At 45.6% G+C, this 144,179-nt stretch overlaps 2 protein-coding genes across 5 annotated transcripts in view; one reads left to right on the forward strand and one right to left on the reverse strand.

Moving 5' to 3' along the window:
* The window catches only part of LSM11 (LSM11, U7 small nuclear RNA associated), a 7,423-nt gene extending 3,735 nt beyond the window's left edge, over positions 1-3,688 (forward strand). Inside the window, exons 2-4 of the mRNA XM_056107968.1 lie at positions 818-957; positions 2,232-2,315; positions 3,278-3,688. Coding sequence (XP_055963943.1) covers positions 818-957; positions 2,232-2,315; positions 3,278-3,688 — 635 coding nt within the window. The remainder of the gene's footprint in view (positions 1-817; positions 958-2,231; positions 2,316-3,277) is intronic.
* Positions 3,689-43,357: 39,669 nt separating this feature from the next.
* On the reverse strand, positions 43,358-100,514 carry CLINT1 (clathrin interactor 1). 4 transcript variants are annotated; one of them, XM_056107974.1, is made up of 12 exons: positions 100,324-100,514; positions 71,809-71,913; positions 71,004-71,100; positions 68,962-69,070; positions 67,898-68,062; positions 65,335-65,512; positions 61,193-61,439; positions 58,853-58,922; positions 53,305-53,379; positions 47,940-48,235; positions 46,028-46,121; positions 43,358-45,112 (listed from the first exon to the last, which is right to left on the reverse strand). In XM_056107974.1, exons 1-12 carry the CDS (start codon positions 100,362-100,364, stop codon positions 44,766-44,768), a joined length of 1,824 nt encoding a protein of 607 aa, XP_055963949.1. In that variant the 5' UTR covers positions 100,365-100,514; the 3' UTR covers positions 43,358-44,765. The 4 variants fall into 4 exon arrangements, with proteins under 4 accessions (XP_055963949.1, XP_055963948.1, XP_055963947.1 ...); XM_056107973.1 differs by having other exon boundaries at positions 46,028-46,175; XM_056107972.1 differs by having other exon boundaries at positions 45,974-46,121; positions 100,324-100,511.
* Positions 100,515-144,179: the final 43,665 nt, after the last annotated feature.

Below are 144,179 nucleotides of genomic sequence, written 5' to 3' on the forward strand. Positions count from 1 at the left end.
CAGGGCCATGCTGACTTTCCCAGAGATCTGAGTACGTGCGTGTGTGTGTGTGTGTGTGTGTGAAGGCAGGTGTGAACTAGGATCCATTTTCTTTAGACATGGAACGGTTCCTTGGAAGGCTCAGACTAGACATATGGTTCGTGAGAATTGTCATGAAAAAAACGTAAGGCACAGAACTCAGAATCCCGCTGCTAACGTGGACATTTCTTGAAATTTTCATTTTTGGGTGGTGGGGAGGGGGTGGCTCCAGATTTTTTAAATGAGGCAGGTTGAAAGTCAGAGCCAGGGCTGAGAGATAGTCCAGCGGAGGGGACACTTGCCTGGCACATGGCTGAGCCCGGGTTCACTCCCCAGCATCCTGTGTGATCTCCTGAGCCCTGCCAGGAGTGATCCCTGAGCACAGAGTCAGGAGTCAGCCCTGAGCATAGTCGGGTGTGGCCCCAAAACATACCCCCCCCAAAAAAAAAAGCATTTAGAGGCTGGAGCAATAGTTCAGCAGGGAGGGCATTTGTCTTGCATGCGACCACCCTGGGTTCGATCCTCGTCATCCGCTAGGGTCCCCTGAGCACTGCTAGGGAGTTAATTCCTAAGCACAGAACCAGGAGTCACTCCTGAGCATCTCTGGGTGTGGCCCAGAAACCAAAAAAGAGAAAGAAAGTCGGCACCATCCCAGAACATCGGCTGCTGTGAAGACAGTGTGTGTCCGGCGTGTGCACAGCCTGGTGGGCTCCGGCCTGGGTCCCGCCTGCCTTCCCTGCACTTTCCTGTTCTCTCAAGCAGACGTTCACGCTGTGCCCTTCCCACTTTTCTCTTCCAGTGCACGAGGGCAGCCCCCTGGGGGAGCTCCACCGCTGTATCCGGGAGGGCGTCAAGGTGAACGTCCACATCCGCACCTTCAAAGGGCTGCGTGGCGTCTGCACCGGCTTCCTCGTCGCATTCGACAAGTTCTGGAACATGGTAATCGATAAAGCCTGTATGAGGGTCATGGAGGGGAGGGGGATGCACAGAGACCCTGGGGGGGGGGGGCGTGAATCTCTGTGTGTAAAGAAAAAAAAAAACCCAAAGGCCTGACCCGAGTTCGGTTCCTCCACCCCTCTCAGAGAGTCTGGAGAGCTGCCGAGAGTATCTCGCCCACACAGTAAAGCCTGGCAAGCTCCCCGTGGCGTATTTGATATGCCAAACACAGTAACAATTGTCACAGTGGAGACGTTACTGGTGCCCACTTGAGCAAATCGATGAACAGCAGGAAGACAGGACAGTGTACCTTATTCAACAGAGTCTTCAGGGAAACTTCCCCGCAGTCTTTTTGTTCTTTCGGCCATAGGAGAAAAAAAAAATTCTCTTTATTGCTTTCTTTTCCTTCAGGCTAGTGGCTTTCAGCCAGAGTGATTCTGGCCCCTCCCAGGGGCAGCTGGTAATTTCTGCTGGTTTTTTTTTTTTCCTCCCCTGATTGTCACGCCTTGGGGATAAGCACTACTGGCACTCAGCGAGCGGAGGACAGAAATGCTTCTGCTTGTCCCTCCACACCCAAGACAGTTTCCGCGGCAAGGAATTATCCCGGCAAAAGTCACATCAGTGGGGTCTTAGAACAGCCTTGCACGTGGCTGACCGGGTTCGATCCCTGGCACTTTATATGATCCCCAAGCTCCACCAGGAGTGACTCCTGAGTCCAGAGCCAGGAGTCAGCCCTGAGCATCACTGCGTGTGGACAAAAAACAACAACAAAACACATCTGTTCCAAAGTTGAGAAAACCAGCCTTCAAAAATAATTAGTTCATCTGTTTAAAAAAGATTAATTTTATCCATATGAGGTGATGAACGATAGCTGAACTTAGCAGGGTCATCATTTCAAGTCTGTCAGTCAAACCTTCAGTCCGTATAGTATTTTTTTTTTATTCCTTTTTGGGTCACACCCGGCAATGCACAGGGGTTCCTCCTGGCTCATTCACTCAGGAATTACTCCTGGTGGTGTTCGGGGGACCATATGGGATGCAGGGGGAGTTAGCCTTGGAGTCACACTTCCATACCTTCCCTGGCAGCCACCGGCGCGGGGAAGCCGCCCTGCTGTTTTCTAGCCGAGAGCTGGGTCTGCAGGTGGGTGTTGGCTTCGCTCGACTCCAGTGATATGTCCCTTCAAATTCTCTCTTTGAAACTGTAAGGAAAAAACCAATTTTACATTCTCCCCTATTTCCTCCTCCACCTCCCCCTCCCCCCCACCCCGCTGTCTCTAGGCACTTACCGATGTCGACGAGACCTATCGAAAGCCAGTTCTGGGCAAAGCATATGAACGGGATTCTTCCTTGACGCTCACTCGGGTAGGTGGGTCCCCACCCCGCCCCAGGCTCCTCTGCCCAGCCTCATTCTAGCCTGGACATCACCGAGTCCTGTGACCTGCGTCTCCTGTCGGGGAGGGGGCGCCCTGCCTGTTCCCGTCCCTCGGGGCCCAGACTGAGGTCTTCCCTAGCTCAGGCATCCAGACAGTCTCACGCAGGCTCGTGCTTCTGGCCTGTGCAACCAGGGACCTCGTGCAGGGGTTCCTGTGTCACACCGTAGGCGTGAGCAGGTGCTGTGAGCTCAAACTAGTAGCACAACAGTGGAGGCCGTTTGCCTTGTATGTGGCAAGGTTGGATCTGGGTTTGATCCCTGACTTCTCATAGGGTCCCCCGAGCACCCCTTGAGTAAGCCCTGAGTGTTTGCCAGTTGTGACCCCGAAATCAGAAAATAGAAACGCAGGTTCTTCTTGTCCTACCATACTTTTTGATTTATCTGAGTAATGACTAAAACTGGAAAATCTATTACTTTTCACGTAAAAATTGCAGAGAAGGTAATGAAGAAATCTGTTTTTTTTAAAAAATTTTTTAAACATTTTTGTGGTTTCTCATTTTTGGGTCATACCTGGCGATGCTCAGGGATTACTCCTGGCTCTGCACTCAGGAATTACTCCTGGTGGTGCTCCGGGGACCATATGGGCAAGTGCCCTACCTGCTGTACTATCACTCCGGCCCTGTGATTTTTTTAAAAACTTTTGGTTTGTGGGCCCCACCCAGCAGTGCTCAGGGCCTGACTCCTGACTCTGCACTCAGGGATCATTCCGGGTAGTACTCGGGGGACCCTCTGGGATGCCGGGTATCAAACCTGGGTCACCCACACACCAGGCCAGCACCTTCCACGCTGTCCTGTCGCTCCGATCCCCAGGAGTCGGGCGCTTTCTTTCTGGCACTTTCTGGCCGTGGAAGGCTGTGGTGAAGGCTGACGGCTGCTGCTCTCTTGCTCACAGCTGTTTGACCGTCTGCGACTCCAGGACTCCGCCAAGAAGGAGGCCGACTCCAAGTCGGCCGTGGAAGACTCCACGCTGTCCAGATACTCGCAGACGTCCACGTGGAAAGTGGCGTCCGTGTGGGGCCACGGGGACACCGGCCGGAGCTCCCGCCGGCGCTCCCGCTCCGTGCCCTCGTCCCTGCAGGCGTCGGCCAGGGAGGAGTCCAGGTCAGAGCTGTCGGGGAGAACTGCCCAGACCGAGGGCTCGAGTGCCGGGGGCACCCTGTCCAGGGCCACCACGCTCTCGCGGGGCCAGCCCCGCAAGAAAAAGCGCAAGGCCAAAGTGGACTACCAGCAGGTGTTCACGCGCCACATCAACCAGATTTTCATCCGGGGTGAGAACGTCCTGCTCGTCCACCTGGCACAGTGACCAATTCTGGGCTTGGCCCGCCGCGCTGTGGAGTGTAGAAATAAGAGTGCATGCCTCCTCCTCGCCCCGCGACCCCCCTGGCAGCCGAGTTGCGGGGGTGGGGCTCATTCTCCTCCCTCCTCCCCCATCCCCCATGCTTTCCTGCACGTCCCGAGGAAGAGCCAGGCCCAGATGTCCCCTGGAGATGGACGCCCCCCAAGGGTGGGCGGCGGGGGGTGAGGTGGGGGCCAACCCAGTGCAAAACCGGCTTCCGTTTGCGTTACTTCGGGTTACGGTTCTTCTGAATCTGATCCGCCCTGTTTGCACGGTGCAGAGTGAGGGGCGTAAGGAAGGCCGCACCTTGGAGCACACTGGACGGGCAGGGGTGGGGGGGCCTCCGGGCTCAGAGCCGGCCTCTGAGCTGCGCCCTCTGCGGCGTCTTTTCCCCCTTCCGCACCCAGGAAATGGGGGTCGATTGTTTGCCAGCCGCCAGAGCTCTCCTGGGAGAGCTCCCTGCCGTGTAGCCGGGGGTCTACCCGGACTGCGCTTATGCCCCATGGTGGCCCCTCCGCCCGCCTCCGGGCCCTGTCCCCACCCAGCGAAATCGTGCCCGTGACGGGAATGGCAAAACCCGGCGGGACTCTCGATACTCCCGGAGGTGGGCGTGGGGGTGTGTGGTGGCTTCTCGTCCTTCTCTGTTGCTTGCTCTGTGGCATGACTCGCTGTCTCTGTGGCATGGCACGAATGCATGTTAAGTGACTCCCCCCGCCCCCAAGCCCGTGTCCTGCTGCTGCTCCCTTCCCAGTCTAGAGTGTGGGCTGTCCTGTGAGCCCTAGCTCCTGCTAGGGAGACAGACCCCCCGCCCCCCGCCCCCATTGTCCCTCATGTCTGGCCGCCGTGGCTTTCTGCACGAATTTGATGCTGTGCCTCCGTCCCCCCCAGTTGGGAGTCCCGCCCCCACCCCCCCTCACTTTCCCCCTGCCCGGCAACTGACCTCATAGCCCATCTCTCGAGATGGGGAGGGGATATGCCAAGGGACACTGATCTCGTCCTCTGTGTCAGGCTGGCACCTGGGGCTTCCCCCGATGTGTTGTGGGGGGGAGCTCCCCATCCCTGGCACCCTTTTTCTTACCCTTGGCACTCGGCCGCGCTACTCCCCACCCCCTCCTCCCTGCCACTGCAGGTTCGGCTGCAAACCTCGACACAGACTGTTAGGGGAAAATTGAGGCGGCTTCGGTTTTGTCAGTTTATATTTGGAGTTTTATTTTCGATAGCTGTGTTCAAAGCGCAGACACGTTAAGAAATGGCCGGCTAGATGCATAAAGAGAACGATTCCCCCCCCCCCCCCGCCCCCTTACCTTCCCCATCGCCAGAGTTGTTGGGTGAATTAGACAAGCTGGCTGGGGGGGGGCAGATCGAGTGCAGGGCGCCCGGGCCCCTCTGCCTTCCTCCTGTAACCAAGCAGAGCAGCCTTCACCCTCCGTGCCTCAGTTTCCCCATCGGACACCTACCTCACAGAGGCACCGAGACCAACAGTTTTCAGAAGGCCTTCCCATGTCATAAGTGCCACAGGCAATGCTTCGGATTGATTCGGACCTGGTCAGACCCTCTGTCTTATGAGCAAGGCAGGTGCTAAGTAGAGGGATTGAGAGATCTCTGGAGAGGCTGCAGAGACGATCTCTTGGGACCCACAGGCTGCAGTGGTTCCCAGCACTGTTTCTGTAGCCGGTTCCTTCTCTGAGGGATGGTGGAAGTATCTTTTTAGAAAAGAAACGTAATATTGTTTTTTTTTTTTCTTTTTTTGCTGCTCTCCCTAATACCCCACCCCCAGCCTTTTCTGATTATTATCAGGGGAAAAAAAAAACCCCTGATGTTTCCAAGGGGTGTGTATATGATGCTACCAAAAGGAAAACTGTACATTAGAAAAATGATACATTTCCCCCAAGGGGAGTAATTTTTCTATTTTATTTAGTTTTTTTTTTTTTAATGTTTTCTGTAGAGTCAGATCCACATGCACTAAACTCTGTTGAGAGAAATTCCAGGTCACGCACCTGGATTTAGAAATCTTTGGGGTGAAGAACAGGATTTAAAATCTAATTTAGAAGAAGATTTTTAAGTTTTCTTCTAAATATTGTGTGTGAGCTCCGGTTTCCCAGGGCGTAAGCTCTGGTTGTCTCTGTATTCCTTTGGTGGCTCCTGGCCTCGGCCTCCTCACCCGTCTCTCCTGCTTGGCTGTCCCTTTCTGTCCCTGTGTCCTGCAGGCAGTAGCTGTAAAGGGGGGTACTAGATTTCTCCGATACAGCAGACATTTGGAATCCGAAGGAATAGGATACATCTCCATTCATTTCTAGCGTTGATTAAAAATGTAACCTGATTGACTTTAAGCACGTGTTGACTTTCATGTTTGCATCTAATTTTCTTATTTCCGTATGACGGTGGCTTTGCTCCTTTCCTGCCCTGCTGAACTATCTCCTGGCTCTGAAAATCATTCTAAAACCGTGTGTCATCTCGCTTATGTATCCCCCACACACCCTATTTATTTGTTTGGAAAGTGGTTCTGAAATGAGCACATAGAGGCTAGTAAATGTAGTGTTTTGCGTTAAGCGTTTTCGTTATGTTTTAGAGAAGTCAATTTGTTTTTAATTGGTGGCAGGGAGGATGGGGGGATTTGTGTGTGTGTGTGTGTGTGTGTGTGTGTGTGTGTGTTTACTGCTTTTTCTTAGATAAAAATTTCTAAAGGAAGTAAAAAAGCAATCCACGTAATTTATATGCTGCTCAAAAAATATCACGGAGGACATTGGAGAAAGTTCCCACAGTAAACACTGCAGACCTTCCTCCAGAGCAGGAAAGAATGAAAAATGGAAAAGGCGCCAACGGCAGGTTCCTGCCAGCCGCTGCTGCATTCCCCCGAGAGGGAGCCCGGGCAGCAGAGATGTACTGAGACTGGCGCCCAGCACCCTCCCGCGGGGCTAGGAACGCAGTAGGAACCTTCTCTTTCTGAACATCCGACTTTGCCTGGTGACGGGTTCTGGGAGGTGGACAGTGAGGCTTTCTGGGGAGAGGGATTTCCTTGTCCGTCCTTTGTAGCCGTGAGGCTGCTGCTGGACCCTGAGTGGAACTCCCTCTGGAAGGCCAGTTTCCCCACCAGTGTGGGGGCAACGGCTGTGCTTCCCAGGGACATGGGTGGCCCATTTGTGAGACGCGGCCCAGGTGAGCCCCCTTCCAAACCAATCCGTGCCTTGCTCTTGGCGTGACACGTGCCCAGTCAGGAAGGCTCGAAACCATCAGCCACTCTTGGGCTCCTTCCTGGGAACTGCCAGTGCTCAGTCACCCCCCACCCTGTCTTTGTGCACTAGGCCAGGAGCACCCAGCCACGAGCTGTGAGCTGCCCTTAGGCCTCAGCCTTCCAGAAGTCCGGGCAAACCCTTCTGCCCCCCGAGAGAAAGAGAAACACCCAACTGGGTAGCTAGGTTTCTATATTTCTTTTCTTTCCTTTTTTTTGGGGGGGGGGCTTTTTGGGTCACAACTGGAGATGCTCAGGAGTTACTCCTGGCTCATGCACTTAGGAATTACTCCTGGCGGTGCTTGGGGAACCCTATGGGATGCTGGGGATCAAACCCGGGTCGGCCATGTGCAAGGCAAACGCCCTACCCACTACACTATCGCTCCAGCCCCAGTTTCTATATTTCTTTGGGTGCTATTGTCCTGGCAACAGACACGGTGAAAATCTCTGATGAGGGGAAAATTCTGTAAATCCTGTAGGTTTTCCCAAAGACTTCATTACAAGGACCAAAAAAAAAAAAAAATGGTGCTGCCCTCCAGCTTTCCAGCCTTTATTGTATTTTTTTTTTTAAGGCTGAGGTGGTGGCTCTGGGCAGGTCAGGGTGCATGCAAGAGGACCCTGGCCCCCCAATAATAACTTTGCAGCTCTCGTGTGACTTTTCCAGTGTCAGATCGAGACTGCGGCCAGCCCTGTGTTCAGGTTGCTGGTGTTCATCAGTCGTTTTTCCCCACCTGCTAACTCCCGGGAGGCGTTTCCTAGCGATTGTCAAGCAGGAAAGTCTTCCCTGGGGGTGGGCTTGTCATTACTTTCTGGAGTCCACGACGACGATAACGGGTGTCAGAGACGCTGTGGGGGGCTCTGTCGCGGTTTTCCTGAGCTCCGAGCAAGGGCCCCTTTTGCTTCTTGTGTTTGGGGGTGTTTTTTTGAATGCCTGTTGCGTTCTCCGTACTCCTGTAATAAGAATGAGAGCTCCCCGCCAAGAGGGGGTTTGGGATGGTTCAGAGATGCAGGGGGCGGCGAAGGAGGACGCCTGAGACTTGCCAGGCAGCCTTTTATTTATTTAGAACAAAAAGACGTTTGATAAGCGACCAGAGTTAGTGCTGCTTTCAAAACATCCTCTCTTTGAGAAGACAGGAGCCGTCCCTCAGGAAAGCAGCGAAAGCGATTCCCCACGCCACACCATTGCTTTAGATCTCTTGCTCCTTTAAACCCCCCCCCCCAAAAAAAATGTCTGATGTTGTGTCTGAAGTGATGTTTCTAGAGCCGTGGGGGAAAAAAGTCGAAAAAAATTTAAGGGGTGTTGTTCAGCCATTGCCTGCGCTGTGTGTGTGTGTGTGTGTGTGTGTGTGTGCGCGTGTGTGCCAGGCGGTTCTCTGCCCGTCACCCCGACATTCAGGCGGGTCGTAGCAGTAAAGCGGAGTCTTGAAAAGCAGTGGGCTTGTTGTGTGTTGTGTCCGTGGCCAGGAACCTTCTGGAGTCTCCTGAATTTGTAGACAAGACTTCTGAACCTATAGACAATTTCCAGTTTCACTGCGGGTGTGTATGTGTGTGTATGCTGGGAGGGAGGGGAAGGTTTTGTGTGTGTGTGTGTGTGTGTGTGTGTGTGGTTGGGGGGGGGTGCGTTCTTACCAGCTGCTAAGAGAAAGTTTCCTTATCAGCCGCCACGGAGAAAAACTCTGATTTGTAATCGTGTCTTGAACCGGCTCCTAATTGTTAAGCTCATCTAATCCCTTCCTGTTTAGGAAGTGTTGCTGCTAGTAACTTCCAACCCATCTACAACGTTCTGCTTTTGATCTGTGTCATGGGGGGGAGTCTGGAAACTATAATAAATACGACTGCATTCATGCCCGGCTGTTTCTGTCTCTGCTGATTTGGGGGGTGGGGGACAGCAGGGTGAGTGGTGATGGGCAGTACAGCCACCCGGAACGTGGAACGTGAAAATCTCCTACCGCCGACATCTGCCGAAGTCACGCAGTCACAACCTCTTTATGCGAGCACACGTCCCTCTTGCTGCGCCCCCGGGGAGTAGTGAGTTCTTCCAATGTACCTGAAGTTCAGGCTTAGAAAAGGAATCTCTCAGCCCCAGCCATGCCGGCCTGGCTTGCTGCATCCCTGCCCACCAGCCACTCTCCTCGTTCTTCGCTGCAGTTCCCCTTGGGTCTTGCTCCCTTCCTTCCCTGGGTTTTGCCTTAATCGACCATCACATATATCTCCTGACTCTCCACGTCTGCCCTGCGCAATGTTTCATACTGCCCTGAGATTTCCCTGCTGATTCCCGGCTCCCCTGAACGCTTTCAGAACCAAGTCACCTGGGCAAGGGGGACAGACAAAGCCTGGGTTCTTAGACTTCAAGTCCCCACCCCCCCCAGTTCGCCACTTCCCAGGACTGGGCTGTGCTTTCCGTAGTCTGCACAGACACACAGACCCTGTGGTGGGGGCCAGTGTCCAAGGTCCACCCTGTTCTCTGGCCTCTTTGCTCTCTCAAAGGTGAGGCTGTTCCATTGGTCGAGATCCAAGCACAGTCTCCTGGCCTCAGCTGGCAGGGACCTAGAGGCCAGCGGTGGAGTATGATCTGCCTCTTGCCCTTGCCATGCTTTGTTTAGAGCGCAAGAAAAGAATGTCTGGGGCTAGAGCGATAGCACAGTGGGTAGGACGTTTGCTTTGCACGTGGCCTCACCTGGGTTCGATTCTCAGCACCCCATATGGTCCTCTGAGCACGGCCAGGAGTAATTCCTGAGTGCAGAGCCAGGAGTAACCCCTGTGCATCGCTGGGTGTGACACAAAAAGCAAAAAAAAAAAAAAAAAGAAGAAAAGAAAAGAACGTCCCCCCCCCCAACCACCTACTGGGCCCTCTCCTCAGGCACAGGCCAAGCGTTGCCAGCCTTTCAGTGGCCGCTAGGTGGCAGTGGGTTCAAGAGAACAGCTGAGCCTGGGGCCTGTCAGTTCAGAGATCATCAAGGAAGAAACGTTTCCTATGGAGAGAGTTTGGGCACTGGGAAGAGATTCTTGGAAGTGGGGGAATCTCGTCTGGTCTCACCCGACGAACGGAGTCGTTTCTCCCCTCCTGGCCGCTGGTTGAGCATCATCCCAGGACCCTGTCTGAGGCCGGGATTTCCCAGCAGCTGGCCCATGGGAGGAGCCAACCGCCTCCTCCTCTGCAGGTTGGGGGCCTGAGACCCTGGCATGGAGCACACTTGGGCTTCTCAGGAGTCTCCCCTAAATGTTAGTCTCCACCCGAGACTACACAGTTGAGTCTTTGAATCAAGAGTCTCTTGTTTGAAATGGAGCAGGAGGGCTTGGCAGGCGGGGTCCTGCCAGAAAGAGCTGTCAAAGGCCCGTGGACACCTTTGCGTCAAGAAGTGAGCCTCAGTGGCTGCAGTGATGATAAAGGTGCTGTGTGTACTCACTTCTGGGTGCTGGTCTTGAGTGGCTCGGTGAGAATGAGAGCTTTGTCTCACGCTGGTTTTTTTTTGTTTGTTTTTATTTATTTGTTTTTTTGTTGTTGTTTGTTTGGTTCTTGTTCGGGGACCACAACCAGCGATGCTCAGGGCTGAGTCCTGGCCCTGAAGTCAGGAATCCCTTCTGGTAGTGCTCAGGGGACCCTATGGGATGCCGGGGATCGAACCCATGTTGGCTATGTGAAAGACACACACCCTTCCCGCCGCTGTACTGTCACTCCTACCCCAGTTTCACGCTGTTCGGGACCTTAGCCGGTGGCACCCTATTTCATCCCTTCACACTGCAGGGCCAGAGAAATGCTCAGTTCAGTTCCTGGAGTATCGAGCTGGATGCTGAGACTAGTCCATGCATTGCCTGGTTCCAAGGCAACCGCCCTAGGGCTGCCCCCGTGACACCAAGGGAGTTGATAGGGACCCTCTGCCTGTGTGGATGTGTCAGGGAACAGAAGCAGAGAGGTTAAGTGACTTGCCAGTTCTCTCTGCAAGAAAGTGCCTACCTTGGGGTTCTTTCTAGAATTTTCCGACTCCTTGGCATTTTGGTTTAGGGAAACTTGTCCTCAGGCCTCAGTCTGAAACGCCAGGGACAGGTTGAGTCATTGCCTTGGTTGTCTCGGAAGCCAGCGGCTGAGTTCAGAGGCAGAGACAGGTTTTCTCCAGGATAAAATGAGTTGGAGCTTTGCAGCGTTAGTATTCTTTTTTTTTTTTTTTTGAGGGTGGTTGCATCCAGTGATGCTCAGGGGTTCCTCCTGGCTCTGCATTCAGGAATCATTCCTGGCAATGCTCAGGGGACTGTATGGGATGCCAGGGATTGAACCCACATTGGCTGCATGCAAGGCAAATGCCCTACCTGTTGTACTATCACTCCAACCCAGCACTAGTATTCTAAGTAGTTTGGTGACCCACACTGTGAGTGAAAATCTGATTCCATCCTTTTCTTTCTTCCTTCCTTTTTTTCCCCTTTTTGGGTCACACCTGGCGATGTTCAGGGGTTACCCCTGGCTCTGCAATCAGGAATTACTCCTGGTGATGCTCGGGGGAACCATATGGGATGCTGGGATTCGAACCCAGGTCGGCTGAATGCAAGGCAAACATCCTACCCGCTGTGCTGTCGCTCCAGCCCCTATCCCGTCCTTTCTTGTTATTAAAATAGACTATTTGCTTTCATTCACTTCCACTGGAAATGCCATTCAAATCAATGAGGAAGTGAAATGAGCCAAAAGGTTCCTGGCCAGACCCAGACAGCTCCAACTTCTCTGCACACTCCAGTGTGTGTTGAATGTTGCACAGCACTTGTCCTGGGAGTGTCTAAGTTGGGTCTTTTTTTGTTTGTTTGCCTGAATCTAGTATCTGTGGTCCCTTGGGCACACAGGACTTCACAGCTTCCAGGATCTGGGCACTGCAGTCATCCAGTATGCTCTGGAAAGAGTGGGTGCCCCGGGCTGCCCTGACACATTTATTTCACTGACCAGTTAGTGTGGCATTGGGAAGGGTTATTAAATCAGTATCTCATAAAAGGATTCTGAAATCTTACTATTCTTTTCTCCCCTATATTCCCCAGTGCTTCGATGGGGCATGCGTGAATACTTTCTCTTTTTATTTTTAAAAGAAATTTATTTGGCTTTTTGGGTCACTTCCAGCGATGCTCAGGGGTTAGTCCTGACTCTGCACTCAGGAATCACTCCTGGCGGTGCTCGGGGGACCATATAGGATGCCGAGGATTGAACCCGGGTCGGCTGCATGCAAGGCAAGCGCCCTACCCGCTGTACTATTGCTACAGCCCCTTATTTGTTTATTTTTATTGAATCACCATGAGATGCATAGTTTCAAAGCCGTTCATGGTTGGGGTTCAGACATACAATGTCCCAACACCCATCCCTCCACCAGTATACATCTTCCACCACCAATGCCCCCAGTTTCCCTCCCGCCACCCCCCACTTCCTCAGCCTGCCTCTGTGACACAGTTTTCTCTTGCTCTCCCTCTTCTTGGGCATGATGGTTTGCAGTACAGGTACTGAGAGGTTATCATATTTGTTCCTTTACCTACTTCCAGCATACATTTCTTATCCAGAGGGATCGTTCTGCTGGGGGAGAAGCAGTTGGGATAGAAAAGGGACCACTCTGACAGTGAGAGTCGGAAGTGAATGCTTCCTCTTAACCTTGACAAATGTGTCTTATTCACGAGTCTTTCCCACGCCAGACTGTGGAGTTAGCTAACACTGTGGAAAACAGAATTTCTTTCCTTCCTTCCTTCCTTCCTTCCTTCCTTCCTTCCTTCCTTTCTCTTTTCTTTATTTTCTTTCCTTCTTTCTCCTTCCTTCCTTCCTTCCTTCCTTCCTTCCTTCCTTCCTTCCTTCCTTCCTTCCTTCTTTCTTTCTTTCTTTCTTTCTTTCTTTCTTTCTTTCTTTCTTTCTTTCTTTGCCACACGCGGGGATGCACAGAGGTTACTCCTGGCTCTGCACTCAGGAATTACTCCTGGCAGTGCTTGGGGGATCATATGGGATGCTGGGATGCTGGGAATCGAACCTGGGTTGGCCGCGTGCAAGGCAAACACCCTACCCGTTGTGCTATCGCTCAAGCTCCAGGATTTCTTTCATTTTGGATTTTGAGCCATCCCTACTGTGTAGGGGTTATTCCTGGCTCTGCACTCAGGAATTATTCCTGGCAGTGCTCAGGGGATCCTATGGGATTCCAGGGATTAAATCTGGGTTAGCTGTGTGCAAGGCAAGTGCCCTCCCCACTGTACTATCACGGAGGACTCCAAGGAAACAGGGTTTGTTAACGGCCTGCTGTCTTTCTGCTGAGGCCTGAAAGGGGCTGGAAATAGAGGGGTTCAGCATGGAATCCGTGTGTCTGAATAGAATTTCCCTCTAGTTTGCTATGATTGCTCCTAGAACATGGCAATGCTGGGACCCCTACTGTGAATCTCAGTGTCTGACCTCCAAGGAGGAACCCCTTCTCGCTGGCTTGCTCTCTCGTGCTCCCTCTCTTCATCCCTCTCTCCCCCTTGCTCTTCCTCTTTCTTTCCCTCTCTTCCTCCCTTTCCCTTTCTCTCCCTCTCTCCATCTTTCTCCCTCCCTCTCTTCCTCTCTTCCTCCTTCTCTCTCTCCCTTCCTCTCTCCCTCTCTCTCTTGCTCGCTTGCTCTCTCTCCCTCCCTTCCTCTCTCTACCTCCCCCCTTTTCTCTCCCTCCCCCTCTCTCTTACCCTCTCTTGCGCGCTCTCTCTCTCTCTCTCTCTCTCTCTCTCTCTCTCTCTCTCTTCTCTCTCTCTCTCTCTCTAGGTCCTCCCCCTGGTGGGCTGGTGGAGGCCTGCATTTTTCCATCAGTCAGGGCGTTCTCAACATGGGCTTGCTTGTCCCTGCACTGGGCCTGGCAAACACAGCCGAGCGCTGCTCTCTGCCGCTCGCAACACAAAGCTTAGAAGGGAGCACAGTAGGGAAGGTGCATGCCTTGCACATGGCTGACCCGGGTTCAGTCCCTGGTATCCCATAGGGTCCCCCGAGCACCGTCGGGAATGATTCCTGAGTGCAGAGCCAGGAGTAACCCTGGGCATGGCCCTAAAACAAAACAAAGGAATGGTGACCCCCAAGCTTCCAAAGCCCCTCCCATATCCCCTCTTGGCTCTTCCTGGGTTAAAACGCCCCACAATCCGCGGGGAGAGTCATGCGTTTCCCCTAGGAGCGACCCGGGGCTCCATGGGACATTCATTAGTGGGGGTTATGCAAGGCCCACAGGGCACTGGAATGGGTAATTTCCTACATGGGACCCTAGTGACCCCGCACGAGCCAGCTCAGCTGGTCTGAGCCAGTGGCTAATGAGGGAAGGGCCAGGGTCTCACTCCTGTGCAGGCCAATTAGCGTCGTGTGGAAAAATTATGCTCTGGGGGCAGCCGCAGTGCACGTGTGTGTGGCCCGGTCCCCAGGCCGGCCTGGTGTGGCCATGTCACTCTCAGAAACCCGACCCACAGCCATCCACTTCTGCTGGTGTACTGGGCAGCGTCCCACAACCAGAGTCATCAGTGGATCCTTTCCAGGTCTTTGCCTTGTGCAAGCATCATACTGCTTTGTGTGTGTGTGTGTGTGTGTGTGTGTGTGTGTGTGTGTGTTTTGCTTTTTGGGTCACACCCGGCGATGCACAGGGGTTGCTCCTGGCTCCTGCACTCAGGAATTACTCCTAGCGGTGCTTGGGGGACCCTATGGGATGCTGGGAATCAAACCTGGGTCGGCCACGTGCAAGTCAAACATCCTCCCCACTGTTCTATCACTCCGGCCCCACTGCTTTTTTTTTTTTTAATGCAGCATTTTTCCCATAAACTGACTTTTTATTGGGGGGTGGGTGGGGATGGAGATGTTTCTACTTCAAAGGAAGCTGCACTCGGGCTGGAGCGGGGAGGGAGTTTGCTTTTCATGCAGCTGACTTGGGTTCAATCCCCAGCATCCCACGTGGTTTCCTCAAGCACCGCCAGGAGTAATTCCTGAGTGCAGAGCCAGGAGTAACCCCTAAGCATTGCTGGGTGTGACCAAAAAGCCCACTCCCCCTCACCCCCCACCCCTGCCAAAATAAAAAAAAGAGGAAGCTACAACTATCAGTGGCACATCAGGAAATTTGCCATGATTGGAAATACACATTCAGGCATTTCCTTCACGATGGGAACATCTCTGTGTTCAGACTCCCCGCCGACCCTTTCTGAAACACAAGCTGTCCATGCGTATCATGGTCGCGATCGTCAAAAGCAGGTAAAGAGACAGTGGTGTGGAATTTACTGCTCTGTCATAACACGGGCACATCAGCAAAACAGAAAGGAAAAAGAAAAAAAAAACCCAAACGAACTTAGAAGCAGTTGCTCTGGGGTGAGGATTGGAATCTCTGAATGTGAACTTTGTGCTGGGAAGAGATGAAATTCTTCCCGCGGGCATTTCATTTCCGAAGGTCTTTTCTTTAATTTTCTGTTTGCTTTTTGGGTCACACCTGGCCATGCTCGGAGGACCATATGGGATGCTGGGTCAACCGCATGCAGGGCAAGCTCCCTACCTGCTGTGCTATCGTTCCAGCCCCTCCAAAAGCCTTTTCTAATGGTTCTGACTGTTCACCGTGATGACACCCCAACCAGACAAGAGCTGAGGTTTCATTTTCATCGAGCGTCTGCCCAGAGCTTGTGTGTTGTCGTGGTTTGTGCTGGTGCCCTGGGCTCGGCCGGCTGCCCACTCACTGCTCCTCCCCTGCTCTTCTCAGCCTCCCCTGGTGGGGTGATGAACAGAGAGAGAGCAGGCAGAAGAGGAGGGTGGGGGAGCACTGGTCCAGAGGGTGTGAGACCCTGAGTTTGACCCCTGGGACCACGTGACCCCTGGGAGCAACTCGTATGTTCCTGATGGCCCCTGAGTGTCACCATCGGGAGCACCAAAACATCAGGACCTCTAGAAGGAACATCCCTGGGAGGGGGTCTGGGCCCCCAAGTACCGTGAAGGGGGGGTGGCTCTTTAATCTTTAAAAACAAAAAAACACTGTTCTCTCGTTCATCGATTTGCTCAAGCGGGCCCAGTGACGGCTCCATTTTGAGACTTGTTGTTACTGTGTTTGGCATATTGGATACGTCACATGCCAAGCTTTGTCGTGCGGGCAAGATACTCTCGGTACCTTGCTGATACTCTCAGTAGCTTGCTGGGCTCTCCGAGAGGGGTGGAGGAATCGAGCCTGGCTTGGCTGGGCTGGCTGCATGCAAGGCAAATGCCCTACTGCTGTGCTATCACTCCAGCTTTAATATTTAAAAAACTTTTTTTTTCAAATTTCATTTTTTATTTTTGCTTTTTTCTTGTGGGGGGATGTCACATTCAGCAATGCTTAGGGTTACTCCTGGCTCTGCACTCAGGAATTATTCTTGGTGGTGCTCAGGGGGACATATGGGATCCTGGGAATCGAACCCGGGTTTGCCACCTGCAAAGCAAATGCCCTACCCACTGTGCTGTCACTCCAGCCCCATCTTTTTAAAAAAATTTAATTAAAAGTTTTTGTTTTGTTTTACTGAATCAGGATGAGATAAACAAAGTCGTTCATGATTGGATTTCAGTCATACAATGTTCTAACACACCTGTCCCTTCACCAGTGTACATTTCCCACCACCATGTCCCCAGTTTCCCTCCTGGGGACCCGCCCCCAAACCCCAGCCCAGCCTACCTCTATGGCAGATGCTTTTCTTCTTTCTCTCTAGGAGGGGGCTCTAAATAACCATCGTTGTCCCCTCTAGTCCTGTGCCAGGGCTTGCTCATCTTCTCTCTTGGCTACTTTCACGATAGAGCTAATGAGGTTGGTTAGAAAAGTGAATTCCGGGGGCTGGAGCGATAGCGCAGCAGGTAGGGCGTTTGTCTTGCACGTAGCCAACCCAGGTTTGATTCCCAGCATCCCATAGGGTCCCCTGAGCACCGTCCTGAGTGTATGAGCCAGGAGTAATCTCTGTGCGTCGCCGGGTATGACCCAAAAAGCAAAAAAAAAAACCAAAAAAACCAAAACTGAATTTCCTCATTGAACGTGTTGCATGCTGTTAGTAAAGTGTGTGCTGCAGGTCTAATACACAGGAATCCATAGATAGACACACACATAGATACACAGAGACACATGCACACATACACACACAGACGCACACATGAACATACACGCACATACACATATACACACACATACACACACGCACATATACATACACACAGACACATGCACATACACCCACGCACATACACATACACATATGCACACACACACACCCCCATGCATGCGGTAAAGAGCAGGGAAGGCTTCTGACCACAACCATCTACAGAGTTCTCGTCACTTGCTGGAACAGAAGATTGTGTAACTGGGAAGTATCATGCACGTATTCTATAAGATAGTCTAAACGCCAGTACGTTCTTAGGACTCTTCTTTTTGGACTCTGAGGTCTTGGTCTGTGATCATTGAATCCATGTGATCACACACAGAAGGCAGAATGCTCTGAGTTAAGGGGGATAACCCCCACTCTCTGACTCAGGCTGGGTCGTCATCCCTTGCGGAGTCCTCATCCTTCTCCCCATCCCAGTTCCTCTGAGCACACCTGTCTTTTCATGAACACCCCTCAGAGCCGAAGGTGCCCACTCGGACCTCAAATGGTTTCGGCTCCTTCTAAGCAGCGCTTTTATGTATCGTCACCCGAAAGCACATCCTACATCCTTCTGCATTACTCCATGTGTGTTATCTGAGTAGAGAAACCACTGTGAGGTCCTCAAGAGTGATGGGGAGAAACGTCTATTTTTAAAAAGTACGTTGCTATTTATTAGTTTGCTTTGGGCGCCACAGCCAGTGGTGCTCAGGGAGCACTCCTGACTCTGTGCTCAGGGCTCACTCTTGGCATGCTAGGGGGCCGAGGGTGGAGACCCTGTATGGTGCTGGGGATTCGAGCTGCATTTGGCCATGTACAGACCCAGCACCTTACCTACTATATCTCCAGCCCTATTTTTTTTATTGCTTATTTTTATCGAATCACCATGAGATACACAGTTACAAAGCTGTTCATGATGGGGTTTCAGTGATACAATGTTTCAACACCCATCCCTCCACCAGTGGCTCTTCCCCACCATCAATGTTTCCACTTTCCCTACCGCCCCCAGCCTGCCTCTATAGCAGACACTTTTCTTTCTCTCCTTTGGGCATTATGGTTTGCAATGTAGGTACTGAGAGATAAAATGTGTCCTGTTTGTTCCTTTACCTACTTTCAGCATGAAGTTCTTATCCAGAGTGATCATTTTTCAACTCTTCGTGGTCCCTTCTCTACCCCAGCCACCTTCCGCCCCAGCACTTGAGATTAGCTTCCAACCATGGACCAATCCTCCCGGCCCTTGTTTCTACTCTCCCTGGGTATTAGTCTCGCACTATGTTTTATTGTATCCCGCAAAAGAGTGAAGTCATTCTATATCTGTCCCTCTCCTTCTTCCTTCTCACTTCTTTCACTCAGCATGGTGCTCTTCGTGTTCATCCATTTATAAGCAAATTTCACGACTTCATTTTTTTCCTGGTGGTCCTGCCCCCCCCCCCTTTTTTTTGCTTTTTGGGTCACACCTGGCGATTCACAGAGGTTACTTCTGGCTCTGCACTCAGAAGTTACTCCTGGCAGTGCTCAGGGGACCATATGGGATGCTGGGAATCGAACCTGGGTTGGCTGTGTGCAAGGCAAACACCCCACCTGCTGTGCTATCGCTCCAGCCCCCTGCCCCATTTTTTATTTAAATAATTTTTAATCTTATGCTTTGCTTAAATTCATGGCTTTATTTTTCCTGGTGGTCCTGCCCTATTTATTTATTTATTTATTTGATTTTTGGGTCACACCTGGCAATGCACTGGGGTTACTCCTGGCTCTTGCACTCAGGAATCACTCCTGGCTGTGCTTGGGGGACCCTATGGAATGCTGGGAATCGAACCCGGGTCAGCTATGTGCAAGGCAAACGCCCTGCCTACTGTGCTATCGCTCCAGCCCCCCGTCCTATTTTTTATTTAAATAAATTTTCTTTTTAATTTTAATTTTTAATGCTTAAGAGACCTCTACTTTTTTTTTTTTTTTGCTTTTTGGGTCGCACCCAGAGATGCTCAGGAGTTACTCCTGGCTTTGTACTCAGGAATCACTCCTGGCGGTGCTTGGGGGACCATATGGGATGCTGGGAATCGAACCCAGGTCAGCCGCATGCAAGGCAAACGCCCTACCCGCTGTGCTATTGCTCCAGCCCCTTAAAAAATTTTAATATCATGCTTTGCTTAACATATACACCCGAGATATCATTTTAATATATGATCACTATCAAACATACTAAGATAGGTTATGATTAAATTTTAATTTCTTCAAAAGCTCACGGTTATCTTAGCTTTAGTGAATGTGTCCATTAGAGCTGGTCACCACTACTCATGGGTACCACACTGAGAAGTACTGGCATTGACATGAAAAATTGTCCATAAATTTGCCTAAGGAGCCCCAAAGAAAAAGGATGTCATCTTGGCACTATCACTTTTTTTTTTAACTTGAATCACCATGAGATTAAAAGTTACAAAGTTGACCATGATTGGGTTTCAGTCATGCAATATTCCAATACCCATCCCTTCACCAGTGTACATTTCCCACCACCAATGTCCTCAGTTTCCCTCCCCTCCCCCTCCCCTCAGCTTGCCTCTCTGACAGACACTTTTCTTCTTTCTCTCTCTCTCCTCTTGGGCATTGTGGTTTGCAAGACAGGTCACCGTCACTGTCCTCTTGTTCATTGATTTGCTCGAGCGGGCCCAGCAACATCTCCATTGTGACACTTGTTACTGTTTTTGGCATATCGAATACATCACGGGTAGCTTGCCAGGCTTTGCTGTGCAGGTGAGATACTCTCGGGAGCTTGCTGGGCTCTTTGAGAGAGGTGGAGGAATCGTACCTGGATGGGCCGCGTACAAGGCAAATGCCCTACCTGCTGTACGATCGCTCCAGTCCTTGCAATACAGGTATGTTTGTCCCTTTGCCTCCTTTCAGCACTCAGTTCTTGTCCAGAGCGATCATTTTCAACTCTCATTGTCATAGTGGTCCCTTCTCTATCCTAGCTGCCCTCCCCCCCCACCCCCCCACCACAACTTATGGCAAGCTTACAATCGTGGACTAGTCCTCCTGGCCCTTGTTTCTACTGTCCTTGGGTATTAGTCTCATAGTATGTTTTTCCCATATCCCACAAATGAGTGCGATCATTCTTTGTCCCTCTCCCTCTGACTCTTCCACTCAGCATGAGTCAGAGAGAGAGGGGGCCAGACATAATTCATCCATGTATAAGTGAATTTCATGACTTTGTTTTTCTTGGTGGCTGCATAGTATTCCATTGTATTTCTGGTTTTAAATCTCAGGTCACGTGGCTTTATAAGACTGTGTCCCAAGAGTACAGATTGACTGTCCTTCAAAGGTATATCTGTCTCCAAAGGACCAAGATCGTCTTCCCCACAGCCCCCGGGGGTCCCCTCCTCATTTGCTCAGGTAAACTCAGCGTTCAGGACCAGTTTCGTCTGTTGCCTGGCTTTATTTCTTTGTACCTCCTATACGAGTGAGATCAGCTAGTATCTGTCTTCTGGCTTACTTCACTGGGCATGACTCACTCCAGTTCCATCATTGTGGGGGTGAATGGCAAAGTTTCATCTCTGCGCATAGCTGAGTAGTACTCCATTGTATGTATGGGCCATATGTCCATTATCCACTCATCTGTGCCAGGGTTGTTTCCATATTTGGCTACTGTCAGCAGTGCTTCAGAGAGCAGAGGGCTACAAGCATTTTTAAGTTTTTATTTTTGTCTTGGGAGCCTCACCCGGCGATGCTCAGGGGTAACTCCTGACTCTGTGCTCCGAAATTACTTCTGGCAGTGCTTGGGGGACCAGATGGGATTCTGGGGATCGAGTCTGGGTTGGCTGCATGCAGGCAGGCACTCTATCCACTGTACTATCACTCTGACCCTACATGCATTTTTTTTTTTAAAAAATAGCTTTGGGAGCTGGAGCAATAGCACAGCAGGTAGGGCGTTTGCCTTGCACGTGGCCAACCCAGGTTTGATTCCCAGCATCCCATAGGGTCCCCTGAGTACCTCCTGAGTGCAAAGCCAGGAGTAACCCCTGAGCATCACCAGGTGTGACCCAAAAAGCAAAAAAAAAAAAAAAGATAGTTTTTTTTTTTTGCTTTTTTTTTGGGGGGGTCACACCTGGCGATGCACAGGGGTTACTCCTGGCTCTGCACTCAGGAGGTACTCCTGGCAGTGCTCAGGGGACCATATGGGATGCTGGGAACCGAACCCGGGTCGGCCGTGTGCAAGGCAAACGCCCTACCCACTGTGCTATCTCTCCAGTCCAAGGATAGTTTTTTATGCTTTTTCTTCTTTTGGGGAATCATACCCAGTGGTGCTCAGGGGATTCTCCATGCACAGTGCTCAAATGCTATTTCTTGTGGTATCCTGGGGGCCATGCAGTGCTCGGGATGGATCCCAGGGCTCCTGCATGCAAAGTGCACACTCCTTTGCACCCTCTCTCTGGTCCAGTGTTTGTTCCATTCTTCAGACAGAGACACACTTGGGTGGAATTGCCTGACCCGGATGGGAGATTGGTCGTCAGTCTTTTGAGAAACCTAACTGGAAGAAGCTTGTAAATGCGAAAGAATTCCAAACATTTCCTTCCTGTTCTGCCTTGTCGCCTTGGGCCATCTGTGATTCCCTTTTTTGTTCCTTCTTTTCCCGCTCCCTAGGGAGATCACTCTGTGTCTGTCCCTCCCCTTCGGACTTAGCAGGACCCACCCGTTTATCGTGGCCAGTGGCAGGGTCTCATCTTTTCTTCTGGCCCCCTCGTGGTCCATTGTATATCTGGGCCACAGCTTCTTTCTCGGCTGTTCCCGGGATTCCGACTACGGCAATTTGATCATTTTCTTCTGTACGCGCTGAGAAGGGGGAAAGTCGGGAGCATCCCCTGGTGAACACGGCCCTCGGGAGCTGGGGGTCAGCAGCTCCTGAGGCTTGACGTGGACAGCAAGTTCAGGCTGAATGGACCTAGCCCGGGCCGCCATGAGCATTGCTGCACGGGGCCGTAGGAATGATTATTTCAACAGTGGTGTGCTCTGTGTGTGTGTGTGTGTGGGGGGGGGGGGAGGTTGGTGCCTTGAGGTGTGTGGGCTGAAGGACATTGCACGCCGCCAACCCAGGTTTGATTCCCAGCATCCTTGAGGAGGTACTGATAGTGTTTTAATTGATTAATTAATTTTTGGTCTTTGGGTCACACCCAGCAGTGCTCAGCGTTGACTCCTGGCTTTGCACTCAAGAGTCACTTCTGGTGGTGCTGGGGGGAACCCTATGGGATGTTGGGGATCGATCTTGGGTCTCCTCGCAAGGCAAGCACCCTCCCCGTCCTATTGCTCTGTCCAGGAGCTGTCAGTGTTCTCTGGCCTCCAGGAGGTCGGGGGGGGGGGGGGGTCTGTCCCCTGTGTCTCAGCTTCCTTCTTGCCTGATTTTCCATGTCCCCATTTACCCCACCATTTTTGGCTTTGGGTCACACCCGGTGATACTCAAGGGTTCCTTCTGGCGGCTCTGCACTCAGGGATTACTCCTGGCGGTGCTTGGGGGACCATGTGGGGTGCTTGGGGGAATTGAACCCAGGTTGGCCGTGTGCAAGGCAAATGTCCTCCCAGCTGTACTAGTTCTCCAGCCCCAATCTGAGGTTTCTTGCTTAAACAAGAATTCACAGTCTGGGCGATAAAGCCCCAGTCCTTCCCTATGGAACTGTTTGATCCCGAATCCAGCAGAGAGAGTTCAGATCGTTTCTCCCAAACCATCTTGGGGGGCACCCTAAAGGTTTTTCGCTGTTGCTCCTCACCCCCCTTTTCTAATTCTAACAAGGGTTTCGGGAAATGTATGATCCCTGTCTCTGTGCAGTGTGTCCCAGAATGTCACTGTCACTGTCCTCCTGTTGTGCATCGATTTGCTTGAGCGGGCCCAGTAACATCTCCACTGTGACACTTGTTACTGTCTTTGGCATATTGAATATGTCACGGGGAGCTTGCCAGGCTTTTCCATGTGGGCGAGATACTCTAAGTAGCTTGCTGGGCTCTCTGAGAGGGGTGGAGGAATCGAACCCAGGTTGGCCACGTTGGTCGCGTGCAAAGCAAATGCCTTATCCTCTGTGCTATTGCTAAACTCCATTAGTACCAGTCCCAGCGTGCCCTGTTCTGCTCAACTCCTTACCCCGTCTCTACCTGTTCGTGAATGCAAACAGCAGTTTTGACCGTCAGGGATTCAGTCTGAGAAATACATGTTTTCTCTGCTGCTGATCAGACGAGGCTGAAAGAATTTGGTAACGGCACCATCACCAACATTTTGCAAAAGAACTAATTGCCAAGCCCCTGTGCACACGTGGGACCATTAGTAATTCTGTAGCTATGCAAATTAAAACAGTGATGTATGATTTATAGCTTTAATAACATTCTGAAAGCTCTTAAATTTTAATCACTTGCAACATCCTTTTTAATATTCAATTACTTTATTAACTAATTAGGTCACTTGCTGAAAAAGCACATAAGGCTGGTGCTATTTTAATATCAGCTGAGCCTCACAAAATACCTTTGAAATGGTGCAAATGGTTTATTTATTTTAAACAGATCATTAAGATGCTATAATTAATAAACCAATTATGGAAAAAAAAGGGGGTCCAATCGTGATAGATGAACAAGTACAATAGCCCTGTCCGATGGATTAGTCATTTTTATACACATACATCAAGGAGCAAAACTTAAATGAAAACCCACCGTAAGAGGGCTTTCCTAAATAATTAATTTGTGAATGACGGATCACCTGATCCCAGCCAGCCTAACTTGAGGCTTGTTCATCACACAGACCTGCGGTGTGTACTTTCTGTTTTGTCTAATGACACGCGGGACGGGAAATCCATGGCACGCTCGATTTGGCGGTCCCTGATTAGCGTCAGGGCCTTCCTGGCCGGGCAGAGCCGGGCATGGGCTGACGATGTCGTGTCTGCGTGTGGGAGGGTACCGGGACCTCCCGGGGAGTGTCAGGAGGAAATACCCACATGCCTTTCTGCTTATCGACTTCTCTGTGTCCTCCTTGCTCGGTCTTCAAAGGGAACAGCGCCGACCAAGGAAGCCGAGGCACTTCTGTGGGTCCGAGCACTCAACCTGAACTGCCAACGGCCGTGCCGAGACTCCAGACAGCGGCCGAGGCAGAGCAGGATGAGACTTGGAGGCCCAGCGTGGATGTCTGCTGGCAGAGTCAGGCTAATCGGATCCGCCGCTGGCACCTTTGTGGGCGGCGTTTGTGCCAGGGAACAATGAGCTGTCCAGGGATTTGTCTCTCAAGGCAGAAGTAACGTCTGAATTATTGAGGCGTTTTGTCCTCTGGGGGTGCTGAGGCAGGGAGTGTTCTTTTTTTTCCAATTTATTTATTTTATTTGGGCTGGAGCGATAGCACAGCGGGTAGGGCGTTTGCCTTGTACATGGCCAACCCGGGTTCGATTCCTCCACCCCTCTCTGAGAGCCCGGCATGTTCCCCATAATGTATTTGATAGGCCACAGACAGTAACAACAAGTCTCACAATTTGTTGTGAGATGTTACTGGTACCCCCCTCGGGCAAATTGATGAACAAGGGGAGGACAGTGCTACAGTGCAGTGCTTGCTTGCTTCCTTCCCTCCCTCCCTCCCTCCTCCCCTCCCTCCCTCTCTCTCTCTCTTTCTTTCTTTCTTTCTTTCTTTCTTTCTTTCTTTCTTTTTTACAAACTTGCAAACTTTCGTCATTACGTTTCAGTAATACAATGGTCGAGCAGCCATCCCTCCACCCGTGCCCATTCTCCACCACCAATGTTCCCAGGATCCCTCCCGCCACCCCCACCCCACCCTCTCCCCCTTCCTCCTCTCACCCCCCCCCACCTCCGTGGCAGGCACATTTTCTCTCTCTCTCTCTCTCTCTCTCTCTCTCTCTCTCTTTCTCTCTCTCTCTCTTTCACTCTCTCTTTCTCTCTCTCCCCTTCTGGATGTTATGGTTTGCAATACAGGTAGTAAGTGACCATCATGTTTAAATAGAATGACTCCACTCCTTTGTGGCATATAAAGTCACAGAATGGGAGATCAACACCCAAGGATAGTGGAGATAAGGGCCAGGAGGATTGCTCCTCGGCTTGGAAGCTGGCCTCACATGCTGGGGGAAAAGGCAGCTGGGATAGAGAAGGGATCACTAAGGGAATGTTCTTAATGTGGAATGTTTTAGACAGGGGCTGGAGCAATAGCACAGCGGGAAGGGCATTTGCCTTGCACATGCCCGACCCAGGTTCGATTCCCAGCATCCCGTATGGTCCCCTGAGCACCGCCAGGAGTAACCCCTGTGCATCGCCAGGTGTGACCCAGAAAGGAAAAACAGAAAAGACAAAACGAGTCAGGCAAAGGAGTCGAGCCATTTTGCCAGTTCGGAAAGGAACATGCCCAGATCCTTGGGGCCAGGTGAATTCCCGGCAGCTGACCCTGACACAGAGGTAAAGACAGAACAAGCTCCGAGAATGGGCACACTGCAGCCCCAAGGTGGACGTCGTTCTCTCAGGTTGAGATGAATAGTTCTTTCCCCCAAAGAATTCCAGTAACAGGGGGCTGGAGCGATAGTACAGCGGGTAGGGCATTTGCCTTGCACAAGGCCAACCTTGGTTCGATCCCCGACATCCCATAGGGTCCCCTGAGCACCACCAGGAGTAACTCCTGAGTGCAGAGCCAGGAGGAACCCCTGAGCATCGCAGGGTATGATCCAAAAAGCAAAAAAAAAAAAAATAAAGAATTCCAGTGACAGATGAAAATAAATGGGAGGCATGCATTCATAATTCCCCATGTGAGTTTTGACATGAACTTGGCCTTGAGCAAGTACATGCTAGCTCTGGATGTCCCCAAAGGGGACTTGGTGACATTTTCCAAGCCTTCTTTCAGAAAAATCTCTTTTTCATTCTTTACTACTTCATGGTTTAAAACTTTATTCAAGTTCTATTGTGCTTTATCACTAGCATTGCAGTAGCATTGTAATCTGGAGTGTCACTACAGACTACCACATTCTCATTTGTTATGGTCTATGGGGCTGACCCAACCCTTTTGATAGAAAATTAATTTTGCATGAGGAACTGGAGTGATAGTACAGAGAGTAAGGTGCTTGCCTTGTATGCACCTGACCTGCGTTTGGTCCCCGGCATCCCAGATGGCTCCCTGAGCACCATCAGGACTGATTCCTGAGTGCAGAGCCAAGAGTAAGCCCTGAGCATCACTTGGTGTGTCCCAAACACAGAAAACAGTAACAGCAAATAGATCCTATTTCACATCACTTGGTGTGTCCCAAACACAGAAAACAGTAACAGCAAATAGATCCTATTTCACAGTTAGTATTGGAGAATTTATTTGTATATTCTCTGTAAATACTTAATCCCAAATTTTTCTCCCATCTTCTTTAATAAAGATATTTAGGGTCTCAGTTTTTCCTTCTGGAAAATGGTTTTGACATACTTATTTCTTAGAATAGCTGAAACATGGTGAACAGAAGAGATTCCTTCCTTCCTTCCTTCCTTCCTTCCTTCCTTCCTTCCTTCCTTCCTTCCTTCCTTCCTTCATGGGTTGATACTTTTCAGGAGTGTTTGCAGGGAAGACCCTTCCTTCCTTCCTTTTCCCTTCCTTCCTTCCTTCCTTCCTTCCTTCCTTCCTTCCTTCCTTCCTTCCTTCCTTCCTTCCTTCCTTCATGGGCTGATACTTTTCAGGAGTGTTTGCAGGGAAGACCCTTCCTTCCTTCCTTCCTTCCTTCCTTCCTTCCTTCCTTCCTTCCTTCCTTCCTTCCTTCCTTCCTTCCTTCATGGGTTGATACTTTTCAGGAGTGTTTGCAGGGAAGACCCTTCCTTCCCTCCCTCCCTCCCTCCCTCCCTCCCTCCCTCCCTCCCTCCCTCCCTCCCTCCTTCCCTCCCTCCCTTCCTTCCTTCCTTCCTTCCCTTCCTTCCCTTCCTTCCCCTTCTTTGCTCCCTCCCTCCTTTCCTCCCTCCCCCCTCCTCCCTCCCCCTCCCTCCCTTGCTCCCTCCCTCCCTCCCTCCCTCCCTTCCTTCCTTCCTTCCTTCCTTCCTTCCTTCCTTCCTTCTTTCCTCTTCCTTCTCATTCCCTCCCTCCCTCCCTCCCTGTCTCCCTCCCTCCCTGTCTCCCTGTCTTCCTGTCTCCCTCCCTCCTTCTGCCCTCCCCCCAGCTTAGCCTGCAGTCTGCGCCCGCTGACACATGCAGGGTGGTGTGCCCTGTGTGGGCTGCACGAGTCTGCTTGCAGGCAGGGCCCATGCAGCCCTGTCCGTTCTCTGGTGAGTGCCATGTGACTGAGGTCACTGGGTGGGAGACACAGTGGGGGTGTGGCTGGAAGGGCCTGTTCCTGCTGGGGAGCCCTGTGGGGTTTGGAGGCACTGTGGGCTAGTGCAGCTGCCAGGGCTCAGGACCTCAAGCCACTCCTCCCACCTCAGGGCCCAGCAGCATCTCTGTGTAGGCTGGGGCTCCCCTGGGAATTCACCTTTAGTATGTTTTTTTTTGTTTTTTTTTTTTTGCTTTTGGGGTCACACCCAGTGATGCACAGGGGTTACTCCTGGCTCTGCACTCAGGAATTACTCCTGTCGGTGCTCGGGGGACCCTATGGGATACTGGGAATCGAACCCGGGTCGGCCGCATGCAAGGCAAATGCCCTACCTGCTGTGCTATCGCTCCAGCCCCCTTTAGTGTGTTTTTCCAGTGGAAACAGGACTGGCTCTTCCCTCACCCCTTCTCTGTTCACGTAGGCGCTGGGGGAGCCGGTTGCGTCCCCCCCGGGAGCGCAGCTTGACTCCCCTCTGGTCTCCCTGGAGTCTGAACACACAGTGTGACTAAGGGATAACCCCTCCCCATGGGTTTTGTCTTAAACCAAACCAAACAATGCACATTCGTCTATGCAGACCGCAAACTCGGCTGCCACCTGAGGGGTGTCCTGGGGCAGTTTCTACTTTACACCTGGAGCACAGCCTCACTCCCCGCTCAGCAAGCGCACCACCACTGAGCTTCCAGAAGGAGCATCTACGTGAGTCCCCGTTAATACCAACCATCGCCATTACCTCAGTCAGAGCAGAAAAATCAGAGTGATCACTCCAGGTTACGGAAGTTACCATGAACCCCGACACCAGCGGCCAAATCCGGAGGCTGTAACTGTTCTGTGGAAACAAACAAAAACCAAGACACCCAGCTCAGGCCAGGGATACCCCCACCCTCCCAAATCACAGTGCAAGGAAAATGTTTGACCCAGAAAGAGAAAGATCTGCTGATTTGTTCTGCTGTATCACAATCTTTTTTTTTAATTGAATCATCATGAGATACAGTTACCAAACTTTCATGTTTGAGTTTCGGTTATAAAATGACCCATTACCCATCCCTCCACCAGTGCACGTTTTCCACCACCAATGTCCCCAGCACTCCCCCCTGCCCTTTCCAACCCTCCCCCTGCCTCTGTGGCAGATAATTTTTCCCATACTCTCTCTACTTTGGGGTATTATGGTTTGCAATACAGATACTGAGAGATGTTATCACGTTTATCACGTATTATCACGTTTGGTCCTTTATCTCCTTTCAGCATACATCCCCCATCATCCCGAGTGATCCCTTCAACCACCGTTGACCTAGCGATCCCTTTTCTATTCCAGCTGCCTTCTCCTCCTGCTCATGAGACAGGCTGCCAACTCTAGGGCAGGATTCCTGGCCCTTGTCTCTGCCATCCTTGGGTGTCGGTCTCATATTACGTTATTTTATATTCCACAAATGAGTGCAGTCCTTCGATGTCTGTCCCTCTCTTTCTGACTCATTTCACTTAGCAATAGCACAATCTTTTAAAGGGATTCTCCCCTCCCCGTCGTAAACCAGGTCTGTGTTTCTTCATCATACTTGTATTAAAGCAATGCTTGAGCATCTCGGCCTGCGTGTGGCATTGGAATTTCAGATCAGCGCGAGGGAATATGATGGTGTATCCAAATACATGATTTCTTACTGTGTTAGAGTTTAGAATATTGTCATGTTTCCATGGATGAACTACTCCCCTCCGTCACTAAGCCAATCCATCATGGGTATTTGGGGTATTTGACTTTCCATCTGTAATCTGGGCATATCCAATGGGCCAGTGGTAATTTTTATATGTATTTTGAGGGGAAATGGATCTTACATTCTTATAAAAAGTAATAATCGCGCGGTAAGAATTCAAGGTAATGTTTTATTTAACAAAGCAGCCACACCACTGTGGAGATTGCAGGCTTTTACATATGTATTCGATGCAATGGGTTCTTTCAAAAAGAACCATATTTCTAAGCTTGTGATAGAACTCATTTGTAATAAATCACTTTCTGTGGTGGGGAGAGGGTAGGCCTCAATTCTCTGGAAGAAACAAACAAACAGCAACTTGTTTCTACAACGTGCATTTTTATTTTTCAGACTTGGAAAAAAGAAAAAGTCAAAATGAAATGAACAGCCTAAGTTTGCACAGGACTTCCTCCTTGAAAAGGCCAAGGGGAGAAAATCGAGTGTGATTCAAAGCCCCATGTCAGGTAAGAACAGAAATCCCTGGCCCTCTAGAGTAATAGTACGGTGGGTAGCGGGCACTTGCCTTGCACGTGGCCGACCTAGGTTCGATCCTTGGCATCTCATAGGGTCCCCTGAGCTCCCTCGGGATGCATCCCTGAGTACAGAACCAGCAGCAAGCCCTGAGCATCGCCAGATATGGCCCCCAAACAAAATAAAAGAACAGGAATCTCAGTGAACCACAGGGCGCTTCCTCAGAGATGAAACAGAATGATCTGGCGACTCCAGCCCCAGTGATAACACCCCAAAGGACCAAAATCAGAGACTTGAGCAGATATATATCTGTGTCCCACGTTCCCAGCAGCATCCCTGAGTTCACAGCTGAAAGGACGCACCAGCACACATCTAAAGATAAGCAGGGAGCTGGAGCGATAGCACAGTGGGTAGGGTGTTTGCCTTGCACGCGGCCAACCTGGGTTCGATTCCCAGCATCCCCTGGGCACCGCCAGGAGTAATTTGTCAGTGCAGAAGTGCAGAACCAGGAGGAACCACTGTGCATCGCTGGGTGTGACCCAGAAAGAAAAAAAAAACACCAAAAAACCAAAATCCATAAAAAACCAAAGAAGGATCCACTAGATGTGGTCTGTGCATGGAGTGAAACATTCCTCAGCCTGAAAAGGGGGGTGAGGGGAGCCCGGAGACACCTTAGGGAAAGAAACACTGTGAAAGGGCAAACCTTGAGCCATGCCGTTCACACACTCAGAGGAGTCTTGTTCGGAGAATGTAGGGTGGCGGCTGCTGGAGACCCAGGTGGGGAGAGACAAGAAGTCCTCTGGATGGATGCAGGTGACGGTCCTCCAATAATCTTCCTAAGACACTTGGCTGTGCACTTTTTTTCTATATATTTTTGGGAAATCACTTGATTACTTGACTTCCCGTTAATCGTCGATTGCTCGAGTGGGCGCCAGTAACGTCTCCATTTGTCCCTGTCACATGCTAGTGTAGCCCAATGGCGTCTGTTCGCTCTAGGAACATGAAGAGCCTCAAACCGATCGTTCATGATCTTGATGAAGAAGTCTGACCATCTGGTAGGTGGGTGGCCACACAGTCTTTTGACATCCTGTGGAATCCAGTCGGTAACAGCTCTAGTCCGGTGGTCGTCTTTAAATCTCATTACGTGACCAGCCCATCTGATTTTCGACACCTTGGCAAACGAGACAGCGTCCCTGATTCTTGATCGTCGACGGATGTCGGAACTCTGGATTCTTTCTCTCATTTGAGTGAAACGTGATATTCCAAGCGTAGCTCTTTCAATTCCTCTTTGGGAGACCCGAGTAGCGTTCTCATCCTGTTTGCGTAGGGCCCAGGTCTCTGAGGCGTATGTTATTTTTGGGAAATAAGATTTTTAATTTATAAAGTGATCAACAGGGGATCAGCTGGAACAGCTGGAGCAATAGCACAGCGGGTAGGGCGTTTGCCTTGCACGCAGCCGACCCAGGCTCGATTCCCAGCATCCCATAGGGTCCCCTGAGCACCGCCAGGGGTAATTCCTGAGTGCAGAGCCAGGAGTAACCCCTGTGCATTGCCAGGTGTGACCCAAAAAGCAAAAATAAATAAATAAAGTGATCAACAGTAACATTTAATGAACTTTAATGTGACGGGAACTATTCTGAGTGTCCATCTTTAATGCTTTGTTAATAATCTTCGATTCATGCTAGCACTCCCATTTTATAAGTGATAAGAGGGGCACAGCCAGGTGAATGCACCTGCCAAAGGCCACACAGCAATTCAGGGTCAGCGCTGGGTTTCAAACCCTGGCAGTTTCGCTCTGGCAATTAAGCTCTAACCACTACATTCTGACGTTTCTCAGAAACAGAAATTTTATTAGTGAAACACCATGAGGTACAGTTGTAGACTTACAATTTTTTGTGCTTGGGTTTCAGTTGTACAATGATCGAGTACCCATCCCTCCACCAGTGCCCGGTCTCCACCACCACTGATCCCAGTATCCCTCCCACCCCTCTATCCCCCATCTCACCTTGCCTCTGTGGCAGGGCATTCCCTGCTGCTCTCTCTCTCCTTTTGGGTGCTGTGGTTTGCAAAAGAGGCACTGAGTGGCAGTCATGTTTGGTCTACAGTCTACTTTCAGCATGCTTCTCCCATCCTGGGAGGATCCTCCCAACACCCTTTACTTGGTGCTCCCTTCTCTGTCTGAGCTGCACAAGGCACGTTTCTTTCTTTCTTTTTTTTTTTTGCTTTTTTGGGTCACACCCGACGATGCACAGGGGTTACTCCTGGCTCTGCACTCAGGAGTCACCTCTGACGGTGCTCAGGGGACCATATGGGATCCTGGGAATCGAACTCGAGTCGGCCGCATGCAAGGCAAACGCCCTAACCGCTGTGCTATCGCTCCAGCCCCACAAGGCACATTTGAAGCTGCCTTCTCCCCCAGCATGTGAGGCTGGCCTCCAAGCCATGGAGTGAACCTCCTGGTACTTATCTGGCTATTCTTGGGTGTTCGTCTCCTATTTTGTTACTTTATATTCCCCAGATGAATACAATCTTTCTATGTCTTGGCTGTGCACTTTAAACATAGGTTTTGGGGCTGGAGCGATAGCACAGCGGGTAGGGTGTTTGCCTTGCACGTGGCTGACCCAGGTTTGATTCCCAGCATGCCATAGGGTCTCCCACACATCGCCAGGGGTAATTCCTGAGTGCAGAGCCAGAAGCAACTCCTGTGCATCGCCAGGTGTGACCCAAAAAACCAAAATAAATAAACAAAAATAAAAACAGGTTAACACGGATATTATATGCCAGTATTCCATGAATGTGCCATGCATGCAAGAGAATCTGTTTTGGGGCAGGAGCGATAGTCCAGCTTGCACTTGGCTGACTTGGGTTCGGTCCCTAGCATCCCATAGGGTCCCCCGAGCATCACCAGGAGCAATCCCTGAGTGCAGAACCAGGAATAACCCCTGAGCATCACTGGATGTGACCCAAAAAGTGTGCGCATTTGTGCGTGCGCGCGCAAACACACACACACACACACACACACACACACACAGATTTAAAAAAGGAATCTGTTTTTACCTCAACTCAGAGGGCAGGCAAGCCACACAAAACGGAGGTGGGCGTTGGACGGAACTTTCTGGCAATTGCAAAGAGTCGAAGAGGTTGAATCTCTGCCTTCCCCTTGCTCCTGGTCCCCTCAGACTGCATGTGAGAACGTGATGGGGAATATTTGGTCGTGGAGGTGCAGTTTCCATAGCCTTAACCGCACTCAACCCTGCGGGCTCATTGCTCCCCAAGAACTGCACCAAGGACTGGGAACTTGGGCCCCTCATCATGGCCAAGAATGGGGTGTGCCAGGGGGCCCTGGAGGTCATGGTCAGTGCAGGGCTGGGGTAGGGTGCAGACCCCTCGGAGGCCCCAGTAGGTCCCTCCTTACCTGCAGACACAGGTCATATCCTAAACATTTCTCAACCAGTACAAATGCCCCTCACACCCGTGCCAGCCCTGCCTCCCCCCCCCCTTTTTTTTTCTGTCTCGTCCACCTGGAGACGGTTCCTTTGTTCTCCTCTGAGTCTCTGTGAATGGCGGCTTTGGGGAGCAGAAGGGCCGGCCTCGTGGCCACATACATCAGTGGTCTCCGGAAGGAGAAGACGGCCCGTCCAGTTGTGTTAGCACCAGTGCGGCGCTTACGAAGATGGGGTGGCGGTCGGGGGGGGAGAAGGGGGGGGAGGCAGTGAACAGTTGATTGTTAACCTCCCAGACGCGATTCAATGTGACAGTGACGCTTCACAGCACATTGCGCCCAATCTCGTTTGAAGCTGACAAAGACGGTTCCTGCTTTACATCTATTGGTTTATTAATGGTCTGCAGCCTCTTAAACAGATGCATATTCATTAGGTAGCCAGCTGTTAGGGGCTTCCCAGATGTCGAATGGAAGTCTGTCTTGGAACATATTTTTTTTTTCCCTTATCATGAAACAAAGTAATTGAAGCTTTATTAAAGAACCAGTTAATTACTAAAGCGGTACCTTATGGCACCCTTTTTATCATTCAAATCTGATAACTCTTGGGACATCTAAAATTTTGGTGAAGAGGCACCATTTAAGAGCTAACCTTTATTTTATATTTACTTAGAGAGCCAGATATTATGTGTGTGGAGACCAGTGGACACATACTTCCATGAGGGAGTGATTAAAAATGTGGGCGGAAAAAGAGAGGGAAAGAAGAGGGGGAAAAAAGAGTTTGTGGAGAGTTCTTAGCAGCTGGAAAATTTTCAGCTGGAAGACTGCTGGTTCATTATGAGAATGAATTCCAAAGAACAACACTGATAGGATGCTGCATTTAAGATTGCCTAAATATCCAGTTTAATTTCCTATGAGATGTCTTTAAAAGAGATCTGCGTGTGTTTTTGACTTTGAGCGTCTGCTTTCATTTTCCATAAAGGAAGATACTTTTCCCCATCAGAAGTAAGACGGACCAACCATTGGTAATCAGACCAAGGTTTTCAAAAATGCATTTCTAAATGCCCACTTAAAACTCGAGTTTAGAAATGTCAATTCAGATATTCTCTTAAGAACACCTTCAATCTAGAAATTCTGCTTCTGGGGCCAGAGTGATAGTCCAGTGGGTAGGACTTTTGCCTTGCACGCAGCCAACCCGGGTTCAGTCCCCGGCATCCCATATTGTTCCCCCGAGCATCACCAGGTGTGACTCCAAAAAAAGAAGCTCCCCTTCTGCTTTAATTTTGGGGGGGGTCAGCCCTCTTAATTCTGTTTCTCAGAGGTAAGCATTGCAGGGACAGGCAGAAGGTTGTCACAAAAACAGTCTTTAGCAGATACTGCAGTCGGTCGATTTTGAACTGGATTTCTTAACTAAGAAGTCCGTGGTCCACCACATTTGATGGGGTTCAAATAGTAGGCAACAAATCATAGAGGGAAAAAATATATATGCATATATATACATATTTTCAGATATATATACGAAAACTCACATCACTCAACCTTTAACAACATGTTAGTGATATCCTAAAGAATGTCTTAATGGCCCCTGCCAAAATAGAACAGTCTTCACACTGTTTCTTCTATGGATACTTTTTTGTAGCATTTTCAGCAGTTTTTCATAACAGACAATACAAAAAATATTATTTCGGTTGTGCTTTGGGACAGGGATTGGGGCTTGGGATGGAAACATCCCAAATTTCGTGGTGGGAAGGTGTCATGGTGGTGGGATTGGTGTTTGAATATTAAATGTAATCAAATATTGTGAACTACCTTATAAAATACAAGCACTGCGCTGTAGCATTGTCCTCCCGTTGTTCATCGATTTACTCGAACGGGCCCAGTAACGTCTCTGTTGTGAAACTTGTTACTGTGTTTGGCATATCGAATATGTCACGGGGAGCTTACCAGGCTTTGCCATGCAGGTGAGATACTCTCGGTAGCTTGCCAGGCTCTCCGAGAGGGGCGGAGGAATCGAACTCGGGTCAGCCGGATTGGCCACGTGCACGGCAAATGCCCTGTCTGTTGTGCTATAGCTCCAACCCATAAAGTACAAAAATTAAAAAAAAAAGTCCATGGCCATCTTTTTGTGGCTTCTCTTAAAACTTAACCTTTTGCTGCTTTCAGGAGCCTTTATTGTCCGACTACAAATCCGTGAAACGTGTTGGCTTTTGAGATGGGACCAATGCGCTTTGCTCAGTTATGTCACCATCTTTACAAAGACAAACAGGAAGAGCTTTCCTCTTTTTGAGAGATGCTTCTGTTCGCTCTGTGGCTCACTGTGGCGTTGAGGAAAGGCACATGTCCCACAAAGCAGTCCATGCTGGCTTAAGAAACACAGGCTCAGGGCTGGAGCGATAGCACAGCGGGTAGGGCTTATGCCTTGCACGCAGCTACCCGGGTTCGATTCCCAGCATCCCATATGGTCCTCTGAGCACTGCCAGGGGTAATTCCTAAGTTCAGAGCCAAGAGTAACCCCTGTGCATTGCTAGGTGTGACCAAAAAAAGCAAAAAAAAGGAACACGGGTTCTTGCAGCCACCAGTGTTCGTTATGGCCTCTGGGAAGGTGTGGTCAACGATCAGGGCAATACGAGGAAAAGCTTACCCGTATGGTAGGTCTGCAGGATTGCTGGAGGAGTAATGAGGGACCGTGGGGTGCACCTGGGCTTGGGGTACAAAGAGCTGCAGAGACCTGCTTCCCTAACTGCCCAGATCTCCCAGACCCTGCTTCCTCCAGTTCTCTACCCAGGAGAGGAATTGTCCAGTATTCCTGAAAATCAAGGAGGATTTTGGGGGGCCCAAGACATAGGACAGAAGGCCGGGCATTTGCCTCGCATGCGGTTGACCCGGGTTTGATCCCCGAGCTCTCCAGGAGTGATTCCTGAGCACAGAGCCAGGAGTAACCCCTGAGCATCATTGGGGGTGGCGCAAACCAAACAGAAATCAAGGAGGAAATGAGTATGACTCCACTATTAGGAATGACACAATTTAGATACAAAACATTCTTTTCGCATACAAGTGAGCTGTCAGTGTATTTCAGGTCTGACAATAAGTGTCCAAGTATTGCCCTACCCCGTCTGCATTTTCCATCCGAGGTTTGTGAATTCGGACAGATCAAGTTGTTCGCAGTAAGCGCCATGACCTGGTCACACCGAAAACAGATGCTTGGCCTTCGGGGAGCCTGGGTCGCACTGCCCCTGGCGCTCTCTCGTCACTACTTGCCACTGTGGCCTCACCTGTCACCTGTCTCCGTGGTTTCCCCTTTGCCACTGGCTCCAGCCACTCCCAGGGCACATCTGGGTTCTGTTTGCAGGTGGAGCTGCCCGTATGCACCCATGTGGCATCACCCCTCAGTGGAAAAGGAGGTTCCCAAGTTCCCAGAGACCCCCTGCCCTGTCCTTCAAGTCTAAGCTTTATTAAAAACGAAAACAAAACTAAAACCCTCAAAAAATTCCACCAACTCCCCCACCAAAAACGGAACAGGCAGATTAAAAACTAGTACAGAAACACTAAATATCAGAAGAAATCCCCTTAGAAACTGAGCTAAAGCAGTGTCAGGACCACTTCACTTATCACTTAATCACTTAACTTCCCATTAGTCGTCAATTTGCTCGAGCAGGCGCCAGTAACATCTCCATCTGTCCCTGTCGCGTGCCAGTGTAGCCCAATGGCATCTGTTCGCTACGGGAACATGAAGGGCATCAAACCGATCGTTCATGATCTTGACGAAGAAGTCTGACCATCTGGTAGGTGGGCGGCCACGTGGTCTTTTGACATCCCGTGGAATCCAATCGGTAACAGCTCTAGTCCAGCGGTCGTCTTTAAATCTCATTACGTGACCAGCCCATCTGATTTTTGACACCTTGGCAAATGAGACAGCGTCCCTGATTCTTGATCGTCGATGGATGTCAGAACTCCGGATTCTTTCTCTCATTTGAGTGAAACGTGATATTCCAAGCATAGCTCTTTCTATTCTTCTTTGGGAGACCTGAATAGCGTTCTCATCTTGTTTGCGTAGGGCCCAGGTCTCTGAGGCATATGTTAATGCAGGAAGAACAGTGGAATCAAAGAGATGTGCCTGGAGCCGGAGGTTCTTCGTCCTCTTAGCTATTTCTTCGATGTTCTTGAAGGCGTTCCAAGCCGCTCTCTTCCTCCTGCGCAGCTCGGGTGCCAGGTCATTTCTCATGTTGACCTCTCGACCTAGGTACACATAGCTGTTGCATTCGGAGATGGTCGTTCCGTTGAGAAAGAATGGGGTGTCAGGAACGAGGCTGTTTCTCATAAACATTGTCTTCGTAAAATTCAGCTGTAGTCCAAACTTTCCACACTCATGGTCAAAGTCGGCCAGCATTTGTGCCGCTTGGCTGATGTTTGGTGTTATTAAAACAATGTCATCAGCAAAGCGGAGGTGGTGTAGTTGCCGACCATCTATCTTCACTCCCATTCCTTCCCATTCTAGTCGCCGCATGATGTTCTCGAGGTCAGGACCACTTACTATATTTTTTAATCTTTTTGGGTCACATCCATTGATGCTCAGGGGTTCCTCCTGGCTCTACACTCAGGAATTACTCCTGGTGGTGCTCAAGGGACTATATGGGATGCTGAGGATCGAACCCGGGTTGACTGCGTGCAGAGCAGATACCCAACCCGCTTTCTATTGCTCTGTCCCCGGACCCACTTTTAATGCTCAGGACTTTGCTTGTGACTGAAGTGAAAGGCAAATTAGATTCTGTGTTCTTCATGCTGATCACCTTATAAACAGTGAATCAAGCACACAGATGTATCGTCTCTGGGAAATAACAACCTTACCTGTGGATTCTCAAAAGGGCATCGAGGCCAGACAACCACACTGGGCATTGTCGGGCTCCATCCTTCCTAACTGCTCATCCTCTAGACTGAACCTCGTACGGATTGCAGACCAAATTCAGCTGCAAAGAAGGCCCATCTGTATTCGAGAAAGCTCGGTAAGAGATTTTTTAAAAAATGCACAATGCCACTCATACATTTTTATGTAGGGGGAAAAAGTCGTTCTCTATAAAAATTGTATTTTGATAGGTAAAGAGTTTACATTGCCCTTTTTGATTTTTATTTCTCAATTTCTATATTTATTTAGAGGTGACAGATATGAAAAGATGTGACCCATGTACATAAAAATGCAGAAAGTTTAGAAGTTCTTTGAAAATTTCCACTGTAGCTTAGGTAATGTGTTGACAGTGATAGTGTTTATTTTTTTTTCTTTTTAAAAAATTTTAATATATTTTATTTTCATAAAAGTAGTTCACAATAGTTCATTACAGAAAATATTCAAACACCAATCCCACCACTGAGCACCTTCCCCACACAACAAGAGGGAAGTGTGTGAAGGTTGCTGTATTTCATTCTGGAGCCATTTAAGCCCAAATATAAGAGAATACAAGCAAGTATATTAAAACCAAACAAATGTGTGCTACTTTTGGTACGTAAGTGGGTTAGAGTATAAGAAGAGGTCACACGGCTGCGAATGTGGCCGAGCACTCCAGGAAATTCTGTGGCACTCTCTTCTGGGAGCTTTAGTTTATAGTCTCTGGGTCTTGGCTGTTGATGAGATTACACGGCGCAGGGAGCAGTTTGTGGGTGTGACTGCCAAGCTACTGGAAAACTGGGGAGCTGCGGGGAGGAGGCCCAGTCCCGCTCCGAGCCGGCTTGGCGATCTCAGTCGCAGGTTCCCACAAACCTGGGTTTTTCTGCTGGCTCCCTCTTGGGTGAGGCTTGTCTGAGCGTGTGGAGAGTGACCTTGAGCATGGTGGCAGTTGGGTTCTGGAGGTTTTCAGATGCTGGGGTTCTGCTTGGGGCGAAGAGGGAAACTCAACCCGCCCCTCTCCGAGGTGCACTGGTGAAGACAGCCTAGCATGGGGTCAGGACATTCTGCCTAGTGTTTATTATTGATGCACAAAAACCACCACAGCTTCACCACTGCAAACAAGCGCCAGACCTTGTCCTTCTGTCATTGTGCTGCATTTCTTCCTTTGACCCTCACCACCCCAGTCCACTGCTCTGTTACTCAGTTTTGCAGACTCCAAGGTTAGGGATCAGTTACTCTTCGATATTATCTGTTCTCTTATACCAGAGGAAGATCATCTGGTATATCCCCCTTCTCCCTCTGCCTTCCTTTATGTGGCAGGATGCCCTCCGATGCTATGCGCAGCCAACTGACCAGCTTTTACTTTTTCTTAGAGCTGAGTAGTATTCCCTGTGTATTTATTTTGGTTTGAGGGGGTTGGGGATATACTTGGCAGTGCTCAGGGTTTACTCCTGGCTCTGTGCTCGCTCCTTGCAGGCTCGGGGAGTCCTGTGCAAGGCAAGTGCAAAGCAAACAGTATCTCTCCAGCCCCTGCATTGTGTATGTAGACCAAAACTTCTTTTATCAATCTGTCCTGGGACATGTAGGCTGTTTCTGTAGCCTGGCTGTTGTACTTGGTGCTGTAATGAACACAGGTGAACGTCTTTTCAAATGGACGTTTTGTGTTTGGGGGTACATGCCGGACAGTAGATGTGTTGGTCATTTGGAAGTGCTGTTGTACTTTTTTTTTTTTAATTTTTTTTTTTCTGTTGTACTTTTATTTTAGAAGTTGCCATATGCTTTTGATACTGTCCGTTCACTTGTTCTGTCTAGGGTTCCATTTTCACCACAACCTTGCCAACTCAGGTTGCCTTCAGCCTTTTATTTGGGGTCCTAGTTCTGTGCTACAGGCTCCTTTGTGGGTGCTCAGGGGACCACACACAGTGCCAAGTCTCCAGCTGAGGTCAGTTGGGTGCAAAGCCATAACCTTGTACTATCTCTCTGGCCATTTCGTTTGCTTTTTTCTGGATGGAGGCTGTACCCTTTGGCTGTGCTCAGGAATCACTTTTGGCAATCTGCAGGGGACCACGTGTGGTACTGGGGAGTGAACCCAGGTTGGCTGTGTGCAGGGCAAGCGCCTTACCCCCCATTATCTCCTTGGCTATTTCCAGTTCTTTTTGAGAGATGTCATTCTCACTGGTGGGAGATGGTACCTCATTGTTTTGATTTACATTTCCCTGATCAGGGATGACGGCTACGTTCTCTTATGCCTACTACGGCCTGTCACTTGTTTTCTTGGGCCTCCCTTCAGGTGTTCAGATCTGGGGAGTGTGAGGCAAGAACCTCTCCACTCTCTCCCCAGCCTTGGGGGATGAATTTTGTATTTTGCTTTTTGGGTTACACCCGGCGATGCTCAGGGGTTGCTCCTAGCTCTGCACTTAGGAATCACTCCTGGTGGTGCTTGGGGGACCATATGGGATGCTGGGAATCGAACCCGGGTCAGCTGCTTGCAAGGCAAATGTCTTCCCTACTGTACTATTGCTCCAGTACCTGAGACTGAATTTTTAAGGATGTAACAGGAATGTGAAAACCAAACTGCTCTGCAGTGCAACTCTAAGCCCTCTTCCCTCATCACGAATAGACAAAGAATGATTATACACATTATAGAAAATATATTTGTTAAATGTGGTATTTAATCGCAGGAGTTATATTTAAAGAACAGAATTAAATATGAAAAATCAAATAGCAAAGAAATGTCGGGTTTTCGAACTCAGGGCTCTGGTAGAAGAATAGAACTGCAACAAATGAACCCAGGTGTGTCCATCATGACTCGGGAATCACTCGAATCCCAGAGTGTGGAAGCATCTAATTTGCTGCTTGTACACTGCCGGAGAGTGGGGGCAAGACAGTGTACGGGGTCCAAGGGGTGGCTTATGTCTGGCAGAACAAGGCTTAAGCAAGACTGCCTTTTTTTTTTCTTTTTGGGTCACGCCCAGTGATGCACAGGGGATACTCCTGGCAGTGCTTGGGGGACCCTATGGGATGCTGGGAATCGAACCCAGGTCGGCTGCGTGCAAGGAAAACACCCTGCCTGCTGTGTGATCACTCCAGCCCCAAAACTGCCATTGTTAATGAAGATATGTAAGAATTAGAGGTGGGCTGCTGGAGTGACCCCTGGCATTCCATAAGGTCCCCCAAGCACCACCAGGAGGCAATTCCCGAGTGAGTTAGGAGTAACCCCTGAGTATCACGGGGTGTGAGCCAAAAAGAAAAAAAAAAGAATCTGTGGTTCCAAGCAAGCCAAATTAGCTTCTTCTGGGCCACCGAGGCACTTGCCCTGCATGTGGTTCACCGATGGTCTCCCAAGCATCTCCCCCTCTCCCTTGCCCCCGCCAAAAAAGAACAACAGAAAAATCGTGGGTGATTTTTTTCATATCCGATTACCGATCTGGTAATAGAACAGCAAGGTCTTATGCAACTAAACGGCTAGAAGTCAGCGGAAACACTTAAAATTGTGACTGTTTCTAAAAGCCAGGTCCTGCGACGAAGGTAGCAGTTTCCTTCCTCGGGGGTCTGTTCAGAGCGCATCCTCCCTGCTGCAGTAACGTGCATAAACCCAGCGAGTCGGGAAGTTCACACGACAGCCGATTTACAGCAGCCTGGCCTGTTAAAAAGAACAAGCAGAATTAAAATTCAGGCAACAGGAAAATAAAAAAATCCTCTCTCAGCAGTCAATCTAGAAGAGTCACTCCAGCTTCAACGCCACTGCTTTTTGGAATAAGACTTGCAGGTTTTCCTCTGCAGGGTAAATGACGTGCACATGACGTGTTCAGTCCGGTGATGAGAACAAGCAAAGTTCTTGAAATCTACACGCAACTCTGTCAAGATAAAAGCGGGCGGCAGAGGGACGTTTATAATGACAGTTTGTGTTGCAGAACTGACTATTTCCAGACTGTAAATTCCTTTTTACCAATTTTTAGGGTCCAGAGAAATCAAATATACCAATTAGAGTCAGTGAATAGATGAAACGGGGCACATCTGTCTGCTTCCAAATCCAGGTTTTCATCACAGCACAGCACCATCTTCAAAGAGCTGAAACATGAGGCCATTTTGCTCCAGAAATCCCCTGGATGTAAGGTCTCCTGCAGTCCCTTTGCTTCCTCCTAAGAGCTTAGCTAGAAAAAGCTAGAACAGGGCCGGAGTGACAGTCCAGCAGGTAGGGTGATTGCCTTGCACACGGCTGACCCGGGTTTGATCCCCGGCATCCCATAGGGTCCCCCAAGCACCGCCAGGAGTAATTCCTGAGTGGAGCCAGGAGGAACTGCTGAGCATTGCTGGATGTGAACCAAAAAAAAAAAAAAAAAAAAAAAGCTAGAACACTACTCTGTAAAGTTCTGTAAAGGTAAAACCTTTACCTTTAAAGTGAGGAAGGAAACCTATTTGTTGAGATGCTTGCAGATACTTGAGAGCATTCAAGCAGAAGTACCCACCGGTCTTAATTTCCTGGTGAGGATCCCCCAAAGCCACAGTATTAAAGGGATAATTTAAGCAGCTTATTTTAAGCAAACAAAAAGTACTGCTGGACAGTACTGTGTAGAGAAATCTCCAGGGAAACCAAAAATGAATCTGGAGTCATAGTTCACTTGTTATATTTAAATTATTAGAACAGTAAATTTTTCTGCCCAAAATATTAGGCAGAATGGAAAACGGATACAACAAAGGAACTATTGAAGAGGGTAAAAAGGACCAATGTTTCCTTCCAACTTCAAACGATTTTATAAGTATTTGTAGCAAATTTCATTGGACAGCTCCCCAGTGACACAATTCCGGTTCCCCGCATGGCGCAAAAAAATATACTGATGAGAAAATAAAATCCTTGGGGGTCAGGGATCGTGCTGGGGTTCCCTTTTGTCCTTGGAGATATAGGAAAAAGGCAAGTACAGAAAATCACGAAGATTAATCCTCATTTTATATAAAAAAAAATTTAAACACAGAAGTCCAGAAACAGTTTACTTTTTCCCAGAATCCCCTAGGTTGGAAAAGTGATGCTAAAATAAAATCTCTGTTTAAAAGGCCACATCTAGGTAGTTTCTGGGCTTTGAAGATCAGTGAAGATGTTCTCCACGTTGCCAGCAGGGCCGGGCTTGATTGCTCTGAAGTAACAACACTTGAAAGCTCCTATTCTTTGAAACTAATTTAAACACATTGAATTGTTGAAAGATTAAAAACCGCAGTCAGCTAATTACACTCTCTCATCTCTTATTCAGCAAATGAATCACTTTTCATTACCACTTAGCTGAAGTACATGAATTTCTGCCTAATTAGAAACGTTGTAGATGGAACATTAGCAAGAAGGGAGCAGGTCAGGATATCTGCGCGGCTTCATTTTTAATTTCTAACAGTAGCGCCTAATAAGAAAGAATAGAGAAGTCATTAAATAACTTTAAATTATTTATAAAAATTACTTTGCCCAAATTATAATTATTTTTCCCCAAACGGTCTCAAATGTCTAACAGAATGAAAGAAAAAGCAGTTCAACATTGATTTTAATGAACATTTTAATGTTATGTATAACAGAACATTATGAATACAATGCAAACAAAGTTTTTATCAATTTAATAAAAAAATTTTCAACACAAAGTGGGAAGGTAATAATTTGATACCTATATTATAGTATTTATTTTTAAAAATATCCCCAACCTGAGGGGAAAACAATTTATTTTTGCATTCCAGACTCTAGAATCATGATTCTCATGTGAGCTTAATGCAGAATTACAGCAGGAAAAAAAATTTTTTTTAATTAACTTCCTTTATTTGCCATTAAATCAATAAAATCTTTGACTGCTACAGGTCTCCTTTAATAATATATATGTAACTCCTTTCTATTGTACCCATATTGCTAATGCTGTGTTATATACATTCAAAACCAAACCAAACACTGTATAAAAATCTAAAAGCCACCATTGTGGAGTTCTAACTTTTATATTTAACTTAAGAGTTTAGTGGATTTTTACCTTTTCAGTTTCTGGAAAAGACACCAAAAGCATAAAAATAAATATTTTTCTCTTTGACTGTTCCTGACTGTTAATGGTGACCCCTGGCATAAACACGAAAGGAACCCTTGCCAAGTTACTCACTGCAAATTGCAAATCATGACTGCTAAAAACGAAAATACTGGAGGATTTTTAAATTTTTCCTTTTATGTTTAAAGGAAACCATAAGCAGTCCTGAAAAAAAAATATTTTTCCCTACTTCCGCGGAGGATAATTATAGCAGAAGAGATGTGAAAAGTTCTGTTGCATTGTCACCAATTGCTTAAAGATTTGTTACAATAAAAATTTGGATAGTATTATAATAGCAGTGTTGCTGGAACATTAGCAAAAGTATATACATTCCAGTTACCTTTGATTTAGCCATAATCACATATGTATGCCTTTTTTTTTTGGACAAAAATATATATTTTTATAAAAAACTGGTCATCCAACTTTAATGATTTCATATATGGACTCAAGTGATAGTAAAAGGAACAGACCCAATTATGACAAGGAGATTCAGGGACAGAAAAATCAAGTTCCTCAGGAAAAGGAAAAGTATAAAATTAGAGATTCAAACATTTATTCAGCCCTATTCCAGTCTTCCCACAAATTATGATGTTAAAATGGGCTCTGCATTTGATATATAGAAAGGCTTTCACTGGTCTCGCTATCCCATCTGCTCTGGTCTCGCTGGGAAAGAGATTCTAGCTGTCTCGTCTGAAGTGCTCTTGTCTGGCCATCGGAAATGACAGATATATCACTTTTAGAAAACAGCCTTTTTTGGTTCTTTATGCAGGTTTATTGGAATTAATTGATAAATCAAGAAAGGGGAGTTGATTAGCATTTTCCACCCCCAGCATCACCTATCTGCACGGCTAATAATCCTTCATCGCTCTGCTCCTTTTTCCGTCTCTTATTTGCTAAAGTTGGCAAAATTCGCAAAGGCGTCTTGCTTGGGTGGCAGAGTCCCCGAGGTCATTGCTAGGTTGGGCACGCCCATTCCCATGGTGCCCGTCAGGCCCATCCCTGCCGCTGACATTCCCAAGTTCACGTTCATGCCCATCATGCTCTGGTTCATCACCGTGCTGTTTCCGAGCGGGGCCATGCCCATGGTGCCAGTCATCACACCGGGCATGCCCATGGGCATGGGAGACCCCATGAGAGGGTTAGTCTGAGGCCGGACAGGAAGCATGTTCGATGGAGAACTGAGGTTCACGGCGCCAAAGCTTTGGGTCATCACATTCATAGGCTGTTGCATGTCTACCAGAAGAAAACAGACAAAGAACTTTACACCATACTGGATTCTGGAAATTCAAAGGGTAGGAAAAAAACAAACAAAACCATAATCCTCCTGCCCACTATTCGTCTAAAATGCCCCTCTAACAAGTTCGATCAGCTGGAGAAGTTTTTCCTAGCTGTCTAGGGCCTTGATTTCCCAAAGATGTAGAAATAGGAAGAGTAGGCCCAGGAAAATACGAGCCAGTGTAAAATCATTCCTGCAAAATCTGATGAATTTGACTCATTCTGTGTTTAGTAAGTTAAGGGGAAAATCACAAGCATGAGTATTTATGCAAAAATTGAGAAATTGTAAAGGTAAAAAGGTGGATATAAAGGAAATTACCAACAATGGTACACTGACAAGATGGCAAATTATAAAGATCCCTAAATTACTTCTCCAGAAAAAATATTTAACACACACAAAAAAATTATAATTCCACACTGAATGAAAAATGCAAACACAAGATAGAAAGATCTTAAGCATTGAAAATGTGGATTGGGTGATTAACCCATCCCCAGTGGAGTTGAGACGACGTTTGTTTGCTCGCCACATTTGCCTAAACTTCAGTTTCCTAGCATAAACATTTGAATTTTATTGTCAGGCCCTTGAAATTCGCCACAACACAATAAATGTCGTCGTGCCTGAAGCAGAATGCTTAGCTGTTCAGGTGGCCAAGTGAACGCGCACAGCCCCGCCCCCCACCCCCCCCACCCCCCACCCCCCCCACCCCGGGGCGGAGTGTGTTCAGTGTTGGCATTTCAACGCCTGAAGGAGTCCTGGCGTCAGGGCAAAAGAAGATCAGCACCCAGAGAAACGGGCTGTCTGGCCGTGGCGTGACTTACTCTGCTGAATCATTGTATTCAGCGATGGCTGCTGGGGTTTGGAAGGCTGCATACCAGGTAGTAAGTTGTCTAGGCTGATGTTGACGCTGGGGTCAGACCACGTCGAGGGCAGGGTTTTGCTGACCGATTTCTGGACCATATCTGCATTCTGATTATAGAGAGGATTAGGCTTCTGCAGCATTGTGCTAATATTTTGCAAAGGCTGGAAAAGAGAGAAATGCTCTAAAACTTAAGTATCTGTTCTAGGCAGATTATCAGATCTACTCGTCATAATGCTAAATAGTTACTGGTGTCTATGATCAACTTCCTGAGACAGAGCCGTGTTTGCTAACAGACCCTGAACTCCCCAGCTCCCCAAAACACGAATGAGGGAGATAACATGTTTAGGGCAGCATTTATCTTCCCAACACCCGGAGTCTAGAGCCAGGGAAATGACCACCAGACTGGTCCGGTGTGGAGCAAATGCATGCCCTGGGGTGAGGGAGCAGAAGAAATTTAGCATCTGACTCCTCCTGTTACGAAAACTTATCAAACTAGTGTATCATATTTCAGACGTCCTGACTGATATTTCCCTGCCATATGGAACTTTCATCACTTCAAGTTAAGCAACCGATGGAACTGAGATTATATACATTCAGGAGGAAGGAGACATTCAGGAGAAAGAAGCAGAGGTTACTCAAGAAAACCGTGGGAAGGGGAGAAAAAAGGCTAGAAGGGGAAGTCAGAATAGAAAAATGCCAAGGATCCGCAATAGTGTTACAATTAAGTCTACAGATAAGCAGATATGATTTATTCTTAAATCACATGAAAGCAAACTGAGAGCACACACTGGCCGCCCAGCCGGTGCGGGATTTCACTTTATGGTGTCTATGTGGCTCTCACGTTCTTTTTCCTCAACGGCGGGTCTAATTTGTTACCGAGAAATTACCTTTCTGCTTCTTTCTTCTCTTCCTTCATCCTAACACTCGAAAGAGGGGACTCTACATATTAACACGAATCATTAGTATCATGAACAAATACCCTCTCTAGTTTTGAATTTAAAGCAGCAAATTACTACTCAAGACACATTTTCACTCTGTAAGTACGTCATTGGATCCTAAGCCAGTAAAATTAGACTCAACACTCAAAAAAAGTCAAAGTTCCCATTTCAGGGTTTGTCTTGAGGTTCCACAGAGGTGAAAGATGAGCCGGTGGGCCCGGGTGGGGGAGAGCGGCTGTGCCCGTGGGTGGCCAGATGACACAGATGCCATCTCCTCTCTGGGAGGTGGGATGGGGCCTGGTGCTGGCTGTCGCCTGGACAAGGCAGCCATGTCCTCTAGAACCCAAATGACTCTACCAGCCCAATTCTAAGCTGAGTACCAGGGCTGGAGCCATAGTCCAATAGGTCAGGCGCTGGCCTTGCACACCATTGGCCTGGGTTCGACCCCTGGCATCCCCATGTGGTCCCCTGAGCCCCGTCAAGAGTAATTTCTGAGTGCAGAACCAGGAGTCACCCCTGACCATCGCTGACCATCGCCAGGGGTGGCCAAAAAGCAACAATAACAACAAACAAAAGCAGGGGCCGGAGAGAAGAGTGCAGGGCGCTTGCCTTGCATGTGGCTGACCCAGGTTTGAGCCCCAGCACGCCATAAGATCTCCCGAGCCCTGCAAGGAGTAAACCCCAAGCACTGCTACGACTGGCTCAAAAACAGAATCAAGTAATTTGGGGGGCCATAGCGATAGTCTAGTGGGTAGGGCTCTTGCCTTGCTTGCGGCTTCAATCCCCAGCATCCCACAGGGTCCCATGAGCCCACCAGGACAGTTCCCCAAAGCACCACTGGGTGTGGCTCCCCCAACAAAGGTAAATGCAAAAACAGCTTCCATATCGTCCACCTACTTTCTTGTTCTACACCCTGTCACCGTTATCTTCCTTAGACCACTTCAGATATCAAGAATCAAGAGTTTCCAAGGGAGGCAGAAGACTGACCTGTGATCTCGACATGGGCAGGCCCAGCCCGACGGTGTTCGTGCTCATCATGGAGAAATTCATGCTCTGGGAAGACGTCATGGTGGCCTGGGAGGAACCCATCAGGTCGAAGAGGTCCGCGGAATTGGAGGCGGCTGCCGGTGGGCCCAGGGCTGGCTGGGAACTGCTGACGAGCTCGGCGGCCGGCTGCGGGGCGGCCCCCCCAAAGAGCTCGGCACTGGGGGCGGCGGGGCCCGAGGGCGCTTGGTTGAAGGCACTCCAGTCACCGAAGTCTCCGTTCCCACTGGTCGCCGTCACTGAGGAAGAATCAAGGAAAAGGGGAAGGAGCCTTTTGAACTCCACGGGACAGACAGAACAGTCTCTGAACTGAAACAAATTGGAGCCGATCCGTGTCCGTCCACATTCGCACCTGCAGACACCACCTCCATCTGGACCTACTTCTCTTCCTCATGAATATTCCACGAGTGTTAACAAGGTGGCAAAGTGGGGAAAATAATCTTCCTAGCTTGAAGTAAAATCCATCTCCTGGCAGGCCTAAAGCAAGACTCGAAACTTGAGCAGGACTTCCGTTCCCCAGAGGCCAGAGACAGTACAGTGGGGAGGGCGCTTGCCTTGCACACTCCTCTGATTGGGGTTCAATCCCCAGCACTCCAAGGGTCCCCGAGAACTGCCAAAAATAATCCCTCAACACAGAGCTGAGAGTAAGCCCCGAGCAACACCTAGTGTGGCTAAACAGCAAGAAACAAACAAAACAACCCAAATTCAAGTTTGCGAATATGCCTCCAGCTAAAATGAGCCAGAGAGACAGCACAGGGGATACGGCGCTGGCCGCGCCTGCAGCCAGCCCCAGTTTGATCAAAAGTGCTGCGTCTTGTCCCCCAAACATCACCAGGAATGATTCCTGAGCACTGAGCCAGGAGTACTGGCTTTAAGTATTGTCCTTAAATACTGCCAGGTACAGCCTCAACTCCACTAGTCAGAGACCCTTAAGCAAGGAAGAAACAGGACTGCTTAAAGTTTTTTCTGCGAGATCTAGACGCCTCATGCAAAGACAAACTCAGGAGAGACCAGAAAATTGAGCGCATCCCATTCATTCCTCATCAAGCAAGGCTGAAAGGAAAAGCCAGCTACACTGTACATACCATTTCATATCAGTTTCTCCAAATTTATAGTATCAAATTTATGGGAACACAAGATAGAAGGGCATGGAGGAAAACAACAAGAATAAAAGTTTGGGGTCATGCGTTTGGTCTCGCTCCCACTGACCATACTGGGACTGTGTCTACAACTTAAGTGTGTGTATCACTGTCTTCCAACAGAGCTGCTCAATTGAGTAAGAAGTGGGGAACAATCTTAAGAGGAAAGCTTCTGCCAATCTTAAAAAAAAAAAAAAACAAAAAAAAAAACCAAAAACCAAAACCATCACTGTACCTTAAAAGTACAATGAAAACAAGTTTAAATTCAAGGCATGGACCTGAGTGATAGTACAGTGGGTAGGGTGTTTGCTTTGCATTCGGCCAGCCCAAGTTCAATCCCTGGCATCCCATAGGGTCCTCCAAGCATCGCCAGGAGTAATTCCTGAGTGCAGAGCCAGGAGTAACCCCTGAACATCGCTGAATGTGACCCAAAAAGCAAAAATAAATAAAATTCAAGGCATTCCGTGTTCTAGAAAGGGACAATCGGCTGTTAACTGGTGGCCATGTGTAAAATCATGGCTGTCGCCTCTTCACTAGATCTTACACGCCGTGCCAACTACTGAACCTTCTTCGTAGTTACTTAAAAAAAAAAGTCAAATTCTGAGGATTAAATAACTAAATGCACAGGCAGCGCCTGATCTAACTGGAAACGCAGGGGAAGGGCCAGGCTGCACTTGAGCATTCACAAGTGGGAGTCCAGGTCCCTAGCCGCGGCGGCAACGACATGGACGTTGGCGTCCAGGAGCAAGTGACACTGCTGGAGTATTTAAACTAGACTGCGCCTGGCTCAGAGGAGGTGACTCTCCTTCAGAAAAGGATAAATAGATAAACATGAATTAACAGAAGTTGAGAAAGCAAAGGTTCATACAAACTGTCACCTGAGAGCGAAAAGTGTGTATTTTCAAACTAATTAGCACCATTCTCTCGGCACTGTGTGCTCACATGCAACTTGGAAATACACTTGGTCTCGCCTCCAAGGCAGCCGACACTGCAAGACTGTCTCATTATGCTAAATATTAGAGAGAGCAGTAACACCGTCCCTACAATATTTTTCTATTACCATATTACAAATAAACACCCTAAGAAAAGAGAAACATAATTCACAAACCACCCCAAGCTCCACCAACAATCTAATACCAGAACTGGGCTAATACTTAAAAACTTTGTTTTTTATTGAAATGTGTTCTTAATCTTGACAAGAGACTTCATGAAGAGTTTTACAATTAGTCTTACATCCTAAACAATTTAAGAAAGACTGCTGGATAAATGGGACCTTTTTTTTTTTTTTTGGCTTTTTGGGTCACACCTGGCAATACACAGGGGTTACTCTTGGCTCTGCACTCAGGAGTTACTCCTGGCGGTGCTCAGGGGACCATGCGGGATGCTGGGAATCAAACTCGGGTTGGCCGTCTGCAAGGCAAAATAGCCCTACCCACTGTGCTATCTCTCCAGCCCCATAAGCGGGACCTTTCTGCTAGTTTTATATTCACTCTAACAACAGGTGCGAGTCACCTCACCTGAACACTTTCTGAAACGGAGATGATTATTCACGGGAGAAAGGGCAGATATTCGAGTTGGGCCTGGACTATTCAGAAATGATTGATCAGTTTCATAATGGTGACAGTGGCCAGTCTGTCATATGCATACAGTAAAAGGGATAGCTCACTTTTGAAGATCAACATATGCAAATTATTTGCATAGCAGGCAACTTTGTATACATAAGAATTCTAAGAAGTACATGGACAGCCGATGAAACTGAAGGCGTGCTTGCCTTATACTCTGATTTGCCTAAACTACCAGAGTAACCCCTTGGGGCTGTTGCAATAGTATAGCAGGGAGGGCATTTGCCTCGAATGCAGCTGCCCTGAGTTTGATCCCTGATATTCCAATGGTCCCCTAGCACCGCCAGGAGTTAATTCCTGAATGCAGGAATAACCCCTGAACATTGCCAGGTGTGACTCAAAAAACAAACAAAGATACTGATCCTTTGAAAGCCTAACTACACTTCCAAAACAAAGCAGCTAATCATTCCACAATTTTGGTTTCTGGGAAATACTTAGGGTGTACTGAGTTGGAGGCTCTCAAAAATACCTTAAAGCTCCACATCTTTCTTCCTAAATCCTTATAAGCCTAAACCAAACATTACTAAATAAACATACTTGGCCAAGTAATACAGATGCAACAGTGACAGAAAACTAGAATTGAAATGAATAGACTAATTGCATTAAATTGCCATCTTTCCTGTTGCATGCTGTTTATGTTCTTTATAAGGTAAAAGGTAAAGGTAAAGGCCCTCCCGTTGATCGTCGATTTGCTCGAGCGGGCCCAGTAACGTCTCCATTGGAGACTTTGTTGTTACTGTGTCTGGCATATCGAATACTCTCGGTAGCTTGCCGGGCTCTCCGAGAGGGGCGGAGGAATCGAACTTGGGTCGGCCATGTTGGCCGCTTGTAAGGCGAACACCCTACCGCTGTGCTATCGCTCCAGCCCTTCTTTATAGCTACATTTTTTTGGAGGGGGTCTCCAAGCAGTGCTGGAGACCACCAGTGTCCCTCAGGCAGTGCTCTGAGGCTGTGTGGTGTGTACTGGGAACCAAACCTGGGGCCTCTGCGTGCCAAGCATACACTTGAGCCCTCTGCACTATCTCCCTGGTTCCTACAGCTCACGGTCACGGTCATGGTCCTCCCATTGTTCATCGATTTGCTCGAGCAGGCCCAGTAACGTCTCCATCGTGAGACTTGTTGTTATTGTGTTTGGCATATCGAATACGCCACGGGTAGCTTGCCAGGCTTTGCCGTACGGGCGAGATATTCTCGGTAGCTAGGCGGGCTCTCCGAGAGGGGTGGAGGAATCGAACTCGGGTCAACCATGTTGGCTGCATGCAAGGCAACTGCCTTTACCTGCTGTGCTATATCGCTCCAGCCCCTCCTACAGCTATTAAAAAAAAATATCGTCACACAGACAAGACAGGGAAAAAACCCACTATTATAACCCACTTAAAAAACTTGGAAGTGAGTACAGTTCCGTATTCTACATTTTTCTACAGGCACTGTTTTATCCTTATAAAGTAGATGACAAATAGCATTGCTCCCAACCTAGAAGTTGGAAGTACAGAGAATTTCCTAAAGTTAAACAGATTCCACAGAACGTGGTGGGTAGGAATACTAAAATAAAGTTAATAAAACCAGAGGAAAAAGATAAATTTTTCACTTCTACCACTGTTGCTTAAACCTGTAAATATTCTGCTTGGATATTGGCATTAAATATTTTGAGGCAGAATCAACATAAAAAAATTATTAGTTTTAGGCATGCAACCTAATTCAATCATTGTATATTACAAAAATGAACATCGTAATAAGTCTAGGGCATTTTAAAATTTCTAATCTAACACATAGTGAGGAAGTTTTGCCTGAAGCTCAACTGCTGTGATTTTAAGCATGTGTTACAATGTACTTCAGTTATTTTTCACATCAGTGCTCTAAAGATGTCCATAGTGGATTTCAGTAATACCTCTCAATCCAAACATTCATGAATTTCATTCATGAAAATCATCTAATTTATACTCCACTAAAATTATGCTTGCTGCTAAATGAGACTTACACTCATATTCCCTCCTTTGCCTGCCCCTGCAAAAGAAAACCAATTGAGGGTCTAGATAGTACAGGTCTTGTATTTGGCCGACCTGGGTTCGATCCCTAGCATCCCATATGGTCCCCTAAGCACTGCCAGGAGTAATTCCTGACCGCAGAGCCAGGAGTCAGCCCTGAGCATCGCTGGGTATGACCCAAAAATAAATAAATAAAAAATAAACCCAGTTGAACAGTAGTTAGGGTAGGGACCAGGCCCCGGGCACTGCTGGGTATGGACCCAACACCAGAAAACCACCACCACCACCACCACCACCACCACCACCACACAATATACAATAGCATCGATCAGGACAATTTTGTTGAGGTGGAGCTAACTGGTTTGCGATCAAAGTAATTCATTTAGAATATATTAGACACTGGCGCAATGAAATAACTATGAATAAATTATTAATTAGGCATTATAAACACAAGGAGAAAAATTCCAGAAAGCAGCAGATTTGAGGGAGAGGGAGTTATTTTGTTTAGATCATCTTTTTTTTGGCCACCTCTACATTTCTGGCCAATCAAGTCAAATCATACCTTGGGAAGGGAGATTGCCTAATGCAGCAGCCGAACTGAAGTCAGCAAATCCTCCAAATAAATCAGCTGATCCTCCTAGGAAAGAAGCACAAAGAAAGCAGTTAAATCGTTCGAATCACAGAACAACTGGTTGCAACTGTAGAAGTTGTTCTAGCACACATCTTAAAAATAACCAGTGGAATGGGGTTGGAGAGAAAGTACAGTAGGGAGGGTACTTGCCTTGAATGTGGCTAATTCTGGTTCGATCCCCCGTGTCCCCTAGAATCCCCCTGAAGCCTGCCAGAGTGATCCCTGAGTGCAGAGCCAGGAGTAATCCCTGAGCACTTCTGGGTGTGTGCGTGGGGGGTGTTCTGCCTCGGCCCCCAAAAGATTTACTTAATAAAGACAAAGGGACATAACTACTTTTACAATGGAAAAGTCAGATGGGTACCACCTTAAAGTCTGTGATCCAATGTAATGCTATCAGTAATTACACCAGACAGCATTCCTGGGCCTTGTAAAGGAACTGCAACTGCAACATCATCACCCGTGTAGAAAACGCCCCTGCCCTCAAAGAGTTGACCTGACGCTAGTCACGAGGAAGGAATCTGATAAATACAAATTTGGGGACATTCTGCAAAACAACTCAAGTTCCTTACAAGATAAATGTCCGTGTCATGAATACAGCAGAGGCTGGGTGTTTTCTGAATTAGAGAGGCCTTGAAAAACTGCCTCAGTAAGGGAAACGGACACGCCCTGGTGTGGCTCCTGATCTCTGAAGCCGCTCTCCTGGAATGAGACCATCCAGGCAACAGGGAAACCGGAGGCGTCCTTACAAATCAGCTTCTGTTGTGCTTCGGGGCTACAACTGGCAGTACTCAGGCACTCCTCCCAGTACAGTGCTTGAGGGGGATCAAGCCTGGGATCGAACCTGGGGCGCCTGCATGCAGAGTGTGTGTGCCAGTGGATTCTCTCTCCAGCTTCGAGACACTTTTTTATTCCGGTGCCAGCAATGTGTGTGCTATACTGAGCTACATGCCTGGCCCCGTCGTATTGTTTTAACGTCCAATTTCCAAGACAGAATAATTACACTCTGACGATAAAAGGAGCATGCTATTCATGCGAAGGAGATACACATGGAAGTATATTTTAGGGGCAAAAATGTCAACATGCTTGCAATCTTTCTTTCAAATGGCACACAAATCAACAGAAACACCCAAGAAACTAGATAAGGAAAAACATGGCGATTTGAATTGTTTCTTAAAAAGGGAAAATTTGAAATTTATTTGCACTTAAAATTAGCTTTATCAGATATAGGAAGTGGTCAATGCAATGATTACTCACAAAGCCAAAAAAATAAATAAAAACCAAACCCACTTGCGTATTTAATGCAGTGAAGTAGAACAGCTTCCTGTTACTTCTTAAACTAGTGGTAACTGAGGGCTTGCGATTCAGATCATCAAGCGGTAATTAAGTTGAGTGTGTAACATCACACTCCTATACCAATTTTTATCTGCAAACCCTAGACGGGTAAGACCATTTCCCTTTGGGGGCCAGAGAGATAAAGGGGTGAGGGCATTGGTCTGGCATGTGGCTGACCCTGGTTTAAGCCCTAGCACTGCACACGGTCTATGATCAATGTGACAGCAATCACCAAAGGATCTAAATTCTCAAAAAAAAAAAATGTGTCCCTGTTTTAATTTGTCCTTAAAAAGATTTCACCTTGCAAGAGTCACAACTTTCAGAAGTTTAGAGCAGCAGTTCAATGATGGCGCTTTTAGTGTTATGTGAACATTATGGAGGTGACATCACAGCTGCTTAGCCTGCAGTGCCGAGGAACCAGCCAGGTGGGACTGGAACATCTGGGCCCCTCGCACACACCACCAGGGACAGCTCCCAACATCTGGTGCCATTTCTGAATCGTCTGAAATGCTGCAAGACATTCCTGCCCCATCTGCTACACTCAACTGGGTTAATTAAACTAGAACCATCTCCCCTTCTTAATAAATGGCCAACAGTAATAAAGGGACTCAATCAGCGTCTGATCCATGGGTATTTGGTATTTCTTTTTAATGCACATTGACTGGAGTCAACTATCGGCTGGCATAATTAATTTCTCATTCTCTCACCCCGGTACAGATGCGCGTATTCACATGTCTCCTCGTTCACCATGGACTACTGACTCTCGCCAGAAAACCGGGTTTTCTGCCCCGGACTAACACCGCAGTTCCTATGCTACTTTTTGTTTTATTTAGAAGGGCAGTATCAGTGATTTTGTTTTTCTCTTCTTTCGTGGTATAAACATCCCAAGTAAAATACCATGGGGGACACAAAATGATCACCGAGCTTTATTTTTCAGCTGTTAAAAATACAAATATAAAGTAGCAGGGAAGTATTATAGGTTGTACCCCGCTGCTGGTTCATAGTCCCAAGGAGGGATTATTTTAACGTGCTTTATCCAAGCAGAGAAGCGATAATATGTACTGTAATATGTGATTAGTATGTAATCCGCCAAACAAGAGATCTTTCAAATCTTAACCCATCTAGGCTACAGAAAGGAAAACTCTGTATTGAGGAAGCAAGCATCGTGCCTGTCTGATCACAGCTTCAAACAGGTAAGATTATTTTATTTTTGCCGTCTACCAGGTTTAACATCATAGAATTACCTACGCTTCATTCATTCTGCGATTCTAACACCGAAAGTGACGTTAGACCGTGCATCATTTCTTTAGCGCAAACGCTCTTCTCCTTCCACATATACCTGCCATGGACTGACAGAAAATAAGACTGGGGGTGTAGTATGGAGACCACAAGCTTTCTCACACAGGCTCCCTCGCCTCCCCGGAAAGGGCTCAGTTTTTGTCCTTGAAGTGCCACAGAATAAGTGTTTACTTCTGCTTAAGATCTGACTATTTTCTCTTTAACTGTGACAACTACCTCCAAAATTAAAAAAACAAAAACAAAGTTTCTTTCCCAGGAAGGTCCATCCATTCCTGTCTGCCTTCAAATAACAGAGACTTTCTGTACTTGGGCATTTTACCAGGTAACGCCCACCTAAGGGGATTTAAATAAAGCCTGCCACCAAACGCTGCCTTGGGGAGACGGCTAACTTTCACCACGAGGGTGATCCTTCACGTGTCCCACTAGAGAGCTGACGTTCTTTATGAGCCATTTCCATCTGCCTTTTCAGGGCAGCGGTGGTTACGGATAACCACCAGCTGGGAGCAGGTACTTTCCAGCTCAGCGCCGGGGACAGGAGCAGATAACGAACCGGACAGTGCTGGAACTACAAATGGGTTCAGATGGACCCGGTGCGGAGTTTTGGATTTGACAAACCTCAACCTTAAATACTATTTTCTAATGAACCCTAAGACTGACTGCAGAATTAAGGCTAATAAGGGTTGGAAGGGGACTTGGGAAAAGGGCCCAGTGGCCAATGATGAAGGGATTCAGGCTCCCTGGTGCAGAATTCTTAGTCATCAACGCCATTTCAGAAACACATTAAAAACATATCATTACCTAAGAGAGTCCAAAAACACTGCCAATCATGCAACATGGCTTTCTACTGAGGTGTCTTTTCTCTCTAAGGTCATTTATTATGTTAGGAATAACTTATGGCAATAACAGGTTAATGAACACCTAAATCCAGTAAAAAAGGGTCAAAGGAGACAAAGGGCTTTTTTAAAGAGGTAAGACTAAAAATTAGAACGGCTGTGGCATCGATTCCTTATTTGCGTATTTAAGAAAGATTGCATACACTTTACCTCTCGAAGTGTTTCCTTAGAAGCGTGCCGTGTACAGTGGGGCCAGAGAGAGAGTACAGGGTTCAGGTGCCTGCTTGCTTATGAGGCCCTGGGCGGACCCCCAGCATGGAGCAGGAGGAAGCGCTGAGCTTGGTGTGACCCCCAACGATCACCCCTCTCGGAAATGTGTTATCTATAGCTATAAACCACCAAAATATCAACCAATACAGATTTTAAAATGATATTACCGCTGTGGGATATTTACTAAGGCAATTTTAAAGATATCGTGGTGATGGGTTTCCAGTGTTTTAAAATTTGGTAGATCTGACGCAATTTTATGTACCATGTACACTTTTGAAGGTAGTGACGAGATGGCGTTAATAACCTATATCCTCCCCCTGCCGCCCTGCCCCCGCCGCCGCAAGAGAATCTGAGCCTTTTCTCCAAGGAGGTGTTTATCTGGCGAGCAGGCCAGATGCCTGTCTGCTACACTTTCCAGTTCATGCCCATCTTACCTGCCTGGCGGTACTAGGACAGACCCAAGCACATCTGGTAAATGACACCCAAACGGCCCAAAGAGGGAAAGCTAATAAAGGAGCTTCTCAGACTTTCTCATGTGTAGGTGTGAATGATTTAATGTCCAATTTATTTTCCACTGCTGAATTCAAGTTAGAATGCGTTACTAACAATATTTAAATAGGCATTTGGGGTAACAGACTCGCTAAACATAGTGCTTCAAACAGGAGATACACTTAAAAAGTAATTCTGCTAACACAATTTTGTTTCAGAGAACTTGAGAGCAACTGCAAAGCAAGAAACCTTCAAAATTTTATTCAAAATTTGCCTCAATTACCATGCTGATATTAACTGCTTCCTCTGTTTAATCCATCTATTTGCACTGGAGAAGAAAAACCACTCATAGGAAGCATGTTGGTGTTTAATAATTCTCTCTGTTCAGTACAATCTGGATGTCACAGAAGAAAAAATAGTTATATCCACTCATCTGACCTTCCTAGTTAATTCTTCTCTGATTGCTCCATTAAGACTTAGCTCAGATGCATGAAAGGGGCTCTTTAATCTTTCATGCTGGAAAGTCCAAAATAGTTGCGATTCTGCGACACTATGCCTTAATTCTCTAACTACATACTCACTGCCAGTTAATACTAGTTAAAATCTTAAACGTACAAAAAGGTAGCAAATAAATTGTTAAACAGCTCCTGTAGCGGTTTGTAGCTCTGAGCTCAACAGTTAAAGGGTTTGAAGAACAACTGGAGGAATGGCTGTAGTGACAGTTATAAAAGGGACTGGGAACCTCAGAAACTAGGTTCTGAGGATCGCAGGAGAAAATCTTGGTAAATGGACTTAGTATTTTGCCCCTCAAGGTTCTTAGAACATGCCATGGACCCACTTTCAAGAATGCCCTTCCTTCCTAAGTGTTTTACACATGCTTGTAACTACACAACTCAAATCAGTGTCTGGTTCAATAGAACAATTTTTGAAAAAAGGAATGAAAGGCTTAAATGAACTCTATGCAGGCTAATGGTCTAGGCAGAATTACGGTAAGATAATACAAGAGCAGAGTAGCATACTATGCACAGAAAGAAAGGGAAAGAACCCAAACCCATACAGTGCTAAAGGAATTAAAAAGAGAAACTGGTAACTGAGCTAGCTATCAAATATTTAGAGCATTCTTTTCGAGACAATGAAGAAGGAATCCAATGCAAAAAAAAAAAAATTTTTTTTTTTTTTTGCATCTTTATCTGACATTTTAAAGAGTGATGTCAAATGCAGGTCACCAAAAAGGAAGAGCCAATGTGGAAGTTTACCTGTTGGCTGGCTCGTGCCATCAAACAGATCAACAAGGTCACCAGACGATTTGCTGCTAGGCACTGAAGTCTGAAAGAAGCACACACACACAGCTGATAAGCTTAGCAGACGAATTCCCACGCTGCTTCTGAGTCTGCCCTGCTCCTCTCGGATTCCCCGCTCACACCCCTCTATCTCTCAAGAGTGTAAGGGTGGATGAAGTTCTCTGAAAAACAGGAAGTGACCTAGAAATCCTGACAGAGACGTAGTATTTATTTCTAAAGCGATTCTGTTCCCAGGATGTAAAAATTTCTCACATCCACACCTCTCTCTTTTTCCTATTTCTTTCCCTGCTGTGTTTTCTCTAAAAACGCCTTCCGAGCAAACTGGCATGCTACATTGTTCAATCATCTAAGAACTGTGTGAAGAACCCCAATGTCCAGCCCCGGCCTTGACCTGCTTGGCCTCACGAAGCTCCCTCAAAATTTCCAGTGTGACAGGGTCCTGGATCCCTGGGTTAGAGGCCACAACCCATGCAGGACTAACACTAGACAAATCTGCACACTTCAGTAACACTGACATATACCCCACATTTTCTACGTCTAAATATTTCTATTATTTGGTTTACCTTGGTGCTTTTCTTTTTTCTGGGGGGGAGAGGGGCACATCTGGCAGTACTCGGGTTCCTCCTGGCTCTACACTCAAGAATTACTCCCGACGGTGCTTCGAAGACCCTCTAGGATGCCGGGGATCCAACCCGGACTGGCTACGTGCAAGGCAAAGTCCCTACGTGCTGCACCATTGCTGCAGCTCCCTTACCTTGTTATTTTATATTTAGAACACAGCTCCTAGGCACTAACGAAACACTGTCTAGGCAAGTTTAATTTGAGCCTTGAAGACACTATACTGTGGTCCAAAAAGGTTTAAAGAGATCCAAAATAGTTGAGAATCAGCCTTTTAAGACTTCTGTGGTAAGAGACAAAAGGTAAAGTTGAGATTTTATTTTGCTGTCTTTGGGCCACTCTTGGTGATAACTCAGGAGACCATTTGTGGTGCTGGGGATTTCATGGGAGTGGGCCACACACAAGGCAAGTGTTTTAATCCCTGCACTATCTGGGCTCCCAAATTAAAAAAAAAAGTCTTACACTGCGACTATAAAATCCTTACTGATAATGTCATATATTTATTCTGATTTGATAGCACAGCGGGTAAGGCGTTCGCCTTACAAGCGGCCAACATGGCCGACCCGAGTTCGATTCCTCCGCCCCTCTCGGAGAGCCCGGCAAGCTACCGAGAGTGTTGGATATGCCAGACACAGTAACAACAAAGTCTCCAATGGAGACGTTACTGGGCCCGCTCGAGCAAATCGACGATCAACGGGAGGGCCTTTACCTTTTACCTTTACCTTACTATAGGTGTTTACTATTCTTCAAGGTATACGCATCTTAATTTATTCTCCTAAGAATCTGTGGGGATAGTGTTCTGCATCCAGGCTTACATGAATTTAATTAGGCTCTCCCGGGTCCTGTAATGTGGGTGATTAGCTGCCCTTCCGAGGAGGGGAAAGTTAAGACAGTCAAGAAATACCAGAGGCCCTAAGTCAGGCTGAGTTATAATTATAAGGCCTTTATCAAAACTCAAAGGAGCACCGTATGGTGACATATACCCCATGCCAGCAGAGACCTGGCAAAAGCCGACGTGTTCTTGTCAAGCAGCTCTGCTTTCAGAGTCATGCAGAATCTGCAGGACACAGTAGAAGTATCTTTCTCCGAGCTTTCCACTGTTTCTAACCTGACAATAAGCTGTGTCAAGGCGAACTGGAGGAAAGTGACCCACAATGACACCTGTACCTTTCTCGCTAAATATCCCTTTTGGTGTATTTGTTTCAAGACAGATTTGTGGCCAGTCCTGTTGTGGGTGGCTTTCCTTGACCTACGAAGGGCAGTGAGAGCGCCGGGCCAACCAGGCTCCTGACATGGCCACCGGCTTTAGATTAGGAAGAGCCCAGGCCCCACTGAGCCCTTCTGCCAAGTCCCTCTTCCTTAGTGGATCTCTCTCTGTTTGGTGGCCGGCGGTCGTGGCCACCAGGAACCAAACACCCTACATTCCGACTCGCAGCCTTTAGCAAATGAAACTACAGGGCCACGTCTACTTTCCAAAAGAGCACAAGTGTCCGGCAACCGGACAGGCTTCCTCTTCCAAAGAGACTGCTCACTATGAATGACCCTGTGTGGTTCCAGGCTGAAGGATCTATCCTTCCTAGGAGTGTGTGGCCATGCCCACACCTTCTCCTGTGGCAATTCTAAGCGGGGTTCGGGAGGGCAGAGGCGTGTAGGGGGAGGCCCCTGTGCGTCCCCCACCTTGGCTGAAGACTGAGGTGTGTGGGCCGAGGCGTTCTGGTCTGGACTTGCTCTGTCCCCAGTATAATGTGCTGCGGCTCCAAGGTCGATGGTCTTGGAGGGATGCGCGGTGCGCTTGTGCCTGGTGGTGGTGGTCTCCGTGGCCTGTGTGATGTGGATGTGCTTGGTCGTCACCGTCTCCTCTTCATCCTTGAATTCGCCTTTGGGAGATCGGCCTCTTCTTGCTTTCTTCTCCTCATCACTGTCACTGCAAGGGATTAAGAATGAAGCAAAACAGTAAGATGGGGGCATTGCTTTTCAATGGAGTTCTTCCAGACGTGAGCTAAGGAATTTCAAGCACAGTAACTTCAAAATCCTCATTTTGACTATTCAGCAGGGATCAACAGAGCTTCAAGTTGGCTGAATATGTGTATTGCAGAGGAGAAAGGGGAACCGCTGATTTCCCTTGTAAGTCTGAATCATTGCTACCCCGTATCACACACATGTGAATTACAGTCTAAATGTTTATTACAGATATATAGTTAAAGGTAAAGGTAAAGGCCCTCCCGTTGATCGTCGATTTGCTCGAGCGGGCCCAGTAACGTCTCCATTGGAGACTTTGTTGTTACTGTGTCTGGCATATCGAATACTCTCAGTAGCTTGCCAGGCTCTCCCAGAAGGGCGGAGGAATCGAACTCAGGTCGGCCATGTTGGCCGCTTGTAAGGCGAACGCCCTACCCGCTGTGCTATCGCTCCGGCCCTACAGATATATAGTTAGAAAAATAAATTTAAAAAAACAAGAAAAATAACAGTATTTTATCAAAACTCCAGGAGCTCATACAATTGCAGCTGATGGTCATTTTCTGGAACTGGATTGTGTGCACAAGACTATAGATCCAGGGCTGAAGTGATAGCACAGGGGGTATGGCGTCTGTCTTGTACGCAAACGACCCGAGTTTGATTTCCAGCATCTCATATGGTTCCCTGAACACCACCAGGACTAATTCCTGAGTGAAGAGCCAGGAGTAACCCCTGTGTATCGCCAGGTGTGACCCAAAAAGCCAACCCCCACCCCCCCCCAAAAAAAAAACAAAACTACAGTTGCATTTACATGGCAACTCTGTTATCAGGATTCATAACTAGTGCCATTACACAGTAATAAAGTAATAAAATTCAGTGCATACCTTTAAGACATTATTCTAGCTCTCCTCAAACTATTAAAGTCTCAACTGTACATGCAGAAAAACATGAGCTAATGTACTACACAACTCTGATCATTTTAGTAACATCAGGAAAGAAAACCTTTATGTAACTGAAAATTGGTCAATAGAAAACTCAAATACTGTGAGTGAAACTATTTAAAAAAAATAAGCCTCTAATTTAAAATAGCAGCACTAGTCTACTCTCCAGTAATATGGCCTTGTTTTTTCTTTTCTGATGCATGTAGGAAATTGACTGAAATACCTATTATCTGTATTATTATAAATATTTATAATATGTTTTAAGTCCCCTTAAAATCATGACTGATATTACCAGTGTGATTTAACTCAGAGTAATATAAAGCCATTTCTACTTTAATATAAAGCATCTTGGAATCTGTATGAATCAAGATCAAGACGAATGGCTTCACACACCAAAGGGGTTAAATGTAGTCTCTATACATTTTTCTCGATAAGCATTAAGGGTAATCTATAAACTCTTATTCAGATTCTTAATTACAAATGACTGAAAGATTCCCCTCATCTATCCTATGAGAAAAACAAAAATTTCTTACCTTTCTGATACCAATTTGATTTCAGTATAAGATCATTTCTTTAACAAGCTGAGAATATACACCTGACAGGTACAGTGTGAAACTAATGCTTCACATCTGATCATTTTCAAGAATTCCTAAATCTAATAATGAACTTACTCAATCTAAAATTCTGTTACCATGCCAGGAAGCTCATAGACAATTTTCTTCCCACTTTTCTCCTACACTTTAGAATGTGAAGTCCTGGTGTGTTCTTTAGTTACTGTGATAAATAAAAATACATTTTATTTTCACTCCTTTAAACCTGAATATTCCACCGGAAGATGTGGAAATTCTAGCATAGTCTGAGAGGCAACGCCATAACAAAACAAAACAGAAAAATTAAGGGAGGCAAAAAAAAAAAAAAGAAAAAGGGAAATGTGTAAAAAGAGAAAAAGAGAACAACCAAGGAATGGACAGTTAGATCTCTAACCAACCTACCTGCCTGATGCCCATACTTCAGAAACAATGAAAGAATACTGACAAATAAGTAATAACTAGCTATATAGTGACTGTTTTCTAAGTCAAACTGAACATGTCAATTCACAGGCCACAAAATCATTAACAAGGGAAAAATAACAAGGATCCTTTAAAGTAGACTACATTTCCTGAAACTTAGTCTTTGTAATTATCATATGCATGCTTTTTTTTTTCAGTGTAAAAAAATCTAATGGTAAATCAGATATATACAAATTATTAAAAATAAATTCAGGATCTTTCAGGATCGTATTCCAAATGTGGTCTTGGAAAGACAGTTAATTCCAGGGTTTTAATAATGGAAACAGACTCTGAATACAGTCTTTTGAAGCTGAAGAGTTTCAGTTTTGCATTTTCACTTCTGAACTATTAAGATGGTTAGATCGCGGTGGGGAAAAAAAGAGATGAAAGGTTTTAGGGATTTACTTAAAGACTCGGTTCCATCACCGTTACTTTAGGCCAATTCTTTAGGCACAGGCTGACTGGACCGCAGGTTTTACTAAAAAAAAAAAAAAAGGAAAAGAATAAGGGTAATAACCCGGCTGGTGTGTATCTAACAGACACCAGGGGACTCTGCAGAACCTGCAGTGCAGGTAAATTCTGTCCTCAATGTCCTGTACACAGGCAGAGATACTCGTTTGCAGTTGTATGAGGAGGAGGCAGAAATGAAAGGTGAATGCTGGAAAGTTCCAAGTATTGTTCTAAGTAAAGCTAAGTACTGGGACTGAGGATCTATCTCAGTGAAAAAGTACATGCACCAAAAACCAAAATTAAGTACCAATGCCCTACCCACTAGAAAAGGTAGTTTACTAAGATTGTCAAACACAGCTCAGTTCAAAATTTCATTGGGGTTTTCCCCACGGTATATTCTGGCACAGAATCACAATGAAATGTGACAGGAAGAGCTGAATTTAAAATCCATTAGGCTTTATTATCCCTCAGTAATATTGACCTTAGATTCCTGGGTCAACTGATGCCCAAACGTAAAATAATGTGTGAATGTTTTACTGGTAAAAAAAATTTTTTTTTTTTTTAATGAACAGTCTGACTGGGAACACCTGTAAAGGTGATTTAGAGCCTGCCCCAAAAGTCTCCATCCCTCTTGGAGAGCCCGGCAAGCTACTGAGAGTCTTCCGGCCGCACGGCAAGCTACCCGTGGCGTACTCGGTATGCCGAAAACAGTAACAATGATGGTCCTCATTCCCCTGACCCTGAAAGAGCCCCCAATATGCCATCAGGCTACACTAGCACGTGGCAGGGAAAAATGGAGACGTTATTGGTGCCTGCTTGGGCAAATCGATGAACAACAGGGTGATAGTGAACAGTCTGAATATAATCAGAAAATATCAATTTTAGAAATAAGTGGACACTGAAAACACAGTATGAGACTATTAATTGAAAAAAATTTTGACGTATCATCCTGGAAACAGCAGCACAGTGCTTGTATTAGCTGCTTCCACCGAAAGATACTGAGAACACAGAGATTAGCATCCCCCAGAGAAGGTTAGTACCCCCCCGCACAAGGATGGCACGCAAATTATGGATTCTTTGTAGTTCCACAGAGCTTTTTAGGGCAGTGAAACTATTCTGTATAATTGTCTAATGATAACATTTAACTGTACAAAAACCAGACTTCAGTTAATAGTGGAACAGTAATCAGCGCTTGGTTGTCAGGTGTTGAAAAATGGACCAGGGCAAGATAGAGAAACTGTGTTAACTTTGTGCAGGGTATTATATGCCAACTCCCTGATTCATAATGATCTCTGTAGACCTGAAACAGTTCTAAAAACTGAAAGCAATTTTTAAACCTAAATTTTAGATCACGTTCATCAGAGTCCCCAGCTGCCTTAATTTAGCACCTTTCCAAGAGGCCCCGGCAACAAAGTGTTAATACCTGCATCTTTCTGGAGATTCTTCTCTGTCTTTCCTCCGGAACTTGCTGATGGTGTCATCAATTGTGCTTCCAATTTTATCACTCAGTTCACCTAATTTATCACTGAATGGAAAAGCACTCTTGTTCTTATCCCACTCCTCATCCCATTTTGATTTGGGTTCGGGATCGTATCTTTCACCTACATGAAGCATTAAAAAGAAACAACTTTAAGGACATTAAATCCAAAAGGGGTCTTTAGAGTCCTTTAGTCTAAAGCTTTTCCTGATAATAAAATAGTTTTGAGAGGGAAATGGGACGCTCCCACAGTGCTGAATCGACACAAAGCCAGCAAAGCACAGCACACGGTCATTAAGTGGCAGAAATGCAGATTCAAAAGCTTTTGTTTATGAAAACTTCCACCACTCAGTGCCCAGCATGGCACAGCCAGAAGGCCCGAAAAGCTGCTGAAAGGCAAGAGGACAACATACAAACCAGCGCAGGCAAAAGTGTGACAGAGTTTTGTTTAAAAAAAAAAAAATCACTGAATGCATTCTATGTCATTCTTGGCACTTAATGATTTTTGGTTATTGGAAAGCGTCGGAGAACAGTACTCTCTTGAAAATGTAACGAGGGCCAGGGAGACTGGACAGTGTTCGCTCTGTATGTGATGCAATGAAGTTTACTAGAAAAACTTAAGCAAATGAATGTTTTTTCATCATATGTATGTACATTTCAATGACAATGTGATAAACTTGATAAACTAGACTCTGAAAAGAAACTAGTTCATAGGGAAAATGAAAGACATCATCCTAAAGGAAGTAGCAAAGAAGCTGGATATAGAAAAACATCTGATGTCAAAATGAAAAACATACGAAATCATCAGAAGTTGGTTAGGCATGCTTCAAATAACATCTATGAAGCATGCAGTGAGGTAAACACACAGGACATTCAACTTTATCCCCAATGCAGATGGTACAATTAGTGCATTTTGTGAATGAGTCTGAAAATAGTTTTCTAAATTCATCTGATAAAATTGCTCAGTGTGCTAGCAATGAGGGATACAAGTAGAAAGAGGAAATGAGCTACAAGTAACAATTTCTACTCAATTTTTACTTTTGAGTAAAACTATGATAGCAACTTTGAAAAAGCGACATAATATGTGACTTCCTGGGGAAACAGTCTAAATACAATATTCTCCCCACTTTAACCAAAAAAAAAAAAAAAATTACAGAGAAAAAACAAAACAATGTTCAAAACATATTTATATGTTTTACTTAAAAAATTCTTGCCCATTTAAGGGGCTGGAGCAGTAGCACAGCGGGTAGGGCGTTTGCCTTACACTCGGCCAACCCAGGTTCGATTCCCAGCATCCCATATGGTCCCCTGAGCACCGCCAGGAGTCACTCCTGAGTGCAGAGCCAGGAGTCATTCATCCCTGTGCATTGCCGGGTGTAACCCAAAAAGAAAAAAAAAAATCTTGCCCATTTAAGAACTTGTACGTGATACTGACACAAATAAGAAAATGGATATCTGCTGTTACAACATCCTTCAACTGCTAATTTAATGCAGTATTTTTTTTCTTGGATGTCAGAAAGAGAGCACAGCAGGGAAGGTATTATTTTACAGGTAGTCACAAAATAAGAAATTGAAGGTCTTTATATAAAACATCTGATGTAAGAATTTTATCAACTTGCATTTACTAGACAAAACTTAAGCCAAGGTGATTTTTATAAACATGAGTGGCTGAAGAGGGCTGGAAAGGACTCAGAATAACACGAAAATAAACTTTCAACAGGTGAAGGGTGCAGAGAGCCCTCTATGCAGTTGCTAAGATACACAGCGCTGACCTGTCTTCAGCTGACCAGGGCATCATCTTTAAGAGCTCACGCTAAGTGCAAAGGGACGTGAGGAGAAAGAGGAGAGCCCTTCCTCTGGCCATTTCAAACACCCAGCCCCGTCTCAAGGAAATATATTATTATATTAAAAATAAACATAAGAAATCAATGTTTTGATCTGATTTCCCTGTTTCCTTACAGGGAAAAAAACAAGCAATAGTCGTAGATGAAAACCTGATGATACTGTCATTCATCTTTTCCTATGGCAAATTAATGCAGTGCTTAATTAAGGGGAAGGGCAGCCCGGGCTGATCTCTAAGTAGCTTATGTTTCTGGCCAAAAATAGAGCTGAGTTGGCTTCAAATTAGAAAAGTTTCTTCTCTTGTTCAAGCTTTTTATTTTTATGCTCTGAAGAAAAAGTTAAGAAAGATCACCCAACCCCTTCTTAAAAAACTAACACCGAGAGAGAAGGGCACTGACCTGTTTTAGTCTGCACGTTAGCTTGAAGTTTGCAGTCATTTAATCAGCTAGTAATGGTTAAAATCATACTCTGGACCCATTAAAGGAAAAATTAGACAAGATTCCAAGATGCACGAAATTGGGCGCCAAAATGAGGATTACAGATTTTTTTGTAGCCTATTTCTGAAGCGAAAAAACTGGCTCTTGGTCATACATCCCAGCGTTTCTTAACAGCCCCCGCCCCAAAAGGCCTGTTAATTCCTCGATGCCAGCCTGTCTCTGCTACTCACTGTATCTGAATCCTCCAACACTGTCCGAGGAAACCCCCACGTATTTGTCTTTGTTCTTCTTAGCTTTCTTTCGTTCTTCACGAAGCCTGTCGTCATCTTGGGCAAATTCAACCAATTCTTTCACCTTCTGGCGAATGTTTATACCTTGATCCTTCCCATGCTCATCTGTAAGGATAAGAGAGGGAAAAAAAAATAGAGAGCTTTTCACCGAGACATGAAATTTTGACAATAAAAAAACTAAAGAGCTTCTACTTTTCAATTAAAAGGCAAATCGTTATTACTAATTTGTCTCATAGGCAAATTCTAAGCTTTGACTACAAACACTGATCCAGAAGAATAAGATGAATTTAAAAGGCCCTGGCCACAGACCCCAGCAGGAACAATGAAAGATCTACTCAACAGGATTTCCAGTTACAAAATCAACTTATATCCATTCAAGTGTTACTCTCTTTTGCTCTAGTATTTTAACAAAACAAAGACTAGTTTAACATTTTAGTGAGAGCAGCACCCAACCCCCTAGATTTCCTCCATACAAGTTTGGGGACACTAATTACCGGGATTTAGTGTCGCTGAAAAATGGAAATTTTAAAGTGCTTTCAACTGGGGAATGCTACAAAATGAAATGTGGTTCGTTCTGGAGCCTCGTTCACATTCAAAACACACTCTGGCCTTGCTGGCTTTGCACAGTAAATATTATTTGGTGGGAGGAAGAAAAAAACCCAGCTTCAAACAGATGTGTGTGTTTTGGAGCGCTAACCTTTTCTTCCCATATGATTAAAGCTATTCCTTTATGGACACCACAGGGGACCAGTCTCCAGTGCATATTTTAATATAAACCCGAACACTCATGTTGTGTTGGTTCTGTTGTTATTAGCCAGTCTTTTCTGCAAGTTCTTGTCTTCACTAATTAATACTCTAGGGCCCCACGTCTTGGATTCTGCACTCGTCACACAACCCGCAACAGTCACATTCTAATTAGAGCGGAGAAGCTTCTAAGCTGGTTCAGGTGACTGACAACTCCAACTACTGTTTTAATTTGCTTATAAGGTTTTTCTATTGCTCACCTACAAAGTGGTAATTTTCCAGGGATCGCAAATCATAAATGTGTTCTCTGGCACTTGTAACAACACGCTCTGATCCGTTCCTTATGAGGTAAGCTAGGAGCAGCAGTGACTGTAAAAATATAAAGCACCGAATGATTTAATGAAATAAATTCTCCAGGAGCTCTCAGTAAATGTTCAAAAATATAATCTCGACATTCGCAAATGAGTAATATATGTTTAGACTCATCTGCATAGTCCAAAGCCTCTATTATCAATTTGCAGGTCCTCTTATATAACAAAAATAGTATTTTAGATGGTTCACTGGATACTGTAAGAACTTTCATATATATGTAAGTAAAGTAAAATGGATAGATACCTGTTTATTGTATGAGCAAGTAAGATGAAGACCTATGGTTTGTCATCACATATTAAAAAACAAAAAAAGTAATTCTGAAGTTAAAAAAAATACCCAAATGCAAGCTTTTCTAGCACAGCTGGGGTCACCCTGGTGGGCTGGAGCAATCAAACGATCAGGCTCATACTTCTAGCTAGGGCATCAAAGAGACTGGGGCATAGTCCCCCAAGCACCCGGGTAGAGGGTGGAAGCGGGGACTGGGACAGAGGGAAAGGAGGGGGGGGCAGGGAGGGGGAGAGAGAGACAGAGATAGAGGTAGAGAGAGGAAAACATACACAATAAGGTTGCAGAAAGCTGGCTAGTATGGAACTTATCTGGATAGTATGGAAATTTCTGTTAGAACCATCAGTAAAAAAAGAATTATTGGCAATTACGTGATCCTTTAGCATTTTTCACAGATCAAATTGAATGTTTTGGGTGTTAATCATGTGGCTTTTGTTTCAAGAAACAAATGGGGAGGGGGATGTTCCTGGGATTTCTGTTGTGGTGATGAAAATGTTCTTGAACAAGATGGGGGGGACATCTGCACAAGTGACCATCACTGACTTATGCACCCAAAACTGAACTTGCTGGGAAACACCTACTGCATAAAGATAACTGTGTCTGTGAAAATGGAATTAGGTTGATGAAATCGAGGGAGGGAAAAATAAAAATCTCAGCCTTCTAAGAATAATCTGTAAAAAAGTCATTTTACACAAGATTTAATTTTTTAAATCTAATTTTTAAGAACACAGTTAATTCACAGAAATTCCAACTATCTCAACTGCCGCATAAGCTAAAAAAAATGAAAAAAAAAAATTCCTTTTTTTAAAGAACATCAAAACAATGGGAATTAAATGGAGCATTTGGTTTTCAATCCTGGAAGTCAGAAATATAGCTGTCAAAGTTTCAAATGAATGTTATGTACCATTTGGAAGGCACAGAAAAACTTAACTCTCTTGTGGCATGAAAATATGTGGGAATGAAAGAACAGATGTCACATAATATATCTACATTATATGACAAGCTCAGAACGAAATGAAATGAGTCAGATAAAGAATACATATGTGCAGATAGATACTTGAGAACCTTTAATGTATTAGAGTCTGTGTTTTAAGTCAATATATATTTTGGTGCAGAATACTGTGCAATACTGTTACAAATCAGGCATATTTTTATGTACAGAAGACAAACCATAGGTCTTCATCTTAACTGCTCATACATTAAACAGGCATCCATTTCACTTCATGCATTTTTAGTAGTAAATTTTAATAAATATAGCCAGTATTTAGAAGTTTATAAATATTAATTTTAAGCACTTTACGTTAGTAATTGTTTATGGTAACCAGGAAACTGACACACATTAGCAATTCTATTTCTTTTACCCTTGATTTGGGGGTGGGGGGGCTGGCAACATTCAGTGGTCCTCAGGGAGTATTACTGGCTCAGAGATTTCTCCTGGGGGTACTGGGGGCGACTGTGTGGTGCTGGGGATTAAACCTGGGCCCCCCCCCATTAAGCAATCTAACTGGCCTCTTCTTTTTAGGGCTTTCGAATAGTCAAGGATGCTACATGCTTCAAAATCACTTATGCACCCATTATCTTAAAAGTTCAAGCATTTGTTTTCAACTCCTTTTGACAAATTATAGAGACAATCCAACGCCCATACCTTATAAACTCTTCTCCAATTCTTTTTATTGTCTTTTAACATTCGGGACCAAAGCATGTTCATAAGTTCTGGAAATTGTTCATACATAAATGTGGCCCTGCAAAAAGAAGACAATTTTCTCAAGGTTTTGCAATGTATTTATTTTGACAGTAGATGGCAGGCTTGTTCTAAGATAATGTGCTTTCCCAAAGAGCGTAAAAAAATTTAATCAGCTTAATTAAAAAAAAAAAAGTAGATGATATGCTTCTTCAAATATTTTCCATATTTTAAACAATATCTAGCATATTCATAAGCCCCACTAATAGCTTATTTTACAAGTTGTTCATTCACTGGCAGTGGTCCAGATGTTCATAAGAAGAAAATTTCTGAAACTTCATTCCAATTATACGTATTTGTCAAAATTTTATATGGTAAGGTACAGTAAGTCTCTAAGCTTCACTGGAAAAGAAAGCCTTTGTTTTACTCTTTGAGCTAATCTGGGGGCCTGGGGGTGGTTTGGGCCACACCCAGTGGTGCTCAGGGATCACTCCCGGAGGAGCTCAGGGGACCATACGCAGTGACAGGGATGGAAGCCGGGTTAGCTGAGGGCAAGGCAAGCTCCTACCGCTGTACTACTGCTACAGCTCACGTTGAGCTAATTTTTAAGGGCATGCCCTGTATAAAATTTCCTCCCCTATTATATGAGTGATAATATAAACACGTTTCTGGCAGCAAAACTGTTTGAAACTGAAAGCAAATTTCACTTTTGTGTGTATGCTAAAATACTTGGATTCTTTCTGCACTGCTGAGTCAAATTATCACTTACTTGGCAATCTCTCCCATGAGTTGCCCAGAAGGTCCCCAAGGATCGTCATTCGTTGCTTCTCGAACCTTAGACTCAATCTCTGAATAATTCATAACCACATTGGTGCTGCAGAGAGGGGGGAAAAATGCACGCACATACGCACAAAGATTAGCATCAAAACTGAGAAACACATGAAAACTTAATAATGACACTACCGGGTGCCCTAATGAGGTGCCTCGACAGGGTGGGAGAGAAAACCGCTCTTGTGCACAAGGTACCCAAGGACACAAGAGAACACATTTAACTTATCCGTAAGAAGGTTTAACTATTCCATTAGCTTTCAAGAATACAGATGAGCGATTACATCAGAGCTGGCCGAAATCCAGTGAAAAATGGCTTGGGCTCAAATTAAAACAGAAACTGAACAGGCACCGCAGTCTAAACTGTCAGTTCCCTGACCAATCCCTGGTTCCGGGGCACTCTTGGGCTTCCTGTTCACAGAAATTCTGTAAATTAATCAGCAAAAGTATATGATAGCGGGCATCAATTGCTTTTAAAAAAAATTGAATGTTTCTGATTTTATGTCTAGAACTACTATGAATTTGAACTTGACTAATCCTATGACTTTCTGCCACTTGGTTCATAGACACTTTCCGTGCCATTAAATGGGTATGTTTGATCAGGAAATTACAGAGCGAACGTAACTAGAACATGGACTCGAGATGTCAGAAAGAACTGAGTGCAATCCGTTTCTTTGTGCTCTTTGACAATGTTATCTGAATTCTCTTAATCTTAGTTTCTTCAAGTGTAAACTGGAAAGAAGAATACTACCCTAAAGGGGAGTTATCGTGGGTACATTAAAACACCGAGTCTCACATATAGAAAATAGCCAATAAATGTTAATATTTACTATTAGAACTAATAATCATCTATTATAATTAAAATTAGTAATATTTTAGTAAGGATTGACTGAAAAGAACACTTGAAAATTAAGATGAGATGGTAAAGTGATTATTAAGCAGAATTTCTCATGCTTATATAGATTTAAGAATTCAAACATTCTGAAGAATATAAAAGTACTATGAAACTGTGACACACCACAGCTGTATTTGACATCTAAGGAGCTATTACAACAGATGCCTGTGAATATAGTAATCAAATCTTCCACTTAAACCTTAGAAAATCATGAAAGAACATAATGTGAAAGCCTAATAGCATATAGCTTTTCAGTAATTACAAAGTTCTACTTTTTAAGTAAGATAGGTTAAAACTGACATTTGAATCCCTTTCTCAAATATAAAGCAATATACATTTCAAATTTACTGCAAACACTTCAATTTCTTTAAATTTAAGGACAGACCAATAAACAATTTTGGGCCAAATATCAAAGGATTCATTATGCATATAAATATGCTTGTTAAGTCAAGACTAAATCTGGTCTCTAGACTTATGTGCTGAACACTATTCTAAGGGAAAAAGTGAGATCCTTTTACTTTCCTGCAAATCTTGGATGGAGCTCCCTTCTGAAATATCAACTAGGCTGATAAAATGAAAGTTATTTCCGTGGGACTAAAATTAGTCCATAATCTCCCCTGCTTCCTTCAAAACTTAATTCTATTACTAAGAAAATTTCATAAAAATGCAGCAGTGGTTCTACTGATTAATAATTTTATCTTTAAACCTAATGACATTTTTTCCTAATTTTGTCAACAGTGCAACTAAAAGCAAATCAAGGCAGTGACAGGTCTGCAAGGCAAGATGCCACAAAATGATGGATTTTAGAGTGATTTTGTTTATCCTATGGCTGAAGAATGCCTGGCTTAGGCACTTGAAAGTGTCAAAATGCAGCTGTGGGAACGAGCAAGAACAATTAGGATTATAATTCACCCAAGCATTTCATTACCAAGAATGCACTTGAAATCTGTTTGCATTGTTTAATTTGTTGGAGAACAAGATGAAAGGAGTTAATCTCTGGTCCATGTACATGAAATATTTTTACAAGAGCCTTCATAAACACCACCCTTCTCTGCACACTACTTTCCTTGCTCAAGCTATCAAAAAGCCCAGGGGTCAAAAGAGAAGATTTCCGTAAATCTTCAGAAGACCCTTAGCTGAAGGCTGCGTGTCTGAGTGCTGTGTTTAGGTGGAGAGGTGGCAGAAAGCCAGCAGTTTGAGATCTTGGTTTTCCCTGCTTGGGAAACAATGGGAACTATGTAAAACGACAATCTGCCACTAGCATGCGTTCACAAGCTCGGGAGTTTATTTACAGAAGATATGGTAATGATAGTAACCAAAAAAGCCAGAACATTTCCACGAAGAGAATCAAGCTCTATTTTAAAGCCACTTTCCCAATGAAACTATCAGAAACTGGAAAGAATTCTTAAGATCTGATGGTATAAAGAATGCCAAAAAAGAGGCTTTTTAAGCTGTATTTAATTCAGAAACAAATGTCAACTAAAACAACACTGAATAGTTTGGTCTTATTCCAGGTCACTTAAAAACAACTACTTCTAAAAATGTAGAAATGGCATTCTGATCTTTCCTGTTTTCTACGGCCCTTAATCCACACCTTAACTGTACTGCCACTAATCTTTTGTAGTAAGAAAAATGACTCTTCTACACCACACAAAAAAGAAAAGCTTAAAAAATTATGTACAGATGTGAAAGGAAAAACATTTTAGGAATTTACGCTAATTCCTAAAACTTCCTTTCTGACTGACACATGTTTTATGAGTGGATGTTTCAGACGCTAGATGGGGCTCTCGCAACAGTTTTACAAAATATGAAATGCAGACAAAGGTCTAAGACAATTGTCTCTACAAACAAAATTATTTTTGTCTTATTGGGAAATGAATGACAAAGAGTGAAGAATACAAAAAAAAGCTGCACACATTCTGAAATTTTTATGTTACAGCGATAGTGAACCTGCCTTAATATGCTTTGCCATTTGCTCTTTGCAAGACCCTAGCAAGAGGTCAGTACCAAGAGAATCCCCAGTGAGAATCCCTGGACAGCCAAATCCACTCACTGCATCTTGAACCCCAACTATAAAAAGTGACCATGTCCAGGTCAGCACAAGTCCGCGATGGCAACATGACAACCCAATGTTCAATTATTCAGGGGAGTGATGGTTTCGTTTGTAAATTACGTTCCTTCAGCCATACTCTGCACACCTGCCTATTTCAATGCTCAGGACTGCCAGCGTCAGTTTGGGTCAAGAGTTTAGAAGTAAACTTGGTGAAGATTAGAACTGAAATAGAGTTTTTACTTAAGACATAGTAAAGCTCCTAATTTTCATTAAAAATTGGTAATGTGACTGACAAAAAGTGGAATAATTTTTACAGTTCTATAATTTTATAGTTCTATAAATTTTTATAGTTCTATAGTTTTATTCTGTTAAAGATTTAAGAATATGCTTTGCTAAAAGGAAACAATCTGCCAGGTGAAATGATACCGTGCAGGTACTATCCATTTCTAACTTCTCAGAAGAAAACTGAAAAAGTGGTATTTTCCTCAGCTTGTGCTTAAATTACTTCCTCCCAGAAATGGAATCCAAAGGGTTGTGTTTTTAGTGTGGGTTTCTTTTTATTTTAAAATGAATATGACTTCCTTCACTTTGAGATCTGAAGAGTATTTAGCAGTATTTTCTTTTATGCTTTAAAAGCTTGTGTTGTAAATATATAGCCACACTTAAAGAGAACTAGAAAAACAAAGGCAGCAAGAGACAGGGTCCTAAGGAATGGTTTTAAATGGCTGTTTTTTTCTTTATTCTTTCCTGTATTTTTCCAATTTTCCCATGAATATTACGTTGTAATCAAGAGAAAATTATTGAATGTCATTAGAAACATAAATCAAGTACTTTATCATCATTAGCTACATTTTAACTATTTATAGGCAAATAAGCATCATGGTAGACCACATGAGTATTATTTGTACTTCCAATGCCTTGTTTCATCAGGCTAATAAGTGTGAAGCAGTAACTAAAATTTATGTATACAAATCTAAAGTATGTATACCAAATGCTATATGTTGTAAAACCACAGGGAACAATTTAAGTACCTAATATTGAAATCAAAAGGATTATTAAAAACTGCTTTAGGAAAAATGATTCTTGACATTTAAACCTGTAGTTCAGAGTCACTTCTGTGATGCAGATAAAACCATGATAGGATTGTAAAGGATTGTTTTTTTTTCCCCTTAGTCTTTTAAAAATAACAAAACACTCATAAACATGAAGAAATTCTCAGGTTAAAACATCACTCAAGGGCTGGAGAGAAGAATTAACGCACAGCCTAGTTCGACTCCAGTTTGATGCTCAGCACTGCACGGTTCCTTCAGCATCACTGGGCAAAGCCCCGGAGACAGCAGCGCTGGGGGGGGGGGGGGGGGGCCGGTAATTGATTCCTGGCACTGGAGGGTCCCAGCTGCGTCACATCTTTGGGTCGTTGCAGGCCTGGTTGGCAAAGAATTGCTGGGAGAGGCCCCTGGAGCATCAACTGGGAAGTCCCTTGCCAGGAAAATGTTTCTAGCCAAAACATTAGGGAAATACGTTGAAAGACATTTGCCCTAATATACTGCCCGATCACTCACCCATTTGCCTTTACCGCATTATCCTTCTTTGTAAGGTAATAGGTTCAATATCTTAAAAAACCAAGTTACATGATATTATAAGCCCATGATTAGTATAAAATTTATAGTCAACAACCACTCCTACATTCAACAAAAACCTAACTTTTATTGTTATCCAAAAAGAAAAAATAAAGTATCTGAGGCAGTATAAATGGTGTAGGCATGTGGAAAAACAAGCTACGTGGCTGGACATTTGCTACTGATGAATCAAGTCTTTTGTGGATCTGAAAATGAAACGCGAAGTAATTAAAACTGCCTGGACTCAAGTCGTGCTTCCTTCAAATTCATGTTCTTAAAGCATGTAGGATTGTGTAGTACCTTAGGAAATATCTACAGTGCTCAGACAAGAAACAAATAAAATACTCCTCTGTATCATAAGAAAACAAGTATTAGAACGTCCAGAAGAAGATGGCTAGACCTAGCACTGGCTGCTCCATGATGCCAGCTTCAGCGACAGCAGACCAGTTCCTGCTACTGTGGGGAAAACAGAAGAGAAACATTTAATACCAATTCCTTAATAGAGAAGTCAGAGAACCTCCACACCACGAGGAAATGTTACCAGATGTTCTAACTCTGACGCCCACTTTCTATAACTCTGTCACGATCGCCTAAAACCTGAGAATTAGTAAAACCACATGGCTTAAAAGCCTGCTCGTTACAATATAAGATGGTATCACAGGTGTGATACTCAAAAATGCTGAACTAATGTCTAAAAAAGATAAACTGTCATGAAAAATACATTTCCTTTGGGTTTAGTCAACATGAAACAGAAGTTCAATTCAAACGGGGAGAGAGAGCCAATGTATTACTCCCATGTTAAACTTAACTCTTAAAAACAAGATAAATGAACAGTTTAAGGAAAAACTAAAATCGAAGATATCTAAAATTTCATCCAGTCTTCCGCAATAACGAGATTTCAAAATCATGGTGACTTACAAAAACATATGCCCCTTTGTAATTCACTATGATTCAATAAAAAAATTTTTTTTAATGTCCTATTTCAATCCAGCAATATCCTATGTATATGAGATGATCGTGTGTGTATTGCTTACACATATAGGGCTGGGCTGACTATATCACTCTATTTCAAGAGGGACGATTAAAATGCCACATGCCTGGGGCTGGAAAGACAATGTAGAGTGCTTGCCTTGCACTGTCACATACGGTCCCCTGCGCACTACTCAGTGTGGCCTCTTCACCACTGCCTCTCCACCCCCCTTACCCCCAAAAAAAACAGAGGCAGAAAACTGCCTAAGTGCATCGAAATTAGATTACCTGTTTCTGGGACATAAAAGCCACAGAAAACGCCATCAGTTGTTAAAAATACCAAACTTCCCCACAAGATGAGACAATAGAAAAGAACCCCTACCTCACATGAAATTCTGGCATAAGCTGTAAGAAAATTAAGAATTGCATATTCTTCTTTAAACCAAAAGCTCTTTTCACATCAACTCTTAGCAAATTCTTTGATCTGTCTGACCACTACCAGCCTACAGTTTCAGCAATAGTTCAGTCCACAGTTCTAAATGGGGGTAGAGTTTTAAACACTTGGTATTTTTCTATTACCTAATAGTGTTAGTTCACATGGCTTCCATTTTGTATTATTTTTGGGGGGGATCCACACGCATAGATGCTCAGGGGTTACTCTTGTCTCTGCACTTAGGAATCACTCCTGGTGGTTCTTGGGGGACCCTATGGGATGCCCAGGACCAAACCTGTGTCAGTTGTGTGCGACCTGCTGTATATCTCTCCAGCCCATCAATAGTCTAACCTTCACTCAAAGTTTTAGACCGCATCTGTCATACACTTAGCAAATAAAAAAGAATGAAAAGCTCTATAGCAGATGTTCAGGTTTTCCTGGCACAGAAGGAGAGCAGGGGACCACTGAGAACACTGGGCGCTACTCTGCAGCTGAAATAAAGGGTAAAAACCTTCCCTTCTTAAGAACTAGCTAAGGACCACTGCGTACCCGCAGGCAGCATTTTTGGGTAGGCTTTTAATTCTCTTAGATGGAGACTACCTGGTAAAATGCGTTAAGTATGGAAAGTCTCTGTTCATTTGAAGGCACTGGGATGAAAAATGCTGCACTTACAGGTACGGATGGTCCCTGCTGGGAGAGAAACTTCTAAATCAAAGACGTTTTAAATATTGGAGGCAGTTTTTCAAAGGCGAAGCTAAATTAGTTCTCTATAAAGCGGGGGTAGAAGTCACAGTCTGGGGCACTTAGAAGATCAGAATGACAAAATCCGAGTTTTTTCCAGGGCAGGCCAGGGGGCCTCTGTGAGGAAGCTCTCGGGTCTCCAACCTTCACCCCCAGCATGGAAGGTGAGGCTCTGCCCACTGGACTCTCTCTTTAGCCCCTCCTCCCCCCCTTCCACATTCCACCCCCCCCACCCCCAACTATTATATCTTAGGCAAGAAATTTGGTATGGCAGAACACTTTTCATACTTTTTAAAAACTTTTTTAACTGGCTCGGTATAAATCTGATTTCATGTGAAAAATCTGGTCTGTTAGAACTTTTTTTTTTAAGCCAAAATATTTTAAAAACCAACATTTTCATTTCTTATAACTTAAAAGTGTGAGTTCAAGAAATACCTGCTTATGGGAGAGTTTATTTCAAATTCTAAGGAAAAAACTTCCAGTATGAATTCAGTGTTACTTGGCACGGGCCAAAACTAACCAGACTCACATCTAGAATTTCTGAGATTCCTAACAACTGACAAGTTTCTTTTTTTCCTGGTGAAGAGAGGGTTTGGACCACACCTGGTGATACTCAGGGGTTGGTTACTCCTGGCTCTGATTCAGGAATTACTCCCGGTTGTACTAAACTTGTCCTAAAGGCAAATTCTTATTTCATGGCTAATGTAGAATTCAGGGTCAGTAACAGTTCATTATATGAAGAATCATTAAAGACATCAACGCCTCAAATTTAGTTTAAGATGGCAAAATTTGTACCAAACTAGAATGTATGTATGAAATGATCACCGAAAAGGCAAAAACTTATAGAGATTGTGACTTAAACACTTTTTTTACATAAAATGTCATTATTTATCTTTCAACATTGTCTTTTGGGGATTAGAGAAACTCCATATGGTTATTTCAATACCTAAAAAAAAAAACCCAAGAATTTATTCAAAATAAGAAAATACTCAAAACATAATGGTATTTCTGCCCTGCAAAGACTACCATCTACTTTCTTGGTCCAAAAGGTACCTTTGGGTCACTATTAAGTGTGACTTTAACTGGCAACTTTTCAAGGATTAGTCTAGTGATTTATATAGCAGATGTGCAAGGAAAACTACTCAAAGGAGATATGCCAAGAAAAACATCCTGATGTCCCCCACTAAATTATGACCTCTTGGAGGAAGAAACGATTAAACTACTTCCCTTTTCCCTACAACTTCAGTGGTTAGCAAGAGCAAATAAAATAACCCGTCTGATAGCAGCCATTTTAAACATTAAAATAACCCCAGGACTGGTAGGGAAAATGAGACCACACGAAGGGAACATATGTGTATTTTTTATTTTCATGATTTGCTTAATCTTGTGTGGTTATTTTGTATAAAAACAAGAATTTTATGTATATTAATTGATCAATCATGTCTTTGTATCACAGGGGCATGGGCCTGAATTCTGTCTCTGATCCCAGGACAAAGCCACAATCGTTTCCTCCCCCGAAAGGTTAGTTCCCAGGGTTATTATGAGTTTTTTTTTTCCCTTTTTGGGTCACACCTGGCGATACTTAGGGGTTACTCCTGGCTCAGCACTCAGGAATTAGTCCTGGTGGTGCTTGGGGGCCCATATGGGATACCACGGTTCGAACCCTAGGTTGGCCGTGTGCAAGGCAAACGCCCTCCCTGCTAGACTATCACTCTGGCTCCTATTGGAAGTTTCAATGGAATGGTATTTAGCGTATGTGGTTATTTTTGTCACTGCTTATTATTTTCAGTTTGAAAATGTTCTTTATATGGGTCCATTTGCCTAGTCTGGGGTTAGTACTAAGAATTTATCCACATAGATCGCACTTATTGTTAACAAAACAGTCATAATAACCAGCTACCTACCCAACCCTGGGGTGCAAAATGCAATTGACATTTTGGGGGCTAGAATTCTACAGCAAGGTAGACTCAAGACATGACTCAAGAGCTGAAATTGAATTATCACTAGAGACAGGTATCTATTAATGCCAGACCAGCACAGAACAATTACTAGTTTATGTTTACTGCACGGTATTCTGTGGGTCACTGTCCCGAGTAACCTAGGTACACTGTCACATAGAAACTAGGGTTTTACTTACGTCAGGTAGCAGTTTCATTTTTGGTGGCTATCAGATAAAAGAAACATTTCTAACATTCGGCCCCCTGCTAAACTCATTCATATCATTAGGGAGTAGGGTCAAATACAGCAAATTACACCCCAAAGATCTTTAAGCCATTGTAGTATGGGGAATAACCTAATGGTAAGTTTGTAATTTAGGAATCTCAAAAGTAGCAAATGTACAAGCATTCAAAATGCAAAAAAATAAGTATTCAATCCATGAGGTTACAGAAGGGCCAAGAGGACATCTCCATCCCTTTCCTTCTGCAAGGACACATCTCGGTATCTGAAGGAACGCTCGGGTGGTCCTAGAGGCTCCTCTTCCTCAGCGCAGGCTCCCATATGGGGACAGTCCAGCGGCTGCAGTCACCTGACTGATGACAGGTCTACGAGAGTTGTTTGGGGATACAGGCCACTAGGCTAGAAGCAACCCTGGAAAGGGGGGTGCTATACAGCCAAAACAAAAGCATGGACTGTGTGGGTCATGGATGCAGGGTGAGAAATAAGCCCCCGAATGCGGCAGCGACGGGTCATGGAGCAAAGAAGGCGCAGGGCAGGTGGAGGCGGCCCTCCTGAAGCTCTCCTCAGGGCTCTGACAGCCCGGCACTCAGAGCTGAACACTCGCTCAGTGCTCAGGAGCACCCTGGCAATGCTGAGGGACCATACGCGGTGTTTCTCCCTGTCCTATCTCTGAGGCCCCAGCCCATTACTTTCTTTTTTCTTTTTGGGTTACACCAGATTGTGATAGCACAGCGGTAGGGCATTTGCCTTGCAAGCGGCCGATCCGGGTTCGATTCCTCTGCCCCTCTTGGAGAGCCCGGCAGGCTACCGAGAGTATCTCGCCCGCATGGCAAAGCCTGGCAAGCTACCCGTGTGACGTATTCGATATGCCAAACTGGGCCCGCTCGAGCAAATCGATGAACAACAGGAGGGCAGTGTTTGTTGTTTGGGTCACACCTGGTGATGCACAGGGGTTACTCCTGGCTCTGCACTCAGGAATTACTCCTGGCGGTGCTCGGGGGACCATATGGGATGCTGAGAATCGAGCCCGGGTCAGTCGCATGCAAGGCAAATGCCCTACCCGCTGTGCTATTGCTCCAGTTCCCCCACCTCCCCCGTTACTTTCTTAACCTGGTGACTACTCGCTCCTGAAATCCCAATCCCTCGTTTCAGCCAACATCAAACATTTTTTTTTAAGGCAAAGATTCAAAAAGCCTTCATGATTCTTTCTAACTCACCATCTCTCCACCTAGTAATAAAATTCAACATGAGGATGTCCGTTCCCTTAGACTGTGTATCTGGAAAGCCAGTGGAGTCCATCCGAGTTAACGGAAGATTCCATATATACGAATTTTTAGCCCCTCCCTGAACTGAGTTTGTAACTGCAGAATCAGCGCTCACAGCACTTTCACACTCATCTGTGAGCATGAAGAGTTGTGAAAAATTTGAGCTGAGGAGGTGTGCATTCCGGCTGGGGTCAGAAAGGCCATGTTCCAGCTTCCCTCTCTGTTCAGTGCCGTCCTCACAACTTTGCGCCTTCCGCTGGTGGCCGAGCTGTCACGTGTGGCCCTAGTCTAATGCTGGGGTGCTGTGTACTGCTCCTGAGAGTAAGACTGCGATGTGTCTTACGGAGATCTGCCGGGTACCATTCATCACTGCTTGTCCTTAGGTCAGTGTTAATGCATCAACAGTGGTATGTTTTAAAAATAAAGTCTGTGCCGGAGGAGTATACAGTGGGTAGGGCACTTGGCTTGCACTGCCGACTCGGGTTTGATCCCCGCATCCCATGTCATCCTCGGAGCATCACTAGGAGTAACCCCTGAGCATTGCCAAGTATGACTCCCTCCTAGCCCCAACCAAAAAACTTTTAAAACTAAAATTCTCTTTAAATGGAAAGATATGAAACAAGATTATATAATGACTGGCTAAAATGTTGTGACCTGGGACTGTTACACGAGTAGGCTCTTCTTGCCTTGCACATGGCTGACCTGGGTTCAATCCCCAGCATCCCATAGGGTCCCCCAGGCATGACCAGAAGTGACCCCTGAGTGCAGGGCCAGGAGTAAGTCCTGAGCATTGCCAGGTGTGCTCCACAAACAAAGCCAAAACAAAGCAAAATGTGACCAGGGGCTGACAGGAACCTAATCCCACGCCTCTCTCGGAAGCAAGAACTTGACTATCTCCGAGATCATGGAGATTTTCTAAAAGAAATTATTCAAGTAGTAAGAACGGACTGTATATCTAATGCATTTCTGTTTCCCTGTCAGTGCCTAATAATGAATGCTCCACACAAAACGGATAATGGACTAGTGAATATATCAATAAAATCTATGCTATTTTAGTAACAGAGGAATGTGGCTTGAGGGAAAGCAATGAATTAGAATATGAATAGAGGGGGCCCCCAGATCAGACGCCCTCTGCCCAACACACACAAGTAGAGTGACATGATAAATGCCACCCTCACAAAAATTGTTTTAAAATGAAGAAGAAAAGGCTGTGGTGGATTAATGCTTCAGTTGGGGGGGGGGCAAAGGGAGGGGGAGAATAGTCATAATGATGTATTAATTTTCTGTATCCCCTAACACTAGTTACAGATTTCTAGTAAAAACAACATTTTAAGACTAACTTGAAAAAATATTTCTAGAAATGTGAAGATGTGAACACAGAATCAAAGGCTGAAAAATACTCAGCAAACATTCATGTTCCTCCTGCTGTGCTCTGTGTCAGCTATGGAGTCAGAAGCTGTCACTTTTTTTTTTTTGCTTTTTGGGTCACACCCGGCGATACGCAGGGGTTACTCCTGGCTCTGCGCTCAGGAATTCCCCTGGTGGTGCTCAGGGGACCATATGGGATGCTGGGAATCGAACCCGGATCGGCCGCGCGCAAGGCAAAGGCCCTGCCCGCTGTACTATTGCTCCAGCCCCAGAAGCTGTCACTTCTGTCGATGCAGTTCTCGCCGACAAGCAACCTTTGCTTTGCAGAGCACCTTGTTTTATGTTGTCTTTGTTTGTTTTGGATCGGGAGCCACACCTGGTGGTGCTCAGGGCTTCGTCCTGGCTCTGCACCCAGGGATCATCCTTGATGGGGCTCAGGGGTATGTGTGTGGGGGGACCATACAGGGGAGCAGTGATCCAATCCATGTACAAGGCACGTGCCCTCCCTGCTGTTACTACTGCTCCAGTCCGGCACAGCACCTTGTTGGCAAAACTCTGTGTGTTTCTGAAGCACGTTCTCGTTCTCATTTGGCACAGAGAGCCATGCTGACTGGTGAGCAGTAATTCTTAGGTGTTCCTTCCACAGCGAGGCAAGCACGCACTTTTAATTCCCCAATCCACATTCTACTTCAAAGGATAATCATACTTGATTGCTTATTGGTTTTTAAACACATAACTCTGGGCCAGGCAATGCCTGAAGTCCATTACGCACAATTCACTTAATCCTCCTAACAACTCTATGAGGCAGATAATATTACCCCCGGAGGAGAAAACTGAGGCACAAAGTATTATCCTCACACTCAAGGTCACGCGAGTGGTCTGCGGGAGATCGGAGCCCGGGCAGTCTGTGAGGCCCACGGCCAGACTTGGTGCTCTTCTGTGCTCTGTCAGAATCTTCATCCTGCCCTTGGCACCAACCCCCTCCCCTCTCCCTTCCCTCCTCCCCCCCACCTCCCCACATTGTTGTCCCCTCTGATCCACATTCCTACACAGCTTCAGCAGAGGGGTTATTTTACTGCTCTGCAGAACAGAATTCCACACAGGATTCTTCCTGCAGTCGCAACAAATCAAACTACCTGCCACAGTCTACAAGCCCCTGGGAGGCCTCCCTGCATTCCCTGCTCCTGACAAGTGCTCACCCACTCTCACCAGCAACTTCCTACCTGGGGCCTCTGTCCCTCAACTGGCCCCTCTCTGGTGTGCTTTTTCCGCTTCAATTCTACCCCCACATCCTCTGGAAGGCCTCTTTCACCTGCCACATTTCAGACAAAACCTTTTTTTTTGGCTTTTTGGGTCACACCGGCGATGCTCAGTAGTTACTGTTGGCTCATGCGCTCAGAAATTACTCCTGGCGGTGCTCAGGGGACCATATGGGATGCTGGGAATCGAACCCGGGTCAGCTGTGTGCACGGCCAACGCCCTCCCCACTGCGCTATCGCTCCAGCCCCCAGATAACACCATTTTCCACTGTCTTCTTCAATCCCTTTACCACACTCGTGGAATATAAAGGTATGGCTTACATTTTTTTCAGTTGTCCCTCCCCACCAGAACTTGTTTACAATGGTGCTTCAATTATTTAAAGGAGTTGCGGGGGACCAATAACTGTACATTACATTAATCAGCTAGGCTGTTCTGGGGTTTCTGCACTCCTTAATATGTGACGTCATTCTCCTTGCGATATCGGTTGTCTGACCGGAGATGTATACCTAGAATTTGAATTTTCTTCATCTGAGTTTATTTGGCATTAAGGTATACCTAACACACTGAACATATGATAATAACCACCGCATATACTAACAACCCAGACTCGAGGCCTGGGGGAAATGGCTCAGAGGCTCAAATGCAGGCTTTGCATGCAGCAGCCCTGGGTTTCAGACCCGGCACCAAATGGCACCGCCAGGTGTGGGCTCAAAAACCAAAACCAAAAAATAAATAAATAAATAAAATAAAAGAAAGAAAAAAAACCCAACAAAACTCAAATTTGAGGGGCCAGAGAGATAGAACAGCTGGTAAGGTGCTTGCCCTGTAATGAAGGACCTGGGTTCAATCCCAAGCCCCCATACGTCCACTGGGCACTGCCAGAAATGACCCCTGAGCACCGCCACTGTAGCTCCCACTCAAAACAAGCAAAAAACACCCCCCTCATACTTCAGTATATTTTTCAAGCTCCTCTAACTAAATGTTCAAATTACCTACATTTTAAGAAATTATTCAAAATTGTGCAATATTTGCTGCACACAAAATGTTATTAAAAAATTTAAAGTAGGTTTATTTAGTTACTGGGAAAATGCCACTTACCACATGACAAGTACTTTCCTTAATTTATGTCCAAAAAAGCATTAATATTCCAAATGAATTATGTATTTGGCTTTGGGGTAATGTAGGTATAAATGTATACTTAAGGTATACATTTTAAGTTTACCTGCAATTTTCAATACTTATTTCTGTAAATACCGCAGTTATTTTACATTGTTTACTAACGAAAGCGCTGATATCCAGCAATCTAATTAGAACTGTAGAGCATAAGTGAGACTTAAATCACTCAGTAATCAGCCCATAGTATAAACAATCCAAAATTCAATCAAGAGTTAGAACGTGACTAATAAGGCTGTGAAGTTTAAGTAGATTTGTATCAGAATACATCTCTAGAAAAAAATACATTTTGGGACAGGGACAAATATATATTTTATGAAATTACTTTCTTGAAAATCAGATTTTCGCCAATATATTTCACTTGCTTGTTATCTTTTTGAGTTACAGAAAGCAGATTACATTGCTAGAGATGGAGGAAGCAGCACTGAGAACTGCAACTCAGGATCTTTGACAAACCTAATTTTTGTAAAAATTCTAAAAAGTGAAGATAAAAATCTTGAAACTTTTAATTATCAAAACAAGCAAGCAACCCCCCCCCCCCCCAAAACCAAAAAACCCCACCACCAACACATCCAAACCTTTCCTCAGCCTAAACTGAGGAGTATTATCTTAAATAACGGCTCCCATCTGGTTTGTTTTTGGATCCCACTGGGTGGTGCTCATGGATCACTCCTGGTGAAACCCAGGAGGACCCTACGGGGTGCTGGGGATGGAATCCTGGTCAGCTGCATGCAAGGCAAACGCCTCCCTGCTGTCCTATCACTCCAGTCCCTGTCTCAAGTCTTAAAAAATCTCAGTATCATAAGGATGATCGTGCAGGAACTCTTCATTAGGGGAGAAGAAAGACTCAATGAAAAATTACTAATTCTGAACATAGAACTTAAGCGTGTACTGGAGTGGGAGTAGTGACTGAGTTGGAACTGGAAGTAGAAAGAAGCACTTCCTGTCTTGGTGCTACCATTTCCGAAACTGCCTTCATCTTAGGAAATACATACTTAAAGCTCCCCCCGCCTCCTGAGGGAGGTCAGGGTTGTAAGTGCCACCTGTAGCCATCACTGAGCAGCACTGGGGGAGGCCCATGAACTCCATCAGAATCCGCCTCCTCACACAACTCTGTGACTGGACTACAAAACACTGAATTCCCCAACAGTTTTTTTGGGGTGGGGGGGACCATACCCTGTGATGCTCAGGAATCACTCCTGGCGATGCCAGGGAGGTGCTCATATGGGGTCCTAGGGATGGAAGCTGCATGCAGGGGTCAGCCCTATGCAAGGCAAACATCCTATCGACCGTACTGAATTCAACAATTTTAACTTTGTTAACTTCCTGTTTTATCAATTGCACTCAATTTTAAAACTTAGAAAATATATAAACAATACATATAACTTGGAACAAATTCAAACTTTATGAAAAGGAATAGTTTGTTTTTTTTTTTCTTTTTGTCTGAGCTGTCATTTATTGCTTCCACAATTGGGAGAACGTTTATTTTGGTATAAATTTAGGCAATAACTAGCTCTCTCAAGAGTAATCATCCTTCCATTAAAGCATCTTAGCATAAGATGCAGAGTGAATATTATGCTTTTAGACACAGAACACCAAAGTTTTAACGTAAAGTTTATCAAATTAAACAGTATGAAATTTAGGTTTGACTGACTATATGCCATTTTATTTTATAGTTAATCTATAGCAAAAAGGAACAATTAGCATTACATGTTATACAAATCTTATTCTTTTGGGTTAACAATACCATGCCCGTCCCAAACCACATTATTAGCACGTCAAACTAATAAACGTCTTAAGTATTTATAAGCATAAAATTCTAATTTTATTCAACTAATAGCCGGAAAACCCCTCCCTTCCATAAAACAAAGTTTGCAAAGCTGTTGCACAACTGTTCACATTATAAAGTTTTCTTATTGCACAGTGACCTACTACATTTAATAATAAAAATTAATGCTCACAAAATGTTACATTTAGATACAACAGTAATAGAAGATTTATAATCTAAGTAACTACAACATCCATTTCCACTTGCTAGAAAAACTCTGAATCAAAATTTTAGCTTAAATCACTTCTTTTTAATTTGTTTTAGAAATACCGATTATCTTAAGTTCAACTCTATATCCTGTGGCACAGATTAACAACCTAAGAACAAATCCAGAGAGACAGCTCAATTGGATGTACCCATGCCCGGCATATGTGAGGCCCCGGGTTTAATCCCCAACACCACAAGTCCCCTTTTAGCATTGCTGGGGATAACTACTATTAAAAAGGGGGTTGGAGGGCGGGGTCGACAGATAAATAGTACAGGAGGTGAGACGCTTGTTGGGCTTTAGCTGAAGCCACCCAGACCCTGATTTAAAAAGAATCTGGCAAATTCCTGGCACCATACATGGTCCCCTAAAGAGAGTCAGAAAGAGCCCCTGAGAACTACCAAGTGTGGCCCCTAAACAAAACAATGACAAAAAAGCACCAGTTCCTCAAATGCCTTTTTGAATAAAAGGCCTCAGATGCAAGTAGTTTCCCGTGTACAGGAATCAGCCTTGCCTGCCACTACGGCTGTTCACATTACATTACTGTGCAAGTGCCATGGGGTCAGTCACCTGCACACGGTTCCATGGATGTTCTCATTTACGAGTACCCATATGCACAGTCCTCCCACTGTTCATCGATTTGCTCGAGCAGGCCCAGTAACGTCTCTATCATGAGACTTGTTGTTACTGTGTTTGGCATATTGAATACGCTTAATTTTGGAGACAGTGAATGCCATTTATTTGATTGCAGTCCGTCAGTCACCTGGAATCCCTTATTCGGGTAGGACTTTCCGTCCAACTTCCACACTGAACTGGCTGAATCTCTGCATCCTTCCCTTTAGAGCAAGATACCCAACAGCTGTTATTGCTGCTTTCAGCGTGAGCTGGAGATTTTTCTGGAGGCACAGGGCTTCATTTGGTTAGTCTCGTTAGTCTCCGCTACAGTTTCAGTATCCTACTACATACTTGGTGATACATACTTAGCTGGTGAAATTTTTTTTTTTTTTTTGGTATTTTGGGTCACAGTTACTCTGGCTTTGCACTCAAGGAATTACTCCTAGCGGTGCTCAGGGGACCATATGGGATGCTGGGAATCGAACCCCGGTTGGCCACATACAAGGCAAATGCCCTATCTGCTGTACTATTGCTTTAGCCCCTAGCTGGGGAAGTGTAAAGTGAGAAACATCCCGACAGATTGCCTGTCTTGCCATCATGGGGCTGTTATAGTCCATATTTCAAAAGTAAGTTGGCTTGTTTTTTTTTTTTTTTGTGGCCACACCTGGTGGTGCTCTGGCAACTATGGGGTGCCACAGATCAAACCGGGGGTTCATGCAAAGCATGAATTCCAGTCCTTTGAATCATCTCCTTGGTCCTCAAAAAAAAGGGGGGGGGGAGGTATCAGGGATCCACCCAGGTTGGCTGCAAGTAAGGAAGCACCCTATCTGCTGTACTACTGCGCTCTAGCACCTCATTTTTTTTTTTTAAAGAAAGGACATTGTAATGTTGTTCTTGTAGAAAAGCACACCTCCAACTGGTTTTACACGCATGCATGGTAAAGGCTCAGGGATTGAATACAGGCTTCAATCCCTGGCAGGCTCAGGGATTCAATCCCTGGCAGGCTCAGGGATTGAATACAGGCTTGGCCGTGTGCAAGGCCAGCGCCCTCCCTGCTGTACTCTCTCTCCGGCCCCCACCGTAAGATCTCATTTGCAGGAGAGACCTCAATGTAAGTTTTACAGGTATAATGAAATAGCCACTTTAACAGTGACAATAGCAGCAGTATAAATTTACTGCTTGAGGGGTTTCAAAGCTTATTAAATTTTTCGCTGACTTATATATTCCTATTAATTACAACAAATCTAAGGACTGAGAAGACATTGTTCTCTAGATTTTAATCTTGCCGTACAGACACTTCACCATGCCAACATGAAAAGCAAACACAGAGAAGGAGGAAACAATGGTCAAACATTTTTTTTGCAATAGGTTAGTTCGCTTTAATTCTGACAGGCTCGGAAAGGTAGACCCCATTTCCATTTTACACCACGGATCAGGCCATCTCCTGATTTATAGTATCTCCTGCTAAAAACCTTTCCCACCTTCGTTTAAAAATAAAAGTGCTCTGTTCCTGGAAGAACTTCCCTGAGCGTCTGCACTTGGTCCATGCTTTCTTTGCCTGGGGCCACACAGTGGCACCCACAGGTCATCAAGGGTGGCCACTCCCCACCCTGTCAGCTTCAGCGGAGGATGGCCTTTGTCCCGGGCTCCTTGCCCTTGCTTAGGCCTGCTGTTCTGGAAGGGGACAGTTAGGACCAGCACCCTATTGGGGCTTAGAGGCCTTTCTGAAGTGAAAGGAAACCCCGAGTCCCCTGGTGTGCAGCCTGTTAGGTTCCCTTGCCAGGTTGGTGCTTTCTGAACCTCTGGAACCACTTTCCTTTTTTTGGTTTGTTTCTTTTTGGGTCACACCCGGCGATGCTCAGGGGTTATTCCTGGCTCTGCACTCAGGAATTACTCCTGGTGGTGCTCAGGGGACCTTATGGGATGCTGGGAATCGAACCCGGATTGGCCACGTGCAAGGCAAATGCCCTACCCACTGTGCTATTGCTCCAGCCCAAGAATGTGAATTTTCAATGCACGTCTTATTTCCTCTCCAAAAATATAAGGGTATTTCTACGCGATGAAGTAAACATTTCAAAAACACAAAAGCACATTTATCACCAGACATAGTTTGCCCCAAGTTAAAAATATTAATTAGAAGCATGCAAACTATAAAGACCAAAAACTGTGGAAGTAAACAAAACTCCGGTCACTGAAAACTCTTGGGGCTGGGGACATGGGTCACTGCACTTGCCTGGCTTGCATGGGGCCTGGGTTCCATCCCAGGCACTGCAGCGGGCTATTAGCCCCTCAGTCCAGCAGCTCCAGTAGTGGACCCACCCTCTTGGTCAAAGAGGCTCCAGTACTGACCAGCTGTGCTAAAGTGAAGAAACATGCCTTCTTCTACTGCACATTGGCAGAACTACTCATGTTCAGCCATTCATTAGCTAAATCTATCCACAAGTGAGAAAGAGCCTCAACTGGTTCCAACATGGGGCTGTACAATGTCCTTCTGTCTCTACTTAATTCCACACTGAAAGCAGGCGGCACCCCTTGTCACTCTGAGAGAACTGACCAGTAACTGGAAGGTCCTTCCTATAGCGTCATTTCTTTTAATATGCGAGCTTATCTGTGGTTCAGATCACAAATTTGCTGATAAGAGTGTTTTTTCTTAAAATTGCTCAATCTCTTTAAGGATCAATCATAAGTTAAAGAAAAAAGCTTTTTTTTACATATAAAAAGAAATGTTTTACATTAGAAATCTCTTTAAAGTCATGGGAAAGCTTTTAAAAAAGGAAAGAGAAAAAAATAAGCAAATAGAAATTGCAATATGTTTTTCGAAAGATTATTTAACATGTCTTCTATTTTTTAATCACGGAGCAATAGCTCAGCGGTAGGGCGTGCGCCTTGCACACAGCCAGCCTGGCTGAGCCGGGTTTGATTCCTCTGCCCCTCTCAGAGAGCCTGGCAAGCTACCGAGAGTATCTCGCCTACATGGCAAAGCCTGGCAAGCTACCTGTGACATATATTCAATATGCCAAACACAGTAACAAGTCTCAAAAAAATGGAGATGTTACTGGGCCCGCAATGGGAGGACAGTGCTATTTTTTAAGTTTTTTTTTGGGGGGGGGTCACACCTGGTGACGCTCAGGTGTTACTCCTGACTCTGCGCTCAGTGTTACTCCTGACTTCTGGCAGTGCTCGGGGAACCCGGGCTGGCTGCATGCAGGGCAAGCACCCTCCCTGCTGCTATGGTTCTGGTCCCTTAACATGTCTTTCAAAAGTCATTTCTGTAGTATGCTTTACAATAGTAAAGTAAAAGCATTTGTTTCATTAGCACAACACAAGGCACACACACAAGGGAAACCTGTATGAGTACTAAGGTAGGATGAGATGTTTATTTAGGGTATGTGTTTTAGGAGAGTACGCACTGATACAAGATTCATGTATTAAGACAGTTCTTACACACCTGTAGCACTGTCCTGTTGTTCATCAGTTTGCTCAAGCGGTCTCCAGTAATATCTCCATTGTTAGACTTGTTACTGTTTTTGGCATATCGAATACGCCACAGAGAGCTTGCCCGGCTCTGCTGTGTGAGCGGGATACTCTTGGTAGCTTGCCGGGCTCACCGAGAGAGAGGGAGGAATCGAACCCAGGTCAGTCGCATGCAAGGCAAACACCCTACCCGCTGTGCTATCGCTCCAGCCCTACGCACATGTAAATAATCAAATCTGATAACTATATTCTTTCAAACATTAGATGTCCCTGCTCATTTTAGAAGCTATATACAGTAATAGGTGTTTCAAGAGTTTATGTCAAAAACTATGCTGTTTCATATTCATTTAATCTTCACAAGATTCTTGTAAAATAAATATATTTCCCCCCCCTTTTTTTTTGAATAGGGAAATTTTGAGGTGTCATTTCATTGCCTAAGAACAGTGTTTCTCAAGTAGTGGACCTAGGATTTAAATCAGCTTCTGATCTCTCAACCACAAATTGCTTCCCGGATCCATTAAGTCTCTCTTAGAGGTGCCGACATACAGAGAGTGTATCTGACTAAATTACTATAAAAATTTATAGATGAATTCCTATAATTAGGTTAAACACAGAAAACTCATATGAAGTGACACCTTTAACCCACTAAGTTGTTTCAGATTGTTAACATTCACCGAAAGAAGTAAAGTCTGTCCACAAAGCCCACTGCATGTCTATACTAAAAATACACCTTGATTTTAAGAAATAATCTTGCATCCAAAAACTAAACTGTGACTTTCATGAAGTAGGTAAAATTACCACTCTACAGGAAATACAGGTTAGAGAACCAAATAAACCTGAACTCCATGAATAACCAGATAGTTACCACTTCATGGGAAATCCGAGATTAGAGGACCAAATAACCCCTAGAGGGTACAATTAACAAAATCCATCCTGAGTAAATACAAGTAACAGTTTCTTTAACAAATAAACTACAAAGAGGAAATAAAAAGCAGAGACTGAAGGCCTTGGGGAAGGAGTGCTCCCCTTGCACTGGGCCAACCTGGGTTCCATCTTTTGTAGCAATGATTCATTTTAATGGCTCTTTGTCCTTTCAGAGATTAATATATTTACAGATGAAAGGGGACTGGATCGATGGCACAGTGGGTAGGGCATTTGCCTTGCACATAGCTGACCCAGGTTCGATTCCTCTGTCCCTCTCCGAGAGCCCAGCAGGCTACCGAGAGTATCCTGCCTGCACAACAGAGCCTGGCAAGCTCCCCGTGAGGTGTGAGGTATTCGATATGCCAAAAACAGTAACAAGTCTCACAATGGAGACATTACTGGTGCCCACTCACGCAAATGGATGAACAATGGGACAACAGTGCTACAGATGAAATGACAGGTTGTGTCCAGCAATTGTTCTAGAGTGCATGGCACAGAGATGCTATATGGATGTGCAGATAAAGCATAAGTGGCCAAACGGAAGTTCGTTATAATAGTACCACTATTTTGAATAGATTTAAAATTTTCCACGGTAAAAGTTAAAATGAAAAACTCCGCAGAACTCTCCAGGATATTGGTATCAAGAGGTGTTTTCAAATTACCTGATTCCATTGGCAAAGATAATAAAAATAAATGGGATTACAAATGAAAGATTTCTGCATGGCAAACTTAACTCTGGTAAAATAAAGACACCCAACTGTATGGAAGACAACTTTTGCAAAGCATACATCATCAGGTAAAGGACAAATACCCAAGATAAGCAAAGCATTCATAAAACTCAACAACAGAAAAGCCAAGTCCATCAAAAAACAGGGAGGAGGTCCTTGATCGACAACTTCCAGAAGGCAAATGGATGACCAACTAGCACACTGGAAGGCGGGTCACAGTCACTCATTACAGGGAAATGCAAATCACAATACCAGTGAGAGATCATCTCACACCAGTGAAATTGGTTTGTATCAAAAAGACTGAAAATGGGCTGGAGAGATTGTGAAGCGGTGAAGGCGCTTGCCTCTGCATGCGGCTGACCTGGGTTTGATCTCTGCCACCCTGCAGGAGTCCTGCCAGAGGTAGCCTGAAAACCAAAGGGCTCGGGAGGATGCAAACAACCAGTGTTTGCAGGAATGTGATGAAAAAGGAACTCCAAATTCACTGTTGTCCGGTTCAGCCTCTATGGAAAACAGTATGGAAACGTCTCCCAAAAGTTAAGAATAGAACTTCCATATGACTCAGCAGTCCAACTTCTTGGCATCTATCCCAAGAACACAAAAATAGTAATTTGACGGAATTGTACGTACACCTGTGTGCATGGAAGCACAAAGTGCAAAAGCCAGGACATGGAAACCACCCACATGTCCAATGACAGAAGAATGGATACACACAGAACACACGTGTGCGCGTACACTCGTACACAGACACAGAACGCACATAATGGACTATAAGCAGCTTTGAAATCTTGTAGTTTACTGCAGTATGGCTGGAACTGGGGGGACATCATGTTCAGTGAAATAAGTCAAAGGTAAAAGGAACAAATACCCGATGATCTGACTCACCTGTGGTACAGAAAGCGGGAAAATAAGGGAATAGTTCCAAATGATTAGTGACCCTTGACCTTGGGTTACAAAATTCAAATTATCAGGCAGTTCGGGGAGGGGGTAGGGGAATGAAGGGGCTGGAGCGATAGCACAGCGGTAGGGCGTTTGCCTTGCTCGCAGCCAACATGGCCGACCCGAGTTCGATTCCTCCGCCCCTCTCGGAGAGCCCGGCAAGCTACCGAGAGTATTCGATATGCCAGACACAGTAACAACAAAGTCTCCAATGGAGACGTTACTGGGCCCGCTCGAGCAAATCGATGAACAACGGGAGGGCCTTTACTTTACTTTACTTACTAGAGGTGACATAAGGACAGCTGTGGAGGTTGTGGACACTTTCGTGGTGTTTTTGAACATCAAAACCATAGATATCAGCTGACACCATTATAACCATATTAACTACATTAACAAAGAAATAAGGGGTGAGAGAGATAGTATAGCAGGGAAAGCATTTGCCTTGCCTGCAGCTGTCCCATGTTTGATTCCCAGCACCCCAAAAGGTCCCCAGACCACTGCCAGAGATGATCTGAGCACAGAGCCAGGAGCAAGCCCTAAGCACAGCGGGGTGTGGCTCAAAAACCTAAAAGGAAGAAAAATTAAATTAAAAATTCCAAATAGGAAAGATGAAAGAATGACAATTCGAAATCTAAAAAGTTACTTAGGATGTCTATAAACTTTTGTTTCCTAAAGGAAATATTCTGTAAAGAAAGAAAACACAACACAGGAAAAAAAGTCCAACTGTGGACTCATACTGTACTAGATTCTTTATTTTTGGGGTCACACTGGTGATGCTCAGGGCTTACTCCTGGCTCTGCACTTGGGAATCATTCCTGGCAGTGCTGAGGCGACCATAAAGGATGTCAGGGACTGAACCCAGGTCAGCCCATGCAAGGCAAAGGCCCTCTCTGCCATCGGGCCCCTCTGCTACATTGTTACTCAATTTTTTTTTTTAAAGTTCTTTCCATGGATGGCTCAGTAAACAGATGAAAGACTGCCTGTGAACTAACACCAGGACAGCAGAGGCAACTAAGTGCACCATGGTATTAGCACTGAACAGGCTGAACTACCAAAAGATCCCCTACAAAATGCTGGCAGGAGATTAGAACATTTCTCTTTTGAATTAAATTCCTAATATCTACTCATATCCAGTTACTAGAAGAGAGAAGGAATAATTAATTCATTGTTTTCAGCATTAACAATTACCCACAGTTGGTTCAAAGAAAAGCTGATATGAGAAGAATGGAACACAATCATCTTTGCTTTCAAGTTCTAAGAAGCAAACTGAATGGAGATTTCGTGGTACAACATGACACAGAAGGAAGAAAATGTCTCACGACTGAACGGCAAAAAAGACTGTTAAGTTCAAGTCGAGGTGTATTTGCAGGGGCAAATTTATCTAAGGGAGAGAGTGTACTTTTCAAGTTCAGGAAAAATATTTAAAAATCTAATTAATAATGAATTATACTTTCTCTAAAAAAGATTATCCATCCGGGCTCAGATAGAATAGTAGTTTCTACGGCTCTATTAAATTATTAACAGGCTGGAGCGATAGTAGAGCGAGTAGGGTGCCTGCCTTGCAAGCGACCAATCCAGGTTCAATCCCTGGCACCCTGTATGGTCCCCAGAGCCTGCTAGAGTAATTCCTGAGAGGCTGGAGCGATAGCACAGCAGGTAGGTCGTTTGCCTTGCACGCAGCTGACCCTGGTTCGATTCCCAGCATCCCATATCGTCCCCCGAGCACCGCCGGGAGTAATTCCTGAGTGCATGAGCCAGGAGTAACCCCTGTGCATCGCTGGGTGTGACCGAAAAAAAAAATAAATAGAGTGATTCCTGAGCTCAGAGCCAGGAATAAGTCCTGAGCGCGGCCAGGTGTGGCCCTAAACCCCCAAATAAATGAATGTCCAGTAGTTACAAACAAGCAAATACAGACACCCAGATCAGGTTGGGTGGGCTACAGGGTGAGTGAAAGCTAGGCTTGAAAGTAACTTGAAATAGACTAAAGTGCTTGCCTTAGGCATCTGGCCAGTGCTGATTCAACAACAACAACAAAACAAAAACAACAACAGTCACAGAAATAAGGGCAAATCATGAAACAGATCACCTGTAATAATCATTCCCTGTGCTGAAACAGAAGGGTTAGCTGGGCTTCAACAATTCACAGCATTTTTAATCTACCACTATTTGCATCGCTTCCACTACAGTTCCCATTGGGGGTGGGGGTAGGGAAAGAGGCCTACAGCAGCTCTGCGTTTATACCATGTATGGCAAGACAAAAATATTCAGGGCCCCGTTTGATTAGAGCCTCACGTAAGGGGAGGCAGGTCGCAGGATGACAGTGGTCAAGCTAGGCTTTTGTGGTGGTGCCATGGGGGGAGGCTGCCACTTATCCTTTCCTGCCACAGCTGCTTTTCTGCAACTTGAGGATAAGTGGGAGGCAGCTGCCCTCCAGGCTCAGGCTGGCACTGGCTTTCTCTGCTTTTCCTGTTTCACAGTGCTCTGCAAAGCAGAGCCTCTTTATGCCAGCAGGAGGTGCAATGACTGTGGGAAACACCTTTTCACCCTTTCTGAGGGAGTCTTCAGGGTCTGAAAAGCCAGTATTTCAAATATATCATTATACGTAACAATTGCCGCAGTGGGTCTAAGAGTAGCTCCAGGGAACACTTTTCCTAAGTGTATTTTTCTTTCTGCAGCAAACCTCATTTATGCTAACATTTTTTTTTTTTGAGTCAGAGGCTTACTAAAGCCCTTTAAAAAATTTACTGATTATCATTAAAAAAAAAAAGGTATTTCTTCAGTCTGAAGAAATGTATTTCTTCGCCTCTGGAAAATGGCTTTGCAAAACCTATTAGCTAGCAGAAAATCCTAGTTTCGATATTTTTCCCCTCTTCATGAAAATTTACGTCCCCAAATAGCCATTCCAAATGGGAAAGGCCCAGTCCCATTTATTACAGAAGGATCCAGAACCTGGAAATCGATGTGGTTTTGCCTCAAAAGGGAAGCGGTAATAAGGCAGTCTCAGAATCAGAAGCAGGTCTTCAAACCTGCTCACCTCTAGCCCCTCTATCAGATAAGTCATAGTTCCATTCCTCTATCAGATAAGTCATAGTTCCATTCATCCAAGCTCTCTCGGAGTTGTTTATCACTTGACTGGTTCCTCATCTCCCACTTCTTCCATGACTTTATCTTCATAATCAGAGCAGCTCTATGGATCTGCTTCGCCGCATCATAGCTTTGAAGGTGAAAAGTCTTAACTGGACACAGTGCCACAGGTACATACATGGTTGTGTAAAATATATACTGCTTACGGGGGATATTTCGTCTCTCCCATCAGTGAGAGATGAAAATGAAATCCTAAATTGCCATTAATAAAGTAACTTCATATTCTAATCTTTTTCATCCCCCAGAGGACTCCTGGTGAGTTTTGGCCAACCAAGCCAGGGGTTTAATAGAGGACCCAAGGACATGGGGCTCGACTCTGAAGATGCTCTGGTGACTCCTGGACGGCACAGGCAATGCACAGGGACCATGGGGTGCCACATTGAAGGCAAGTGTCTTAGCCCCTGTACTAGCCCTCTGATTTCTCTAATCTTCCCACAAAAGCTTTAAAAAGTCCTGGTGGCAAAAGCAAGCCTTACATGTTCTTAAATAACTTGATTCACGTCTCCATTCTAAATTGGGTTAAAAAAAAAAAAAAGGAAGACATAATTTATTTTTGAACTGCTCTTTCATTGGATGACTTAGTAACTACTTACAATTTTAACCTTAAGAACTTGAAGGTTGGTAGCACAGGTGATTAAACAATACTGAAACCAGCAACACGAGGTCAACTTTGTATGTAGTGCCTTGAGTTCTGAATCCCCCCAAAATGTCCAGCCTCTCTAGTACCATAAATATAATACTCTCAGATAACCAGGTGGTTCTTCTCAGTTTTCTGTTGCTGTCCTCGGTTTTAGAATGGAGACTTTTGAACTTTAAAACTTTCAGGGGAGGAGCCACGCCTGGCAATGCTAGGGATCACTTGGTGGTGCTCAGAGGGACTGAAATTAAAACTAGGCTGGCCACATGCAAGGCAAGCACTTTACCCCAGAACTGCTCTCTGTCCTGAACTTTTATACTGTTTACATTGATTTCCTTGTCTTTTTATACCTGTATGTTAAAAACCAATAACCAAGGTTATGAGGAAACCCTGGTTTTATCTTTTGAAAGCAGATTCAAAGAACATATAAGAAGAAAACAAGAGTAAAACAAATGCTTAAGGCAGAATGATCAAAGGAATGGCTGGTTTTAGAAAAAAGAATCCTCCTATGATCTAGCTGATGTATTATCCAAGTCACTGTGAATTATTTTATTTTCGGGCATCAAAAAAAAAAGCCTTAAATAGCTTGCCATCCACACTTCCTGATTTGAGGTTGGGTGGGAGGTACCAATGAACTGTTTTCTGTCACAAGTCATTGCATAAACACTCAAACTCAAGGGGGGGGGAGGGGGCGGGTTTAAGATTCCCCAACTTTATTTCCCCGACTGGCCAGCAGTGAAACTAATTTGACCGTCTCTGCGGTTTAAGTAAGGAAACTTTCCTCCGGCAGTGAAACATCAAGATCATCACTGAGGTCTTAAATGAAAGCAACAAATGCGTTGTTAGTCATGTTACCTGTCAGGGGAGTTAAAAGCAGGTCAACAGGATGTAAACCAGTTGCTGATATTCTAGGTGGTGTGCAGGGGGGAGGTGGGAGGTAGGGGTGGAAAGGGAGAGAGTGAGGACTTCTTAATGTCTTGAGAATGTCACAGAATGGTCCAAGTGGGGCAGCACAGATGAGGACCGCCAAGGGGGCTGTTTCCTGCCCAAAGCTAAAGGATGACACTGGGCAGGGGGTGGGCTTAGAACTGCAGCTGGTGACAATGGCCACTTGTTACACCTCCCAGGCTTGTCGCTATGCAAAGCGCCAGAGATGGCCCAGGGTGGGCAAAGGCGAGTGTGTTGGGGGACCGTGGAGGGGGCACGCACCCTCCAGGCCTGGCCTAGGGTCTCAATCCCACATCCCACAGATCTGTGTGTGTGTGTGTGTGTGTGTGTTGGGGGAAGGTGGAAGGGACACATCCTCGCCCCGGGCCAGGCCCAGGGTCTCCACCCCATGGCTGTGTGTACGTATGCATATGTGTGTTGGTGTGTGTGTGTGTGTGTGTGTGTGTGTGTGTGTGTTGGGGGGCCGTGGAGGGGGCATGCACCCCTGGGGCCAGGCCTAGGGTCTCCACCCCACGGCTGTGTGTGCGTGTATGTGTGTGTTGGGGTGTGTGTGTGTGTGTGTGTGTGTGTGTGTGAGTGTGTGTGTGTTGGGGAGCCGTGGAGGGGGCACGCACCCCCGCCCCGGGTCAGGCTCAGGCTCTCCTGGGGAGGAGAGGGGAGAGGGGGCTGCCCCGCGAGCCCCCCACCCCGGAGTCCCCGCTGCAGCCCGGGAGGCCCCGGCCAGTGACCAGGCCGGGCGCGTTCAGGAACCGGGATCCGAGGCGAGGCCGGGGGCGTGCAGGGCGCGTGCGGGGCGCGCTCGGGGCGTGTGTGTGTGTGGGGGGGGGGGGCGAGGGCCGGTTCCCCCCCCCAGCACCCCGCACCCCGCCGGGCGCCGGCGATCGGGGCCGGGGCCAGGGCCAGGGGCGTCCGGCCGGCCGCTGGCCGCCATGATGGGCAGGCCGGGCCCGGGGGGGGCGTGACGCGGGCAGGGCCCGGCCCCCCGCCGGCCCCGCGACCCCCTCGCGCGACCCCCCCCCCGCGCGGGCCGCGGCCGCAACTGCCCGCCCGGGATACTCACGCTTTGTCCACCAGCTCCCGCACCTTCCACATGTTCAACATCGCGCCCCGCCGCCGCCGCCCAGGGGGGCCCCCGAACACGACTTCCTTCTTTCCGCGCCGGGCCGGGTCGGGTCCGCGCCGGGGGTCGTCGCCGCCGCCGCCGCCGCCGCCCCGCCGCCTCGAACTCCCCAAGTCGCTTCGTCCAGCCCCGGCCGCTGCGCCGCCGCCGCCGCCGCCGCCGGTGACACGTCGAGACGCGGGGGCAGCGGCGCTGCTGCGTGGACCGGAAGCGGCCCCGGACTTCCGGCTCCGCGCGCGGGGCACGCCGGGACTTGTAGTCCGCGGGCGAGTCCCGGGCGCGGCGACGGCGGCAGCAGCAGCAGCGACAGAAGCGGCGGCGGCGGCCCCACCCCCGCCACAGGTGGAAGCGACTCAGCCTCGGGATTCCCGTGCCGGCCGCCGCGCCTCCCTCTTCCCACGCAGGAAGCAGCATCTCGGCGAGCTGCTGTGGGGGCGGCCCGGCCCCCGCGTGTCCGCGTCGCCCCGCCTCAGCGCAGCCCTGACTGACGGGGCTCTGTGTGGAGGAAGAAAAAAAAAAACGCTGACGCGGAGGTGAGCTGTCGGGCACCCGCGCGCCTCAGCGACGACCGGGTCCCCTCAGCCTCGCCCTCGAGACCCCCTCCCCCATACACACACACTTGCCTCGGCTCCCCGCCCCAATTCTGGGGGCTCCGGCGGTCTTCTGTCTGTCTGTGGTGGAAAGTCTTTCCCCCTTCCGCGCTGCCCGAGTGCGCCCCGACGAGAGACCCCCGCGCGACTCGCCGAGGGACGCCGTGACCGGCTGTGGTGAAGCACGAGCCCTCCACCCCACCCCCCCGCCCCAAACACCACCTCAGGCTGCGTGGGGGTCGCGGTGCAGGGCGATGCTCCATAGACCCCCCCCCGCCCCCCGCAGCCCTAAAGTCCGCCCGCCTGGACCACGCGCGGACTTGGGTGGGCAAGCGGGACCCCCAGAGAGAGAAACCCGGCCACTGTCCTGTCAGCGCCAGGGCCGGCGAAACCCCCCCAGACCCGGGGAGCAAGTCCCCGCGCTCCAAAGACCTTCGGAGGGAACGTCTTCGTGCAGTTACCCCAGGGACTGATGGGGGGCGGGGGGGGGGGGAAGGGAAAAAAAAATCCAAACAGGAGGTAATGTTATCAAGAACAACGTGGGACATGAGGAGTCACGTCGGAGGCATTCGTTAGGGCCCCTCCAGAGGACATCATATTTAATTTATGCTGCAACGGAGTTGGTCATTAAAAACAAACAACCGGGGGCTGGAGGAATAGCACAGCGGGTAGGGCGTTTGCCTTGCACGCGGCCGACCCGGGTTCGTTTCCCAGCATCCCATAGGGTCCCCTGAGCACCGCCAGGGGTGATTCCTGAGTCCAGAACCAGGATTAATCCCTGTGCATCGTCAGGTGTGACCCAAAAAAGCAAATAAATAAATAAAAACAAAAAACACAGCAGCCCCCGCCTATGAAGCACCTGAGCCATAGTTCTATTCCTGGAACCTGGAACCCAGACTATTGCAGAGCACCTGGCTGTGGCCCTCAAGTGAAAAAAACAAACCAAAAGGAAAACAGAACTGATAAAGAAAAACATTTCACAAAGCAGAAGTGAAATTGCTCCTGGTCATGAAACTGAAGTAGCCCTGGAGCTTGGGGGTGTGGCCCAGTGGTGGCATTGAAGCAGGTTTCTCTTGTGTGTACCAGGTGTCAGCCACCCCCCCCCCCCCCCCCCCAGCACGACTAGCTCTAATCCCTCAGATTCCTCTGGTCAGGTCACTTAGTACTGTGACAATCACTTCGTTTCAGGAAGCAGGTTTGAGAAGTGCTTTAATAAAGCCCTGGGATTAAGGCAGGTTGAAGGAGTCTGCCAAGCTGAAACATTCAAAAAGACAGAAATTAAGCCAAAACTTTATTAATAGAGTTTTAACAGTTGTGTATTGCCTGTGGACAAGACAAAGGGAATCTGGTTGAGGAGGGGCTGAGTCGGGGGTCAGATAAAGATGAGCAGAGATAGGTAAAGGAAACCCACTTTTAGATGAGAAATTCGTATTGAAAGGTCCATCCAGCCCAAGCAAGAGATAAAGAATGGAATGTGACCAGAGGAGATAAGAGAAATTGCATAATTAAGAGCTCAGTGTGTTAACTTTTCAAGCAAGCCAGTCCAGGGTCCAAAGCAGGCAGCCAGGGGCGTGGCTCCAGAGTTACTCAAGACTTAACTCCATAGTTGTCAGAGGGGCATTTTTATAGTCAGCCTGGAGCCAAATGTAACACACAAAAAAACCACTGCCATTTAATAGAACCCCTGCTGGAGATAGACAATTAGACTAGGTGATTTGTTAAAAAGCACATGCAGGTAGGCAGTTGTCTTGCACAACAACCCAGATTGGATACCTGGCACTTCATACAGTTCTTCAAACTTTGCTAGGAGTGATCCCTGAGCATAGCCCAGTGTGGCCCCCCAAATAAACAAAAAGTGGTGGTATTGGAAGAGTAACTATTTGGACATAATGTTGGTCAAAGTTTTCAATTTTTGCCTTTTGTCTTGCAAGAATGGAGCAGTTTCCATAATAACTTCTTCAGAACAATTTAAATGTGCCATGGTAGAAAAATCAACAAGAAAATACCCAATCCCTTTTCAGAAAAACATACATTCCATTACATGAGCTGTAATGTAAGGCCAAATCAGCAAGCTTGAAAGTCACCATACTCAGTTGTGCTGTTCTGTATGAGGACTGATCACAGACAATGCACTCTGTTTAGTTCCCATTGCTTGCTTCTGGGTGTTGCCTTTAGAGGAGTTTAATTCAAGACACACACACGTGTGATTGCCCAGATCCCTCTTCTACATAATCAGTTTTGAGGAGTGTGGATGGTCAATAGCTAGCTGCCTTTTTTTAAAAAAATTTTTATTAGTGAAACACCATGAGGTACAGTTGTAGGCTTACAAATTTTTGTGCTTGGGTTTCAGTTACACGGTGATCAAGTACCCATCCCTCCACTAGTGCCCATTTTCCACCACCACGGACGGATCCCAGTATCCTTCCCACCCCCCATCCCCCCATCCCACCCTGCCTCTGTGGCACGGCATTCCCTTTTGGGTGCTGTGGTTTGCAAAAGAGGCATTGAGTGGCAATCATGTTAGGTCTATAGTCTACCTTTAGCATGCTTCTCCCATCCTGGGACTAGCTGCCTATTCTTAGGATCAGCCATAGCATTTCTGCCAAGGTCAGCTCTAACCCGACTGGCTACTCCCAGGAAATGACTGGGCAATATGTGTTGGGGCCAGAACATTTCAGCCAGCACACAACCCTTCTGCACAGCCGTTGCCCTGGGCTCTACAATGACTTGACCTAGATTTCCCCAGAATTTTGATGCAACCAGGTGGATGTTCTTCCAACTCCAACTACCTTTTCCCCTCTTTCCTTGAGCGGTGTAAGAGTGCCTTAGTGATCTGGAGTTCTTCCCACCTGCTTTTGCTCCCTCTTCCTTCCTTTCTTCATAGGCATTTTCCCGAAATATCTCATAAGCCTCTTAACCTTATCTCGACTTCCATCTCCTACAGCACCAAAACTGACACAACAGACAATTGTACCTTGGTTTCAGTATTTGGTCCCATGAGTCTTGTTTTTGATCACACTCGAGTGCTCCTCCCTATAAGTCTGGATACTTTCTAATCAAATTGAGGGTTACTGTAAGAGTCATGCAAATTTTTATTGCACAATCTCAGGGGCACCCTTTGTATGAACTACCATGAACAGTTCACAGTAAGGCAGTGGTTCAAGAGAGCAGATACTGGACTTAGAAAAATGTAGACTTGAATTCTCCATCTGTCATTCAGCCGCTGAGTCACTCTGGATAAGTTAATCAAACCAGTAGAGCCCCCAAACAAACAAAAGATTGCCTACAGTATTTAGTAAATTCATTATACTCCACTGTGTTGGGTAACAATGCATTTGTACATAACAACATACCTTTATAGTAAATTAATATAGTAAATATAGTAAACTCAAAACAATGCTGAGGATCAGATGAAATAATATATATGTTAGGGCTGGAGCGATAGCACAGCGGGTAGGGCGTTCGCCTTACAAGCGGCCAACATGGCCGACCCGAGTTCGATTCCTCCGCCCCTCTCGGAGAGCCTGGCAAGCTACCGAGAGTATTCGATATGCCAGACACAGTAACAACAAAGTCTCCAATGGAGATGTTACTGGGCCCGCTCGAGCAAATCGACGATCAACGGGAGGGCCTTTACCTTTACCTTTACCATGTTAGAACCTCTTGTACACTTATGTCTCATTAATTTATCAAATACATTATATTAATGTGGATCTCATTGTTTTTCCATTGTAAACTAAGAAGTTTGGTCTATCAGGATATTCTAAATTACCATACATCAAAAATTTTCGGATTACGTTTTGCTCTTTGAACTCAGTTCAATAGGTTATCACTTTCCATAATTTTGGTCACGAATGTCAGGAACTTAAAATAAGTTTGGGTTGGGCCACACTTGGCAGTGCACAGGGCTTACTCCTGGTACTGCACTCAAAAATCACTCCTGGTGGTACACAGGGGACCATATGGAATGTTGGGGATTGAACTTGGGTTGGCTGTGTGTGAGGCAAACACCTACCCGCTGTTCTATAGTTCTGACCCCAAAATAATTTTTTTGGTGGAAGTGGTAAGCGAGCAGTGGCCACACCTGGCAGTGTTTGGTGCTTACTCCTGGCTGTGTGCTCAGGGATCACTTCTGGGGGTATTGGGGGACCATATGGAATGCCAGATTGAACCCAAGTTGACTCTTGAAGGCAAATATCCAACCCGCTGTATCGTCACTTTAGCCCTTTGGTTTGTTTTTTGGGGTCACATCTGGTGGTATTCAGGGGCTACTCCCACCTCTGTCTTTGGGGGTTATTCCTGGTGGTGCTCAGGGAACCATGTGGTGCCAGAACTTGGACCTACTTCATGCAAAGCGTTATCAAAACTAGCTTTTTTGTTGTTGTTGTTACACCCAGTGATGCTCAGGGGTTACTCCTGGCTCTTCCCTCAGGAATTACTCCTGGCAGTGCTTGGGGAACCATATGGGATGCCGGGAATTGAACCCGGGTCAGCCCTGTGCAAGGCAAACTCCCTAATTGCTGTACCATAGCTCCAGCCCCACCAAAACTAGCTTTAAACAGCATGGGAATTTGTTGACATAATAGTCCGAGGGGTTTAGAGTTAAAAATTTTCTGAAGAATTCAGCAAGTATTGCCGTAATTCTTATTTCATATGGGTTTTTATCTTCCCTTATTGCACGTGGGTTTCTCCTGACTGGCTGGAAATAGAGTTACCACATTGTGGGGTACCAAAGTTTGAGTTAGGCATCCAAGGCGAAAGAAAAACCTTTGATTTGGGGGGCACCCAGCAATGCTTGGGGGACTATGCAGTGCCAGGGATCAGACTTGGTACTTCTGCATGCATTCCAGCTCTTGTGCCATGTTGCTAGCCCAAAGGAGACACTTTTATTTTCCCCCCAAGAGGTCCTAGGAGGCCCCTCTGGAGGTCCTAGGAGGCCCCTCTGGTGATTCTCAGCCAATCTGCCAATGGCTTAGTACAAAGGCCTGATGTTATGATGCTGCATAGGTCTTGCAGTACTCAGGATACGTCTGCCAATCTGGAGGTGCTGGGAGATCCCAGGACCATTCCCTATGGTATTCGGGTCTCTGGACTGCTCTGGGGTGGTGGGGGAGCATTCAGTGACTCCAATAATCACCGAACTATCTCAGCCTCCAAAAGAAACACCTTTATCTTTCACTGAGTCTAGTATCACAGTTTCTGGTCTTGTGTCTTTCGAAGCCAGCCACCTCTAGGGAAACATCATCACAGAATTGTAGTCCTAGGAGGACCACATAGAGTTGATGGGAAATAAATGTTACTTGAAAAAATTCTAAAGGAAGCTAAGTTCTGGCAGACAAAAGCCTTAGTTGTCTACTATTGGAGGCTTAAGGTAAGATCCAGGTATTGACCTTAAAAACAAAAACAAAAATAGGGTTTGGGAGGCTCTGGTTGGATGGCTAAGTATCATTTTATTTGGATGGGGTGGGGGATAGAGCTACACCTAGCTGTGCTCAAGGTTTACTGTTTTGGGTCACACCTGGCGATGCACAGGGGTTACTCCTGGTTCTGTACTCAGGAATTACCCCTGGCAGTGCTCAGGGAGCCATATGGGATGCTGGGAATCGAAACCAGGTTGGCCGCGTGCAAGACAAACGCACTACCCGTTGTGCTATTGCTCCAGCCCCTCAAGGTTTACTCTTGATTCTGCACTTGAATCATTTCTGGCTGGGCCCTATGTGGTTCTGGGGATTGAACCCTGGTCGATTGACTGCATACAAGGTAAGTGCCTTACCTGCTAAACTATCTTAACCAACCCAGAGGAAACTTTCCAAGCTCTTACATCACTTTTTTTTTTTTAAGATCCAAATTAGACAAAAGTGACTACCCTGGAGAGAGCAAAGGAAAAAGAAAAAAAAATCACGCATTGGATCATATAAAAGAAAACTAAGCAGTGGAGAAAGCAGGAGTTAAGTTGAATGGCCAGTGCAGTGCAGCAGGTAAGTGACAGCAGAGCACGCCCTTTCTAATACTCTCCTGCCTCCAGTCGGGCTCTTCTGGACTGAAATTCAGTCTCCTTTCAGGTTTGTCAGCAGGGCTCAGGTGGGCCTATTCAGACAGCCTGGTAGGTGCTCTAAAGGGCGAACACATTTGCAGTCCTTATGTAAGCGCATGCTGGCAGGAGGGAGAAGGAGGGAAAAGTGCTCTTTTGGCACTTTTGGGAAAATGATTCCATTTTCAAATTGGAAAATGATTCCAATTTCCCTACCTCCCACAAAGTTCCATATCCTGACCACAGAGGAGCTGCTCCTAATGTCGGGCCTCTGAAATGCCACTTGTAGGGAGCCAAGATGTTTCCGTGAAACAACTAGGCAGTTTGTGGCTGTGGGCACTGATTCTACATTGCCAAATCACTTCAGGAAGAGAATCTGGTGATTGTCAAACTGGATGGTTGGGCTGGTTCTCATGGAGGGTCTTCCTCCCCAAGGTCCTGGGAATGTACCCCCACCTCCCATACACACATCACCATCACCCAAAGATTTCCAGTTCTAGAACCCTACCAATCCAAAGAAAAAAAGAGAATTGTGGTCTTGAGATCTTGAGGAAGAGCTCTCTGCAAAGGGCATCAAAAGAACACAATGGGCAGAATACTGGGCAGAGTACTGCTCTTCAGTAACCAAGGTGAAAATGGCAACAGATTTGAGGTGCGGTGGGGTCTCACAGCACAAGGCACATTTTTACCAAAAAAAAAAATTTACTGGTGAATCACCGTGAGGTACAGTTACAGACTTACAGACTTACAAACTTTTGTGCTTGCGTTTCAGTCATACAATGATTGAGTACCCATCCCTCCACCAGTGGTCATTTTCCACCACTAATGGTCTCAGCATCCCTCCCACCACCCTCACCCCGTCCACTCCACCCCACCCTGCCTCTGTGTCAGGGCATTCCTTTTTGTTCTCTCTTGCCTTTTGGGTGTTGTGGTTTGCAATAGAGGTATTAAATGGCCATCATGTTCGTTCTATAGTCTACTTTCAGCCCTCGTCTCCCATCCGAAGCGGGCCCTCCTAGCACCCTTTACTTGGTGGTCCCTTCTCTATCTGAGCTGCACAAGGCACATTTTCATAGTGAGAAAAGGAGACTTTCATTATTAATGGGCACACACAATATGCAGTGGGGTTAGGAAGAGGACTAAAACCTTTTGTTATTCAGGGGGGTTTAGTCTAATATGGAAGAAATGTATAAAAGAGTCCCTGTCCTATTGGGTTACCCTGAGGAGTGACTAAGATGAACATACATGTAATTTCCAGCATGGTGCCTGACATCACACTATTCATTAAATAAGATCTGTTGACTTTGTTAAGCACTTGGTTTCCAGAAATCATGAGAATGGGGGAGAAGGTGTAGAACTGGTTTCCTAAATCTCCCTATAAATGTATTTGGGGGCACTTCTCCCACTGTTCAGAACTGTTATGTGGAAAATAGACACAAGTTCTGTTCTCAGTAAGTCCGGGTACACCTATCACTCAGCCTAATAAATGAAAGCTGTGGAAGAAGAGAAGGTGCCGTCAGAGCACACAACATTGGTATTGCCCTTCGACTAAAAAAGGGCCCAAAACGGCCCCTTTTGGAAAGTGACATTTAAGGTGAAGGGCACATAGATCCTTCTGAGTTAGTGAAGTAGATAGAGTTCTCAGGTAAGCAGCAGGTTGGAATGTTCCAGGACATGGAAGAAGGCTCTGTGAGGCTGGAAGGAGAGGGGGGAAATGGTCAGAGAGGAGAAGGAGGAGAAGGAGGTGGCTCTCATGCCATTCTCCAACCTGTCTGCCTGCTCCCCTGCCCTCCTGCCTCTAGACACTCCTTGATTTACAAGTTCTTGGCTTCTGGCTTCCTGCCAGGTTCAGGCCATGTTTGAGGGAGACAAGAAGATGGAGAGGCAGGTGGAGACATTTCTTTGCCCCTTACTCCCTGCCTCAACAGCACAGCTCAGTTCAGTAGTTGAGTCCCTTTGTGGCCGCTTCTCATGTCAAATATTCCCCCTTCTACATCTTCAGCTCTCTGGAAGTTTCTTTCTCTCTTCAGGTTCAGTGTGAACCTGGCTCTGATTTTTGGCTGCTGCCTCCAAGGTTGTTAGTTTCCATACCCTACCTGCACGGTTATCAACTGTTCTCTTTAGTGTTCTGCACGGCCAGTTTGGAGGAACTTGTATGCCAGCCAGGTTAAGGATGTAGCCTTTTAGATTTTTATCTGAAGGGGCACGGAAGCTGCAAATGTGCTGTAATCACTTCCTTATCACTTCCTTATTTCTAACCGAGGGGCCTAGCAAATACCCCAAATAGCTGCAACCCTATTTCTCTGCTCCCTTTAGCAGAGACTGCTTCTCCACAAGCAGGCCATCCTGCTCATTACTTTATTATTTTTTTTTAAACATCGCAATGTAAAATAATTTAATGGCATCTTTGTAATTATATTCATTAACATTTCATCCAGCAAGAGTCATGCAAAGTCTAATCACTTATATTGAAGCCATCCAGCATATATTTAAGTAATTAGATAAACCTTACATTTAATTTCTTAATTAAAATGTCTTCTTATATACCCTGAGTAGTAAACCTTGTATTAAAAAGGGAACTTATCTTCAATTGTGATGGCGATAATAGTTTTGAAAAGTGAATTAACCACAAGAACATTTTGTTCTCACTACAAATAAGGGAACTGAACTTTAAACAAAATCCACATATTATTTAGGTTGAAATAAACTATAAAAAATTGATTTTCTTCACAAAAAAGTCACTGATATTTTTATGTTATTCCTGAAAAAGCAAAAAACAATCATTCTCGTAGGTTTTCTAAGATGAGGTAATGATCATTACTTCTTAAATTGGAGCTGGCAATCCTTCCTTCTCAAAACTCCTGACCTTTTGTGACCCTACAACTTACTTATTCTTTTTACGTTCTGTGCAGGCTCCTTAGGAAACTTTCATCCCTCTAACTGCCTTATAGATATTGAGGGGTGCTCTGGGGCTCACTTCTCTCCTCCACTGCCAATGTCAGCTATAATCATCCCTTGCCTAAACTACTGCAGATGCTTCCTAATTTGTGCCTCCAAGATCTTTTCTAATTTTAAATCATACCGTTTTACTTCCTGAATGAAAAACTCCAAGACTTCTTGTGTTGCTTAGAATCCAAGCTTGATCAATCACGTGTCCATCCCTGGTCTAGACAGCTGCAGCCAGAAGGAAAGGCTGACCTCGATTCCTAACTTAGGGGAATCAAGGTCCTAACCTAGGGATTAGGAATCAAGGTTGGTTTTGAGCAAAAGGGAGAGAGGCAGACATGCGCCTAGCAAATACCCCAAACATGTGTCAATGCAGGCTGCTGGAGTGATAGCGGTAGGGCGTTTGCCTTGCACACAGCCAGCCTGACCGAGCCAGGTTCGATTCCTCCACACCTCTCAGAGAGCCTGGCAAGCTACCGAGAGTATTCAATATGCCAAACACAGTAACAAGAAGTCTCACAATGGAGACGTTACTGGGCCCGCTCGAGCAAATCGATGAACAACGGGAAGACAGTGTTTGTTTGTTTTGACAGACAATTTTTCCATTAAAAAAATATGTAATGTATTCCAGCTAATCCTTGGCAAGAACAGATCTCCGTTAGTGTTAACTGGACTTCTGTTTCATTGAAAACTCCCCCTCTTCCTTTTCCTCCATTGCCATTATTGTTGTGGTGTGTAAGGTCTGGGTGTGGAGAAGGTCACACATGACTGGCTGTGGTGCTGATTACTTTAGATTTGGTGCTTGCAGGAGGATCAAAGTTTCAGACTGTGGTACTTGCACACTTGCCCACTGAAATTTGAACTTAATTGCGGATGCACACATGCTCACTGGGGGTCACACTCTTTAGTTGTGTTCCTCACATTGTGGATGCAGTGCTTGCTGGGGGATGCTATAGTGCTTGCACACATGCTCAGCAGGGATTGCAGTTTCCAATCATGATGCTTGCACATCTTTTATTTATAGTACTGGCTGAGTGTCACCCCTTTTATGTGATGCCTACACATACCTGGTTGTAGTGTGGCTAGAGACAACTTTCAGCATTAAGTTTTCACAGATAACTAAATGGTCACACTCAAAGAACAGAGCTGCCAGGATCATGTGGGATGCATGTGGTAGCACTGGGGATTGGGCTCTTGACCATTGTTTTCAGGGCAGGCATTTTAAACTATGAACTTGTTCTTCATCCTTAAGCTTTCACTGTATACTTACAAGTGACCAAGGTTTGGGTCACAGTTTGTTTCCCTCATGATGAGGTTACTTCTGTCACTCTCATTCTTCCTGTGTGATTTGACTTGTTTTAGAATGTGGATGTACTGTATTCTCCTTCCTTCTAATGCTTAATATTTATTCTGGTGGCACCATGTTATTATAGAATATGAGTGTCATGAGTTCTGTTTTGTTTGAGAGTGGTTTCCGACTGAGAAATGGTTTGCTGTATGTTGGGACTTCTTTAGAATTATCACTTCTGTCTCAGGGCTTCTTTTGGGTGATATTAAAATCTAAACCAGTTGGGCATGTATAAAACTAGGATGTCCCCATCATTGATGTATTACCCTGAAAAACAGTGAGTAACTGATCTGTTCAGAGATACCTAAGATTTGACAGACCCAAACTCCTATAGAGGGGCTGGAGCGACAGCACAGCGGGTAGGGCGTTTGCCATGCACGTGGTCGACCCGGGTTCGATCCCCAGCATCCCATATGGTCCCCTGAGCACCGCCAGGAGTAATTCCTGAGTGCAGAGCCAGGGGTAACCCCTGTGCATCGCTGGGTGTGACCCAAAAAGCAAAAAACAAACAAACAAACAAACAAACAAACTCCTATAGAGAGTGGCAAAGACACTATTATTATTATTATTATTTTAAAAAATGCAGATTCTGAGGCCAGAGAGTTTAGCAGGTAGTGAACTTGTCTTGCATATAGCTGACCTGTGTTCCATCCCTGGTGCCGAATATAGTCCTCTGAGCTCATCCGGAGTGCAGAGACAGGAGTAAGCCCTGAGCACTGCCAGGTACGCCTCCTCCCTCCCCCTTCCTCCCCCACAAAAACAAACAGAAAAGCCAAACCCAAAATACAGATTCGTCCTTCAACATTTTTCTGTTAAAATATTCTTAGTTGTTTTTTGCAGACTCATTCTTCAACATTTTTCTGTTAAAATGTTCTTAGTTTTTTTTTTTTTGGACTTGTTACATAAATCTGTTTAATGAGGAGGGGGTTGGGAAAAAATCTGTTTAATGATTTAGGAATGTGTGTACTGGCTCTTCTCAGTTTCTGTAATGGCAATTTTACCATGTTTTAAAAATTAGATTTGATATAAAGATTTCTAGGTTCATAAATAGATAACGTGAAAAAAAAAATCCCAAATGTGAATGGCATCCTTGGGCTGACTCCCTAGCCTCCAACAGCTCCCGAGTTTCTTAGCCCTGTACCCCCGCAGTCCTCCTGGGGAAGAGAATAACTGAATTCAATATGATTTATGTACTCCCTTCTGCTCCATGCCTGTGTCATGGGATGAAGCCCCCTGTCTGGCAGAACAGTTAGGGTCTATGGCCCACTTCCACTCTCATTCATCTTCCTTTGCTGGTGTTTGAGGGCAGGAAAACATAGATGTCCCTGCTTTCAGAAACAGTGAATTCAGGGGGCCCTTGGAAGATAGTTCAGTGGCTCTAGTAGCGCCCAGGGCAAAAAGCCATGAACTTAATTCCCAGCATGCATCAAGGCCATCCTGTCAGCTGCACTGTCTGTAATTCCCAGTGAGAAGTAAACAAAACAAAACAAACCAAGAGTAAACTCACCCTTCCTCCACCTTTTTGTTTTATGCAGGCATTCACCAAATTGGGGAAGTGCCTGCCTTCATTGGGGAGGGCCATTTGCTTACGTAAATGCACCAGTACAAGTGCTAATCTCTTCTGGAAACACAGATACACCCAGAAATCTGTTTAACCAGCTTCGTCCAGTTCACACATAAAATTAACCGTCAGAGGGATTAAAAGATGTTTTAATGATACCCATTGAACCTGATATTAGGGAAGAAAAACTGAAATACTTTACAGATAGGAAGAAAGCAAGCTTCAGTGCTTTGGCAAGAGTTGGGCTCAGATGTCAGAAAGCAAGCTTTTTCTCAGTGATTGATTAGCAGGGTGAACTTGCCCAGTCACTTAAACCCTGAATCTCAGTTTCCTGGTCTATTGAAGGGAGGTAATGCTGTGATTGAAACAATGTGCTGAGTGTAAAAGTGCTTTGGAAAACTTGACTTGTTATTCTAGGCATTGCTTGCTTTCTGCCTACAAATTGCCTTTGAACTTTTTTTAACAGCAGCACCCGCTGTATCCCTCTGCTTGGGGGCCAGTCCCAAGTAATGTTTACCATAATAAAACATTAACTTGAGATTTCTCACCACTTAGCTGGGTAAGGGCCAGACCCTAGTACTTGGCTCAAAGAAAGGAGTCACATAATATTTAATAACAACTGAGTGCAAAACACTTTGGTGTTGGGGAAATGTGATCAAAGGTAAGAACTGCAATAGTTTACTGATCACTTAGGTTGTAGGAGGAGTGTACTAAAAATTAAAGTGGGGCCCAGGGAAGTCTGAGGGGAAATGGCTTTTTGGTCAGGGATGCATCTAGGATCCCAGTTTGAGCCCAGCTCCACATGACCCCTGACGACTACCATGTGGGACCCTGGAGCCCAGCCTTGCTGCACCTCCAGGGTCACTTCCAACAGCACTAAGCATTGAAGCGTCCAGCCCAGTTTGCTGAGTGCTATCTGGGAGTAGTGCTGGGTTCTCCTGAGCACTTCTAGGGATGCCCCCTCAAAAAAATGAGGCTGATCTCAGTTGTCCTTTTACATACTGTGGTGAAGCCTTTATACCCTCTTCCACCAACGTCCCATCCTAGGCACTTCTGGGGAGGAAGATGGTTTCTCCCAGGAAAATCAGTTGAAGGGAGGGTGACAGTGAACCTGATCAATAAGCCACAGTTTCTCAAATAATGAGCTCCTTTGTTGAAAAAGAAATATTTGCAAGTTATGAAGTATTTTGGCATGATTCTCGATGTCCCTTTGGGTTGGTTAAGACTTAACTTTCTGTGAAAATTCATTTGGGAGACTTTGGGAAAATTCATTTGGGACTCTTTGGGAGATACAAGTAGATGCAATAGTTATGGACAGACTAAACTTGAAAAACAAAAGTCCTTGGGAGTGTAGCAGGGTGGGGGGCGAGTCACTCTGTGCATGGGGGTTTACTCCCAGCACTGCACAGTGGACCATGCAGAACCCTGGATCAAACTGGGGTGAGGCACATGCAAAGCACATGCCTTAACCCCTGAACCCTCTCTCCAGTCCTGGAATAAGAATCTTTAACTCACTTACCATGTCAGAGAGAGCCCAAAGGAAACCAGACACCAGGGGCACCAATGGCCCCTTTCCTGCCTCCCCACCCCGGCAGGAGTCTGAGTGACATTCTCTGCCAGGTAACTCAGGGTTTGGAGATTTTTCAACAACAGGGAATATATGAATACATCACCTGATGTAGAGGAAGAGGGAAGGCCCTGGGGCAAGCATAGTGTTGTGAGAAAGGGTAAAATTTTCCACAAGTTTTATAAGTGACAGGAGTGTCCAGACACAAAGCTTGGTTCTGGGAATGTCCAGGAAAGAAGGGAAATTCCCACCATGGAGAGTCTGTCCCTGTCCGCTCAGGTGCTGCTCGTGGCAAGGTTTAAATAGACACGTTCACTCCTAGACTGTAGTTCCCTTTTGCACTTCTCAACCCTTCTGTGTGCAGCTAATTAACCAACTGTGCCTAGGCCGATAACTTGCCTCTAAGCTGGGGACAGTTCTTTGCTTTTCCACAAGGATGAGATGAATTGTCACATTCTAATGGCTGTAACTGATTTGTGTGTGAGTAGGGCCCCTTACAACACCTGGGGTATCACAGAGCACAGTGTTAACTAAAGTCCAGACTTTCTCCTACCTTTCCTGGTCTTTCTGGCATTGAGGGAGGCCAGGACCACTTCCATTCTTTGAAGCTACCATTATACTTTTTTTTTTTAAAAAAGAGAGAAAAATTACAAAATAAGATTGCAAAATATTGTGATAGGTTTAAGAAATTCACAAAGATAGCAAGTCAGTGCTTTGTAGTACCCACAGGAGGAGAGCAGGAAGTTGCCCTTCACAGGATAATTGCACATTACATGTCCTGACTATGGAGGAACATCCTGACGCAGGGAGACAGGCTACTAGCCGAAAGTGAAAAGGCGAGCAGGAGTGTTTTCCAGTCCTGATAGTCTTTCTTTCTTTTTTTTTTTTTAATTTTTATTAGTGAAACACCATGAGGTACAGTTGTAGATTTACAAATTTTTGTGCTTGGGTTTCGATTATACAAGGCTCTAATACCCATCCCTCCACCAGTGCCCATTTTCCACCACCATGGATAATATTCCTCCCACCCCCATCCCCCCATCCCACCCTGCCTCTGTGGCAGGGCATTCCCTTTTGTTCTCTCTCTCCTTTTGGGTGTTGTGGTCTGCAAAAGAGGCTTTGAGTGGCAAACATGTTCAGTCCATAGTCTACTTTCTTTTTTTTTTTTATCTTCTTTTCCAGAGTTTAATGATTGCTGCTGTAGGGTATGCTATTAAAAACAAGCTATAAAATCATTTAAGAATATTTTTTTCCCTTTTTTTATTAATTAATTTATTTATTGAATCACTGTGGGAAAGGTTACAAAGCTTTCAGGTTTAGGTCTCAGTCATGCAAATATCAAACACATTTCCCTTTACCAATACTTATTTTTTACCATGAAGAACCCCAATAAGACCCCACCCCCACCCCTCCCAGTCCCTGTGAGGCAGATGAATTCTAGTTAACACTCTATCTGCTTTGATTAGATTCATTGTTTCATTAAAAGATTCACCACTATCATTTAGAGTTTACCCCCCCGCCCCAAATCAGACATGCTGAAAAAGCATTGTGAAGTGATTTGCTTTCTACAGCTGGGTTCAAGAATTAAATGTTGGTTTTGGATTTCTGCTATTTTACTTATTGACCCTGGAAGTATTTCTACTGAAAGTCAGATAGTTAAGAAATTGGTTTCTGTGCTCTGGAGAGCCGCTCGTGGGGGGCAAATGGTGACCTCGGTAGGGCGTGAAGGACGGACCGGAACGCCCCCCTTCCCATGAGGTTTTAGTCGCCCCCACACCCCCGGCTCATACCTGCTGTCCACAAGGCTCCCGTGTGGCCGCCATCTTTCTTTCCAGAGGGAGGAGGGCCATAGTCTACTTTCAACATGCATCTCCCCTCCTGGGAGGATCCTCCATAGTCTTTCTTTTTTAATTGTTGCATAGAACCTTGTATGGAAATTGCTTTAAAGGCATGGGATAGTTTTTTCATGAATGGGAGTCCAGACTAAAAGGTTCCTTTTGTGCCCCTCATCTCCCAGTCCTTCAGGTTTGAGATGTATTCATAAAGTAGAGTAAGAAACACCCTCCCCCAGCAACCCTCCTACCATGTTGGCAGAGAGCTGGTCAGCCATGATTCATAGTAATAACTGCACTGTGGAATGGTTTGAGAACAAGCAAACTGATGGAACAGTGTCCAGAGGAAGGTTCTGGATGGGACAAATCATAAATGCCTATTTCCATTCATCTCTTAATGTTTATTTTTTTATTCATTTGTTTTGGGGTCATGCTCAATAATACTCAGGAGTTATTCCTGAATCTGTGTTCAGGAATTATTCCTAGTGGTATGTGGGGGACCATATGGGATGCCGGGGATCGAACCCAGGGCAGCTGCATGCAAAGCAATCACCCTGTCCACTGTACTGTCATTCTAACCCTGAATGTTTCTGAGGTAGAAATATGGGAGGTGAGGAGCAGACATCCCAGTAGCTTGAATAATGCCTGGTTGTAAAGCCTGTTGTGAAATACGATTCAGCTTCATAGGCTGAAACTTGCTTTTTTGCAAGGGGGAGTTGTTTCCCAAGTGATGCAGGGGTTGCCTTGAGGCCTCTTCCGGTGTTTCTCAGGCTACCAGATTAGCACTTTCTATGTGGGGACCTAAGGGTGAAATGCTGCTTGGGCTCTGTGGTGCCAGGTATTAATCCTGGCCACCCCAGCAGTGCCCAGGGGGCTCCAGGTCTATGCCCAGCAATGTTCAGGGGACCACAAGGTGCTGAGGATAAAACCAGAATCAGATGCACACAAGACTTGTGCCTTAGCCCCTGTACTCTCTGGTCCCTAAAACTTTTATTTTAATCTCTGATAGAGTCCTTAAAGATTGTTTATAGGGGCCAGAGCGATGCTACAGCAGATAGGGCATTTACCTTGCACATGGTTGCCATGGATTCAATCTCTGGCATCTCATATGGTCCCCTGAGCACCTCCAGGAGTAATTTCTTAGTGCAGAGCCAGAAGTAACCCCTGAGCATCCCCAAGTGTGGCCCAAAATGCCCCTCCCAGCTCCAAAAAGATTATTTACATATAAAAATCTCTAAAGATTATTTATATATATGTATATACATAATTATTATTTTTAATCTTCCCAGCAACCTGAAACTAGAGGGGTGGGGCATATAATGTCAGATACTGAACTCAGAACCTCATGCATGCAAGGCACGTACTCCCAATTCTTTGAGCTAGTTCACTACCCTCTCCACGTGTTATTAAAAATGCAGAGCAAAATATTAAAAAACAACTGAAATAGTCTCTCCAAGTGAAAAGGAAAATATCGTGTATATGTGAATCATATTTGAGGGATTTCAGTTTATCACAGAATATCTTGAACCTCCTAGCTGAAGATAAAAAAAAAATGCACACGCCTTTTCTACACTATCTCTGTTTCCTTTTTATTTTTATGTCAGCATTTCAACAAATGTCATCTTGGGCATGAGAAGATTGCTTGGTATTTATTACTGTACAGGTGAACCTGCAGGGTTAGAGAGATTGTATAGGGATTAAGGCGCTTGCCTTGCATGAACCCAACCTGGGTTTTATCCCTGGAACCACATATGGTCCTCTGACCACTGCAAGGAGTGATCCCTAAGCACAGAGCCAGGAATAGAAACAAATCTTGAGCATATCTGGGTGTGGCTCATAGGATTTTTTTTTTAAAAAGGGAATTTTTGAAAGAAATGTGACTGCAAGCAAATCTGTTGGGTAGGGACAATTATCTGTGCTTTAAAAGAAAAGGGAAAAAAAAGATCACTAATCAAGGATAAAGCAAGGTAAACTCCTTAAAAACTATCGGCTTACTTTCTAAGTTGAGACCACCTTCTCTTGTCTCACATTGGATCTTTCATTTTGTTCCATTGTGGCCTGCAGAGGCAGGGACAGGTAATGGGAATGACAGACATGCTGTGAACCAGAGTCCTCAGGCCAATTCTCAGCAGCATCCTAGACAAAGTCCCTGTTTGTAAAATGACCCATCCCTCCCCTCAGGGGAGGTCATAAAGATGCGGAGCAGTAGAAATGCGTGGCTGTACATACACATGACTAATAGTGTCAGTACCTGCCCTGGATTCTTGTCACAGCCATTCCCAGGGTAGCCGCTTTGCTTTGTTAGCCTCAGTCTCCCTTTTTGTTGTCTTTCCTATCTTCATTCCAGTGGTTTGGCTGTTGCCTAGTGGAATGCATGGCACAACTCTTTGGGGTTGGTTTGCTTTGTTGTTGTTTGGGGGGGCACACACGGCAATGCTCAGGGGTTACTTCTGACTCTGCACTCAGGAATCACTCCGCTCAGGGGATATTATATGGGATGCCAGGAATCAAACTTAGGCTGGCCGCATGCAAGGCAAGCGCCCTCCCCGCTGCACTCTTGCTCTGGCCCCACATGACATGACCTCCTGCCATGAATTTACCACGGTGTAAAAGAGTGCTCAGAAGTGACCACCGTGGTGCTGTAGATTCAAATCAGGCTCAGCAGGGATTCAAGGAAAGCACCTTAAACTCTGTATACTATTTCTTTTTTCTTTTTTTTTTCTTTTTTGGCTCTTTGGGTCACACCCAATGATGCTCAGGGTTTACTCCTGGCTCTGCACTCAGGAATTACTCCTGGCAGTGCTCAGAGGACCATATGTGATGCCAGGGATCAAACCCGGGTGGCCGTGTAAAAGGCAAATGCCCTCCCACTGAAGTATCTCTCTGGCCCCTGTACTATTTATTTAACTCCCCCTAATTAATATTTTATACATATATGTGACTGAAAGTCAAATCTAAAAAATTTACATTCATAAGTCTAGTTTCTCACCTGATCCCATCCACTGTTTCCTCCCTCCTTAATAGGTAAGATTATATTTTGAATATATACAGGCACTCTGTGCATGTGTTTGTATACCTATTTATACATATATAGAGACATAAGCATAGATATAGATGTAGACAGACATATAATGTTTATGTAAGTGTTTATGTATTTAAACAGGAATTTATGGAAATAACTTTTCTTTGCCTACCTTACTCATTCATTATTGATCCTTGGAGATCACTTCATAGCATTTTTTACAGCTTAGTCAACTCCTTTGTGGGTATGTACCATTATTTATGCAGCTAGCTACCTCCTGATGAACATTTAGGTTGTTTCCAGTCTTTTACTGTTGTAAGGAGATTGTGCTATTTTACCTTCCCATCAGCAGGGATCTTCCCCCCAAGGTATCATCATCATGAAATATGTTGTCAATCGTCTGCATTTTTTTTTTTTTTTTTGCCAATCGGATAGAAGTGGGAAATGATATCTCAGCCTGGTTTCATTTCTCATTCATCTCAGTTTGTGAGTGAGATGTTTTTCATCTTTTCAGATTTGTTTTTTGCGTTAATTGTTCTTAATAAAAGAAAATCATTCTGACTCTTCCCTTTCCATGACCTTCTTTCTCCTGGGAATTTTTCAGATCCCTGTGCTGCCCTATTCACGCCTCAGGCCTTTTCCTACAACACTCGGCCCTGGACTTCCTGCAACTACTCCTGTATTGGGGCCAAGTGGGCGTGGGAAGAGAGAAAAGCAGCAAATAAATGTTTTTTTTCCACATTTTTGGAACCACCGTGCTGTCAATGAACAAGAACGCTCTGCTCCTTAGAATTTTAGGCTCCTGTAGGCATGGCTGCTCTCATTTCTACTGTCCCTGCCCTAGTCTTGGTACAGGACTGGTGTATGAAAGAACAGGGAAAAAATCCCTAGAGAATGTGTCTCTTCGATGAGACTGACACTTAAAGATAGTAGATACATGGGACAGGAAGATTGCTCCATAGCTGGAAGCCTGCCTCATGAGCAAAGGGGAGAAGGCAGCTGTTATAGAGAAGGGATCACTGAGAAAATGATGGCTTGAGGAACAGGTCGGGATGGGAGATGCGTGCTGAAAGTAGATAATGGACCAAACATGATAACCTGTCAGTATCTGCATTGCAAACCATAGTGCTCAAAAGTAGAGAGAGAGAGTATGGGGAATACTATCTGCCATGGAGGCAGGGGGAAGGTATACCGGGGATATTGGTGGTGGGGGAATGTTCACTGGTGGAGGGATGGGTGTTTGATCATTGTGTGATTGTAACCCAAGTATAAGCTCGTAACTATCTCATGGTGATTCAATAAAATTTAAAAAGAAAAGAAAAGAAAAGAAAATGACTAAGTGACAAGAAAAAAAAATGTATTCTGCCCAAGCATTAGGAGTCCCGTCTCTCTTTCTTGAAGTTCAGAATTGGAAGGCCTTCCCTGAACCTCCTTGTTCTATGCCGAGTACAAAGCTCTGAACATCAGAGAACTTTTAACCAGGCGGGGATAACAGAACCGAAAAAAGGGAAATTTAGTGCTGTTTCAGAGGTTCTTCAAATCCTTGTCTCCTCCAATTTGCCTTCTATTGTTTCAAATTAAGGAAACTCCCGAGCTATCTAGCAGCATCTACTGGGAGAGACTGGATGGAATGTGCTGATTCCACTTTACTTGGGACTAGAGGCCCTGCCTCAGGGGCTTTGCGCTTGTTTTCTTCCCTGTTGGTCACCGAGATTAGGGGTTGATCAGCTCCTTACTCATATTTCAGGTTTGACTTTGTGTCATAGGACCAGAAAAGACTTTCCTCACAACTGCCTGTCAAGTAGGTTCTTCCAATTCTATACACTTGGCCACATCACTCTATTATAATCTCTCAATGTTTAGCACACTTGGACGTTCTCATATTTATATGTTTTCTTGTTCCTTGTATGTTTTCTTTCCTTTCCTATGAGGGAAGCTGCAAGTTGCTTTCTAACCTTATTTAGAACACTGCCTTGTACAAAGTTTTCACAGCATAGGGTTTATTTATTTGTTTGTTTGTTTTTGAGGGGCAATCTTCCCAAGCAGTGCTCAAAGGGCCTGGGGGACACTCATGGCTATATTCAACCAGAATGGGTGGTATAAATCTCTGGTCCCATGGTCCCATGGTGCCATGGTTCACCAGGACCACCCTTGTAGTGTTCGGGGGGAACGTGTGGTGCTGGAGTTTGAACTTGGGTCCTGCATGTGCCCTCTGACCCATGAGCTATCCATCTACTCCCATAAAGTAGGTGTTGAATAAAAGTGTGCAATGAATTAAGCAGCATTTGCATATAAGCAACAGAGTGTTTTTTGGTTGGTTGATTTGAGGGAGGAAATGTTCTCACATTGAAGCCAGAGACCTGGACCAGCAGGATTGATCCCTGAGTGCAGAGTCAGAAATAAATCCTGCACACTTCCAGGTGTGCCCCAAGTCCCAAAATAAATAAATGCTAGAATGAGATAAATTATTTCTTCTCCTATTATGTTTTTAACATTTACGTTGAATGTAAAAGCTTTGAATTCTTTCCGTATGCCCGTCATTTTGGCTTTGGGAGTTGTTGGATAATTCCCCTACACACACAGCCCGTAGAGGGAGAAGGCGTTTCCTGAAACTGTGGCACTACTAGCCCGTTTTCGTCTAGCCTACTTGCCCATTACTGACCATCTGGATTAGCAGAGTCACACCTCCCCTTCCCGCTGCAGTGTGGACACATATCCTATTGTTACCTAGAACCTGCTGGGCTTCTTCTTTTTGAATGTAATACCAAGGTCTTCCTCAGTTCCTTGAGAGATTGCATTTGGGAGGCTTCACACCACACCCCAAAATGCTGAAGCGCTAAGGTTGCCGTGCCAGGAATGTGATTCATGTATATAAATGCTCACTCTTTATATTTCTCTCTAGTTTTGGTATGTGAATCATGTACAAGTTATTTGCCTCAATGGGATAACTAACCATTTTCAAAGTTGTTTGGAAAGATTTATTTCCTCCCCTTTCGCTCTTGCTTTGATTGTTTACTGGGCTTTAACATTCATTCATTCACAAAACATTTGCTGTGTTACCCCATGAGATGAATCTATGCACAGGGAAAGATTTTATTTTCCTTTGTAGAGATCTTGACCTTTGATTGGTATCCAGTTCCTCTATTACTACATCTCTGAATCCCTGACAAACGTGTCTGTGTTTTACTTAATATAATGCTAATAAAATTGTCACCAGAAAAATCTTAAATGACCTGTATAATTATCAGATAGTATTGCTGCTCAGCAGTAGAGTATAATTTGATTTTACTGCCATGAAGTATGAAAGTGAGAAACTTTATGGACTGTATTTACTGTTTGGAGAGAGGTCTTTTATTTATTTATTTTTTAATTATTTACGTGGACCCATATTAAGGAGTGAAACAGATTAAAAAATAAAATGCATAAACTACACTTAAAGTTCAGAGATGTTCAATGCCATATTATTTATTATGTCTGTCTGTCTGTCCTCCCATTGTTCATTGATCCTGCTTGAGTGGGCACCAGTAACGTCTCACAACAAATTGTGAAACTTGTTACTGTGTTTAGCATATCAAATACGTCACAGGGAGCTTACCAGGCTCTGCTGTGTGGGTGAGATACTCTCGGTAGCTTGCTGGGCTCTCCGAGAGGGGCGGAGGAATCAAGAGGGGCAGAGGAATCGAACCCGGGCAGGCCATGTGGGCCACGTGAAAGGCAAATGCCTTACCTGCTGTGCTATCGCTCCAGCCCATTTATCATGTAACACTTTGTATATGATTTGATTATCTAACATTAGATACTAGATTAAATTTGAAGAAACTTTAGTATAGCCATTACAAAGATTTTAGAACGATAATGACATTGGAATGTGTTTACAATGTACTGTTAATGAAATATTCAGGTTTTCAGGGATGTAGCTCAGCAGTAGAGCACTTGCCTTGCATGTGTGACTCTGTGGGTTCAATTCCCAGTACCAAAAAAAGAAAAAAGGAAGAAATAAGAGAATGGTATTCTAATAACATATATCAATTTCAAGGTTTTAATTTTAAATATTTGTAGTGTCATTTAAAATATGTAAAAAATGTAGCAACAAAATTGTTTACATTTAAGAATAGATATATTTACCAATATATATGGCCGACCCGAGTTTGATTCCTCTGACCCTCTTGGAGAGCCCGGCAAGCTACTGAGAGTATTTCGCCCGCACGGCAAAGCCTGGCAAGCTCCCCGTGAGGTATTCGATATGCCAAACACAGTAACAACAAGTCTCACGATGGAAACATTACTGGGCCCGCTCGAGCAAATTGATGAACAATGGGAGGATAGCGACAGTGGATATGTATATATATAGAGAGAAATAGAAGTATGCGTCTGTATATATATATATATATATGTATATACATATAAAACGTGGAGAAAAATACTAAATTCTCCAAACATTAAAAAAAATTTTAATTGAATCACTGTGAGATACAGTTATAAAACTTTCATGATTGAGTTTCAGTCAAAAAATGATAGAACACCCGTCTCTCCACCAGTGCACATTTTCTATCACCAATGTTCCCAGGATCCCTCCTGCCACCCCCCACCCCACCCCACCGCCTGCCTCTGTGATAGGCACCTTCCTTTTTTCTCTTTACTTCTATACATTTTTTTGGTGTTTAATTCCTGTACCACATAGGGATCCACAGAACAACCAGGAGTGATGCCTGAGCAGGAATTCAGGAGTTGGCCCTGAGCTCTGCCAGGTTGTGCGCCCCCCCCCCACCAAAAAAAAAAAAAACAAGGAAAAAACTCCCACAAAACCTCATTACCTGCCTCAGGGGTTATTTTGAATAATAAGTTAATTGACGGGAAAAGCGACTTAGCATGGTTCCTACTAGATAGCCAATACAGTACAGTACAAATGTCATTTCAATTTTTAGTATTATTCATATTATTAGCAATCATTATATAGTCTTCTATACTTAGAGAACAATTCAGTAAATGTTATTTTTAACCAAAAACGTATTGCATTATTGATGCAATTTTTCCAGAAATGTATCCCCATTGTATCATAAATGTGTCAACTTAGTAGGAAATGACAATGCAAATAAAGTGTATTAGGTTTCTAGAATGAATTATTTAAGAGTTATAGATAAATTTACCGTTTCCACCCACTGTGCATTTAGTCTCAAGTATCAGCAGACAATGAAGAGTTTCTCTGCCAGTGGTGATTTTTGAGTACATCACTATTATTTATGTGTTTGTTTCAATTTATGGATTTGCTTTTTAATTTATTCATATCCCCCCTTCCCTTGGTTTTCATTGATGTTGTTGTGATGATCAGAGGCCACGCACATCTAGCTGTGGTGCTCACACATTTTCAGCTGTGGTGCTTGCTAGGATCATAAGTCAGGTTGCCGTGCTCCCACACGTGGCCGTGATGCTTGATGCATGTCCACGGTTGCATTTTTTAGTTGGGTGCTTGCACACGTGCTTGTGGCGGGTCAGTCTCTTTTGTGGTGGTGCTTATTTCCATTCTGATTCTAGTGCTTACCCAAAGGATCTCTGCTGTGCTTGATCACATGTTCACCAGGGTCTCACTTTATGACAGTGATGGGTCATACCTCTTTTGGTCCCAGTGCTAGCTGGGTGGTCATGCCCCTTTGTCGTGATGCTCACACACATCTGGTTGTGTTGTGGTTGGAAATTGCTCATGTCAGGGATTATGGATGGCAGAGCTACCAAGCTTAAATAGCAGAGGTGCTGGTATTGTACGTGGCACACGTGGTGGCACTGGGAGTTGAAACCTCAACTATATCTGGCAAATTAGCCATTCTTTTATTTTTATGTAGGAGTACTGCTATTTATTCAGCTACTGATTAGCTGATTGAATTGGGCATGAACTCCACCTTACTTTTTTTTCATAATTTTATTTATTTATGTTTTCTTCTTATATTTATTTGTTGAATCACTACAAAGTTTTCAGGTTTAAGTCTCAGTAATACAATGATCAAACACCTTTCCCTTTACCAGTACTCATTTTTCACCACCAAGAACCCCAATACACCCCCTCCCACCCCTCCCAATGCCTGTGAAGAAGATGATTTCTACTAACTCTTCTCTACATTGATTACATTCATTATTTTGACAAAAGATGCACCATTATTGTTTAGAATTTCCCCCCCTCCCCAACAATCAGAATTGCTGAAAAGGCATTGTGAAATGCTTTGTTTTCTATAGCTGGTTATGAGAATTAGATTTTGGATTTCTGCAAAGAGCCAGATAATTATGAGATTGATTTCTGTGCGTCTGGTGTTATGGCTGTGCCGGAGAGCCGCTTGTGGGGGGCAACTTGTGACCTCATTGGAGCTTGATTTTTTTTTCTTTTTTTTTGGGGGGGGGAGCAGGGGTTACTCCTGGCTCTGCTCTCAGGAATTACTCCTGGCGGTGCTCGGGGACCATATGGGATGCTGGGAATCGAACCCGGGTTGGCTGCGTGCAAGGCAAATGCCCTACCCGCTGTGCTATTGCTCCAGTCCCCTCATTGGAGCTTGAAGGATGAGCTGGTACTGCCCCCCTTCCCATGAGACTTCAGTTGCTCCTTCACCGCCGACTAATACCTGGCTTTCCTATAAGCTCGGAGGTAGCGGCCACCTTGCTGCCAGGGTGGGAGATGAGGGGGGGAGAAAGGCGGAAGGGAGCAACACCCTTTCCCTCCCGGGAAGGCATGGTGCCGTAGTTTAATGCATGGTCCATTCACTTTTCTGTCGCAAGCTGCCAGGCTCTGGATTAAGTCCTTTTGCCTCTGGAGCCATGGCCGTGCCAGAGAGTTGCTCGTGGGGGGCAACTCGTGACCTCGGTAGGGTGTGAAGGACGAGCCGGTACCATCCCCCTTCCCACGAGACTGCAGTTGCCCCGTCACTGCCGGCTTATACCTGGCTTTCCAATAAGGTCTGAAGCGGTGGCCACCTTGTATGCGGTCCAGGTGCATTTCTGCCAAAAGTCGCTGGGTTTCGAGATTTGTTTCTGAGTCTCTGGGATCATGGCCATTAATCAGCTTGATCAGGAGCCAGAGAGGCTGTTTGTAGGTGGCGACTTGGGGTCTCATTGGGATGGGGAGGAAAGGGCTGGTTCCACCCGCATCTGGTGAAGCCCCGCTGCAGACCCAAACCTGACTGTCCAGTGGCCTCTGGAGGATGGCCGTCAATGAGCCGCCAGGGGGAACAGGCCAAGGCATGAAACCTATTCCCACCTGGAGTGGCCCAGCGCCAGTAACCTACTGCAGGAACAGGACGCATTTCTGCCAAAAGCCTTTGGGTTCTGAGATTCATTTCTGAGTCTCTGGGATCATGGCTGCTAAGCAGTTCGACCAGGAACCAGAGAGGCCATGCCTCCAATTATGTAGCTGAGCCGGAGGTGGTTTGTGGGTGTATCTCCCACATACCTAACTTTTGGCTGTTTACTTTCTTGATAAACTTTGCCCCAAGTTTTTGGGGTCTGGCCAAAGGCACAGAAGCAATTTGGGGGTATCTGAAAGTCTGACGGTGCCATCAGGCTGCTGATGCACTTGTCTGACAGGTACAGATTGACCTGCTGGCAGCACCCCAAGATAGCCATGCTTAACCACTGAATTGTGCATCACCTGGAGGTCTTCTGAAAAACCAGGTTTCTGAGTTCCAGAGATTCTGATTCAGCAGGTCTGGGAGGGAGCCTGAGAATTTGCTCTTGTAAGTTCTCAGGTGATGCTGATGCTCAGGGTTCTCAGCTTTCTCATTGAGAAATACTAACTCACAACACCTAATTCAGTGGAAAGACTAGAGATTTCAGTCATCCTCAGCAACAGGACACTCCTTCACCTCTCCTTTTCTCAGATATTCCTGATCAGCTACTATGGGCCAGACATTGTTAAGATCTGGAGACAAAAACCCTTCTGTTCTCAATAAATTTAGTCAAAGGAGAATAGTTAGTCAAATTTACCTTCAGTAAGTTAAACGTTATATCTGATGTCTCAACCAGAAAAGGAAGAGTTTAATCAGTTTGGGGAAATTATGAAACATGTACCATGTCCTAGGTTCTGTGAAAAGAGAAAACAAAACGTAGAAATAGATGATGTTTTGGGGATGCAGGTGCACTCATCAGTGTCTCAGTTGGTCCTCACACCAGCCATCTGTGATAGAAAAGATCACAGATTAGTAGGGCTAATCCTACTCGGCACTGTTCTGTGGAGATTGTCTCAGCGGGAAAGCAATTGAGAGAGACTTGGACTCTGTCTAAATTTCTAAATTTCTTTAGAAATTTAGAAAACTAAATTTTCTCTTTGTGATAAATTTTGAATTAAATGCTCATAATTTTTTAATAGGTTGGTATAAACCTGTGGATAATACTTTTAGATAAACTTTAGAAACTCAATGTTGTTGGTGTTGCAAGTCAGGTAGTGCTTCTTGAGTATTTGAATATATTCAGTGTTGGAGATTCAAGGAGATACACAATATAAAAATATAAACATGAGTATTTTTTTTTGTTTTGGGCCACACCCAGTGATGCTTAGGGATTATTTATTCCTGGATCTTCATTCAGGAATCACTCCTGGTAGAGCTTGGAGAACCATATGCAGTTGCCATATGCCAACTCTGGCGCCAGTTTTTAAATTAGCAAAGCCTACCACCTTTTTCTTTACCTCTTCACCATTTATCCCCATTCTTATCCTTTCCCCCTCAGTAACCTGTTCTCTGTTGTCTATGTCCACTGGTTTATTTTTATTTTGTTTTGTCTACTAATCCATTTTCATTTCTTGTGTTGCACACATGGGTGAAATAACCCAATATTTGTCTTTTTCCTTCTCACTTATTTTGCTTCACGTAATTCCTTTGAGTTCCTTCAGTTCAGCAGCAAGTGGCAAATTTTTATTTATTTCTTTTTATTTTGTTTGGGAGGGGGTCACACTTTGCAATGCTCAGGGGTTACTCCTGGCTCTGCACTGAGGAGTTACTGCTGGAAGTATGGACGGGGATCAAACCTGGGTCAGCCGTGTGCAAGGGAAGCACCTTACCCACTCCAGCCTCTTAATTTTAATTTTTAAATAGCTGAATAGTTTTCCCTTGTGTGTCTCCACCATCTCTTTAATCAAGGGCACTTTGGGAGCTTTTATTGCTTCATATCTTTAGCCATTGTAAATAATGCTTCATTAAACATTGGGAAGGATATTTTCTTCATTGTAATGTTTTCATAGTCTTTGAAAAGAATGACTTTGAATAGAAAGATGGAAGAAGGATTGATGGATCATGTGGTAGCTCCATTTTAACTTTGTTTTGTTTGGGGACCACGACTAGTAGAGCTTAGGGTCTGCTTCAAGCTCCATTGCTCAGGGCTTACTCCTTGCAGTGCTTAGGAGCTCTTGCAGTGCTGGGGTTCCCACATACAAAGCATGTACTCCAGGCTTTTGAGTCATTTCCCCGGTCCCTATTTTAGCTTCTTAAGGAAACTTCACATTGCTTTCCAAAATGGTTATAAAATTTTACATTCCCATCAACAGTGTATGGGACTTCTTTTTTCTCTACATCCTTTCCAGCACTTGCTATGATTTTGCTCTTAAAACAGAATTTTATTTGAGGTACCATGAGTTACAAAACGTTTATTTATTTATGACTTTTTGAATCACACCTGGCAATGCTCAGGGGTAACTCCTGGCTATGCACTCAGGAATTACTTCTGCTGTTGCTCGGGAGACCATATGGGATGCCGGGGCTCAAACCCTGGTCAGTGGCATTCAAGGCAAACGCCTTGCTCCGGCCCCAAAAACTTTTAATAGGGTTTTATGTATAAAGCATTCCAGCATCACTGCCTCCACCGGAGTGTCCAATTTCCTCCACCATTGTCTAAGGCCTTACCCATTGTCCTATCTCTCCAGCTCTGTTGAGTATCTTTTCCTGTGCCTATTATCCATCTCTGTATAATCTGTAGAGAAAATACCTGTTTAGATCTTCCCATTATGAAATTGCAGTTGTTTTGCATACAATTTTTGTAAATGAGTTAGCATAGGTAAAGGTAAAGGCCCTCCCGTTGATCGTCGATTTGCTCGAGCAGGCCCAGTAACGTCTCCATTGGAGACTTTGTTGTTACTGTGTCTGGCATATTGAATACTCTCGGTAGCTTGCCAGGCTCTCTGAGAGGGGTGGAGGAATCGAACTCGGGTCGGCCATGTTGGCCGCTTGTAAGGCGAACGCCCTACCCGCTGTGATATTGTAACATATAAAATAATATATGTAAGTATATGCTCTCATATGTACTATAGGCTGTCTACATATGTAAAATATGCATCTCCTGGTTTTGAAGGGGCTCAAAGCCTAGTAGGGCAGATATAAACAAGAAGTATAATACCACGATACAAAGTAGTCAGAATAATGACCGAAAAGTGCCATGGGCACTCAGGGATCACAGAGGAAAGATACAAACCCAGCATGGGGAAAGGATTGGAAAAAATTTCCCTAGGGACTCATATCTCAGCTGATTTTTTAAATCTTTTTTATTGTTGTTTGGTCACATCCAGCAGTGCTCAAGATTTACTCCTGGCTCTGTGCTCAGGGATCACTCCTGGCAGGGATTGGGGGACCATACAGGTGACCAGAGATTGAACCTGGTTGGCTGCACGTAAGCTCCCTGTGTGCTGTACTATTGCTCCATCCCTCAACTGATTTTTATGATCTGGCAGAGGGACCCTGTGAACCAAGGCTTTGAAGTATGAAAACTGGATGTGTTGAGGGAGCTTCCATCTCTTCTGGACCTGCAAGGTGTTGGGTGATGGTAACAGAGCCTGGAGCATGGGCTGGATTAGAGATAAAGGCCGTGTCTAGACACCCGCTCTGTACTATGGGAGGACAGGCTCAAGGCTAGGGCTTTCAAGTCACAGTATGCCCTGATTCCCCTTCTTACATGTACTCGCTGTGGTTGTGGACAGTTCAATTTACTTGAGCTTTGATACTTACAGCTGGAAAATAGGCATAATAGCCCCGCTTCTATGGGTTGTTCTGAGAATAAAGTGAAGTCTAGAACAGTTCTTGACATAAAGCTTCTTACAAAATAAATCCCAAATATGATGGAATGATAAGTAATGGACCACTACAGACCTCCACCAGAGTTTCCTTTGGCTTTGCCCTGCCCAGGCATAGTTCACCATCTTTTGAGCTGGAGCGATAGCACAGCGGTAGGGCATTTGCCTTGCATGCAGTCAATAGGGCCGACCCGAGTTTGATTCCTCCGCTCCTCTCGGAGAGCCTGGCAAGCTACAGAGAGTATCTCGCCTGCACGGCAGAGCCTGGCAAGCTACCCGTGATGTATTCAATACGCCAAACACAGTAACAACTAGTCTCACAATGGAGATGTTACTGGGCTCGCTCGAGCAAACTGATGAACAACAGGAGGACCGTGACCATGACCGTGACCGATAAGTAATATCCACTTAAGTGATGCCCATTTATCATAATGGTAGCACTATAGCACTGTAGCACTGTCCTCCCATTGTTCATCAATTTGCTCGAGCGGGCACCAGTAATGTCTCACAACAAATTGTGAAACTTGTTGTTACTGTTTTCGGCATATCAGATGTGCCACGGGGACCTTGCCAGATTCTGCCGTGCGGGTGGGATACTCTCGGTAGTTTGCTGAGCTCTCTGAGAGGGATGGAGAAATCGAACCTGAGTCGGCCGCATGCAAGACAAACGTCCTACCTGCTGTGCTATCGCTCCAGCCTAGAAAAGATCACCATAAATAACTGCCTGGCTCTGTAGCATCTTGTGATTGCACTGAGCAGTAAACTCCCTAGGAATTGATTATTTTAGGTACCCCACTAGCTTGGTCAAAGAGAGCATGAGCAACTCTTTTAAATGACCTTGAACTTGTGTGCCTGTTAATAAAGGCTCACTGTTATTTACCTAAAATGTGAAAAGAGACGAAGGACCCATAGTGACCTGAATAAATAATTCCTCATGTGTTGTGGTCTTTGTGCTAGAGTCAATTGTAAAAGAAGTAGGTGAGTTTTCCATTCATCTGTAAGAAAGGACAGACAACTTGGAGTTGGGGTTCCTCTACTCCATAGATACTTTGATAACGTTCTTCATTTTTCCACAGAGAGAGAGAGAGGAGAGACGAGGTTCTTTCTGAATACCACAGAGGGAGAGGACTATAGCCCTCTATGTAGTGTAGAAACCTAGGTCACCTCTGGCACAAAGCTCTTCAGTCATGGCAGGCTCTTGGCCAGAAGAGGGTTTGTGAAAGAGAGTATAAGCCCCTATGACCAACAGATCTAGGGACCCAGGGAGAGAAAGGCTGAGGGGCATGTAGAATAGTCAAAACCAACAAACAAGGGCTGTATTAGGAGGTGAACTGGTATTAATAGTGACCACAGTGTACTGACAAGCAGAGAGTTATTACCCCCATTTCCCCCAGGATACATCAGTACCTATGTTCTGATCTGAACCAAGGCAGACAGTAAATTTCCACAGTAACCTTATTGCAGGAGGCCAAAAGGCAGAGTTGGTGTGGTTTAGAGAGTAGAAACACAACCACACTGCTCAGACGCAGAGTATTGAGTCAGAGTTTCTACTAGTTAAAATAACTTTAACACAGACTTCGATTCATTGCAAGTATTGGCAAGCATCAACTCAAGTGCCAAAAAACACTGATGTAGGAGAAGCCTTCCTTGCCCTCCCACTCTAGCTGAAATGATGGGCATGCTTTTAATTGGCTCTCTCCCTTCCTCCCTTCTCCCCTGGTGGACCTTAGTATTTACAAGCACCCTATGTCTTGGCACAGTCCAATGAACGGAAGGGCTTGGGTGAGTGCTTTAGGGCAAGACCACTGATCTTGGTTGACTGGCTTTTCTAAGGGTGGTTGGGATGACTTTAGCAGGGACTGTTCTCTTAATGGCTCTCCAGGTTTTGAACTGCCCAGCTCTGCTGCTCTCCTACGCAGTCTTGGCCAGAAAATATCTTACCACCCTCTCTGTGTCCCCATCCACCTATCACCCCCATTTCTCCTTGTAAGCCTCAGAGGAAGAAGCCAGTCACCACCTGCCATACTGCGCGCCACCAGTTTGACTGGTTTTTCTTGCCACTGCTGCCTGTCTCTCTCTTGTGAGGCTGTGGTGACCCACGGTAGCAACTTAGGGCAGAGAACTCAGGTTTGCTAGGTAAACCCCGAAACGGCTCCTTTCAAGTGATTCCCAGAATCTGAAGAATGACTTTGTTGTGAAACCTGCGATTTTTCCTTCCTGCTTTCCAATGAGTTGGATTTTTGAACTATACTTAGTATTCAGAAGTCAAAGTACCCTCTGTGCTCATCGCTTGAGAAGGCATTACAAAGTGAACCCTTTCTCTTGGTAAGGGGCAGAGGGTTTTTGAAGAACCCTGCTGCTGTCCTTCAGATGGGAGTCATATTTGACGCACTTCAACTGGCCATCTTCATGCTGGGTCCTCCGTGAATTTCTGAGCAGGAAAGGTGGGGGCGGGGAACCATCCTGCTCTTAAAAAGAAATGTACAAAATTTACTAATTTAATTCGTCTTCTCTAGATAGAAACGGATTGCCATAGAAAACAAGGCAGGTGCTTGATGCTCTCTGGAATGCCTGCCACATGCCTCAATAGACTAGCCGATCCAGTCCACATATTCTTAGTTTATCCTGTCATCGGTATCTCTCATTAACAGGGTAGCACCTTAGGAGGGCACCCCCAAAGCTGCAAGGCCTGTTGAGTGGCCCAGTAGCTTATACGTATTCTGTTAGTTTAAGCAAGTGAGAAGGCCAAGCCAGGCCCAGGAGATGGGGAAAGGTTCAACTCTTGGTGGGAAAGGCTACAAAGGCGCATGCAATACAAGAGATGGGCTTCTTGCAGACCAGTTACCATGCTGGCCCTAAAAAATAAAAACAAAAAAAGAATTACCAACAGCACCAAGCTCCAAAGGCCTAATATTAATGTAACAATGTTCACGGAGTGTTTTGAATTTCTTGGCAGGAAAGTGCATTGTATGGTCAAGACAGAGGCAGATGTCCACTATAAGGAAACTAGAATCTCTTTTCCACCATGTCCTGCAAAGTCAATTATGTCCATTTAATCTGATCTGGAGGGTGAGGGTGTGTTGACAGTAGTTGTTTGACATCCATGTGATCTGCTGTAAGTAGCTCCGGGAAGATTCTTTGCTAGAGCAGCTGAAATTAAACTGAGGCCTGCAGACATGTGGCAGGAGAGATTGCCACAGGATTAAGATGCTGCGGGCAGAGAATACCAACCAGTATCAAACCTGAGCCCTCAACTGAGAGTCAAAGGGGTGTATGCGCCTAATAGCTGGTGTTGGTTTGCAACTGAGCTGCTTCCCACATGGGAAGAACATACTCCTGGGTAAGCAGCAGACATGATTTATTTATCTGCCGTGGTTAATGATTCTTTAAGCCACACCAGGTAGAGATAGTAGTTCTTAGGGTCTATTCTTACTTCCCTGTCTCTCAACGCTGTGATAAGCAGGAATCCATGAGGGTGCCTTCTGAGGATGGCCTCAGTGTCCCTATTTCCTGATGGTGGATTCAGAAAGCAGATGAGAAAACACTTCAGCTGGGAGAGAGGGATGGAAAATTCCCTGAACTTCAAAGACTGTACCTGCGGCAAGAATACTGTAACATCAGACTGGGCTGAAGATGACCTGGTTGTAGCTTAGCTCTGCCACTCACCAGCTATGTAACCTTAGTTACTCCCCATTTATTGCCCTCACAGATAGTATCTGTAGTTACTGCTTGCATCTAACCACTGCACCATCCATCACTCCTGCGATGTCTCTGCCTCATCAACTTCCTTTGGACCTCTTTATCACGACAGGGTTACTTCTTGCCATTGATCTCCCTCTGCAGCAGGTTAAAAATTCTTCTCTTTAAACTTAAATTCTTCCTCCCTTTCTTCTTTGCAAAAAGATGATCTAGCTTCTTTCATCAGAGACAGGAAAAAAAAAATCTCTTTCCTTTGACTCTGGAATGTCCTGTGACTTGCTTTGGCTTATTGAACACAGTGGAACTAAGACTTGTCCTTGCAGCACCTCAACCTCAGTCACCTGGAACACTTCTGCTCTTGGGCCTGGAGCCGTACCACTAGCATGTGGACAAGGTCCAACCAGCCTACTGAGGATGCAAGCCCAGCTATCACCTCCAGGGCACCGCCAGACCAGTCTAAACTAGCAAATGCACAGACATGCACGAGGGAGCTACCTGCCCAACACTCAGCTGACCAGGGAACGCATGAATGAGCCTTGTCAGGACAGACGCTACTGCACAGCTAACCCAGACTCACAAGCAAGAACAACAGTGCTGTTATTTTAAGTGGCAGAGTCTGGGGAGTGGTTTGTTAGCCAGTTGATAACTTCTGATTCTAGCTCTCTGAGCCCTAGGCTCCAGTCAGGTTAAATCTCTTGGGTTCTTTGTGTGTGTGTGTGTGTGTGTGTGCGTGCGTGTGTATGTGTGTGTGTGTGTGTGTGTGTGTGTGACTCTCTTTTAATCTTTTAGTCTTTGCATAGGCTGCTCTGATGAAGTGTTCTTACCGCCATACTTCACCTTTGTTTGGCTAATGTTTGTTTTGCATGACTGCCCTAGATGGTTCTTTTCTGGTAAGATTTGTTTAACTCTCCTCCACAGTTGGTTTGCTTTGCCACTGCCAACTTTTCCACCGGTGTCCTACTTTTGCCTTTCCTAACACGTGTCCCACCCTCTCATTTGACTTCACACTGTCCTCGGGTGGCCAGTATCTGGTTTGAAAGACCATTGTCGGAACTTAGCATAGTAATAGTAGAGACAAAATACTAGTAGAGACAAAATAATAGTAGAGAAAAAAAGAACGTTTTGTCAAAGAATGAAGCTCTGCTACTTCCCCCAGTTTTTGCTATTCCCATCTATAAAATGTGAGGGATAAAAAAGGGATAGAGGATCACAGAGTTTTCTTTTCTCCCCCGTTTTTTGAGTCATACCTGGCGATGTTCAAGGGTTACTCCTGGCTCTGCACTCAGGAATTACTCCTGGCAGTGCTCAGGGGACCATATAGAATGCCAGGGATCGAACCTGGGTGAGCCATGAGCAAGACAAATCCTCTATCCGCTTGTATCTCTTGGGCCCCATTTTTTTTTCTTGTGGGTTGACCTCGTTATTCCTGAGTGTCTGTAGTTCCGTGCTGAGAAGGTTATGAGGCTGTGGGATTTGGGGAAGCATGTCAAGATTAATTAGGTTTGTCTGCCATGGTCAGGAAATTGCAAGTGACGGCCAAACCTGTGAGTGAGGCATCAATCTAGGGGAAGATGATTTCTCTGACTCCCTCGAATTTCAATCTTGCTCCACTAGCTGTGTCTGTGTAATATATCATGTGGGGAAAGAGGGAAAACCAAACAGGAAACTGAGCAAGTGCCAGAATGGGAATTTGTACTTATTTACATATAATTACAAATTAATTATATTTACATATAATTTACATATTATATTTTATTTTAATGGTATTATATGTAGCACTGTAGCACTGTCCTCCTGTTGCTCATCGATTTGCTCGAGCGGGCCCAGTAACATTGTGAGACTTGTTATTGTGTTTGCCATATCGAATACATCACAGGTAACCTGCCAGGCTTTGCCGTGTGGGCGAGATACTCTCGGTAGCTTGCCAGGCTCTCCGAGAGGGGCGGAGGAATCAAACCCAGCTCGGCCCGGCCAGCCGCGTGCAAGGCTAACACCTTACCCGCTGTGCTATTGCTCCTGCCCGGTATTATATGATATAGATAAATTTATAACATTAATTGTGTTCCCTTCTCAAGAAGGCTGACAGTGATAGTATTGGTATGTTTGCCTGTCTGTTTTTTCCAGTTCTACTGAGACTCAATTGACATATCATCACCTATTCCTTCTCAAACTATGTGATTTTCATAAAATGCAGAGGAATTGCATATATCCCATTCTGTGGTGTTGGAGGCCGGAGGCCTGCCTGTCCATTTTCTTTCTTTCCTAGCGCACATTGGCATTAAGCTGGGACCATGTAGCTGTTCCAACCCATGTGATATCAACCCATTGTGAGTCCCCATAGGCTTACATCAGATAACTCCGTAGGAAAGCCCATTGTCTACATAGGGAAGCTTTCTTTGCATTCTTCCTACTCCCTTCTTCTCTTAAAAACAAAACAAAAAACTCACTTCAATTTTAATTTGGGCACTGCGATGCTCACTACTGTTAAGAGTAATGCTTCAGACACAAAATGTTGCAACACCACACTCACTTTTTCCTCACACCCATCACCCAACCCTTAAGAGAATAAAAAATACCCAGTGGTAATGGGTGCTTTAAATTCTCTATGTCTCATGTATGAGGGAAATTGTCTGTTTTTCTCTATTTGTCACTCTCTTGCTGACTCACTTGGATCAGCATTATATAGCCTCTAGTTATATCCATGTAGCAGCAAACTGCAGGATTTCATCTTCTCTTATGAGTTCCTTCTGCCTTCTAGACCAAGTCCAAGTAGAGTATTTCTGGAGGAACCCAAGTTCTTGAGGAGCTAAAGTCCACATTAGATTGTAGTGGGAATAACAAAACCTTTTCCTTCCCAACTCCCTAAGATTTGGGTGGAGATGCTATTCATAATTTCCTTCCTTCCTTCCTTCCTTCCTTCCTTCCTTCCTTCCTTCCTTCCTTCCTTCCTCCCTCCCTCCCTCCCACCCTCCCTCCCTCCTTCCTTCCCTTTCTCCCTCTCCCCTCCCTCCCCCTCTCTCCCCTCCCTTCCCTTCCCCTCCCCTCCCTTCCCTTCCCCTCCCCTCTTTTCTCTTCCCCTCCCCTTCCCTCCCCTCCTCTCCCTTCCCTTCCCCTCCCTCCCTCCCTCCCTCCCTCCCTTCCTCCCTCCCTCCCTTCCTCTCGTCCTCCCTCCCTCTCCCCTTCCTCCCTCTCCCCTCCCTTCACTTCCCCTCCCCTCTTTTCTCTTTCCCTCCCCTTCCCTCCCCTCCTCTCCCTTCCCTTCCTCTCCCTTCCTCCCTCCCTCCCTCCCTCCCTCCCTCCCTCCCTCCCTCCCTTCCTTATTATTTCTGCTGTGCAGACATTTGGGAGTCAGATGTCAAAGTGTGGCATTCAGAGATATCAGTAAGAGTTATACTTGATATGTCAAGTGCTTCAGGTGACCTAGTGATGATGACTGTCTGAGCGGAGGGAGAGGTTTCAGAATGCTGTGCTGCTTTGGTCTGCATTTACCACTGCTCTCTCCCCTCTGTCACACTTCTTCTCCTGTAGAAACTGACCCATTGCAGTGCATGATAGAAGTCACATAGAGCATCTTGCCCCTGCCTTTCCTTCTGTGATCAGATATCCAAAGACTGTGCCGGTGAAAAAAAAACCTGATATTTGTTCTGTAATACCAAAAACAAAATGATCCCCAACCCTTCTTCCCCAAACCTTCTGCAATTTGCAATTCTTTTCAAACTGAGAACCAAGAAAACATGAATAACTTTTTTTAGCTTTTATTTATTTTATTTTAATTTTTCATGAGGACACTGTGATTTACACAGTTGCTCGTAATACTTATTTCAGGCATGCGATGTTTCAACACCAATACCATCACTTGTGTCCCCCTCCCTCCACCAATGTCCTCAGGTTTGCTTCCACCACCCAACCTGCCACTTGGCAGGCATATAACAGATTTATTTCATATTACTTTCCCCAAAAAACCTTAATGGTATGGCAAATTAAATAATCAGAAAATAAATCAATAAAAGTCAATTTGTGATGATTACTTGCTATGTTTTTTAACCTTTCTTAATCTAGTAGAGAGCAATCATATGCACCATTAGTGGATGCCATACTCAATGCCACATGTTGGGAAGTTTGTCCTGTCATACTGTCCACTGTCCTCCTATTGTTCATCAATTTGATCGAGTGGGCCCAGTAACATCTTCATTTTGAGATTTGTTACTGTGTTTGGCATATTGAATACGTCATGGGGAGCTTGCCAGGCTTTGCCGTGCAGGCGAGATACTCTCCATAGCTTGCCAGGCTCTCCGAGAGGGGCGGAGGAATCGAACCTGGCTCAGCTGGGCTGGCTGCACGCAAGGCAAACGCCCTACTGCTGTGCTATCACTCCAGCCAGTCCTGTCATAAATAACTCTTTTTTGCTTTTTTTGGCTTTTGGGTCACATCTGATGATGCACAGGGGCTACTCTTGGCTTTGCACTCAGGAATTACTTCTGACAGTACTCAGAGGACCATAAGGGATGCTGGAAATTGAACCCGGATCTGACGCATGCAAGGCAAATGCCCTACCTGCTGTACTATTGCTCCAGCCCCTTCATAAATAACTTTTAAGTGGTCACTCTTTTCTGTTTGCAGCAGTGTGGGGGAATGAGCATCCACATCCAGTCATATAGCTGTTGCCTTCTGGACTGGGGAGAAGGTAGCCTTTGCTATGTTTCTGTCTTATGCCTTGGACCTTGTACTCTCTGAGCTCCAGGATATAATGTCCTCAATTTCCACCAATAATAATGCTCCTGAGAACTGTCTGTTTCTCAAGCAGTGAAATGTCTTCTCTCTACCCATCTCCACCCATCTCTCACCTGCGTCTCTTTTCCAATGTACAAATCTCATTGTTTTTTGGGGGGAACCAATTACCTACTGGTTACCTAGTAAAATAAATAGCTTTGCACTCAGGGATCACTCCTGCCAGGCTTGGGGGGACTGTATGTGGAGTTAGGGATAGAATCTGGGTCAGCCGTGTGCAAGGCAAACGTCCTACCTGTTACATTATTGTTCTACCTTCTCAAGAAGTATTTCCGGATGAAGAAATGAACTAAATGAAAAAGCAGTTGGGACAGACTGGAGAGCTCGTACAGTGGGTAGAGTGTTTGCCTACTTGTGGCCCACCAGGGTTTCATTGCCAGTATCTCGTATGGTCCCCTGAGAAGCACCAAGAGTAATTCCTGAGTGCAGAACCAGGAGTAACCCCTGAGAATTGTCGGGTGTGGCCCCCAAACAAGACAGAAACAGAAGTCTCCTCCCTGCATTTCTCATTATTAAATAAGCATCTCCGGGTCAGAGAGATGTCTTAGTGGACCGAGCACATGGTTTGCATGCAGGATCCCTGGCACCACACACGTGCCCTCCTGAGCACAGCTGAGAGCAAATCCTGAACACTAAGCTGGGACCATCACTGAGATTTGCTGGGCATGATCCCAAAATCACTTAATCACTTAATCACTTAATCACTTAATCCCCGTTATTCATCGATTTATTCGAGCGGGTGCCAGTAACGTCTCCATTCATCCCGGTTGCGTGCTAGCGTAGCCCAATGGTATCTGTTCGTTTTAGGAACATGTAGAGCCTCAAACCGATCATTTAGGGTCTTGACGAAGAAGTCTGACCATCTTATAGGTGGGCGTCCACGTGATCTTTTGATGTCTCGTGGAATCCAATCAGTAATGGCTCTAGTCCAGCGGTTGTCTGTAAACCTCATTACATGTCCAGCCCATCTGATTTTTGATGTCTTGGCAAATGAGACAGCGTCTCTGATTCTTGAGCGTTGACGAAGATCAGAACTCCGGATTCTATCTCTCATTTGAGTGAATCGTGATATTCCAAGCATAGTTCTTTCGATTCCTCTTTGAGAGACCCGAATAGTGTTCTCATCCTGTTTTCGTAGGGTCCAGGTCTCTGAGGCATATGTTAATGCAGGAAGAATAGTGGAATCAAAGAGATGTGCTCGTAGTTGGAGGTTCTTTGTCCTTTTAGTTATTTCTTCAATGCTCTTGAAGGCATTCCAAGCCGCTCTCTTCCTCCTGCGTAACTCAGGTGCCAGGTCATTCATCATGTTGATTTCTCGACCTAAGTATATATAACTGTTGCATTCGGAGATGGTGGTTCCGTTGAGAGCGAATGGAGCGTCAGGAACAAGGCTGTTTCTCATAAACATTGTCTTCGTAAGATTCAGCTGTAGTCCAACCTTTCCACACTCACGGTCAAAGTCCGCAAGCATTTGTGCCGCTTGGCTGATGTTTGGTGTTATTAGAACGATGTCATCAGCAAAGCGGAGGTGGTGTAGTTGCTGACCATCTATCTTCACTCCCATGTTTTCCCATTCTAGTCGTCGCATGATGTTCTCGAGGGTGGCACTGAAGAGTTTTGGTGAAATGGTATCACCCTGCCGAACCCCTCTCTTGATATGGATGATTACTTCTTTGTAGAATGGTGAGATCTTGGTAGTGAATCCGCAATAGAGCTCACGAAGGATCCTGATGTATTGAGTTTGTACGCCCTGATTGGCTAGGGCTTCCATGACCGCTTCCGTCTCAACAGAATCAAAGGCCTTCTTTAAATCAATGAACGTTAGACAGAGCGGCATCTTGAACTCCCGAGATACCTCAATGAGCTTGGTTATTGTGTGGATATGGTCGATGGTACTGAATCCTTTTCGGAATCCAGCTTGTTCACATGGTTGTCCTTCATCTAGTGTTCTGCTAATCCTATTCAGGATGACTCGAGTGAATAGTTTGTAGATGACAGACAATAGGCAGATTGGGCGATAGTTGCCAATGTCGTGGATGTCTCCTTTCTTGTATAGTAGTACAGTCTTGCTGGTTTTCCATTGGGATGGAACCTTGCATTCAGACAGGTAGCGTGTGAAGAGTCGAGCTAATGTATTGATGAGTACTGATGGTAAGTTCTTCAGGTGTTCAGGTCTGATCTTGTCTGGGCCAGGTGCTTTTTGTTTCTTTACCGACGAGATGGCATGTTGGATTTCGGAAGGGAGAACATTGGGAACGACATATCCATCATGTGGTATGTGGTATGTGGGCAAGTGGATGTGGCTATTAAAGAGATCTGAGTAGAATTCATGAATAATCTTCTCCATTGCCCTTCTGGAAGATGTGATAGATCCATCATGATGTCGGAGGGCAGTCATCTTGGTTTTGTAGTTGGTGAAGGACAGGCGGGCATTACGAATGTTTTTCCCAGCTTCTGCTGCATCTACCAGTACTGCTGCTCTCCTGTTTTTGAGGTCATCCTTGATGGCTTTTCTGCACTGTTTTGCCAGTTCGGACGTTTGCTTGTGGTTGCCTGAGGCACGTGCCACGCCACGTTGGCGAATAAGTTCAAGAGTGTTCGAAGAAAGACGGTTTTTTGTGGTTATCTCTCTCTTGGCATTCCTTGCACAATCATGGAGGTGCTGAATCATTCGATCGTATTCCTCATCAATGTTGTCAATGACGGCATCTTCCCATGTTGCTGCAACAGAGCCAAAGAGTTCCCAGTTGGTGGTTGTTCTGGGAGTCTTCTTCTTAAACCTTGCATTCTTTTCTCCTCGTTCTGTGAGGTAGAATTTTGCACGAAGAAGACGGTGGTCTGATCCCGTTTGAAATTTTGGGACAACAGCAACATCGGTTAGGCAAAACCGCCGATTGAATATGATGTGGTCTATTTCATTGTGGAACCGTCCATCGGGAGACTCCCATGTCCAACGTTTAGATTCAGCCTTTTGGAATTGTGAGTTACCATGGAAGGTTTTGGTTGACATGATGAACTCAGACAGTCTGTCACCTTGTTCGTTCCATTCCAGGCCATGGGTTCCGATGTGGAGTTCATCGACTGATCTTCTTGGTCCTATCTTGGCATTAAAATCACCGACAATGATCTTGTAGAAGGTGTGATCTTCTTTATAGAATTTCTCCAGCTCCATGTAGAATTTCTCAGTTTCTTTTTCACCATAACTGGATGTTGGTGCGTAGACAACAAAGATAGAAACTGCCGGTAGTGAGCCACATTTATTCAAGTGTAATCGTCCGATTCGGGTTGTTAGGCATTCAAATGAATCAATGCTTGTGACTAAGTTTGTGTTGACAAGGATACCGACACCACCGACGCCTCTTTTATCACATGTTCCAAGGAACAGTTCTTCTCCAGTGTCGAAAACAGCATGATGGGATTGATGTCTTCTCGTTTCGGTCAGACCAATGATGTCGTACTTGATCTTTCGTGCTTGTACCATAAGGTCTTCAATGGATGCAGCAGATGCCAGCGTACGAGCATTAAAAGTACAGACAATCATTTTTGTTTTTCTGCGTTTTGGCAGCCCATGTCTGCCTTGGTGTTTTATCAGCTTCTCCTTCCATATCCTTCTCGACTCTGCATAATCAGGGCTAGGGGAATGAGATCCATTTATTACTGGATTTGGCATATCAATTTGGTCTATTTGGCATAGATCACGGATAGCTTGCCAGGCTCTGCCGTGTGGGTTGGATATTTAAGGATATTTAAGGTATCCTGAAAATTATTAAATAAATAGTCGCGCGGCCGCAAATGCGGCCGCGCGCTCCCGAGAGCGCGTTGTGATAATCTTTGGATCCTGGCCTTTGTTGGGGTTACACGGCAGTTGGAGGGTGTAACTGTTTAGCTACTGACAGGTCCAGTCCCAAACCGTGCAGGCTTAGAGATCTCAGTCCCGGGTCCCACACACCTGGGTTCCTCTGCCAGTTCGGTTATGTCTGAGGCTTATCCAAGTGTGTGGAGAGTGGCTCCAGTAAGGCCTTGGTTGGGGCCTGGAAGTCTTCAGCTGTTGGGCCCTGGCGAGGATAGTCAGACACAGGGTAGGAGACTCTGCCTTGTGCTCTCCCGGGAGCGCGTTGTGATAATCTTTGGATCCTGGCCTTTGTTGGGGTTACACGGCAGTTGGAGGGTGTAACTGTTTAGCTACTGACAGGTCCAGTCCCAAACCGTGCAGGCTTAGAGATCTCAGTCCCGGGTCCCACACACCTGGGTTCCTCTGCCAGTTCGGTTATGTCTGAGGCTTATCCAAGTGTGTGGAGAGTGGCTCCAGTAAGGCCTTGGTTGATCCAAAAATAAATAAATAAATAAATAAATAAATAAATAAGTATCTTCGTCGTAGCTCTTGTGGTGGAGTCAATGTAGTTTACTGGCCGTTCCATACTGACTATTTCAGACCAGTAAAGGTGAAGGGATGATTCTGCAGCAGAAGGATGGATGAAGGCTGTGTTGGGAATTAGACAAACTTGGTCTCCTGGTACCTCACCTTTCCACAGGTGGAGCATGACAGCCAGTGGCTGAGGCTGGTCCGGAATGTGCACTCTGATGGCAGAGGAACCCAGAGTGTAGGGGGCAGAGAGAGCTTTCACGTCGTGGGTGGCAAGATTGTAATAAGTGCCGGGGTACACGTGGGAGGGGAGTCTGAATAAAGGTCCAGGGGTGGGTGTCAGTTTCTGGCAAGAACTGGAGGGGTGCTCTGGGACTGGATGGGGATGAAGGGAGGGTTTAGGATGAGGCAGAGGGCAATAACTTGAGAAACAGCCTCTTGGAGGGTTTTCTCTCTGTGTAGTTCCTTCCTTTTATTTTCTTCCTTTTTTTCTTTTTGGGGGTGTCATGGAGTGGCCCAATGTGTCCATCACTTTGATTGAAAGACTTTGATTGAGAGTTTCTGGAAGCCCATATCTCCACCACTGTAAAAAGGTCATATTTATTGGGGCCCCTGTTAATATGCCCGTGGTTTATTTATTGCTCCCTGCCACTATTAGCAATCTAAGTATCATTATCTCAGTTTTGCACAGGAGGGAACTGTGGTTAACAAATAACTTGTGCAAGATTACAAAGTTAGTAAAGTTGCAGTGCCCTGTTCCCTGCTTCTCACCACCACACCTCATTGTTACAAGCACCCCAGAGAAGGAAGAGGGTGAGCAGAAACCTTGATAGGGCCACATTATCAGTCCCACCTTTTTTTTCTCCCCTTGGGAAATGTTAGTGGAAGGGCAAAAGGATAAGGAAGTCACTGCTGAGCCATTCGTGCTGCCAGCATCCGTACGGGTGACATTCTCTCCAGGTATTCTTTGGGTTACCTGTCCTTTGACTAATTTGAGAAAGCGGGCTGTCCCCTTGC

Source organism: Sorex fumeus, unplaced genomic scaffold (assembly GCF_029834395.1).
Source record: "Sorex fumeus unplaced genomic scaffold, SorFum_2.1 ptg000187l, whole genome shotgun sequence".
In the NCBI taxonomy this organism is placed as follows: domain Eukaryota; kingdom Metazoa; phylum Chordata; class Mammalia; order Eulipotyphla; family Soricidae; genus Sorex; species Sorex fumeus.

Excerpts from the sequence above, each read along its gene's own strand:
- CLINT1 (XM_056107971.1), bottom strand. The coding sequence starts at position 100,364 with ATGTTGAACATGTGGAAGGTGCGGGAGCTGGTGGACAAAGC. Across the intron at positions 71,101-71,808 it reads CTCATGGGAGAGATTGCCAA|GGCCACATTTATGTATGAAC; the intron begins GTAAGTGATAAT and ends TTCTTTTTGCAG. Across the intron at positions 65,513-67,897 it reads TGTTGGAGGATTCAGATACA|GTGAAAGATACGATCCCGAA; the intron begins GTGAGTAGCAGA and ends TGCTTCATGTAG.